At 63.5% G+C, this 126,671-nt stretch overlaps 12 protein-coding genes and 1 non-coding gene across 27 annotated transcripts; 5 read left to right on the top strand and 8 right to left on the bottom strand.

The window, feature by feature from the left end:
- The first annotated feature begins 786 nt into the window (after window positions 1–786).
- Window positions 787–28,260, top strand: Chid1 (chitinase domain containing 1). The gene is made up of 13 exons (XM_070009487.1): window positions 787–865; window positions 9,938–10,091; window positions 11,160–11,309; window positions 11,735–11,867; window positions 14,170–14,214; window positions 15,210–15,316; window positions 15,950–16,011; window positions 19,338–19,430; window positions 23,001–23,102; window positions 23,637–23,792; window positions 27,563–27,643; window positions 27,842–27,884; window positions 28,081–28,260. Exons 2-13 carry the CDS (start codon window positions 9,981–9,983, stop codon window positions 28,177–28,179), a joined length of 1,182 nt encoding a protein of 393 aa, XP_069865588.1. The 5' UTR covers window positions 787–865; window positions 9,938–9,980; the 3' UTR covers window positions 28,180–28,260.
- Window positions 843–3,605, bottom strand: LOC138818655 (anti-sigma-I factor RsgI2-like). Its single transcript, XM_070009632.1, has 3 exons — window positions 3,581–3,605; window positions 2,374–2,856; window positions 843–1,117 (listed from the first exon to the last, which is right to left on the bottom strand). The coding sequence occupies exons 1-3, from the start codon at window positions 3,603–3,605 to the stop codon at window positions 843–845; spliced, it is 783 nt and encodes a 260-aa protein (XP_069865733.1).
- An 856-nt stretch (window positions 28,261–29,116) lies between the features above and the next one.
- Window positions 29,117–43,444, bottom strand: Tspan4 (tetraspanin 4). Of its 3 annotated transcripts, XM_070009472.1 has the most exons (8): window positions 43,357–43,444; window positions 38,291–38,370; window positions 31,784–31,975; window positions 31,209–31,283; window positions 30,470–30,571; window positions 30,219–30,350; window positions 30,061–30,144; window positions 29,117–29,502 (listed from the first exon to the last, which is right to left on the bottom strand). In XM_070009472.1, exons 2-8 carry the CDS (start codon window positions 38,351–38,353, stop codon window positions 29,434–29,436), a joined length of 717 nt encoding a protein of 238 aa, XP_069865573.1. In that variant the 5' UTR covers window positions 38,354–38,370; window positions 43,357–43,444; the 3' UTR covers window positions 29,117–29,433. The 3 variants fall into 3 exon arrangements, with proteins under 3 accessions (XP_069865573.1, XP_069865572.1, XP_069865574.1); XM_070009471.1 differs by lacking the exon at window positions 43,357–43,444 and having other exon boundaries at window positions 38,291–38,576; XM_070009473.1 differs by lacking the exons at window positions 38,291–38,370; window positions 43,357–43,444 and adding an exon at window positions 32,267–32,399.
- Window positions 43,445–50,861: 7,417 nt separating this feature from the next.
- On the bottom strand, window positions 50,862–55,769 carry Cd151 (CD151 molecule (Raph blood group)). Of its 2 annotated transcripts, none has more exons than XM_070009469.1 (8): window positions 55,667–55,769; window positions 53,974–54,090; window positions 53,590–53,781; window positions 53,300–53,374; window positions 52,069–52,173; window positions 51,819–51,977; window positions 51,651–51,737; window positions 50,862–51,564 (listed from the first exon to the last, which is right to left on the bottom strand). In XM_070009469.1, the coding sequence occupies exons 2-8, from the start codon at window positions 54,055–54,057 to the stop codon at window positions 51,505–51,507; spliced, it is 762 nt and encodes a 253-aa protein (XP_069865570.1). In that variant the 5' UTR covers window positions 54,058–54,090; window positions 55,667–55,769; the 3' UTR covers window positions 50,862–51,504. The 2 variants fall into 2 exon arrangements, with proteins under 2 accessions (XP_069865570.1, XP_069865571.1); XM_070009470.1 differs by having other exon boundaries at window positions 53,974–54,063; window positions 55,667–55,762.
- A 725-nt stretch (window positions 55,770–56,494) lies between these two features.
- On the bottom strand, window positions 56,495–61,009 carry Cracr2b (calcium release activated channel regulator 2B). 7 transcript variants are annotated; one of them, XM_070009573.1, is made up of 10 exons: window positions 60,934–61,009; window positions 59,238–59,426; window positions 59,053–59,164; window positions 58,532–58,700; window positions 58,089–58,235; window positions 57,919–58,006; window positions 57,739–57,831; window positions 57,311–57,477; window positions 57,069–57,140; window positions 56,495–56,877 (listed from the first exon to the last, which is right to left on the bottom strand). In XM_070009573.1, exons 2-10 carry the CDS (start codon window positions 59,403–59,405, stop codon window positions 56,679–56,681), a joined length of 1,215 nt encoding a protein of 404 aa, XP_069865674.1. In that variant the 5' UTR covers window positions 59,406–59,426; window positions 60,934–61,009; the 3' UTR covers window positions 56,495–56,678. The 7 variants fall into 7 exon arrangements, with proteins under 7 accessions (XP_069865674.1, XP_069865668.1, XP_069865670.1 ...); XM_070009567.1 differs by lacking the exon at window positions 60,934–61,009 and adding an exon at window positions 60,689–60,811; XM_070009569.1 differs by lacking the exon at window positions 60,934–61,009 and adding an exon at window positions 60,402–60,485.
- A 1,975-nt stretch (window positions 61,010–62,984) lies between these two features.
- Pnpla2 (patatin like phospholipase domain containing 2) lies at window positions 62,985–71,545 on the bottom strand. Its single transcript, XM_070009854.1, has 9 exons — window positions 71,267–71,545; window positions 68,937–69,169; window positions 66,415–66,480; window positions 65,913–66,122; window positions 65,546–65,606; window positions 65,251–65,427; window positions 65,002–65,134; window positions 64,742–64,864; window positions 62,985–63,688 (listed from the first exon to the last, which is right to left on the bottom strand). The coding sequence occupies exons 1-9, from the start codon at window positions 71,451–71,453 to the stop codon at window positions 63,367–63,369; spliced, it is 1,512 nt and encodes a 503-aa protein (XP_069865955.1). The 5' UTR covers window positions 71,454–71,545; the 3' UTR covers window positions 62,985–63,366.
- A 4,525-nt stretch (window positions 71,546–76,070) lies between these two features.
- Rplp2 (ribosomal protein lateral stalk subunit P2) lies at window positions 76,071–78,309 on the bottom strand. Of its 2 annotated transcripts, none has more exons than XM_070009504.1 (5): window positions 78,202–78,309; window positions 77,845–77,968; window positions 77,286–77,334; window positions 76,303–76,401; window positions 76,071–76,186 (listed from the first exon to the last, which is right to left on the bottom strand). In XM_070009504.1, the coding sequence occupies exons 2-5, from the start codon at window positions 77,965–77,967 to the stop codon at window positions 76,113–76,115; spliced, it is 345 nt and encodes a 114-aa protein (XP_069865605.1). In that variant the 5' UTR covers window position 77,968; window positions 78,202–78,309; the 3' UTR covers window positions 76,071–76,112. The 2 variants fall into 2 exon arrangements, with proteins under 2 accessions (XP_069865605.1, XP_069865604.1); XM_070009503.1 differs by having other exon boundaries at window positions 76,071–76,189.
- Window positions 77,124–77,254, bottom strand: LOC138818839 (small nucleolar RNA SNORA52). The gene has a single exon (XR_011369229.1). It is a non-coding gene; the product is annotated as a small nucleolar RNA SNORA52 (small nucleolar RNA).
- Window positions 78,310–81,850: 3,541 nt separating the features above from the next.
- Window positions 81,851–87,080, top strand: Pidd1 (p53-induced death domain protein 1). 2 transcript variants are annotated; one of them, XM_070009765.1, is made up of 15 exons: window positions 81,851–82,502; window positions 82,909–83,322; window positions 83,667–83,876; window positions 83,954–84,008; window positions 84,103–84,304; window positions 84,382–84,507; window positions 84,602–84,847; window positions 84,934–85,081; window positions 85,167–85,302; window positions 85,455–85,605; window positions 85,747–85,870; window positions 85,944–86,062; window positions 86,137–86,250; window positions 86,345–86,547; window positions 86,725–87,080. In XM_070009765.1, the coding sequence occupies exons 1-15, from the start codon at window positions 82,250–82,252 to the stop codon at window positions 86,975–86,977; spliced, it is 2,754 nt and encodes a 917-aa protein (XP_069865866.1). In that variant the 5' UTR covers window positions 81,851–82,249; the 3' UTR covers window positions 86,978–87,080. The 2 variants fall into 2 exon arrangements, with proteins under 2 accessions (XP_069865866.1, XP_069865867.1); XM_070009766.1 differs by having other exon boundaries at window positions 86,348–86,547.
- Window positions 87,081–88,571: 1,491 nt separating this feature from the next.
- On the top strand, window positions 88,572–93,737 carry Slc25a22 (solute carrier family 25 member 22). 2 transcript variants are annotated; one of them, XM_070009768.1, is made up of 10 exons: window positions 88,572–88,655; window positions 89,408–89,573; window positions 89,666–89,791; window positions 90,012–90,067; window positions 90,906–90,996; window positions 91,450–91,568; window positions 91,670–91,841; window positions 91,924–92,078; window positions 92,153–92,228; window positions 92,347–93,737. In XM_070009768.1, exons 2-10 carry the CDS (start codon window positions 89,554–89,556, stop codon window positions 92,498–92,500), a joined length of 969 nt encoding a protein of 322 aa, XP_069865869.1. In that variant the 5' UTR covers window positions 88,572–88,655; window positions 89,408–89,553; the 3' UTR covers window positions 92,501–93,737. The 2 variants fall into 2 exon arrangements, with proteins under 2 accessions (XP_069865869.1, XP_069865870.1); XM_070009769.1 differs by having other exon boundaries at window positions 88,587–88,655; window positions 89,437–89,573.
- A 262-nt stretch (window positions 93,738–93,999) lies between these two features.
- Cend1 (cell cycle exit and neuronal differentiation 1) lies at window positions 94,000–98,005 on the top strand. Of its 2 annotated transcripts, none has more exons than XM_070009858.1 (2): window positions 94,000–94,128; window positions 96,507–98,005. In XM_070009858.1, exon 2 carries the CDS (start codon window positions 96,597–96,599, stop codon window positions 97,038–97,040), a length of 444 nt encoding a protein of 147 aa, XP_069865959.1. In that variant the 5' UTR covers window positions 94,000–94,128; window positions 96,507–96,596; the 3' UTR covers window positions 97,041–98,005. The 2 variants fall into 2 exon arrangements, with proteins under 2 accessions (XP_069865959.1, XP_069865960.1); XM_070009859.1 differs by having other exon boundaries at window positions 96,580–98,005.
- A 3,459-nt stretch (window positions 98,006–101,464) lies between these two features.
- Gatd1 (glutamine amidotransferase class 1 domain containing 1) lies at window positions 101,465–111,448 on the top strand. Of its 2 annotated transcripts, XM_070009598.1 has the most exons (8): window positions 101,465–101,540; window positions 105,731–105,807; window positions 106,161–106,266; window positions 106,558–106,665; window positions 107,100–107,194; window positions 107,562–107,655; window positions 108,616–108,727; window positions 108,835–111,448. In XM_070009598.1, the coding sequence occupies exons 1-8, from the start codon at window positions 101,477–101,479 to the stop codon at window positions 108,839–108,841; spliced, it is 663 nt and encodes a 220-aa protein (XP_069865699.1). In that variant the 5' UTR covers window positions 101,465–101,476; the 3' UTR covers window positions 108,842–111,448. The 2 variants fall into 2 exon arrangements, with proteins under 2 accessions (XP_069865699.1, XP_069865701.1); XM_070009600.1 differs by lacking the exon at window positions 108,835–111,448 and having other exon boundaries at window positions 108,616–108,731.
- A 1,727-nt stretch (window positions 111,449–113,175) lies between these two features.
- Taldo1 (transaldolase 1) lies at window positions 113,176–125,889 on the bottom strand. The gene is made up of 8 exons (XM_070009597.1): window positions 125,735–125,889; window positions 119,966–120,089; window positions 116,480–116,587; window positions 115,617–115,748; window positions 114,207–114,382; window positions 113,887–114,084; window positions 113,578–113,723; window positions 113,176–113,365 (listed from the first exon to the last, which is right to left on the bottom strand). Exons 1-8 carry the CDS (start codon window positions 125,829–125,831, stop codon window positions 113,333–113,335), a joined length of 1,014 nt encoding a protein of 337 aa, XP_069865698.1. The 5' UTR covers window positions 125,832–125,889; the 3' UTR covers window positions 113,176–113,332.
- Between the last annotated feature and the right edge of the window lie 782 nt (window positions 125,890–126,671).

Here is a 126,671-nt window from a genome sequence, read left to right on the forward strand (position 1 = left end):
AGGAGACGTGGCGTGCCGTGCGCACCCCTCGTGGGACGTGGAGGAGACGTGGCGTGCCGTGCGCACCCCTCGTGGGACGTGGAGAGGAGACGTGGCGTGCCGTGCGCACCCCTCGTGGGACGTGGAGAGGAGACATGGCGTGCCGTGCGCACCCCCGTGGGACGTGGAGAGGAGACGTGGCGTGCCGTGCGCACCCCTCGTGGGACGTGGAGGAGACGTGGCGTGCCGTGCGCACCCCTCGTGGGACGTGGAGAGGAGACGTGGCGTGCCGTGCGCACCCCCGTGGGACGCGGAGGCGGCGGGAACCCGGGCAGGAAAGAAGGAGACGAAGGGCGCGAACCTGGGCTCAGTGGAAGTCGTCGCCGCGGCATAAATGGGGAGCAGCTCCACAGAAAGCTCCAGAAGCGAGCTGGGCTGGCGGCGCGGCAGGGCGGGGCCGGCTGCGTGGTGGCTGCGGGGACCGCGAGGGATGGGGGGGGGCGGCCCGAGGTGGCGGACGGAGCCGGGCCGGGCCCTTCGACCTGGGGCCCCGCCGAGGGGGCCGAGGACACGGGGGTCCGCGCGACTGCCTCCGCCGCAGCCGTCCGCGCCCACCCCGCGCGCGGCTCTGGAGCGAGCAGGAGACGCGCGGGCAGGGCGCGCGCGCACCCCGCGCCCGCCCACGTCCCCAAGGGCCCCGCCCAGAGGCCGCCCCGGGGCAAACCACGCCCTTGGCCACCATAGGCCCCGCCCTCACCCCAGCGTGCCGTGCGCGGGGGTCCAAAAAGCTGGCGTGGCGCGGTGCGGCGGCTGTGGGCGGGACTTCCGGCGTGTTTGAGCGTCTTCCGGCCATGCGCGAGCGGTTAGCCGGCTTCCTGACATGAAGGTGAGCCCCACGGCGGCAGAGGTTCCTTGTGCTCCTCTCCCTCCTCCTTCTCCTCCTTCTCCTCCTCTTCATCCTCCTCCCACAGCCTGGGCTTCTCCGCAGTGACGTGGGCGCCAAGACCGAACGGACGGGCGGGCCAGGCGGCCGGGGTGTGCGCGAGACCGCGGGGGCGGCGGGCGGTGCGGGCGGGCGGAGTGTGACCGTGCGCGCGGGCGGTGCGGGAGGAGTGTGACCGTGCGCGCGGGCGGTGCGCTGCGGGAGGAGTGTGACCGTGCGCGCGGGCGGTGCGGGCGGGCGGAGTGTGACCGTGCGGGCGGGCGGTGCGGGAGGAGTGTGACCGTGCGCGCGGGCGGAGCGCTGTGGGAGGAGTGTGACCGTGCGCGCGGGCGGTGCGGGCGGGCGGAGTGTGACCGTGCGGGCGGGCGGAGCGCTGCGGGAGGAGTGTGACCGTGCGCGCGGGCGGTGCGGGCGGGCGGAGTGTGACCGTGCGGGCGGAGCGGGCGGGAGGAGTGTGACCGTGCGCGCGGGCGGTGCGGGCGGGCGGAGTGTGACCGTGCGCGCGGGCGGTGCGGGCGGGAGGAGTGTGACCGTGCGGGCGGAGCGGGCGGGAGGAGTGTGACCGTGCGCGCGGGCGGTGCGGGCGGGCGGAGTGTGACCGTGCGCGCGGGCGGTGCGGGCGGGAGGAGTGTGACCGTGCGGGCGGGCGGAGCGCTGCGGGAGGAGTGTGACCGTGCGCGCGGGCGGGCGGTGCGGGAGGAGTGTGACCGTGCGCGCGGGCGGAGCGCTGCGGGAGGAGTGTGACCGTGCGCGCGGGCGGAGCGCTGCGGGAGGAGTGTGACCGTGCGCGCGGGCGGTGCGGGCGGGAGGAGTGTGACCGTGCGCGCGGGCGGAGCGCTGCGGGAGGAGTGTGACCGTGCGCGCGGGCGGAGCGGGCGGGAGGAGTGTAACCGTGCGCGCGGGCGGAGCGCTGCGGGAGGAGTGTGACCGTGCGCGCGGGCGGAGCGCTGCGGGAGGAGTGTGACCGTGCGCGCGGGCGGAGCGGGCGGGAGGAGTGTGACCGTGCGGGCGGGCGGTGCGGGAGGAGTGTGACCTTGCGTGCGGGCGGGCGGTGCGGGAGGAGTGTGACCGTGCGCGCGGGCGGAGCATGCGGGAGGAGTGTGACCGTGCGGGCGGGCGGTGCGGGAGGAGTGTGACCGTGCGCGCGGGCGGAGCGGGCGGGAGGAGTGTGACCGTGCGCGCGGGCGGAGCGCTGCGGGAGGAGTGTAACCGTGCGCGCGGGCGGAGCGCTGCGGGAGGAGTGTGACCGTGCGCGCGGGCGGAGCGGGCGGGAGGAGTGTGACCGTGCGCGCGGGCGGTGCGGGAGGAGTGTGACCGTGCGCGCGGGCGGTGCGGGAGGAGTGTGACCGTGCGCGCGGGCGGTGCGGGAGGAGTGTGACCGGGCGCGCGGGCGGGAGTATGACCCTGTGCACGGGCGGTGACGTCGGGAGGACGGAGGAGTGTGACCCTACATGGGGTCGTGACAGCTGGAGGAGTGTGACTGCACACGGGGTTGGTCACAGCTGGAGGAGTGTGACTGCACAGGGGGTTGGTCACAGCTGGAGGAGTGTGACTGCACACGGGGTTGGTCACAGCTGGAGGAGTGTGACTGCACGCGGGGTTGGTCACAGCTGGAGGAGTGTGACTGCACGCGGGGTTGGTCACAGCTGGAGGAGTGTGACTGCACACGGGGTTGGTCACAGCTGGAGGAGTGTGACTGCACGCGGGGTTGGTCACAGCTGGAGGGGTGTGACTGCACACGGGGTTGGTCACAGCTGGAGGAGTGTGACTGCACACGGGGTTGGTCACAGCTGGAGGAGTGTGACTGCACGCGGGGTTGGTCACAGCTGGAGGAGTGTGACTGCACGCGGGGTTGGTCACAGCTGGAGGAGTGTGACTGCACGCGGGGTTGGTCACAGCTGGAGGAGTGTGACTGCACGCGGGGTTGGTCACAGCTGGAGGACAGTGTGGCTATTAGGGGTAGAGAGCTAGCGCAGTCAGTGTGCTGAGTGGTCAGGAGTAGGTCTCCGATTTGTGCCAGGCAGGCAGGAAGTATGGATTCCCCCTAACTTTCACCAGGCTGAAAGCTCTGGTGACTCTGCAAGCAAGGGTATCTCCTGGGCTCCTTGCTTCACAGGTTTCTAAACAGAGGCTTGGAGAGGTCAGTGACCAAACTGGACCTCGTGCCGTCCCATTGTGTGGGGATGTTAGTGTCCTGTGGTTGTAGCCCCCAGCCCTGAGCAGGCTGCCCCAGGGTCGTCTCATCTGTGAATGGTGCCTGTGACTTGGCTGTGGAGTAGCATATGGTCAATAAAGTTCACCCAGGTTTGTGATCTTCCTGACTCGTGTGTATGTATCTGAATATGTATGTTATATGTATATGCATATGCATATGTATATGTATATGTATGTGAGTATTGGACCTTGAAATCAGGGCCAGGGGCTTTTCGCTTTTTCTCTCCCATGAATGCTCTACCCCTTGAACCACACCTCAACCTCCAGCTTTTTTGCTAGTTAATTCAAGATAAGAATCTCACATTTGTCCACCAGGGCTGGCTTCAAACCACAATCCTCAGATCTCTATCTCCTGAGTAGCTAGGATTATAGGCATGAGCTATCGGTGCCCAGCCTGTCCTGACTCTTACACCAATTTTATTTCCAAGCATGAAAGCTTCTCACCTAAGAACACAGCTACAAAATTCATGCTCAAAGGTGAAATCATAGGATGACCCCTCTACTTGGTGTAAAAGCATCATTTCCATTAAAAAAAGAAAGCTGTGAATGAAATTTATGGCTCAGTAGTAGAGTGCTTGTGTACCATGTTCAGGGGTCTGGGTTCAGTCCCTTCACATTGAAAAAGCAAAAAGGCAGTGGGACTCTGGTGGTTCACCCCATAATCCTTGCTGCTCATCACCTCTTCCCGCTGCTCAGGAGCCTGCGATCTGAGTATCACCGTTGGAAATCAGCCCAGGCAGGAGAGTCCATGAGACTCTTACCTCCAGTAAACCACCCAAAAAAGACAGAAGTAGAGCTGTGGCTTAAGAGTGTTAGCCTTGAGTAAAAGCAGCTTAGGGATAACACCCAGCCCTGAGTTCAAGCCCCAGTGACCCCCATCAGTACCAGTCAGCATTCCACAGTACTGAAGTGAGATCGGTTCTGAGAGACTGAGGCTAGTTCTTAAAAACAAATCAGAAGGCCGGGTGCCGGAGGTGCCTGTAATTCTAGCTACTCAGGAGGCTGAGCTATGAGGATCACAGTTCAAAGCAGCTCAGGCTGAAGAGCTGAGGCACAGCGCCCAGGCCGAGTTCAGGCCCCATGACCAAAACAACAACAACAACAACAAATCAGAAGTTAAGAGTGTGTGACAGCGGAGGCCGGGAGGCGGGTCTCATCACGTTGACTCTACCAGACCAAGTGTATGAGACGGTTCTGTTCGTCCAGTGTCATCATGCTGCACTGGGAGGGGGGGGGAATCATCACGTTGACTCTACCAGACCAAGTGTATGAGACGGTTCTGTTCGTCCAGTGTCATACTGCACTGTGGGGGGGGGGGTGCTTCTTCCCAAAGAAGGTCATTGGTCCTTGGAGAAGAAACACATTTTTATGTTTTGCAGTCCTGGGGCTTGAACTCAGGGCCTAAGATGCTCCCTTAACTGAGATTCTCAGATCTCAGCCTCCTGAGTAGTTAAGATTACAGGCGTGAGCCACCGGCGCCCAGCTCTCCCTTAGCTTTTTTTTTGCTCAAAGCTGTCACTCTACCACATGAGCCACAGTTCTACAGCCAGCTTTTGTGGTAGTTAATTGGTGATCAGAGTCTCACAGATTCTCCTGCCCAACTGATTGTCAGGTCTGGTAGGATTACAGATGTGAGCCACTGACACCCGAGGAGAAACACACGTCACACGGTGATTCAAGAATGCTGGGACCCCGAGGCTGAGTGAGGGGCGTGGTGGAGAGTTTGCCCTCATGGGCACCGGAGCTGAGAGCGGGTGGGAAAGAGGGAGTCCCGCTGTTACCCTCAGACCACACTGCCTTAACCCCGCCTTCCCCCCCCCCCCCGCCGTTACCCTCAGATCATACTGCCTTACCCCCCCTGCCGTTACCCTCAGACCACACTGCCTTACCCCCCCTGCCGTTACCCTCAGACCACACTGCCTTACCCCCCCCACCATTACCCTCAGACCACACTGCCTTACCCCCCCCACCATTACCCTCAGACCACACTGCCTTACCCCCCCCCCCATAGTTTGCACTGCTCAGCTGCCAAGGATAACACGAGCCCTGGCCCTGGCATTCTCCTGGGTCTGTACATTTATTTCATTTATTTACTTATTTTTGGCCTGTCCTGAGCTTGAATTCGGGGCCTGGACACTCACTGTCCCTGAGCCTCTTTGTGCTCAAGGCTAGCGCTCTGCAACTTCTGAGTAGTTTCTTGGATATAAGAGTCTCTCAGACTTTTCTGTCTGGGCTGCCTTTGAACCTTGGTCCTCAGATTTCAGCTGCTTGAGTAGCTAGAATTACAGGTAAGAGCTACTGGTGCCTGGCTTTGTTTTGTTTTTAACTACACCCCTCCATGTTTTCCACATATCCCCTACCCCTGTTCTTCCACCCTTTTGTAGAGAGGAGGAATCATGGGAGGTGGGGATCACAGGTCAGGGAATAGGAAAGCTGTGTACTCAAGGATAGCTTCCTCCTTTACCCTGGCCCAATTGTTTTTTTTGTCTTTTTTTGTTTTTTTTGGGTCCAGTCGTGGGGCCTGAACTCTGGGCCTGGGCGCTGTCCCTCAGCTCTTCAGCTCAAGGCTAGCACTCTACCACTTGAGCCACAGCGCCACTTCCGGCTTTTTTCTTATGTGGTGCTGAGGAATCGAACCCAGGGCCTCAGGCATGCAAGGCAAGCGCTCTACCACTGAGCCAACTTCCCAGCCCACCCTGGCCCAATTGTGTATCTGCAGAACCTCATTTGGAGACCCGAGGCCACAGTGGGGGCGGGGCACCGGGCCACACCCTCAGGTCAGTCCTGGACTGCGCCTTCAGGGTTACAGCCTTCTGTTTTTTCACCCTTTCCTCTGTCATCCGTGAAAAGAGGAGTTTATACTCAGGCAGGGGTTTAGGGGTTTAAGATACACCTGGAGCCAGGGCAGCCATAGTCAGCCTGGCCAGGCAAGCTCTGGGTGATTCATTCACCCCAACCCTGTTACATGCCAAAACTCCATCCAGCCCAAGCCTTACAGTTTACTGTGGTGGGGTGAGGGGAGGTGGCAGAAGGCTGTTACCCCCATTACCCCCTTGCTTTTCCTCCTTTCGCTGAGGGGAAACACTGGTAGGACGGGAGGTCAGGGTTGGAGGGTAATGGGAACCTAGATCGCCCCCTCCAGACACCAATGGCTCTTAGCAGTCACTGCCATTTCTCGAGGTCTTGAGCATCCAGCATTGCCCTGCGTGCCCCCGGAGCGTGGCCAGGCACCTCCCCTGGCTGGAGAAGCCCCTGGGTAGCCGTGGCGTGGGAACATGCTGCCACAGTCACCTCCCGTACCAGCCGTGGGAATCCCTGGCAGCAGGGCAGAGCAGGGCAGCCTCTGCCCAGGAGGCAGAGGGGTGAAGGCAGGCACCCAGTCCAGGGGTCACCGAGGAGGGCGGCAGCCTTGGGGGTGACCGGGATCATGTGTACTCTTCCTGGCTGGGTTTTCTGGAGCTAATTCAGCCTAGATTCCAAGCCTAGATTCTGAGGTGCTTCTGGCCCCAGGGGGAGTGAGCTGGGTCAGCCTCAGACCTCCTGCCAGCTTCTGCCCTGGTTTTGTGGACCCTCGGCAGGCCTGGAACCCGTGCTCTGCAGGGCTGAGAGAAGAGGTGAGGCCACTTGAAGGACTGACAGCCTGCAGAACTGTGGCTGTGCAGAATTTCCCAAAACCTAAACGTGAACAGCACCGCTAATAAAGTCCAGTGCAGAAGCTGAGGCCGGAGGCTCACACCCCTTCATCCTCGCTACTCAGGAGGCTGAGATCTGAGAACTGCAGTCTGAAGCCAGCCCCAGCAGGAAAGACTGAGACTTTTTATTTTTTGTGTTTTTTTTTTTTGGTCAGTCTTGGGGCTTGAACTTGGGCCTGGTCACCATCCCTGAGTTCTTTTGCTCAAGGCTAGTGCTCTACCACTTTGAGCCACAGCACCACTTCCAGTTTTCTGGTGGTTAATTGGAGATAAGAATCTTATAGCCCGTGGCTATATACCTGTAATCCTAGCTACTCAGGAGGCTCAGATCTGAGGATCGAGGTTCAAAGCCAGCCTGGGCAGGAAAGACTGTGAGACTCTTATCTCCAATAAACCACTAGAAAAGGTGGCGCTGTGGCTCAAATGGTAGAGCGCTAGCCTTGAGCTGAAGAGCTGAGGGACAGCGCCCAAGCCCAGAGTTCAGGCCCCACAACTGACCAAAAAAAAAAAGAATCTTGCAGACTTTTCCTGCCCAGGCTGTCTTTGAGCCATTTTCCTCAGATCTCGGCCTCCTGGGTAATTAGAGTTACAGGCGTGAGCCACCAGTGCCCAGCTCCATGAGACTCTTATCTCCAATAAATTACTCAAAAAAAAAAAAAAAAGTGCAGCTATAGCTCCAGTAAAGCACTAGCCTTGAGCCAAAAACCTCAAAGACAGCATTCAGGCCCTGAGTTCAAGACCCTGGACCAATATCGAAAGAAAGGAAGAGAGAGAGAGAGAGAGAGGGAGGGAGAGGGAGAGGGAAAGAGAGGGAAAGAAAGAAAAGAAAGAAAGGATTCAGTGCAGAAAATACAAGTAGAAGAAACGAATGACCAGTAGTTCCTGGTTGCCAGTGCATTCACATTTCCACCTCCTTGGCCCTTTCTTATGCGGGCATTTATATGCAGGCGGTGGCTCTAGATGGTCATCCAGTGGCTGAGGGCCCAGGAAGGAGGAGGAGGACTGTGAGGACTGTCCAGCTGGCGTGGCGGTTCCCTCTGGTAATCCTGGTTGTTCAACAAGATTTCAATGTTAAGGCCAACCTGTGCTACAGAGCAGGTCTCTGTCTATACACACACACACACATTCCTACATACATATGTCTGTGCAAACATGAACATAGAGACATACAGGTCAGGTGTGGTGGCACATCCTTGTACTCTCAGCATTCCAGAGACGGGAAGATCTCAAATTTGAGACTAGCCTAGCTACAGAGAGTTTAATAACAAAAACAACAAAACAAGCTGGGTGCCAGCGACTCAAGCCTGTCATCCTAGCTACTCAAGAGGCTGAGATCTGAGGATCGCAGTTCAAAGCCAGTCCTGGCAGGAAAGTCCGTGAGACTCTTATCTCCAATGAACCACCAGAAAATCAGACATAGCACTGTGGCTCAAGTGGTAGAGTGCTAGCCTTGAGCTAAAGAGATGAGGGATGGCACCCAGGCCCAGAGTTCAAGTCCCATGATTGATCAAAAAGAACCAAAAGCAAACACTAATATATTCTGCTGCATAGGGGCTGGGAAGGTGGCTCAGTGGTAGAGCGCTTGCCTCGCATGCATGAGACCCTGGGTTCGATTCCTCAGCACCACATAAGCAAAAAGAAAAAAGCCGGAAGTGGTGCTGTGGCTCAAGTGGTAGAGCGCTAGCCTTGAGCTGAAGAGCTGAGGGACAGCGCCCAGGCCCAGAGTTCAGGCCCCACGACTGGACCCCCCCCCCAAAAAATATATATATATACATATATATATATTCTGCTGCATAAATGCAGATTTCTGTTGTGTTGTGTTGACCCGTGGAGCTGCAGGCTCCTCAGTGCCTCTCTGTGTCGAGTCTCTGAGGTGCCGGGGCCTGAGCTGGCCTGCGTGTGAGAGGAAGGAAGTGGACAGTATAATGGTGATAACCAGATTGTCATTTGAAAAGCCTTTTGCAGCTTGAATTTCCGCTCGGCTCGAGAGTTTTCCGGATCCTCCTGTAAGCAGGCTCTCATCCTTCTCATAACCAGTGGACACCCTGACTTACTTGAGTGTTTGTTTCTGTGATCACTAGTGAAGCTGAGTTGCTAGACTGAAGTATTGTTGTATTTTATACCTCTCATGTCCTTTATTTTTAGATGAGGACATTTTTAGCATGATGTCTTTTATTTTGTAAAATTTCTTCACATATCATGGATCCATTATAGGTAGAACCCAAATATGTGTTTTCTGACTTAATATTTGTCTTCAAATTTGCTTCTTTACGTCCCAAATTGAAGTTTTGGTTCTTTCTTTCAGGAGACAGGATCTCACAGCTACCCATGCTGTCTTTAAACTTACGGGCTCATGCAATCCTTCCACCTTAGCTTCTCCAATAGCTGAGCTAGCAGGCAAAAACCACAGAACCTAGCTTTGAAAGTGTCATGTCTGTTTGTTGTTGTTTTGTCGCTCGTGGGGTCTGAACTCTGGGCCTGGGCGCTGTCCCTCAGCTCTTCAGCTCAAGGCTAGCGCTCTCACTTGAGCCACAGGCCCACTTCGAGCTTTTTCTGCTTATGTGGTGCCGAGGAATCGAACCCAGGGCCTCATGCATGCAAGGCAAGCGCTCTACCACTGAGCCACCTTCCCAGCCTGAGTTTCCTGTTTTTATGTGTTTAACTTCAGTAGTGAAATTTTCTTTTATAATGTGTAGTTGTTGATACAACTGAAAAAGCTTCTGTCCTGAGATTATGTAAATAAGTGTATCCATAGTTTTGGGGTTTGAGAGGATACACAGAGCCATTGTTTCCCTAGAGGGCTTGCTGGGCAGCCCTCGGCAGTAGGGGAGTGGTCTGTGTCAGAGGGCTTGCTGGGCAGCCCTCTGTCTGTGTCCAGGGGTGGTAAAGCTCCTGCCCAGGTGTCTAAAGTTGGTGGTGGTGGAGGCAAAGGGGCCCAGACGTGCAGAGGACTCGATTCCAGGGCCGGCCCAGAGCAGAACTGTGTCCCTTGGAACCGAGGTCCAGCCCAGACCCGTGAGGCCCTAGGCTTTGTTAGAGGTGCTCCCATTAGCAGAGGGCTGCCGGGCTCCATGCGGGGCGTGTTCTGTGTTCTCTGCTCTCTCCGCAGCTTCCTGGACACACAAGTTGGCCCTGGCTGTGAGGTGCCTGCCATGTGGGCACTGCTCCATGTCCTCTGGCTGGCTCTAGCCTGTGGGTTTGTTCACACTACGCTGTCAAAGTCAGATGCCAAAAAAGCTGCCTCAAAGACACTGCTAGAGAAGGTAGGAACATGACATGGCCCCAGGGTAGCCAGGAGCTAACGCATCACAATCCTCTCCCCAGGGTGGCGTTTGTGGGTTTGTCCCTGGAGGGACTTCACTCCTCCTGACACTGCCAGCAAACGGGTGACGGGCAGGCAGCGGGGTGGCCAGCGGGAGTCAGGGCGGCGGGAGTCAGGGCGGCTGGTCTGCAGGTGGTGGGCCCGCTCTTTGGCACGCTTCGTTTCCCAGTTCAGGACACATTTTCTGTGGCAGTTTCAACTTTCCTCCACCTCCTGCTTTTCTTCCATACCCCTGCTCCACTGCCCTGGCATTCCGTCCCCCCACAGCTCCCTCTGTGTCACAGCCTTCATGCTGCTCTGCTGACAGGGACCCGGGGATTGCCACGCCACATGCCCACCCTCCGTCCCAGAGCTCTCCATGCTGCTGGCTAGGTTGCTGTGGCGGGACCATTCCTGTAACCCAGTTGGGTCTGACCGATGCGCTCCACCTGGAAACAGAGAACCAGAATAGTGGGCGTCTCTGTCCCTCGTGGAGCCAGCCATTCAGGGAGTAGACTGGGCCAGGGGAGCCTGCGCTGAGCCCCAGAGCAATGGCAGAATCGTTGAGTCAAGAGACAGATGGGGGACTTTGAGAAAAAGAGGTGGAGTAAGAAAGGTCTGTTCATAAGGCACAAGAGCATCCATATTGGGGGGCACAGGGAGATAATAGTGGGGCAGCATGTTCCTCACATGATCTAGGCGTGTGTGGCCCTGGAGTGCCCAGGGACCACCGGCTGTCCATTTTCACATGTGGGAAAATGGGAGCCACCATAATTGTCTGCCTGCTCTCCAGCCCAGAGCAAGGGTAGGCCTGGCCCCTGGCAGCTGCACTGTCTGCCCACCGAAAGCTAGAGTGGAGTCCCCAGGCCACCTGCGTGGCTGCCTGTGAAGTTCCCAGGTCGGCTGTGCTGTGTTAATCCAGAGACGGCCCATTCTGAGTGGAGTGGGGCGCTGCGCTGCGCTGCCCGCAGTGCCCTGCTCACACTGATGCCAGCTAACTGACGGCCTTCTCTCTCTCCTTCTGCTGCAGACTCAGTTTTCAGATAAGCCTGTCCAAGATCGAGGTCTGGTGGTGACAGACCTCAAGGCAGAGGATGTGGTGCTGGAGCATCGCAGCTACTGCTCAGCAAGAGCCCGGGAGAGAAATTTTGCTGGAGATGTTCTAGGCTACATTACTCCAGTAAGTTGGGGCCCTGTGGTATGGAGGGACAGGCTTCGACCCTGGCTCCTCCCAGCCCCCGGGACTGGCTGGCTGCCTCCTAGTCTAGGCTCTGCTCTCTTGGCTGTTGCTTCCGTGGGAGCGGTGCCATCCTGGAGGTGGCAGAATAAAGGGCTGCTCCCTGAGCCTCGAGAGGGGCCCTGGGGCTTCCTGGACCCAGCTGCCATCCCAAGGGGTACATACGTACCAGTTTAGGTGGAGGGGTGTCACCCTGGGCACAGGGGACACCAACGAGGATCTCAGGCTGTGGCCGCAGTCCCAGCAGCTCGAGGGTGGCGGGCGGCCCAGCCGCTGTCACTCAGGCTCCGCCCGGCCTATCCCGAGCGAGCGGCAGCCCCAAGGAGCAGGAGGTGTGAACTCACCTGCACTCATCCCTCCCCTGCCAGTGGAACAGCCATGGCTACGACGTCGCCAAGGTCTTCGGGAACAAGTTCACGCAGATCTCACCAGTCTGGCTGCAGCTGAAGAGACGTGGCCGGGAGATGTTCGAGATCACAGGCCTCCACGACGTCGACCAAGGTCTCCTATCTCCTCTTTGCCTTTGTTTTTCCTTGGGGCTGAGAAGAGTGTGCATGGGTGTGTGTCAGTACGAATGCACGTGTGTGTGACATCACATGTGACTTGGGGTGTGTCGGTGGCTGCTGAGGTCAGGGTGTGTGTGTGTGTGTGCATGTCTGAGGGTGATGAACATTTAGCCTACCCCTCATGCTGCATAGCCGAGCCCAAAGTGCAGGCTGGTGTGCGGGCTGGTGTGCGGGCCAGGTGTGAGTGGGGCCTAGCAGCCCGCAGCGTAAGCCCCACGGGGCTGCCCGCCACGATGCTCCCCGCCACGGAGCTGCCTGCCACGGAGCTGCCCGCCACGGTGCTCCCCGCCACGGTGCTGCCCGCCACAGGGCTCCCCGCCACGGTGCTGCCCACCACAGTGCTGCCCGCCACGGGGCTCCCCGCCACGGTGCTGCCCGCCACGGGGCTCCCCGCCACGGTGCTGCCCACCACGGGGCTCCCCGCCACGGTGCTGCCCACCACGGGGCTCCCCGCCACGGTGCTGCCCGCCACGGTGCTGCCCACCACGGGGCTCCCCACCACGGGGCTCCCCGCCACAGTGCTGCCCACCACGGGGCTCCCCGCCACGGTGCTGCCCACCACGGGGCTCCCCGCCACGGTGCTGCCCGCCACGGTGCTGCCCGCCACGGGGCTCCCCGCCACGGGGCTGCCCGCCACGGGGCTCCCCGCCACGGTGCTGCCCGCCACGGGGCTCCCCGCCACGGGGCTCCCCACCACGGGGCTCCCCGCCACGGGGCTCCCCGCCACGGTGCTGCCCGCCACGGTGCTGCCCGCCACGGGGCTGCCCGCCACGGGGCTGCCCACCACAGTCCTCCCCGCCATGGGCCTCTGCAAGGCTGATCAATGTTTGGATGGCCACACTGGGGAAGCTACTGTCCTGGAGCTGACAGAGTGGAATTCTAGGGCGTTTTCACCTCTCTCTCATTTCAGACTCAGGAGTCAGGTTGGCTATGGGATGGGCTTTCCCTTGCACACTCAGGCTGCATGCGAGTGTGTGCAGGGCCGGCCCTGGCATGACTTGCACAGGCCCTAGGCAGTGAAGGACCCAGGCCGTGGACTCTGTCCTCCTGGTAGCTGTCTCCAATTGAGATCCAGGGAGGAAGGTGGAGCTTGGGACGACGCTCCACCGAGAGCGGCTCCATCAGAAGGGGCCTGAGTGTCTGTGGCTGACCAGCACCGAGCTCTGACATGATTAGCAAAAGAGGAGATAGTCAACTGGAGTTCTGAGAGCAGAGCTGTTTTCCTTGATTCTGGGAGAACTGTGAAGAGATGATGGAGCGTCTGGTGGGTTCCTATACTGTGAGAACTGAGAGGAGGTGATGGGGCGTCTGGTGGGTTCTGATACTGTGAGAAGCGTGAGGAGGTGATGGAGCGTCTGATACTGTGAGAGCTGAGAGGAGGTGATGGGGCGTCTGGTGGGTTCTGATACTGTGAGAAGCGTGAGGAGGTGATGGAGCGTCTGGTACTGTGAGAACTTGAGGAGGTGATGGGGCGTCTGGTGGGTTCTGGTACTGTGAGAAGCGTGAGGAGGTGATGGAGCGTCTGGTACTGTGAGAACTTGAGGAGGTGATGGGGCGTCTGGTGGGTTCTGATACTGTGAGAAGCGTGAGGAGGTGATGGAGCGTCTGGTGGGTTCTGATACTGTGAGAACCGTGAGGAGGTGATGGAGCGTCTGGTACTGTGAGAGCTGAGAGGAGGTGATGGAGCGTCTGGTGGGCTCTGGCCATTCCTCAGCTTGGAGGACCTGCTCTGATATTTCCAAGGTTCTCGGAGTTTAGTCACCTGTCCCCTTGTCTCATGCAGGGGGAGTAGGCTTAGTCACTTTGTAGGGGCAGGAGGAGGGTGCTGGAGCCAAGGGGGGCCAGGAGGAAGGGTAAGACTTGGTCGAGTAGGGTTGCCCTGGGCTGGGTAGAGGTCAGTTCTTTTTTTTTTTTTTTCCCCATCACGGGGCCTGAACTCTGGGCCTGGGCGCTGTCCCTCAGCTCTTCAGCTCAAGGTTAGCGCTCTACCACTTGAGCCACAGCACCACTTCCGGCTTTTTCTGCTTATGTGGTGCTGAGGAATCGAACCCAGAGCCTCAGGCATGGGAGGCAGACTCCACCACTGAGCCACCTTCCCAGCCCCAGAGGTCAGTTCTCACATGGCCTCTTTCCCTGGGGCTCCCTCACCTCTTCCACGCTGCTGTTTTTCTTCTGGAGTGTTCTGAACCTTCCGAGCAAGCGTGTGCCCGTGTTGACTGCTGGTCCATGTCCCGCAGGGTGGATGAGAACCATCAGGAAGCAAGCCAAGGGGCTGCGGATAGGTGAGTCCAGCGGGCCTGTGTGTGGTCAGGCCCCGAGCCCTCACACTGCTCAAGTGTAGGCTGTGCTTCTGACTGCTCTGAGCTCAGACAGCCGGTGCTCCTCCCCACCCCCACCCCTCGCTTGGCATTCATGGCTCATGGTCCAGCCCAGTGCTAGGCTCTTCCACTCTCCTGGACTGTGACCCATCAAGACCAGGACCATCTCCACCAGTGACTGCATCGTCTTCTTTTTGTGTGTGTGTGTCCGATCGTGGGGCCTGAACTCTGGGCCTGGGCGCTGTCCCTCAGCTCTTCAGCTCAAGGCTAGCACTCTACCACTTGAGCCACAGCGCCACTTCCGGCTTTACCACTTGAGCCACAGCGCCACTTCCGGCTTTTTTCTTTTTGCTTATGTGGTGCTGAGGAATCGAACCCAGGGCCTCAAGCATGCAAGGCAAGCACTCTACCACGGAGCCACCTTCCCAGCCATCGTCTTCTTCTATTTCTTTCTTCACCTGTCCAATGAGCAATGATGCGTTCTGAACCATGCTCAGCGTTCTGCCCAGGATTGACATTTACCCTGGAGCTCACCGCTCGGGGGTGGGCATGTGCCCCTGGGGCAGCAGAGTGAGCCTGCGGTGCTCGGGCTGAGGGCGTGACCCTGGGGGTTGGGCCAGAGCTGTGAGCTTGGACTGAAGAGGCACGGGGCGAGGTGCGGGGCGGGGCGCGGGGCGGGGCACGGGGTGGGCGAGGTACGGGGAGGGGCGCGGGGCGGGGCTGGGAACGCTCAGGTCAAGGCCAGGTTGGTGACACCCTCAGAGACACCAGCAAGCAGCCCGGCCCCTAGGGAGCGGGGTGGGGGGTGGGGGAGGGCTCCCTCCCGGGCCTGGGGTGTGGGTATGGGCATCATGCTGGACCCCTGGCTGTCCAGGGGCCTTTCCATCCGTCACCACAGCCTGCTCTGGGGCCAAAGGGCAACGAGCAGAGGACGCCGACTCCCTGTGTCCTCTCCTCAGTGCCTCGGCTTCTGTTTGAGGACTGGACCTTCGATGACTTCCGGAGCGTCTTCGACAGTGAGGACGAGATAGAGGAGCTCAGCAAGACTATGGTCCAGGTGGCAAAGGTGAGGTCTGTGGACGTCCCGGGCCTCAGCTCAGGGCTCGGGAGGGCTCAGGAGGGCTCAGGGCTCAGCCGCCCGGCCCGGCCTCCAGCTCAGGAGGGCTCAGGGCTCGGGAAGGCTCAGGGCTCAGGAGGGCTCAGGGCTCAGCCCACCCGGCCCTGGCAGGTAACACCTGTCACCGCAGCTCTCCTGCCCGCCACGCCCTCAGGCCCCACAGGGCCTGTACTTGGCTGCTGTGGCCTGGCTTTCTACGTTGGCATTTGCATTACAGCCCCTGTCTTCCAAGAGGGTGGCCTTGGAAGGGCACGGCATGGCCTCCTGACCGCAGTAGTTCTTGGGGTGGGAGGCCCCTTACCGCCTGGAGCAGGGGTTTCTGTTGACCAGACCCCTCTTCTGTTCTGCTTGAAGCCCACATCTGCTGGCACGGTGTGCTTGGCTGCAGGGGTGGAGGGAAAAGGGTGGGCAGAATGCAGGAGTGCCCCAGCCGGAGCCCTCCCTCCGGAGAGGGAGACGGTGTGTGCCGCCGGCTTGGGTCTGGCCTCGGGCTGGAGTAGGGCCTTGGCAGAGTGGCTCCACGGCTGTCTCCTCACGTCTTGTGGGTGCCTGATCCTCCTCATCTGCTCCTGTTCCTTGCAGAACCAGCATTTTGACGGCTTTGTGGTGGAGGTCTGGAGCCAGCTGCTGAGGCAGAAGCACGTGTGAGTGGGAGAAGCGGGTGGCTGTCCATGCTGGGCAGTGTTACAGGGAGACCTCAGGAGAGGGAGGCTGGGGAGGTGTCTTCCTCCAGCAGCCTCTGCTCCTGGGGGGGACAGGACCCCGAGAAGGGGGGCCTGCTCCTAGAAGCTGGTATGGCCGAGCCAGACACCCCGGTCTGGTAAAGAGAGGGTGGCCTTGTGCAGGAGGCCAGCTTGCTGGAAAGCAGACACCTCCCAGCTGAGCACAGGTGCGCCTGCCGAGAGGAGGCGGGGGGGGGGGCCAGTGCAGGCCTGGGGTGTGGCGGTCCCAGTGTCCTCCGGGGGAGGGCGGGCTGGCCCGGCCGGAGCTGCCACACCATGCTCCCCCCACCCACCCATGGGCCCCCACAGCCCTGAGGATGCCACCCCTCTTTCTTTCCTCTGCTGTCCTGAGAGTGTTGAGTGTGTGGGGCATGCCCTGCACTGCCACTGGGGCGCCGACCCTCCCCCTGGGCTCCTGTAGTTCACAGCTGGGGTTGGGGTGAATCACAGGCTCCAGTGAGCCGCAGGAGCCTGGGGCAGCAGCGAAGTAAGCCTACAGGGCCCAGGAGCTCTGGCAGGGCAGGGCAGGGAGGGGCGGGGCGGGGCGGGGCAGGGCAGCTGGGACTCAGGAGGGAGGCAGGACCTTCACCTTCCATAGCTCTGCCAGACTTGGGGTCTGCCTACAGAACGCAGCCAAGGGAGCACCATCGTCGCCAGGGTGGAACTTGTGCTGGCCTGGGTGCGTCCTTGGTAGAGGCTGGCGCAGCCCACAGTAGGTACCTGGGCAGCAGAGTCCTGTAGCCAGCCAGCCGGCCCTTCAGCCATAGCTGAGCGCTTTGGAGTCATCTTTCTCTCTCCGGCTCGGGGCTGGCTGAGGAGGCCCCAGAGGAGGTCCTGGCTCGCCTAGCATCCCTGTCACCTCCTAGTCCCTGTGTCTGGCAGGAGACTTGCAGATCTTAGCTCTGCCGTGTGGGGGCAGCATCCCCACACCACTTATGTGGCGTCTGGGGAGATTGGGGGGTGGGGAGGGAAGGAGGAGGAGGACTCGGGTGTGCCTTGAGCGACTTGTGCCAGGGCCCTTGTTGAAGGTAGCACCGCGCATGGGGCCGGGGCGTTCCCAGCGCTGGGGGAGCTCCTGCACACCCCCAGGGAGGGAGTCTCCCAGGGGAGACAGCTCCGCCACCCGCCAGCCTTCCTGCTAATCCTGGACTGCGTGCCCACTAATCCGAGCCCTGCCCGCATCCACTTCCATCTCAGCGCATTAACCATGCAGGGAGCAGCCTTGTGTGGGCGTCTGGGCTCCGCACTGAGGCCTGGCAGGAAGTCATGGAGCCTGGATAAGTGAGAGGCTGCAGCAGGGGCTCCTAGTGACTAGTGCTAGCGCTGGGAGGAGGGATTGGCGGGAGCGTCAGCCGGGTGGCCACGGAGCTGAGACACTGTCCGGTGTTGGCTTGGAGCCGCCTCCCACAGTGAGCCCCGCTGTGTCAGCCATGAGAGGAGTGGTTGGGAGCTCCCGCCCTGCCGGCTTCTATGGCCCTCCCCCCCCCACATCTGTCCTGGATTTGCAAAGCCAGATCATTCTGGCAACGCTGTGCTCCACATGGACACTTGTCCTTGGTCCAGGTGGTAAAGTGAAATGGCTTAGGGTCTCCATGACACATGGCCCCTCCGTCCCCCAGGGAGTGGAGAGGCACCCAAGAACTGTCTGACGGCTCTGGGGCTTCAGATTAGCATCTGGCCCCACATGGAGACCACCACACCTGACCGATGGGAGGCACGGGACAGGCAGCCACGGGCGGGGGACTGGATCGCCCAGGCTGCCCAGGAGTTCCTGACTCCCCTGACCTCACGCCAAAATCTCCAGGGGAGAGCGGGGGCCCTTTATCTCCCTGAGGCCCCTGGCAGAGAGAGCCCCTGGAGAGGGTGGTGCCCGGGTTTGCAGAGCTGGCCTGGTCTTATCCCAGCAGACAGCCGAGGTCCTGTGGTAGCCCTCCCAGCACGCCAGAGGCCGGTGGTGTGATGGGCTTTGGGGACAGCAGCCTACTCTGACGGTATCTGCTCTTCAGCTAACCCTCACCCACCCCGAGAGAGGCCGGGCCGTGGCGGGGAGGGGGGAGGGGGGGCTGGCAGCCCTGGCCCACGTGTTTGTGCTCCAGGTTCTGGCTGCGAGCACCGGCCGCCAGGCGCAGGCTCGGAGGCAGCTTACCCAGGGTCTGAGGACACAGTCCTCGGTGGTCCCTCGCAGCAGTCCCCGTCCCAGAGCACTGTCCTCTGGAGGCCAGCTCCAGCCTCTTTGTGAGGTCGGACTCCTCGTGGGAAGTGCCCCGGTTTCCTGAGGCCCTAAAAGTGGCCGTCGGTGTGCTCCAGCCTGGGAAAGCGGCCCACCGCTATGGAGCACAGGCAGGAGGGTCCTCCCCCGGAGGGGCGGCTTCCGAAGCCATTACCTAGAGGTGGGAAGCAGATGGGTGGCGGACACCTCTGGTTGGACACCTGTGAGGCCCAGTACCCACGCTGGCACGCCGCCGGCTCGGCATGCCCGTGTGTGTCTGTGTGTGTGTGTGTGTGTGTGTGTGTACAGCCACTGGCAATGCAGACACCAGGCCAAGGAAGAAAGGTGGCGGACGGAACTCGGGCGCCCCCCATCCCTCACGGCCGGGGTTCTTCCGCTGGAACCACAGACCCTCAGGGTGGAAAGTGATAGCCCAATCTGGGCCACATCAGAAAGAAAGCAGCCACTCCTGTGCAGTGGTCAGCCATCGCTGGGACCCAGGCCTTGCCCCTGCTCTGCAGAGCTGTGGCGGGGTTGGGCGTGGCGGGGCGGCGGGCCTGGCACAGGGTGACACCTGGGTCTGCTCCCGAGGCCAGTGTGGAGGTAGCGTACCAAAGCTGACCTTGCAGCCAAGGCACCGGGACCGCGGGCGCGGCCCACCTCTCCCCACCGGGACAGGAGCCCGGGACAGGGCAGGCCACAGGGCGCAAGGCCGGCGTCGGTCCTGGAGGTGCACCAGCCTGGTGTGGACTGTGCACCCTGCGGTGTCGCACAGGCTGAGGATGAGCGGAGATGCGGGGTGATGTCGGGGTCCCCGCTCTGCCTCCAGTCCTTTTGGCTTCCCAGCACTCTGAGGCCTGGCACCGATCCCTGCTCTCCTGGCCCCTCCCCAGGCCCCTGGCCGGGTTACACCCAGGGGTGGGGTAAGGAGCCCCGTTGATGGGCCTGGCTCTGCTCTTGCGGGGTTGATCCGGGGACCTGGCCGCGTTCGGAGAGCCCGGTGGTGCTCTGGGCCAACCCCGTGTTCCGGTTCTTGTAGGGGTCTCATCCACATGCTCACCCACATGGCGGAGGCCCTGCACCACGCCCAGCTGCTGGCCATCCTGGTCATCCCCCCCGCCGTCCTCCCCGGGTAAGTGCCGTCTCCCTCCCCGCTGCGGATGGGCAGCCCCTCGGGCGCTGCTGACGAGTGCTGGCCTCTTGGTAGCGTGAGCTGCGCCTAGCTCTTTTTTTTTTGTTTGTTTGTTTTGGGGCCCGGTCGTGGGGCTTGAACTCTGGGCCTGGGCGCTGTCCCTCAGCTCTTCAGCTCAAGGCTAGCGCTCTACCACTTGAGCCACAGCGCCACCTCCAGCTTTTTTCTTTTTGCTTATGTGGTGCTGAGGAATTGAACCCAGGGCCTCCTTCCCAGCCCCTCTTTTTTTTTTTAATGTCCCACAAGTGTTTACAAGCAATGTGGCAGCTGCGCACTGTACATGAACAGCTCATGTTCGATGTTTATGTCTATACAAAAGTCAGGTCCAATTGCATGCATTTTTTTTTTTTTTTTTTTGGTCGGCTGTGGGGGCGTGAACTCTGGGCCTGGGCGCTGTCCCTCAGCTCTTCAGCTCCAGGCGAGCGCTCTACCACTTGAGCCACAGCGCCTCTTCTGGTTTTCTGGTGGTTCATTGGAGATGAGAGTCTCACAGACTTTCCTGCCCGGGCTGGCTTTGAACCTCCATCCTCAGAGCTCAGCCTCCTGAGTAGCTGGGATGACTGGCGTGAGCCGCCGGCACCCGGCTATGAATTCCTTTTTGATTGCCTGGATTCCTGACATCGTCACATTTTCTAGGAAATGCGCCATTGCTGTGAGCAGCGCTTCACATATGCAGAGCAGAGGAGGGGAGCAGGCCCCATGTGCCGTCCCGCCGTCTGGTCAGCAGGCGAAGGCAGTGTCCACAGGGCACTGGCCATGGCTGGGGCTGTGCAGCCAGGACACCACAGGCTAAATCAGGGCCTCCATCCACCCCCCCACCCCCTCTCCATCACCCCCCCACACACACCTGTACACACACACCCACACACACCTGCACACACACCTGCACACACCCCCACACACACACCTGCACACACACCCCACACACACCTGCACACCTGCACACACACACCTGCACACACCCCACACACACCTGCACACACACACACCCACACACACCTGTACACACCCCACACACACACCTGCACACACACCCCCACACACACACCTGCACGCACACACCCCACACACACCTGCACACACACCCATACACCTGCACACACACCCCCACACACCTGCACACACCCCCCCCCACACACACCTGCACACACACCCGCACACACACCCACACACACACCCCACACACACCCCCCACACACACCTGCACACACACACCCCCACACACCTGCACACATACCCCCACACACACCTGCACACACACCCCCCCACACACACACCCACACACCTGCACCCACACCCACACCCCCGCACACACCCCCCCCACATACCTGCACACACCCCCACACACACACCTGCACACACACCCCACACACACACCTGCACACACACACCCCCACACACACACCTGCACACACACCCCGGCTTCTTAACTGTTCCAGCCCGTCAAGGTACCTCTTCTGAAACTCTTGGGACAGGGCTGTGACCTGGGTGCTACTGCAGGAACAGGACAGTTAGACTCATGTCTAACTGCCAGAGCATTGGGCAGAGAGCTCACCTAGCATGCATGAAGCCCTGGGTTCGATTTCTCAGTACCACATACACAGAAAAAGCTGGAAGTGGCACTGTGGCTCAAGTGGTAGAGCGCTAGCCTTGAGCAAAAACAGCTCAGGGACAGTGCCCAGGCTCTTGAGTTCAAGCCCCAGGACTGACAAAAAAAGCAAAAAAAAAAAAAAAAAAAGCTGACCCACTCTGTGAAGAGAGATCTGGAGCGGGGGCGGGGGGACAGGGTGGGGATGGGGGGGCAGGGCAGGGGCACGGTGCGCACGGGGGGGGGGCACATCCCACCATTGGAGTGGGACACCTAAATTCTGCCCAGTGTCGGCTGACTTCCAAGAGCAGCCAGTCCAGTGTGCAAATAGCTATTGAGCCGCCTGCACATGGTTCTAGAAAGATGCCTCTGGTGTCTAGCTAACCATGCAGTCCTCCGCTCTCTGGAGTGACGTTAGTGGACGTGGCTGGACGTGCCCCTGGGCTGAGGTGGGCAGACTCAGCGACAGCCACGCTGTGCTCTTGCAGACCCGCAGCCTGCCTGCAGGGAGATACAGGATCCTAGCGTGAGACCTTCCTGCCAGAGAAAGAGGCAGCTAGGAATCAAAATCACTGTAGAAAACACCCCTGTCCACACTAACCCCAGAACTAGCACACATCACTATCTTGCTTTAGATCTACTGTAAAGAAAGCTTTAAAACAGCTGGGCACTGGTAGCTCACACCAGTAATCCTAGCTACTCAGAGGCTGAGATCTGAAGATCGTTGTTCGAAGCCAGCCTGGGCGGGAAAGTCCAAGAGACTCTTATCTCCAATTAACCACTAAAAAAGCAAAAGTAGTACTGTGGCTCCAAAGTGGTAGAGTGCTAGCCTTGAGCTAAAAAGTTCAGGAATAGTGCCCAGGCCCTGAGTTCAAGCCCCTGTCTGCCAAAAAAAAAGGAGAGAAAGAAGGGAGGGAGGGAGGTTTAGAAGGAAGTTTCCAGGCGCACACCTGTCATCCCAGCTACCCAGGGGGCTGAGATCTGAGGAAGGTCCGTAAGACTCATCTATTATTAACCACCAAAAAGCTGGAAGTAGAACTGTGGCTAGAGTGCTAGCCTTGAGCAAAAAAGCTCAGGAACACACAGGTCTGAGTTCAAGCCCCAGGACCAGAACGAACACAGGCACGCACGCCTGCCCGCCCGCACGCCTGCTGCACCTGGAAGGCCATGTTTACTAAGAGGTAAACAAGGCCCCATGTCTCCTCCTCCCACCCCTGTTCTTCAGTCCCTGGTGCGCCTGACCTGAGCTCTGGGCCATCAGCTAGCTGGCTTCCCACTGCCACCCCAGGGAGTCCCCTCTACGCATTTCTCTCCCTGTCTAGCCCCCGCACCCCCACCCCCCGCAGCTGACAATTCCCAAGGAGGGTGTCAGTGGCCAAATGCCGCTGGGACACCAGTCACGCAGGATGGGACTAAGGGGAGTCACCCCCAGCTCTCAGCCATGGCCCCCGACTTCCTCTGGGAGCCAGGGAATCCTGGAAGGCAGGGCCTGGCTGGGGAGCTATGGGAGCTCCTCCTGGAGTGTCGAGGGGTGAGGCCTGAAAGGCTCCAGCGGGCTGTGGTCAAGCCATGGCCTTCCGGAGGGACGGGAGCAGGTCTGGCTGAGGAGCCACGCCTGCCCTGTGCTGCTCGGGGTGGCCGGGCCTACGTCCTCAGTGGGACTCGCTGGGTCTTGGCCTGCTGCCCCCTGAGGAGCAAAGGCTCCAGGGTTGGGCTGAGTGAAGGCTGCTGCGGGTGGGGCCGAGGGTCGCTCCGTGAGGCGGGGAAAGGCGGTGCCTGTTGGCATCCGGGCCACGGCCACGCCCTCGTGTGCCCTCCGGCGGCATGCGCCCGGGACGGACGGGGCTGAGAGCAGGGAGGGTCTGGGAGGGTCCGGGAGGCCCCGCATGGCAGGCTCAGGGGGACGTGTTTGCCTCCTGCAGGACTGACCAGCTGGGCATGTTCACACACAAGGAGTTTGGACAGCTGGCCCCTGTGCTGGACGGCTTCAGCCTCATGACCTATGACTACTCCACGTCGCAGCAGTGAGTGTGGGCTTGTGGGCCGCAGGCCTGTCACGGCACCGGGGCTGCAAGCCCACTCGGGCCTCAGAGCAGATGCCCTCCTGCCTATGGGCTCTGGGGTTCCGCATAGACAGGCAGCCGCCACCTTCTCTGGGCCTGGCTACTGCCTGGTGGTGCTGTGCCTGCCCTGGGCTCAGGATCAAGAGGGGTGGTCAGTGGGGAGGGGCTGCCTGGGGCAGAGCCCTGTTGTCAGAAACTTAAGTCATGTCTCTGGGCCTTTGGGGAGGACTGTGAATCTGTCAGCCAGGACCTTCCCTGTGCCTCAGACCCCCCAGCGGGTCTGGGGTGGGGAGGCTGTGCACACCGCCCCTGCCCCTGCCAGGGTCCAGGCCGACTTACACCAACGGCACCCTGGTGATGGGTTGCTTCTGGTTCTTGCTGGCTCTTGTCACAGAGGGAGAATAGCCGTGGGTGGGTGTCCTGGAGAACTGGAGTTTGTCAGGCACAGGGCCTCCTCCTCCTGGATCTCCACCCCCACCCCCCCTGCCCCCACAGGCCTGGTCCTAATGCCCCACTCTCGTGGGTTCGAGCCTGTGTCCAAGTCCTGGACCCCAAGTCCCAGTGGCGAAGCAAAATCCTGCTGGGGCTAAACTTGTATGGCATGGACTACGCAACCTCCAAGGACGCCCGTGAGCCTGTCATCGGGGCCAGGTGAGCGGGCCCTGGGAGGCAAGTTCACAGGGCCTCCAGTAATGGGTGGTGAGGGGCTGTCACTCCCAGGAGAGGGAGAGTTGCAAGTGGAGAGGCTGGGGCTGGTCTCCCTGGACTTACAGGTTGTGCAGTCAGAGTTAGGGACTGGGTGGGCGCCTCTGTCCTGCTTCAGGGCCCCCAGCGTGGCCGCCACGCCCAAAGCACTGGCCCAGGCGCTGTCTCTGGGAATTTGTCCTGCCATCGTCTGGGGATGTGCACAGAAGCAGGGCCCCAGTGGCTTGGGAGGCGTGGAAGCAGGCCCCATGGCTTGGGAGGCGTGGAAGCTGGGCGCCTTTTTTTTTTTTTTTTTTTTTTCCTGGTTGTTTATTGGAGATAAGAGTCTCATGGACTTTCCTGTCCAGGCTGGCTTTGAACTTCAATCCTCAGATCTCAGCCTCTTGAGTAGCTAGGATGACAGGCGTGATCCATGGTGCCCCGCAAGCTGGGCCCCATTGTCTTGGGTGTGGACGGGAGCTGGGCAGCATTGTCTTGGGTATGGACGGGAGCTGGGCAGCATTGTCTTGGGTGTGGACGCGAGCTGGGCAGCGTTGGCTTGGGTGTGGACGCGAGCTGGGCAGCGTTGTCTTGGGTGTGGACGGGAGCTGGGCCCCATTGTCTTGGGTGTGCGGGAGCTGGGCAGCGTTGTCTTGGGTGTGGACGGGAGCTGGGCAGCATTGTCTTGGGTGTGCGGGAGCTGGCAGCATTGTCTTGGGTGTGCGGGAGCTGGGCCCCATTGTCTTGGGTGTGCGGGAGCTGGGCAGCATTGTCTTGGGTGTGCGGGAGCTGGGCAGCATTGTCTTGGGTGTGGACGGGAGCTGGGCAGCATTGTCTTGGGTGTGGACGGGAGCTGGGCAGCGTTGGCTTGGGTGTGCGGGAGCTGGGCCCCGTTGTCTTGGGTATGGACGGGAGCTGGGCAGCATTGTCTTGGGTGTGGACGGGAGCTGGGCAGCATTGGCTTGGGTGTGCGGGAGCTGGGCAGCATTGGCTTGGGTATGGACGGGAGCTGGGCCCCATTGTCTTGGGTGTGGACGGGAGCTGGGCAGCATTGTCTTGGGTGTGGACGGGAGCTGGGCAGCATTGGCTTGGGTGTGGACGGGAGCTGGGCAGCGTTGGCTTGGGTGTGCGGGAGCTGGGCCCCATTGTCTTGGGTGTGCGGGAGCTGGCAGCGTGTGCTGGCTGGTATGACAAGGCTTCAGGTTCCTCAGGCCAGCAGGTGGGACTGGCTAGAACGGCCCCTCCTCTTCTGTTGCCAGTGTTTTTGTCCTCCCGCGTCTGCAGCATCTCTGGTCCTGTGACTGTGCTAGTCTGACCGCTTCACCTGGGTTGTGCTTCATTCCTGGAGTTGCTCAGTTGTTGGCGCTTCTCCTCTGTCCGTACCGCCCAGCCCAGCGTCATGCTCGTTGCGAGGTCTGAGCTGTCTGCTGTCTCTCGTCTTAGCGCTCTGACCCCTGCACTCACCTCTTAGGACATCACAGCCACCGCACACAGGGCAGCTTATTGTACTGAAGTTAGCCGTGTTCATTCAGTCTAGACGGCTGGAAGGGCTGGCTCCTGATGTCTCTCTTCGGCTGCATGTGGGCAGATGGTGTCTTTTCCCTCTGTCCATGGGTGATGATTCTTGTGTCTCTGTGTGCTCTTGCCCTCCCTCTGAACCCAGGGCCTTACCAACCCTTGCTACACACCCACTGTGCTAGCAAGGGCCCTGGCAGTGTCTCTCACGCCCGCCTCAGCCTCCAGTGCTGGACCCGAGACCCTCCTGGGGGTCGAAGGACATCCGTGGCTCTGCCATCTGCCAGCCATACACACAGCCAAGACCCTGGGGTGGGCAGGTGTCTGGCTCACGTTGTGTTGGGGCCCAGAGCCAGGCCATCTGATCCTGCCCAGGGTGTGGTCTGCACAGTGCAATCCAGAGCTCTGGCTGGCCCCTGGAGTTCTGCCTTCAAAGCAGCCTGGCAGGGGCTGGGAATGGGGCTCAGTGGTAGAGCGCTGGCCTCGCATGCATGAGGGCCTGTGTTTGATTCCTCAGCACCACATACACAGAAAAAGCCAGACGTGGTGCTGTGGCTGACGTGGTAGAGCGCCAGCCTTGAGCACAAGACCTCAGGGACAGTGCCCAGGCCTGAGTTCAAGCCAGGACTGGGGGGAAAAAAAAGTCTGGGGGCTGTGTTGCAGCCCAGGGGCCACAAGTCCAGCGGGGGCTCTCTGCCCTCCCCCATCATGCGGCTCTGCCGGCGGGCCCACCGCAAGGCTCAGCCACACAGCCCCGCCTTCCCAGGGCCCAAGTGTTTTGGACCGGACCTCGGAATTTCCTCGCGGGAGCCTCAGGTGTCCACCATGGTCCCCGCACTTGGCTGATGACCGGGCCTCCACGTGGGGGCCTGGCGGGGCCCCTGGGCTGCCGCCCCGCAGCCCCACTGCCAGCCTGGTGAGGAGCCATTGCCGACTTGCGTGATGAAGCCCGGCCCTGCAAGCACAGGCAGACGCGCCCCACAGACGGCAGCGCTGAACACCGGAGGGTTGGCCGGCCAGTGGGGGGCCGGGCAGCCAGCGGGGCCAGGCCAGGAGGGCCAGGTGGCCAGCGGGGGGCCAGGTGGCCTGCCATTCTAGTCAGGCCCAGGGCAGCCCCCCCCCCTTCCCACTGCGCTCCTGTTCCACCTTCCTCCCCATGTGTTGCCCCAAACCTTCTGGGAAAACCTACTCATCAGACCCAAGGAGAAAAACGTCCCACGGCTGCTGAGCCAGCAGTCTTGACGTGACCGGGGCGCCCACCGGACTGAGTGTAGAGCTGGCCCTGGGCCGTCCGGCTGTGGAGATGCATCCCCAGCCCAGCTCTGGGCCTGTCCTGCCAGTGTGCCGGGCTGTGGCTCCACAGGAGACCCTTTGGATGCTGCACGGCCAGGAAGGGTCAGGACTGTCCTTCAGCTGGTGTTTCAAGGACTGTAGCTTAGGTCCAGGGCTTCTGTGAGCCATGTGGCGGGCCGGTGCGGGGCTGGAGGTCTCACTGTGGATTTGCTCTGGGACCTGGAGTTGGGCAGATTTGTTATCTGTCCCTGCCTCTAGCCTCGGTGGGTCCCCCGGTTCTAGGCCACACTCTCCACTTACCCATGCATCCTGCTTTTCTTCTTGTGGAGCTTTCCAAAGCCAAGAGGTTTCCAAACAGGTCTTTGTGGAGTGACACTCCATGTCCTCGTGGAAATACACAGGACACCCTCTTGGCCACTGAGGCTCTAGGTCTGTGGCAGGTCTAGGTGAGGTCTTGTGAGTGTTCTCTTTTTAATTGTCAAGGTGATGTACAGAGGGGTCACAGTTAGTAAGGTAGTGAGTACATTCTTGCCGACCTTGTTTACCCCCCTTGTGATTCTTTGAAGGACAACATAATTATTGTATCATAATATTCCCTATTTCATGCTGGGCACTGATGGTGACTTAATCACGCCTGTCATCCTAGCTACTCAGGAGGCTGACATCTGAGCATTGTGGGTCAAAGCCAGCCCGAACAGTAAAGTCCATACGACTTTATCTCCAATTAGCCACAAAAAGCCAGAAGTGGAGCTGTGGCTCAAGTGGTAGAGCTCTAGCCTTGAGTGAAAAACAAACAGCTCCCTGGCCCCCCTTGGCTGGTCCTGTGGGTCCTCTGACCTGTGAGCCCCACTCCGCCCCACGTGCAGGGGTGGCTGCAGCCCCGGCCCAGGGGCCCGGCCCGCCCCACACCCACCCCCCGGCCTCCCCAGGTATATCCAGATGCTGAAGGACCACAAGCCCCGCATGGTGTGGCACAGCCAGGCGGCAGAGCACTTCTTCGAGTACAAGAAGTGAGTGATGTGTGCACACAGCTCTCCAAGCCGTGGCAGCAGGTCCCCGGGGGAGTGCGGGTGTGGGGGACGGCAGGGCCTGGGTCCAGAGCCCCCATGGGCCCTCTGCATGGACCCTAGCCCCAGGCTGGGGTGGGAGCCTGCCCCTGCGTCCCGCCGTGCCTGGCCCCGTGCTAAGACCGCCCCCTTACCCCACAGGAGCCGCGGCGGGAGGCACCTGGTGTTCTACCCGACTCTGAAGGTACATGTGCTGCTGGGTGCTGGCCGGGGCGCTGGGGTGCGGGCAGTGGTGTGGGTCAGGCCAGGTGTCAGCATGCTGCACCACAGCAGCGCCTCCTCCTCACAGCCTGTGCACTCTGCCGTGGGAGCCAGCCCGCAGGCCAGCTTGGGTGTGCTGCTGGGGAGACCTCTGGGCCCACCCCTCTGTCTGTGCCCAGTCTCTGCAGGTGCGGCTGGAGCTGGCCTGGGAGCTGGGCGTTGGGGTCTCCATCTGGGAGCTGGGCCAAGGTCTGGACTATTTCTACGACCTGCTTTAGGCCGGGCAGGTCTCACATGGACATGGATGGACTTTTCTAAGCCACGGAATGACTGGTGAAATACAGAGCTCTGCCATTTGCTGTGACGTGTCTGCTGTGGCCCAGGGGGAGGGGGCATGCACCGGAGTCCTGAGATGGAAATCGGGGCCCCGTCTTGCCTGCCTGCTGTGGGCAGGACCCATGGCCCCTACTCCACCGGGCGCCGCTCGGAGCCCAGGCCTTCCAGCTGCTCCTGGAGGCCTGGGCTGGTTTGGAACACCTGAGCCAATGGAGATCTGTGTACTCCTGGGAACTGGGACGCTCTTCTGTCCTCACAGCAAGGTCTCCGCGGGTGGTGTCCCCATGGGGCCTGGCCTGGGCTCTTTTGGGACCTGGGGTTCACAGCCAGCCCCACTTTCATAACACTCTGGCCCAGTCTGCTCAGAGGCTGTGGGGCAGGGCCTGGAAGGACTGGGGGCTGTGAAGGTGCAGCCCCCAGGGTGGACACCAGGGCTCCAACGGCCGCCACAGGCAGTGAACAGCAGAGCTGAGCCTGGGAGGAAGGGAGACCTGATGGGGGGCTGGCCCGTCCCCGCCCAAACTCCTCCCTCCCGTCCTGGGACCTAGCTGGCCTGGACTCCTGGGGGTGCTCACCCGACCTGAGCCCCCACCCCTGGCCCTGCTCACCCCTGGTGACAAGGGCACCATCCAGGTCGCATACGTGTTAACTGTTTCTCTGTGTCCTGTGAGGGGCGAGGGCGGCCAGGCAGTCAGGAGTGGAGCACTGCCGAGCCTGCTGGGCCTCAGGACCGGTTAGGAGAGGGAGGCGAAGGGGGGCGGGGAGGCAGGCCAGACCCCCTCAGCCTCCCCAGGCCAGGGCCGCCCCCGACCTCTGCTGCGTCCCCCCGCGCTGGAGAAGGCAGCTCTCCAGGCGACACACGTGCAGCAAGACACGAGAGCTGCTTGCGCACTTTATTAAAATGCATCTGGAATGTGGACGGTGGGGCCGCCGGAGCACCATGGCCAGTGAGGGCCTCCAGGAGGCCGGGCCGGGCCGGGCCCCCTCGCGGCACCCCGGGCGCTGGGGACTGCTCGCTGCCTGTGTCCCCACCCCGCAGGAACCCGGCTCTGGATGACAGGTGCCGTGGGCAGCAACCGGCCACTTTCTCCCCTGTGGTCACTGAGGCCAAACCACTGGATCCGGGGACGGGGCTCTGGGGTCTCCAAGCCCAGGCACGGCGGGCGGGAGGCAGTCATTTCCTTGGTGGCAGTGGACTACGCACAGTAGGTGTCCGCCTTCACCACCTGACAGTACATGGTCATGGCGAAGGTCAGGCCCAAAATCTGCAGAGACACAAGGGGCTCAGCAGGAAGCCTCAGCCCAGCCTGGGGCCCCTCCCTGCCACCCCGAGCCAGGCCCATTGCAGCAGGGCCCCCACGAGCCCCCGAGAGCCCCGCTGGCCACGGCACCACACAGCAGCCCCAAGGCCTGCTCTGGCCTCTGGGTCCCGTCTGACCTGAGGTCCTGGGGAGCCCTGTGCCTGCTGTGCCCGCGGATCCCAGCGCGCAGCCCCTGCGGTGTGCCGCGCTCACCCCGGGCACCAGCTTCCCCCTGCGGACACTCGGACGGCTACAGAGGGCTGCGGCGCTGGTGGGGAGCGCAGGGACCAGGGCGCCCGGGGCTGGGCTGCCGCCCGCGCTCGGCCCAGGCGGTGCTGTGATGGCCCCACGGGACCCAGGGCAGTGCAGCCGCAGCATCTGGCCTGAGATGCCATGGGTGACCTCTGACCACACCCAGTGGACTGGCCTGTGTCCAGGACTCGCTCTCACCGTGTGCCCTCCTCAGCCCGCCCTTTTCTGTGGCTCCCTAGACCCGGAAGCCTCAGGCTCCATGCTGCACACCTGTACCAGGGCGGTGCACAGTCCAAAGATGCCCACGGCCAGCAGGTTCTCCTGGAGCCAGGCCTTCACGGTCTCGTAGCACGGCTGCAGGAGAGCAGAGCGGGTCAGCCGGAGCCTCCTGCCCCCCTCCCCCCCCCACCAGGCGGGCGCCCGCTTACCGCCTTCCACCAGGTGCCCGGTGCGTGCAGCCCACAGCGGTCGCTGAACTCCAGGCAGCAGGAGTCGGGCACCATCGTGGCGTTGTACACTTCAAACCAGTCCGTGTAGTTGGAGACACCACAGCAGCGGAACTGGGGCAGGCAAAAAGGACCTAGGCTGAGGCTAGAAAGGCTGGGCCTGCCCTGGCCCCCCAGGTCCCGCCCCGGCCCCCCCAGCAGGCACTCCCCCACCCCCACCCCCAGGGCCTCACGTCCGTCTGGATGATGCTCCAAGCGTTGGTGAGGCCCACGTTGCCCTGGGTGCCATACAGGTGGAGACCCTTCTTCAGGTCCTGCTGGGCATACCTGTCGATCTGAGGTTGCAGCAGGGTCAACTGGGCCCCTGTGGGCGCCATCCAGGGGCCCATCCAAACCCATGCCAACCTTCCGCGCCAGGTGGAGGATCCTGACTGGGGTCACAGGTACAAGGCACCGAGGCTCGAGTACTGACCACAGCAGCAAGTCTGTGCTGTGCAGATGTGAACGCCACCCCAGACCTTGGTCTCCAGGGCCGTGCTCCGGTAAAGGAGGCCGGGTCCTGGGGAGGAGGCTGGCTTCGGGGCGGGGCCCTGGAGAGGGGACCCGCTTTGGAGAGGGACAGGAAACACAAGTGGCCTGCGGCCCCCAGCAGTGCTCCACAGAGAGCGTGGAGCAGGCCGGGACGGGGGACTCCGAGGGGCTCGGCAACAGGACACTGGCTCAGTGAGGCATCTGCTAGAAACGGGGGGAGGGGAGGGGACTGGAGGCAGAGGTGCCCAGTTGGGCGCAGTGTGGCGTTCCAAGATGCTGGAGACACCCGTACTTATGATTACTAACACCCACTTCATACCCCTGCCAGAAGGACGGCTTCGGGGTGGGCCTGAGCGAGCACGGAGGAAGGAGCCACCACCCAGGCCTGGGCCCGGTGGCTGCGGGCGCGTAGCGGGGGACCCGTGCGCCTGGCAGCCCTACCTTGTCAGTGTAGGCGAAGAAGAGCACAGCAATGGTGGTCTCCAGAAGAAGCACCAGCAGCAACAGCACGAAGAACTGTAAGGAGGACAGGCGGTCAGAGGACCGGCAGTGGGGACCTCAGCGACGCCCCCCAGGCCCGGCTCAGCCCCCGAGGCCTGCCCCGACGGGGCCGCCTCTGCCCTCCCCTGCTCCACCCTCCCCTCTACTCAGAACATTTGAAACATCCCACACACGGCCCACCAGCGGCCAGCGGGGGTCCGAACGCTTCCCTGAGGGGCACAGAAGGGAACTGTGCCAGGGCTGGGAGACCTGAGCGGTTGCCATGGCGGGTTCCTCAGCCCAGGGAGTCGCTTGACTGGCCAGAGCCCCACCGGGAGCTCCACGGCAACAAGGGTCATCCAGGAGCCCTTGCCCGGCCTCGCGGTCTGCGCTGGACACCCAGGGGGGACATGCCCGGGGGGGACATGGCCTCACGGCCTGCGCTGGACACCAGGGGAGGGGATGCCTGGGGGAGCGCACTGCAGGCCCGGCCTCACGGTCTGCGCTGGACGCCCGGGGGGGGACGTGGCACTCACGGTGAGCAGCAGGCACTTGTTTTCCTTGAGAGCCCCCACGCAGCCCACGAAGCCGATGGCCATGACGAAGGTGCCGGTGATGATGAGCAGGTTGGCAGCCGACAAGGACGGGAAGGAAGACGACAGCGTGGCGAAGTTCCCCTGGGTGGCGGCCAGCCAGATGCCAACGCCCAGGACGCCGCAGCCCCCGAGCTGGACACACAGCGCCCACAGGAGGAGGGGGGCGGACGAGACTCAGCCAGCCGCGCCTTGGGCCACGCTGCCACCTTGGGGGCTGCCGAAGGTCCCGCTGATCCCCTCAGCCGCCCAGGGCCTCGGAACCCCCCCCCCCCCCCCCCCCGCTCCTCTGCCTGCCGTGATGGGCTCTGGGCAGGAAGCAGCCACCCGGCCGCACGCCAGGGGTAGGGACGAGTCTTGTCCAGCCTGCGGCCCCCTGGCCGCCCTGGGCCTGGGCCAACCATGGAGGCTGGGGGCTGGGCCCACCTGCTCTAGACTCCGATGCCAGGGAGTGAAGCCAGCAGCACCCCACGGCTCAGACGGTGCTCCCTGAGCAGGGGGAGCCTTGACCGCCACCGGCTGCCACTGAGCACCTGCTCCACCACACAGCTCATTACAAAGACCACTTGGGGGGGGACACTGGGCTCAGGCTGGGCCTGCCTGATAGAACAGACAGTCTCAGGACACCAGGCTGCTCAGCCGGTCCGTGGACCACCGACCTTGGGTCTTGGTCACTGAGAGTGAAAAGGGAGAAGGCATGTTCTGTGCCCGGAGAGCCAGGGGCACAGAGCGGCTGGACTCGGGGAAGGACAGGCGGCCAGACACAGGAAGAGGGCTGGAAGGTGCTGATGACCTGGTGCAGAAGAGGCATTGGTCCCCTGCTTTGGGCCAGGTTCGGGGTCCTGGCATGGGACTGACCTATCCCTAACCTCAGGGTTCCTGGTGGGGCTGCCACGGAGCGACAGGAGACGCCGGGGCTGGGTCCCAGCCACAGGGCCAGGGAGGAGGGAGGCAGGCCACGCCTGAGAGCTGGGGCATCCCCGGGGACGCCCGCCCGGCCCCTGCAGTCACAGTGACAAGGACAGGTCCGCGCCCAGGAGAGGCCCCAGGGAAGCGTCACCGGAGGCCACGCTGCGTGCCAGCCACCCGTGAGGCAGGAGTGCGGCAGGAGAGCCGGCCACCAGCACAGCTGGGCAAAACAGCTGGCTCCACGGGAGAGGGCCAGCAGGGGACAGTCCCTGAGGCAGGCCTCCCCCATCCAGACGGCCCGTCCCCCCCAGCCACCCAGACGACCTGTCCCCCCACCACCCAGACAGCCCAACCCTCCACCCCACCCAGACAGCCCATCCCCCCCAGACGGCCCATCCCCCCTGCCACCCAGATGGCCTGTCCCCCCCCTACCCAAGCGGCCCATCCCCCCCACCACCACCCAGGCCACCTGTCCCCCTGGCAGCACCATCACCAGCAGGGGCACACGGGAGCCAGCACACCCTACAAGGCACACTCCCAGGAAATGCCACACTCGTGGTGTGCGGATGAAATGCACACCTGTGGTACGTAAACTCACCATACCTGTAGTTTTGAAACCGTTTACGCATGCAGCTTTTAAGACATTTTGGCAGGAAAATTACAGCCTCAGGCTCAAGAGAACAGGGCCCATCAGACTCAGACTCAAGGGCTGAGTCCCTGGAGGGCCTTGAGCACCACGGACCGGAGGTCAAGGCTGGGCCTCACCGGGCCGCAGTGCTCCCCAGCCCCTGAGCCCCCATGCCCACCACTGCCCTCCCCTCTCCAAGGCCACACGGCAACCAGAAGCCAGCGGCAGCCTGGAGGGGGCCAGGGGGCCTGGGCAGTGACCGTCTAGACAGGCGGGGGAGGGGCGGGGGGTGTCCACTCTCTGGCCCTCACCCTACACTGGTGGCTGATCGCCAGCCTGCACTCAGCCTCAGCCCCCACTCCGGACGGCGCCCTCTCCCCTTCCCCCCTGTGACATTACCCCTTTGCCCTGTGGGGGCCACGGCCTCCGACCTCTTCCTCCTTGCCCGTTTAGTTTGCCTCAGGCTCGGTGGTAGATGCCATGTGGTGCCTGGCACTCATCAGCGGACAGGTTTCCAGACCACCAGGGGGAGGGAGGGCTGTGTCCCTCAGCCTCTCCAGCAGCCTCTGAGCCTGCGTGCTGGCTGCTCAGCAGAGTGAGTTTGCCCACTTAAAAACAGAATACAGGGCCGGGAGCCTGGCTTCATGGTCAAGTGCTGGCCTAGCACGCGTGAAGCCCTGAGTTCAGTTCCTCAGTAACACATACACAGAAAAAGCCAGTAGTGCTGTGGCTCAAGTGGAAGAGCGCTAGCCTTGAGCAAAAGAAGCTCAGGGACAGCGCCCAGGCCCAGAGTTCAAGCCCCAGGACTGGGGAAGAAAAAGGTGTGTGTGTCCACTCAGGAGAGCACCAGAGCCCAAGCTGGTCAGAACTGCTCCCCAACACCCACTGCACCCCAGCTCTCTGGAAAAGCAACAGTTCCCCAGGGCAGCTCCTCACACCAGTGCTCCCCTCCATCCTCCGTCACCACCGGTGCTCCCTCCATCCTCCCTCACACCAGTGCTCCCCTCCATCCTCCGTCACCACCGGTGCTCCCTCCATCCTCCCTCACCACCGGTGCTCCCTCCATCCTCCCTCACACCAGTGCTCCCTCCATCCTCCCTCACCACCGGTGCTCCCTCCATCCTCCCTCACACCAGTGCTCCCTCCATCCTCCCTCACACCGGTGCTCCCTCCATCCTCCCTCACCACCGGTGCTCCCTCCATCCTCCCTCACCACCGGTGCTCCCTCCATCCTCCCTCACACCAGTGCTCCCTCCATCCTCCCTCACCACCGGTGCTCCCTCCATCCTCCCTCACCACCGGTGCTCCCTCCATCCTCCCTCACCACCGGTGCTCCCTCCATCCTCCCTCACCACCGGTGCTCCCTCCATCCTCCCTCACCACCGGTGCTCCCTCCATCCTCCCTCACACCGGTGCTCCCTCCATCCTCCCTCACCACCGGTGCTCCCTCCATCCTCCCTCACCACCGGTGCTCCCTCCATCCTATCTCCAGCACCAGCCTGCTGCAGGGAGCCAAGCAATGGCTCCATGTGTCCTGGCTGTCCAGGAGCTGGACAGAGTTTTCTGCCCTCCCGGGCGGCCTCCTCCCAGAGACCAGCTACGCGGCCATCGTCCACCGCCCGCCCATTGAAGATAAAAGAAAACTAAGGGACCCGCAATGCCTCTGCCCAGGGCCTTGCCACCCGTTTGGAGTAAAGTCCCAGGACCTTCCTCTAGGACGAACAAGAGCAGGTACTGAGGCTGCCGGGTAATCAGCCAGGGATGGCAGGGCCAGGCCGCCCCCTCCCTCCTGGACAGGGGACCAGAAGAGCTCAGGCCTTGGTTGCCAGACTTGGGCTCTGCACTTCCTCCAACCCGGGGCATCGGCCACCTGAGCATCCTATGAGGGTCAGCACAGGCCATCCGGTAGGAGCTGAGGCCCCCACATCCCCATCCACCCCTTGGGACCCTGACCCTCACAGCACCCTGCCCAGTGGCCATATAGTGTAGATGGGGAAACTGAGGCAAAAAGGCAGCACTTGCCCCGGACGCCCTGGCAGGCAGGGATGCACACGGGCAGCGCCCACCCCACTGAAGGCTTTCCCCGAGGCTGGGGCTGGACACGGAGGGGGCCGGCCAGGGCATCCGCATCTGGGCGGAGCTGGCTCCGGGGCTGAGGCGGACAGCCCTCCCATGCCAGCACCTGGCCAGAGCAGCGGTAGAAATGTCCTCACCTTGCTGAACTCAGCCCATTCAGACCTGGCCAGAGCCCCAGCGGCCGCGGCGGTGGCGGGCAGGGAGGGAGAGCCAGGCTTCCCCACCCCACCCACCCTTCCCCTCCACGGCAGAGGTCCCATGGTGACGCCGCCACTGAGACTGATGACAGGGTGGCAGGGCTGCTGTGCCTGGCCTGGCCCATCTCGAGTTCACCTCGCCTGTGGCCCACCCCTGCACACACCCCGGAGGCCGGTGACTGTCCAGCAGGGCCGAGTGCCACGCGCTGGCCGGCCGGGGCCTCGGCCCTCCCACAGGCCTCCCGTCCTGCTGCGTGGGCCTCTGGCTCGATTGATAAAGGCAGAGCACACACCCTTGTCTGCTGGCCTCTTCGCAGGAGTAACAAATGGACTGGGGACGTGAGTCCCTCCCACAGAAAGCAAGCACCTGCTCAGCCAAGGAGTCTCAGCTGAAGGAGGGCCCGGGCCGCGGCCTCGCCACAGCCTGGCACCAGCGGGAAGGAAGGCTCGAGTCAGGGCTGGCAGCATGCCCTCTGGACAGGACGGATTCTGTCAGAGCCACCTGGACCTCTCCCCGCCCTGTGGGGCTGGACAGCCCTGGCCGCGAAGCTCTGGGCACCAAGTCGGGAGAGGGACAATGGCTGGTGTTGAGGGCAGCAGCAGAGGCCCCAGGACCCAGGCCGGGGACACAACTGAGTAATAAAAGGAAATGGAGGCTTCCGGCCCAGGAGGGGGATGTGACCCCGGGGTCCGCAGAGCATCTCTGCTCTGCTGCAGGAAGCTGGGCTCCGTGGGGATTCAAGGACAGCACACCTGGATCCTCCCAGGCCCGCTCTCAAGATGTCCAACCCCCCTTCCCAGCCCCTTCCCTTCCCCGGCAGCCAGCGGCCAGGTCAGCCAGCGGCCAGGTCAGGGCAGCCAGCCAAGGAGCCGCACCAGCCAGCATCACCGTGCCTCCCAGGCCCACCCCATCTACCCGGCCGGCCAAGCTGGCAGGCTGCAGGGTCACATGGTGGCCTGCAGCCCCCCCCAGTCAGCCCCCCACTGTGACCATGCCCAGCACGTGCTGGCACTCTGCTGTACACCCTGGTGCCAGACGCGCGCAGCCCACATGCAGCACGGGGGAAAGGGAGGACGGGGTGTGTGCGTTTGGCCCTCCTGGCTCCACGCGAGAGTGAAGCACCGGTGTGGCCCAGGTGCCCAGCCGCTCTCACCCCGCCCACGAAGCAAACAGGGCACCAGTCCTCCACGAGACCTTCCTGGCCCAGCAGGTTAGGCCTCAGACCCTGCCCAGGTAATCAGGGGCCCCCAACTCTAGCCTCCTTGCAGGCCTAGCCAAGGCCGCTCCAAGGCCGGTAGGATGATTCCTGCCATAACCGGCCCTGTCCCAACTCCCACCAATGTGATCCACGCCGTGGCCCTCACCATGACCCACCGCCACCAACATGACCCTCACCGTGTCCCTCTACACCATAACCCTCACCGTGTCCCTCTACACCATAACCCTCAGTGACCCGCTGACTGGCGCTAAGGTGATGCACACTGTGACCCTCACCAGAGATGGCCATGGGGGTCCTACCTGCGGGAGCCCCACGAGGTGCCAGGCCCCCACTTCTGGGGGGTGGCTCTGCAGCTCAGGGAGCAAGCAGGCCCCCAGCCACCATACCAGCTCACTGAGGAGAGGTTTCTAGCGCCCAGGACCCCGGGCTGGAGCACTGAGCTGGGCACACACTCCCTACCACGGTGCGCCCGGGTAGGCAGCTCTCCCCACCACAGCCTCAGGGGAAACTGAGGCCTGGCCAGTGGTGCTCTGGTCTCCGGCCAGGCCGAGAAGGGGACCAGGACCAGGGAGGCAGGAGGGAGAGAGTGGAGATCAGCCCACAGGAGGCTGTGACCAGAGCCCAAGCCCCGGGGACACGGTGCCACACAGGTGGTCCGGTGCGCACGTGCGCAAACTCCTTTCCCGGTCCGAGGGAGAGCTGGAGGGGGCGGAGAGGAGAGTGCGCCTGGCCTCCGGGGCCTGGCCTCCATCCCCTGCCTCCCCGCCCCCCCTCCCCGGCCTCCCCCTTGCCTCCCCCCCACCTTCCCGCCTCCCCGGCCTCCCCCCTGCCTCCCCCCACCTCCCCGCCCCCCCCCCCCGCCTGGCATCCCCCCTCCCCGCCCCCCGCCTCCCCCCCACCTCCCCGGCCTCCCCCCGCCTCCCCCCACCTCCCCGGCCTCCCCCCTGCCTCCCCCCACCTCCCCGCCCCCCCCCCCGCCTGGCATACCCCCTCCCCGCCCCCCCGCCTCCCCCCACCTCCTCGTCCCCCTCCCCGCCTCCCCCCACCTCCCCGGCCTCCCCCCCGCCTCCCCCCACCTCCCCGGCCTCCCCCCCCGCCTCCCCCCCACCTCCCCGGCCTACCCCCCGCCTCCCCCCACCTCCCCGGCCTCCCCCCCGCCTCCCCCCCACCTCCCCGGCCTCCCCCCCGCCTCGCCCCCACCTCCCCGGCCTCCCCCCCGCCTCGCCCCCACCTCCCCGCCCCCTCCCCGCCTCCCCCCCACCTCCCCGGCCTCCCCCCCCGCCTCGCCCCCACCTCCCCGCCCCCCTCCCCGCCTCGCCCCCTCCCAGGCCTCCCCCCCTGCCTCCCCGCCCCCCCGGTCGGGCCTCCCACCCCCCCCCGCCCTCACAACCCCCCGGCCCCGGCCCCGGCCCGCACTCACCCAGAAGAGCAGGTTGAAGGCGAACATGAGGTACTTGACGCCCCGCAGGCAGCCGCGCGCCATGCCGCAGCGCCGCAGCTCTAGGAGGAAGATGAAGGACAGGTCCAGGTAGAAGACCACGTACCTGCCGCCCTGGGGCGCCGCCTTGGGGCCCGGGGCGCGGCCCTGCGGGGACGGGCTGCGCCGCAGCGCCGACTCCTCGGTGCTGGAGCGGCGCATGGCGCCGGGAGGCCGGGCGCGCCGCGCCGCCGCCGCCCAGGGCCGCTTCATCCCCGCGCCGCCGCGGCCATGCCGCCCGGCGGCCGGCGACCCCGCCCGGCCCGGCCCGGCCCGCGCCGCCCGCCCCCCGCCCCGCCCCGCCCCGCCCCGCGCGCCCGGCCAATCCAGCCACGCGCCGCCCGCGCGCGGACCCCGCCCCGCCCGCGCGCCCGCCCTCCGGGCCGGGGCCCGGAGCCGGAGCCGGAGCTGCGGCTGCGCGGGAGGCCCGGCGCCCCAGCCACGCCCCTCCCGCCCCCGCCGCACTCCAGCCACGCCCCCGACGCACTCCAGTCACGCCCCTCCCGCCCCCGCCGCACTCCAGCCACGCCCCCGCCGCACTCCAGCCACGCCCCCGCGGGGGTCGCGGGGTCGCGGGGGCCGGAGGGGCCGCGCCCGCCCTTCCCTTCCCGCTCGGTCCCTCGGGGAGACGCAGCTCCTCCCGGACAGGGCGGGCCCGGCGAACGCGCCCTCCCACTCGCGCGTGTGCTCAGGTCACGCCGCCCCGCCCCGGCCCGCCGCGTGTGGGTCGAGGGCTCTGCGGTGCGCGGTCGCCGGCGGGTCCTGGACGCCCTGCCCCGCAGCCCGGGGGACGCGGGGCACCCCGGGGAGGAGGGGGGCACCCCGGGGAGGAGGGGGGCAGGACACACACACAGACACACACACCTGGGGAGGGGGCAGTGACAGCATGTGCGCGCGCACGCGCACACACACACCCCTGGGGAGGAGGTGGTAACAGTACACACGCGTGTGCACACACACCCCTGGGGAGGAGGTGGTAACAGTACACACACGCGTGTGCACACACACACCCCAGGGGAGGAGGTGGTGACAGTACACACACACCTGGGGAGGTGATAACAGCACACACACGCGTGTGCACACACACACCCCTGGGGAGGAGGTGGTAACAGTACACACACGCGTGTGCACACACACCCCAGGGGAGGAGGTGGTGACAGTGCACACACACCCCAGGGGAGGAGGTGGTGACAGTACACACACGTGTGTGCACACACACACCCCTGGGCAGGAGGCGGTGACAGCACACACACACCCCTGGGCAGGAGGCGGTGACAGCACACACACACACACACACACACACACAGCCGGAGAGGAGGCGGTGACCACTGTGACTGTCGCCGCACCTAAGTGCAGGCAGTGCCAGGCTTTCTGCGGTGTGGGCAGTGGCCTGGACCCTGCGGGCAGCGTTGGAAACTCCCTGAGTGGAACATGAGGGCAGGGAAGGAGAGGGCTCCCGGGCAGGGTCGGCGCCTGCGGCCTGTGGCCTCCCCGGGACAGACAGACGGCACGTCCCCGGGGCAGGCACCGCTGCCCAGGAGCCCGTCCAGGCAGAGCTGCTCTACCCCCGCCTCTGCTGCCCCCCGAGGGCTCTGCACGGAACTGCAGCGACCGCCGGCGCCAGCGTCCAAGGTCGGGGACCCCCTGTACTGTCACGCTGCCCCCCTAGGGTTCCTTTGTGTCTGGGATCCAGGAAAGGGACAGAGCCAGGATCACACCAGCTAAGACACGGGGAGAAGGCTGCGTCCAGGGACCCAGGAACAGCAGTAGAGACTCACAAGACCTCTGGCCAGCCCCAGCAGTGGCTGGAGGAGCCCTTTCTCTTGGCCAGATGTGGCCACCCCACCTGCCCAGCCCTGGATGGACACCTCCAGCGATCTGAGTGCCAGAGGCACACGCGTGCACACCAGGCGCGCGTGGAAGAAGGAGACCCACAGCCCAGGGAAGAAACTATCCCCCAGAACCAGAAACACCCACCACTCCTCACTCTGCTGGGGTCGGCCACCAGGCTCCTCTTGTGTGGCCATAAGGCACACAAATAAGCCTCTGGTCACCTGGCCTTCTTTGAGCTCCTGGAAGACCGCTGTGCGAGGGGCAAAGAAGAGGGGCTGCCAGGCTGGGGGAGGTGAGGGGCCCCCTCCCGCACTCCTAGAGCCAAGGCTGCAGGACCAACCATCCCAGCCCTACCACTCCCGAGGGACAGCCCCCCCCCAGGTCACAGCTGGGGACGAGTGACAGGCAGCTGGGCTGAGGCCATGTCCCAGGGGAAGGGGCTGCTTCCTCCACCCCAAAGCCCAGCCCCTTGGCCGTCAGTGTCGCTCCCCAGTGAGACATACTCTACATGGCTACTGTCCCAACACATGACACATGTCCAGCAGGCAAGTCCCAGGGCCAGTGCTGCCCACCACACCCGGCCAGGCCAGGCCTCAGCCTACTTGGCACGCACGCACAAGAGGGGTCCTGAAGGCTGGCGGCAGGCTTATGCTCTGCAGAAGAGACAGGCAGACCGCACCCTCCCGGCCTCCGCTCGGGACCAGCTGTGCTGGCCACTTCCTTTTTTTGGGGGGGGAGGGAGGGTCAATCCTGGGGCTTGAACTCAGGGCCTGGGTGCTATCACTGAACTCTTTTGCTCAAGGCTAGTGCTCTATCACTTGAGCCACAGCACCACTTCCATCTTTTTTAAGTAGTTTATTGGAGATAACGGTCTCAAGGACTTTCCTGCCCGGGCTTTTTTGGCGCTGTCCCTGAGCTCTTCAGCTCAAGAAGAGCACTCTACTGCTTGAGCCACAGCGCCACTTCTGGTTTTCTAGTAGTTTAATGGAGATAAGAGTCTCATGGACTTTCCTGCCCGGGCTGGCTTTGAACCACAATCCTCCTGAGTCGCTCAGATGACAGGCATGAGCCCAAGCACCCAGCCTATCCACTTCAAGGCATTCTAAACCGCACATCCTCAGCTGAGTGGATGCCCACACTCAGAAGGACCTCGCCTTGAGCCAGCCAGCCAGGGAGGGAAGGTCCCGAGGCCCAGCCTGCCATCAAGTCCAAGAGTCTGCCCTGGCTCTGTGCTCCGGTGCAAGGGCAGCCCTGGGGCAAGCCACAGGGGACCACACATGCCCACCCGGCCAGACCACAGTCCGAAGAGGGACCTCAGCAGGCTCCAGAGCTGGCCCACGGTGGCTGGGGGTGCAGGAACCCATGGAGCAGCCTCCTCAGAGCCCGGCAGTGTGGCAGCATCCGCAGCCCGGGGCCCAGGCCCTTGGACGACACACACCGGCCCGGCCCAGCACAGAGATGCCCTCCATTCAGCGGAGCAGGTTCCGAGGCAGCCAGGCACTGGGCACCACCCAAGGCCCCAGCAAGGCACCGCGGCCGACACCCCTCAGAGGAGCAGGGACGAGGGGCTGCGTGGAGCATGAGTGGAGCCATCTCCACTCAGCCCTGCCAGAGACGCCCCAGCCTGCCCCACGCGCCTCAGAGACGCCCCAGCCTGCCCCACGCGCCTCAGAGACGCCGCAGCCTGCCCTAGGCGCATCAGAGATGCCCCAGTCTGCCCTATGCACTTCAAGGGCACAGCTGGAACGCTAGTAGGAACCTGAGCTCTGTACCAATCCTGGCTTCCTCCCTGGCACAGGTATTTCTCTGCTGGAGGTCACCAGGGGGGGAAGGGGACACAATGAAGACCCAAGGGGCCTGTGAAGCCCAGTCACTCAGGAGGCTGAGACAGGAGGACCAGGTCTGTGAAGCCCAGTCACTCAGGAGGCTGAGACAGGAGGACCAGGTCTGAGCAGGGAACTCTGTGATGTCCAGGCTCAGGCCGGGCAGCTGGGACGGCACAGCATGCTAGTCCTGAGTCCTCCCAAGTCTGATCGGAGGCCAGGGGGCCAGGCCTCTGCCAATCTGCACGCACCCCCTCGCCACTGAAACACATTGGGGTGTGTGGAGGCGCAGCCTGGGCGAGCTATCCAGGTGTGTCCACCCGTGTGCGGCACCCCTGGGCGAGCACATGTCGGTGCAGCTGCCCACCGGAGGGACAGATGTGGACACACCGGACAGTCAGGCCTACCCCCCACAGAGCCCGGCAACCGGAGGCTGTGATCTAAGAGAGGAAAGGGCAAGGTCAGCTGACTCCCTGTCCAGTGCTCGGCCCTGGCCGCCCAGCACCCCCCTTCCTCCCTGTGGCCGTTGCCAAGGCGACTCCTGGAGGAGGGGCTGGAACTTCAATCCCTGTTCTTCCCCGTCCCCTGCCTGCCCGGAAGTGACCCTCCTCCAGAAAGCTGGGTGTGTGGGGGACTGTGAGGGGCACTCCCCTCCAACCACAGGGGGGGGGGGCTCCCACCACTACTGGGGGGGAGTGACGGCTGGGGAGGGGAGGGGACAGGGCCCCAGGGCCCTGAGCTCCAGCCGGGTCAGGTACAGACAGCAGTGACGCACAGCCAAGCCAGGAAGGAGCCAGCCAGCCAGGGCTCTGCAGCCAACAGAGCGGAGGACACCACCACCACAAGGCCCAAGAAAGCCCTGCCAGCGCTCACGCGCCACCCTAGATATTCAGGAGGCTGAGATCTGAGGACGGCAGCTCAAAGCCAGCCCAGGCAGGAACGTCCACAGCCTCCATCTTCAGCTAACTACCAAACAACAGCTAGCAGTAGAGCTGGGGCTCAAGTGGTAGCGGCTAGCCTTGAGCAGAAAGCTCAGGGACAGTGTCCAGGCCCTGAGTTCAAGCCCCAGAATGGACACCAAAAGAGGCACCCTCTTCCTCCCTTCTCCCTCCCCCTCCCTCCCCTTTCTCTCTTTCCCACTCTCCCTCTTCCTCTCCCTCTCCCCCCTCTCTCTCCCACTCTCTCCCTCTCTCCCCCCCTCCCCCCCTCCCTCTCTCCCTTTCAGAATCTCAGGAATGTCAACTTGGCAAGGGCCTCTCCTCGCTCCCAAGTTTCCTGGAGTCAAGAACTCAGAGCAGGGGCGGCGGCCCCCACCTTCCACCTGAAGCTCTGGCCCCATCCCACAGCGCTCACCTCTGGCTGCAGGAGCCTCTGCCACGGGAGCTGGGTCTGGCCCAGCCGCTGTGACGCAAGGCCCTCTTGCTGTCCCTCTGGCCGGGCGGGACTGCGGGGAGGGAGGCAGGGAAGGGAAGTGGACAGGCTCGTGGCACTGCACGTGCCTTGGGGAGATGGCAAAGGCTGTGAGAAACCAAGCCAGGGGGTGGAGGACACACCCCAGGGGACTCCATGCCTGCCTCTCCCCTGCATCTACCCAATAGAGCACTGGGACACCCCCCCCCCAAGACTGCATCCCAACCAGATGCCCAGAGCCCCAAAGCCGGGAGCCTGGAGCCGGGAGCCCAAAACCCAGATCCCAGGCCTAAGCCGAGATCCCAGAGCCCAGAGCCCAGAGTCAGAGCCCAGAGTCAGAGCCCAGAGCCTGAGCCTGGAGCCCACAGAGCCCAGAGTCCAAGCCCAGATCCCAGAGCCTGAGCCCACAGTCTAGAGCCTGAGCCCGGAGCCCACAGAGCCCAGAGTCCAAGCCCAGATCCCAGAGCCTGAGCCCACAGTCTAGAGCCTGAGCCCGGAGCCCACAGAGCCCAGAGTCCAAGCCCAGATCCCAGAGTCTGAGCCCACAGTCTAGAGCCTGAGCCCGGAGCCCACAGAGCCCAGAGTCCAAGCCCAGATCCCAGAGCCTGAGCCCAGAGCCCACAGTCTAGAGCCTGAGCCCGGAGCCCAGAGCCCAGAGTCCAAGCCCAAATCCCAGAGCCTGAGCCCAGAGCCTGGAGCCCAGAGCACCCAGAGCACAGAACCCAAAGCCTGAACCCAGAGCCCACAGCCCACAGCCCACAGAGCCCAGAGCCCAGAGCCCAGAGCCCAAAACCCAGAGCCCAGAGAGCCCAGAACCCACAGCGCCCAGAACCCACAGCGCCCAGAGCCACAGAGCCCAGAACCCATAGAGCCCAGAACCCAGAGCCCAGAGCCTAGAACCCAGAGCCCACAAGAGCCCAGAACCCATAGAGCCTAGAGCCCACAGAGCCCAGAACCCAGAGCCCAGAGCCCAGAACCCAGAGCCCAGAACCCAGAGCCCAGAGCCCAGAGAGCCCAGAGCCCAGAGCCCACAGAGCCCAGAGCCCACAGAGCCCAGAGCCCAGAGCCCACAGAGCCCAGAGCCCAGAGCCCACAGAGCCCAGAGCCCACAGAGCCCAGAGCCCAGAGAGCCCAGAGCCCAGAGAACACAGAACCCACAAGAGCCCAGAGCCCAGAGCCCAGAGCCCACAGAGCCCAGAGCCCAGAGAGCCCAGAGAGCCCAGAGAGCCCAGAGCCCAGAGAGCCCAGAGCCCAGAGAACACAGAACCCACAAGAGCCCAGAGCCCAGAGCCCAGAGCCCACAGAGCCCAGAGCCCAGAGCCCAGAGAGCCCAGAGCCCAGAGAGCCCAGAGCCCAGAGAACACAGAACCCACAAGAGCCCAGAGCCCAGAGCCCAGAGAGCCCAGAGAGCCCAGAGCCCAGAGCCCACAGAGCCCAGAGCCCACAGAGCCCAGAGCCCAGAGAGCCCAGAGCCCACAGAGCCCAGAGCCCACAGAGCCCAGAGCCCAGAGCCCACAGAGCCCAGAGCCCAGAGCCCAGAGCCCAGAGAGCCCAGAGAACCTAGATCCCAGAGAACCCAGAGCCCAGAGAACACAGAACCCACAAGAGCCCAGAGCCCAGAGCCCAGAGCCCAGAGCCCCCTCCCTGGAACCTCCCAGAGACAGGAAGGAGCTAAAGCCTGGTCACCACTCAGACTCAGAATCACACACTGCGTACATGTGCATGTGTGTGTGTCCTTGCTACCTGGTCACGGCCAGGTAAGGTGTTGGCCCAGAGGTCCTGCAGACATGGTCTCCAGGCCTTAGCCAAGTGTCCTCCATGCCTCGGCTCGGTATCTGAGCGGTTCAGCCAGAGAGCCCCTCTCCTGACCCCCAGCCCTGCCCCGGCCCCGCGTGGGCCTCTCTCCTGACCCTGGCCCCGCGTGGGCCTCTCTCCTGACCCCCAGCCCTGCCCCGGCCCCGCGTGGGCCTCTCTCCTGACCCTGGCCCCGCGTGGGCCTCTCTCCTGACCCCCAGCCCTGCCCCGGCCCCGCGTGGGCCTCTCTCCTGACCCCGGCCCCGCGTGGGCCTCTCTCCTGACCCCGGCCCCGCGTGGGCCTCTCTCCTGACCCCCAGCCCTGCCCCGGCCCCGCGTGGATCTCTCTCCTGACCCCGGCCCCGCGTGGATCTCTCTCCTGACCCCCAGCCCTGCCCCGGTCCTGCGTGGATCTCTCTCCTGACCCCGGCCCCGCGTGGATCTCTCTCCTGACCCCGGCCCCGCGTGGATCTCTCTCCTGACCCCCAGCCCTGCCCCGGTCCTGCGTGGATCTCTCTCCTGACCCCGGCCCCGCGTGGATCTCTCTCCTGACCCCGGCCCCGCGTGGGCCTCTCTCCTGACCCCGGCCCCGCGTGGGCCTCTCTCCTGACCCCGGCCCCGCGTGGATCTCTCAGCGCTGACCCCGGCCCCGCGTGGATCTCTCAGCGCTGACCCCGGCCCCGCGTGGATCTCTCTCCTGACCCCGGCCCCGCGTGGGCCTCTCTCCTGACCCCGGCCCCGCGTGGATCTCTCTCCTGACCCCGGCCCCGCGTGGATCTCTCTCCTGACCCCGGCCCCGCGTGGATCTCTCTCCTGACCCCGGCCCCGCGTGGATCTCGGACCCCGGCCCCGCGTGGGCCTCTCTCCTGACCCCGGCCCCGCGTGGGCCTCTCTCCTGACCCCGGCCCCGCGTGGGGGACCCCGAGGCCGCGGGCGGGCGCCGGGTGGAGGCTGGGGGACCCCGAGGACGCGGGGGCGACGGTCGCTGGGCGCCGCGGCTCAGCCCACGGCCCCGCGCGGGTTCGCACTCGTGTCCCCGGGCGGCGGGAGCCGCGCCGGGGCCGTACCTGCGCGCGCAGCTGTCGGCCAGCACGAGAAACGCGAACCGCCGCTCCAGCCACTCTTTCGGGTGCGGCCGGCCGCCGTAGCGCCGGACCGAACCACCGCGCGGGAGGGGGGGAGCGGGGCCGGGCCGGACCACCGCGCCGGGAGGGGGGGAGCCGGGCCGGACCACCGCGCCGGGAGGGGGGGAGCGGGGCCGGACCACCGCGCCGGGAGGGGGGAAGCGGGGCCGGGCCGGACCACCGCGCCGGGAGGGGGGGAGCGGGGCCGGACCGGACCACCGCGCCGGGAGGGGGGGAGCGGGGCCGGACCGAACCACCGCGCCGGGAGGGGGGGAGCGGGGCCGGACCACCGCGCCGGGAGGGGGGGAGCGGGGCCGGGTCAGAAGGGACCGCGGCGGGGCCGAGCGGCGGCTGGACGCGGAGACCCCGCCCGGTGGACGCGTCCGGGGCGGAGCCGCCACGAGCGCCGCCCCCCGCGCAGCCCGGCGCAGCCCGACGCCGCCGCCGCCGCCGCCGCCGCCATGATCATCCCCGTGCGCTGCTTCACCTGCGGCAAGATCGTCGGCAACAAGTGGGAGGCCTACCTGGGGCTGCTGCAGGCCGAGTACACCGAGGGGTGAGCGGGGCGGGGGCCGGGGCGCCGTGGGGGGCTCCGCCCGGCCCGCGCGGGCCACGCCGTGAGGAGGCTCCGGCCCCGCGTCCCCCCGCCCCGCGTCCCCCCTCTCCTCCCCTCCCGCCCCGCGTCCCCCCTCTCCTCCCCCCCGCCCCGCGTCCCCCCTCTCCTCCCCTCCCGCCCCGCGTCCCCCCTCTCCTCCCCCCCCGCCCCGCGTCCCCCCTCTCCTCCCCTCCCGCCCCGCGTCCCCCCTCTCCTCCCCTCCCGCCCCGCGTCCCCCCTCTCCTCCCCTCCCGCCCCGCGTCCCCCCTCTCCTCCCCCTCCCGCCCCGCGTCCCCCCTCTCCTCCCCCTCCCGCCCCGCGTCCCCCCTCTCCTCCCCCCCGCCCCGCGTCCCCCCTCTCCTCCCCCCCCGCCCCGCGTCCCCCCTCTCCTCCCCCCCGCCCCGCGTCCCCCCTCTCCTCCCCCCCCGCCCCGCGTCCCCCCTCTCCTCCCCCCCGCCCCGCGTCCCCCCTCTCCTCCCCCCCCGCCCCGCGTCCCCCCTCTCCTCCCCCCCCGCCCCGCGTCCCCCCTCTCCTCCCCCCCCGCCCCGCGTCCCCCCTCTCCTCCCCCCCCGCCCCGCGTCCCCCCTCTCCTCCCCCCCCGCCCCGCGTCCCCCCTCTCCTCCCCCCGCCCCGCGTCCCCCCTCTCCTCCCCCCCGCCCCGCGTCCCCCCTCTCCTCCCCCCCCGCCCCGCGTCCCCCCTCTCCTCCCCCCCCGCCCCGCGTCCCCCCTCTCCTCCCCCCCGCCCCGCGTCCCCCCTCTCCTCCCCCCCCGCCCCGCGTCCCCCCTCTCCTCCCTCCCGCCCCGCGTCCCCCCTCTTCTCCCTCCCGCCCCGCGTCCCCCCTCTCCTCCCTCCCGCCCCGCGTCCCCCCGCCCCGCGTCCCCCCTCTCCTCCCTCCCGCCCCGCGTCCCCCCTCTCCTCCCCCTCCCGCCCCGCGTCCCCCCTCTCCTCCCCTCCCGCCCCGCGTCCCCCCTCTCCTGCGCCTGCTGCAGTTTGAACTCGCGCCTCGCGCCTGTGCTTTGCCTTAGCTGCTTTGGCTTTAGGCCTTGTTCTGTGTCTGTCGGCCCGGGACCCGAACTGTCCCTGAGCCGCAGCGCCGCTCCCACTTCCCAGCCACCAGGAGGCAGAGGTCTGAGGATCCTGTCCCAAAGCCAGCCTAGTAGAGAAACCCGTGGGGCCCTTTCATCTCCAGGTAGTCAGCCAAAACACTTGAGCCATGTCTCAAGCGGTAGAGCACCGTCCCTGAACCACGAAAGGCATGCAAGAGCAGGAGACCCTGCGTCAGTCCCCAGGACCACCTCCGTGCAGTCTGATCCACCTTCCTGTGGGGGCTGTGTGTCTTCAGGGCTCCTACTTCCCAGGTGCCCCTACCATGGGAAGTGGTCGGTGGAGAGGCTGCTCAGTCCCAGGGTCCATAGGAATACCTTGGCAGGAGCCCTCCGCCCCATCCTGCCGCCGCCTTCCCACCTCGACACACTGGAACTGCAAAGTGCCTGAGGCTTCTGATTGGCTTGGGGAATGGAAAGGGTGGTTTCCTGGAGAGCCAAGGGAGAGCACGCAGATAGCCCTGGAAGTCTCCACAGAGCTACCCTGGGCATGGGAGCCAGAAGCAGGGACAGAGGACGGGATTGGAGGGTGGGCAGGGAGGGTGTGATCTGGAGGCTCAGGTCCTCCAGCCGTGCAGCTGGAAGAGGGGGCTTGCCCGACTGCCTTCTAGGCCTCTAGGGGCACACTTCCCGCATTTCCAAGTCAGTCCACCTGGATCATGCTGCTGTGCCTTAGCCATGGCCCAGGTAGAGCTGTAACACCTTGATGAGAGGGGAGAGAGCGCCCCCAGATACCAGTGGGGGTGGCTCAGGCTGTGCCCACCACAGCCCCAGCCCGCTCACCACCCTTCCCTCACACAGGGACGCCCTGGATGCCCTGGGTCTGAAGCGCTACTGCTGCCGCCGCATGCTGCTAGCACACGTGGACCTCATTGAGAAGCTGCTCAACTACGCACCTCTGGAGAAGTGACGGAGGCATCTTGGCCTCTGCTGACCACGGTGGTCAGCACCACGCTGGGCTCAGGATGAGGCCTGGGCAGGTCCACGGCAGTGCCTGCCTCTGACACTGTGACTCCACGGCTCCCATTCTGGACAGAAGCACTCAGTAAAGTCTTCGTAGAACCAATAGGTCCTGCTTGTTGGTCTGCTTTTCTGGGGCTCCCTGTGGCCTGTCTTGTGGGAGCCCTTATTTCTGCTCCCTTGGTTTCCTCAGAGACGTCAGAGGCAAGGTCTTGACCTAGCCATTCCCATGGGGACAGGGTGCTGTAGAAAGGCCCAGCTGTCGTCTTCTCCCTCAGAGCCTCCCCTGCGGGGGTTGGCAGGTGATGATGGCCCTTGCTGTCCTGGAAGAGGACACATCCACACGGCGGAGGTGGGAGTCATTCTTCGTTCCTAGCCCCTCTCTGAATCTTTGTTTTTATTTGGTGGTGCCGTTCAAGCTCAGAGCTTTCTGCTTGTTAGGAATATGGTCTACACTTGCGTCATGATTCCAGCCTTCTAGAATCTGAAGAACCAGGTTGTTTAGAGCCTGAAAAGCACCTGCTGTGGTCACAGCTGCCTGGTCCCACCTGCTGCCACACCCATAGCTCTCCCAGACCCCACAGGAGAGCAGAGCAGCCCTGCCCCCTGACCAGGTTCCTGCGGAGGAGGGCTGTACCCTGCCCCAACCAGCCCCGACACCTACCCTTCCCTCTGGCAGGGCTGGCCCCAAGGCGCCCTCCTAGCACATAATCCCAGGCTTGGGTTTATGGGAAGTGGAAGTTAAGCCCGACACCCCTGGCTCATACCATAATCCTAGCTACACCAGAGGTTGAGATCTAAAATTTGCAGTTCAAAGCCAGCCTGGGGGGCTGGGAATGTGCCTTAGTGGTAGAACGCTAACCTAGCAAGCCTGACACCCACCTACACAGAAAAAGCCAGAAGTGGTGCTGGGGCTTAAGTGGTAGACTGCTAACCTGAGCAAAGGAAGCTCAGGGACTGTACCCAGGCTCTGAGTTCAGGCCCCAGGATTGGCAAAAATAAAAAGGCAGCCTGGGCAGAAAAGTCAATTAACCACCCAACAAAAAGCTGTGAGTGGACCTATAGCTCAAGTGATAGAGCACTGTTCTTGAGCAAAAAAGCTCAGGTACAGTGCCCAGATCAAGTCCCAGGACCAGCACCAAAAAAAAAAAAATGGAAGTCATGCCCCGGCAGGTGTGGGGACGTGACTCTTCTCGGATACGTCCTCTAGATAGAGGTCTTGATGTTGTACCTTGTGGGACGCAGTCCACACGAAGAGGCGGAGGAGATGGGAGCCAAGCCTTGAGGCTTTCCTGTGTGTCTCCAGCCCTGCAGCGCCACTGCACACGCTGGCCGCCCCGGACACCTGCCCCGCTCTACCATCTCCTAGACCACTGGTCCTCGGCCTGCCCCGCAATCTCCACCTAACATGACCCTCCCAGGGCTAGAAAGTCTCTGGGGATCATAAGCAAGTCACAGCTCAGGCCGCCCTGGGCAGAGGATGTGCAGGCTGCTCCAGGTCAGCCTCATTTCCTCTGCAGGAGGCCCCACCCTGCAAGAACACTAGGCTGTCTCAGGGGCTCATACTCATACTCCTACTCAGCAGGCTGAGGTCTGGAAGACCAGTTTGAAGCTAACTCATACAAAAATGTCCTTGGGAATGAGTAAAAAGCCAGGCTAGAGGCATAGGGCATGGCTCAAATGGTAGAGCGCCAGCCTAATAAATGTAAAACCCCAGGACTTGCCAGTGTGACTATTCTGTGGTCCCAGCCACTGGGTGCTCCCATCACCTTAGACCCTAGGGACAAGCCCTAGCATGGTGGGCCTTTTGCATGCTGACCTGGGAGGTGTGTCCACCCTGCTGAGCACCGGACCGCTGACCACACACTGGCCCAAGTGTTCAACAAACGTTTATTGAGCACCTGCAATGGCAGGAGCAGCTGTGGGGGTCTGTAGTACAGTGAGTAAAAACATGCCCACACAGGACACCTGGCAGGTGGGCATGCACACATGAATGCAGCATCTGGAGTGGTGTTAAGAGCAGTGGGAAGGATCAAACCAGGGCTGTGGCTGCTAGGAGCAGGGGAGGGGTGGGGCAGGGGCGCAGGCCACTGGGCAGGGGCTCCTCAGCCCCTAGATGGGAGGGAGCCAAGCAGCTGAGGGCCTGCTGTGCGCTTTTCCAGTGGCGGGCACAAGGGGCGCCTGGGCCTGCTAGGTGCCCCGCATGTGCCATCCAACAGCCTGCTTGCCGCTGACCCCACACAGAGGGCGTGCCCCCTACAGATGGCCGGACTCTGAGCAGAGGCAAGCTGGCCTACTGTCCACTGTCTCAGTTGGGTCAGCCTACCAGCGAGCCCCACAGAGGCCACAGCCTCCCACAGGCGCAGGCTGGGCGTGAGTAAAAGGCACTTGAGGCCACCCACCCAGGGGTGGGCTGCCAGGGTCACGGATGAGGGTGCAGGCGGGAGAGTGGCCTGTCAGCAGTCAGCTCAGTAGTCAGTGGGGCGGGTGGCGGGGCCAGGCGGGGCCTGGTGGTCAGTAGTGCTCCAGCTTGAGGCTCCGGTACAAGCAGCACGTGAAGATCATGCCAAAGACCTGCACAGAGCCAGACAGCAGCAGTGAGGGCCAGGGCTGCCCACTGTCCATCCACCTCTGGGCCCCACCGCGGCCCCCGGGCCCACCTGCACACAGGCAATGCCGATGCCCACAGCCCCGATGACCCTCAGGTGCTCCTGGATGAAGGTTTCCAGCTTGGTGATGCAGCCACCCTGCAGGGTAGAAAGTGGTGAGTGGGGTCCACGGGCCGCCCGGGCCTGTGGCTGCCAGGCCCACATGCCCTGCACACCTACCTCCACCTTATAGATGTTGGAGGCATGGTCCCGAAGCCCACAGCCTGGCACGATGGTCTTGCAGCAGCTGTCGGGGACCACGCGGCCACCTGCCTCCCCGGAGCGGATCCACTCGCTTTCCCGCCAGTCCTGGGAGCTGTTGCTGCCACAGCAGTGGAACTGCAAGGGGAGGCGCTGAGCCTGCGGCCGGCGGCGCTGAGCCAGCACTGAGCCGGCCAGGGGCCGCAGGCAAGCCCTACCCAACACCTACTTCCTGCTGGAGCTTGTCCACAGCACTGGTCACACCCTCGTGGCCCGGCTGGTGGTACCTCTTGGTCATGGTGTCCTTCAGGTTCTCCTTCAGCTCTGTGTTTAGCTGGGGAGAGAGTGTGCTGAGTTGAGGCCTCCTGGGTACGGAGAGGCCAGCCCAGGACCCAGGACCTCAGCCTGAGGGGGTCACAGGTGTGAGCCACAGGACCTCAGCCTGAGGGGGTCACAGGTGTGAGCCACAGGACCTCAGCCTGAGGGGGTCACAGGTGTGAGCCACAGGACCTCAGCCTGAGGGGGTCACAGGTGTGAGCCACAGGACCTCAGCCTGAGGGGGTCACAGGAGTGAGCCACAGGACCTCAGCCTGAGGGGGTCACAGGAGTGAGCCACTAGCGTCTGGCTCTTCACTCTACTTATTATTATTTTTTTTTTTTTGGTAGTGCTGGGGCTTATCTGAGGATTCTAGTAAAAAAGCCCGAGCTGGGCACCTGTGGCTCAAGCCTGTAATGCTAGCTACTCAGGGGGCTGAGGTCTGAGGGTCCAGCCAGGGCAGGAAAATCCATGAGACTCATCTCCAGTTAACCACCAGAAAACCTGAGTAGCACTGTGGCTCAAAGTGGTAAACTCTAGCTTTGAGCAAAAGAACTCAGGGTCAGTGCCCATGCCCTGATGTCAAGTCCCCCCAACCAACAACAACAAAAAGCTAGCCCAAGCATTAGAGTCTTGAGACTCGCCTCCAATTAAGCATCAAAAAGCTGGAAATGGAGCTATGGCTCGATGGTAGAGTACTAGTCTTGAGCCCAAATATGGCAAGGTGCCAGTGGCTCATGCCTATAGTCCTAGCTACTTAGGCTGAGAACTGAGGATTAAGGTTCAAAGACAGCCTAAGCAGGAATGCCCATGAAACTGTTATCGTCAACTAATCACCAAAGAAAAAAGGCAATTGTGGAGTTGTCTCAAGCCCTAGGACCAGCATCAAAAAACTAAGTCAAATAAAATAAAAAAATAAAAAGCCTGGGATGGAAGGGAAGGACCAGGGCCAGACACAGCTAGCTGTGGAGCTGGGGACACCAGAGGCCCACAGGCAGGTAAGAGCAGGGTCTCGCGATGCCCTGGGTGCCTGCTTCCTCTGTGAGCCCCAACAAGGGCAGCTGCTGGCAAGGGCTGTAGCTCTGCCATCTGCCCGCTCCTCCCTGCATGCCCCCATACCCCCAGGCTGGTCCAGGCCCCTTACCTGCTGGTAATAGACATAGGCCAGGATGCCAGCAATGATCTCCAGCAGAAAGATGAGGAGGAGCAGGACGAAGTACTGTGGGGCACAGACCCAGGGAGGTGGTCTAGGTCGGGGGTCCCACCCAAAGGGGCCCCAGCAGGAGGGGCCAGCTCTGAGCCTCCCTCAGAGCTGGTCTATGCCCTCAGCCAGGTCAGACGGGGAGGGGCCGCTCCCACCCCCTTGGATCCCAGGGCGTCCAGGAGGCCCGTGAGCCACTGCCCAGTACCCTCACCCCTTCTGTGCCTACTGACCAAGCGCAGCAGATTCCTCCGCTCTTTGAAGGTGGCGCAGCAGCCCAGAACACCGGTTACCATGACAACAACCCCAGCCACCACCAGGATGTAGGCGGTGGCCAGGTAGGTGCTGGAGGCCAGCAGGCTGATGTAGTCGCTCTTGAGGGCAAGGGTCCAGATGCCCACAGCCATGACAGCCAGGCCAGCCAGCTGCAGACAGTGAGTGAGCACCCGTCATGTCCGGCCTCCAGAGCCATGACCCTTGGGGGGGGGGGGGGAGGGCAGAGGCAAAGGGAGGGGAAGGCGCCTGCATCCAGAGCAGGGGTCGGAGAGGAGGTGGCTCCAGCCCCAGAAGCAGTAGATTCAGGGAGGGTGGAGGCAGACGCGGCCGCATCTTCTCACCCAGAAGCAGCAGTTGTAGGTGAACAGCAGGTACTTGAGGCAGACGGTGCCGCATGTGGCCTTCTTCTCCTTGAACTCGCCCATGCTGAGCTGTGGGGGTGGCGGGGGTCACAGGGCCTGCAGGGGGGTCGGGGGTCACAGGGCCGGCAGCGCGGGGGGGGGGGGGTCAGGGGTCACAGGGCCCGCAGCGCCGGGGGGTCGGGGGTCACAGGGCCCGCAGCGCCGGGGGGTCGGGGGTCACAGGGCCGGCAGCGCGGAGGGGGGAGGTCGGGGGTCACAGGGCCGGCAGCGTCGGGGGGTCGGGGGTCACAGGGCCCGCAGCGCCGGGGGGTCGGGGGTCACAGGGCCGGCAGCGTCGGGGGGGGGGTCGGGGGTCACAGGGCCCGCAGCGCCGGGGGGGGGGGGTCGGGGGGGTCACAGGGCCCGCAGCGCCGGGGGGGGGGTCGGGGGGGTCACAGGGCCCGCAGCGCCGGGGGGGGGGGTCGGGGGGGTCACAGGGCCGGCAGCGTCGGGGGGGGTCGGGGGTCACAGGGCCCGCAGCGCCGGGGGGGGGTCGGGGGTCACAGGCCGGCGGGGACCGGCGGGGACACCGCTTGAGTCACTCCCCGGACAAAGCTCAGCAGCGCAGCCCCAGGCCGTCGGCTGCTGACTCACGCCGGCCGGCAGACCCCGGCGTCCCCGGCGCACGATACCGGCGGACGGGAAGCAAACTCCCAAGCCCGCGGCGGGAGCGCGGCCAGGCTCAGCTCGGCCCCCGGGAAAGGTCTGCGCGGCCTCGCCTTCCTCCACCGGGGGCAGCGGAGGGCCGGGCCGGCGGGGGGAGCCCCAGACCGGAGCTGGAGGGGACGGGCGACCCGAGCGCGCCGAGGGGCGGCGGGCGGGGTGCGGAGCTGGAGCCCCCGGCCCGACTCCGCCCTCCACCCACCCAGCACCGGACCCGCGCCTCCGTGCCTCGGCGGGGCCTCGCCCGCTGGAGGGAGAGGCCGGGGCCCAGGCCAGGGGGCCGGCCGGGCATTTCGGTCTGAGCGGGGGGAGGGGGCGTTTCTGGACGGCCGGCCCGGGAGGGCAGGGCCGCGGCTCTAATTAAGGCGCCGCCCTGGGCCTGAGCCCCAGACGGGTCCTCCAACCCCCCTCCGGGCTGCCCGGGAGAAAAGGCGCCGCGCTGGGGAGCCCAGGCCTCCCCCGGGGCCGGGGCCGGGGCGGCCCGCTGTCTCGGGGGGCTGGGACGCAGCCCTGCGCGGCGCAGGACCCGGGCCCCGGGCCAGGACTCCGCACCCGGCGGCGCGGCCCCGCTTCGCCCACGGGCCGGGCGGATGTGCGTCCCGGGGAAGGGCCGGAGGAAGCCGGCGGGCCAGAAATAGCTCCAGCGCTGGACGGGCCCCAGCAGCCCGGACCTCCGCCGGAGCCCGGGCGGCCGCCCCGGGGCCCCGCGGCCCCGCCCCGCGCGGGCGCAGCGACGGCCCGCCCACCGCGCGCGGGGCCCGCGGCCCGGACAGAGAGCCAGGCGCCCGGGCTGCGCCTTCCGGGACCCGGCCTGCCCTCCCCGCGGCGCCTCCGACGCGCCCGGCACCGGTCTCCCTCCCGGACAGGCCCGCGCGGGGCTGCGGCCGGGTCCCGTGGACGCGGGCTCCCGGGCGCCCCCGGAGCCACCGATCGGGTCTCACTCGGCAGCCGGGCCCCGCGGCGCACTCACCGACCGCGCGTCGGAGTCCCAGCCGGGCGGAGGCTCGCGGGGGCGGCGGCTCCGGACGCCGAGAATGCGCGGCCCCGGGCCTACGGACACACGCCCCGGCACGCCCCGCCCCGACCACGCGTCACCGGCCCCGCCCCTGGCCGACGGCCCCGCCCGTTGCGTGAGCCCCGCCCACGGCCGGCCGGCGCCGGGCGGGTCCGGACTCGCGCTGCGGCTGGCGGGCCGGAGCCGGCGGGGCGGGGCGTCGGCCTGGGGACGCCCCCAGCTCAGCGAGCCCCCCCCCCGGGCCCCGAAGGCTGGGCCTGGCGTCGGCCCCGCCCCCGGAGGCACTGACGACCGCCTGGGGCGGTGGGCGTCTGGCGGGCTCGGGAGGCCCCGGGGTCGGGGCCGGGCGCTGGGAGTGAGCTCCGGCCGGGCGTCCAGGTTACCGCCGGGCTCCGGCCCGCGCACGGGCTGGCCGCGACTGCGAGCTGATGAGAACGCAGGGATGCGGCGGCGAAGGAAGCTTCGCGGGAGCCAGGTCCCTGGAGCCTTCCAGACCCTTCCTGCGTGGCTGGGGCTGGAGCGCAGGCTGCCAGCCCTCCTCCGACCCAGCTTCTGGCCAGCTTGTCCTGGCGGTGGTCTCCGGGGCTTTCCCCCCCGGGCTAGCTCTGAACCGCTATCCCCTACCTAAGCCTCCTGAGCAGAGCTAGATTACAGGTGTGCGACCCAGATTCCTGGCTTGGAGCTTGAGCTTTGGCGGGTGGTGAGGTCTCAGAGCACGGCAGAGACCCTAAGAGATCACACCCGCAGATGTGCGGCCCAGCGCGCGGAGCCACGAGCCACGTGTGCAGGCCACAGACACGCAAAGGCCAACGACAGGGCCTTCGGTGGGCTTTATTGGACAGAAGGCCCTGTCTTCCTTCAGGCAGGGAGCCAGGTAGAGCGCACCCGAGTGCATGAGCCCATCCCAGAAACTCCTTCAAGACGCGGCTCCTCCAGGTAACACACCGGGAGTCGCGTGTCCTGATGGTCAGGCGCTGGGAAGGTGGCCGGAGCCTCGTCTGGGGGGCCCAGCCCAGCCGCGGCGGCAGCAGCAGCAGCAGCAGCAGCAGCCGCAGCAGGAGGAGGGCCCGGGTGCTCCGGCTGTGGCCAGGACCTTCCTGGGGCTGCTCCCCAGCAGCCCCGCCTCACACGCATCTCTCTCATCCCGCAGCCTCGTATTCAGCTCCCTGTGGAGGGCGGTGTGAGGGCTGAGAAGGCCGAGGGGCTAAGATCTCGGGGTGGGAGATCTGGGGTGGGCCCTCGGGCCTGAGCGGTGGAGGGCAGACACGGGCAAGCACCTCCTCCTGCAACGGGGCCGAAGCCCAGGATATTTGGGAGCGCGGAGCCCCAAGCCCCGCTGGGCCCTGTCCGTCCGCACCTGAGCAGCTCCAGCTGCCTTAGGAGGCTCAGTTTCTCTTTCTGCATGTTCCGAGAGACAGCAACCACGTCCCTGTGGGTGAAGGGGGACCAGATGCAGGCCGACGACGCCCCACAGCCCCCAGAGGTCCTTCCACCCGAGCCCCTCAGCCCCGGGGCAGCGCTGGGTTCAGGGACAGAACCCAGAGAGAGCCGCCGGCCCTCGCAGCCCCGCGCCGGGGCCCGGCCCCGCCCGCCCCGCACCTTTGGGTTTGCTCCAGGCGGCCCTGCGCGTCGCCCTCCAGCCGGCGGAGCCGCTCCTGAGCCCCGTCCAGCTGCGTGCGCAGCGCCTGGTAGGCCCGCAGCAGCTGGCCGTGCTGGGCCTGCGCTTCCCGGTGCTCCGCGGCGCGAGCCTGCAGCTCCTGTTCCAGCTAGGGGCGTCGGGGTGCAGGCTGGCGAGGAGGGCCCGTGGCTCCCCCGGGGGACGTGGGCGCGCGCCGAGCCTGCCGGGGGCGGGGCCTGCCGGGGTGGGGCGTGGCAGGGGCGGGGGCGGGGCCTGTCGGGGATGGGGCGGGGAGGGGCCGGGGTCTGCCGGGGGTGGGGCCGAGCCTGACAGGGGCGGGGCCTGCCAGGGTGGGCGTGGCGGGGCGGGGCCTGTGGGGCCGGGGTCGGCCGGGCGGCGCGGCGCTCACCTCCCGCTGCCGCTGGCCCGCGCGCTCCAGCTCCTGCTCGCGGCTCAGCAGCTCCAGTTCCAGGCGACCCCGTAGCTCCTCGCGGGGGAGGCTCTGGGACGCACCGGGGCTCGTGAGCCTCGGCCCGCCCCGACGGCGCAGGCTCGGGGAGGGGCGCGGGGCCCGGGGCGGGCGGCCCACCTGGCTCGGCCGCGCGCGCTGCTCCCGGAGCTGCTGCTCCAGCTCCTCGTAGAGGCCGCGCACCTCCCTCTCGTGCTCGCTCTCGCGCCTGCGGAGAGCGGGCGCGCCGTCGTGGGAAGGAGGGAGGCGGGCTCTGCCCCGGGCCCCCCGGGCCCCGGGCCCGCCCTCACCGCCGCAGCGCCTGCTCCAGGCCGTCCCGCTCCCGGGCCGCCGCCTCCAGGCAGGCCGAGGCGCGCACCAGGACGTCCTCCAGCGCGCCCAGCAGCTCGGGCCGCTCGCGCTGCAGCCGGGCCCAGAGCGCCCGCACCGCCCGCTGCCTGCGGCGAGGGGCGGAGAGGGGGCCGGGGCTGGCGGGCGGGACGGGCGCGGCCCTCGGGAGGGCGCTGCCCACCGGCCCGGCGTCCGAGGAGCTGCGCTGGCCCCGGGGCTCCGCAGCGCCCCCGCCCGGCACCCGCGGCCGCGGCCTCCCGGAAGGCAAATCCTGCGGGAAATCAGGGCCCGCAGAGCCGGCCGCCGGCGCGGGCGGGGCCCCAGCTCGGCCGCTGTCCGGCCGCCCTCCCGCCGGGCGCGCGGGCCGGGTCCGCACACGCGCCGCAGCCCCAGCCCCACTCACTCGCCCAGGACCCGGGCCACCCCCAGCTGCTCCAGCGCGGGGCAGACGCTCTCCGCATCCTCCTCCTCCGGAGGGACCGCGGCGCCCCGCACATCCGGCCAGCCGCACTCGAACGTTTCCTCCGGGGTCGGAGAGGGGCGCGTGGCCGGCTCCACCCCCACAAACTTCCCTGCGGGATGGGGTGGGAGGCAGGGGTTGGTGGGACTGCGGGCGCCCACCCCGGCCTTCCTCCCGGCGCACATCCCGGCCTCTCTCTCGGCCCAGTTTCCTGTTTTTCTTCCTTATTCTGGTTCCAGGGGCCTGGGAATGGGAGGTGACACCAGGCTCCCAGCTCGGTCTGGGTCCGGTGGGCAGGGGACAGGAGGCCAAGGCTGTGCTCAACAGGCGGGGTGGGGCCGGTCCTGGAAGACCCCTGCCTACACACCAGGGCGCTCTGGCGGGAAGGAACGGGGCTGCTCGTGGGCCAGGGAAGGAAGGCCCTGGTCTCCAGGTAGCTGATAGCAGGCAGGGCCCCTGCTTACCCAGGCCCAGGCAGAACTCCCGGGCCGTGAGGAAGCCGGTGTGAGCCTGGTCCAGGCTTTCAAACACAGCCTCCAGCTGCTCAGGGCTGAGGGGCAGGTCGCTTTGCAGGCCCTGGCCAGGAGGAGGGCATCATGAACAGCCAGGGCCAGCTGGGGGCCGAGTACCTCCTGAAACCCGGACTCACCTGCAGGTCGTGCCTGGTGATGAAGCCCTTGGCCTCCTTGTCGCACAGCAAGAAGAGCTCTTGGGCCTGCTGCAGCACCTCCTCCGTCGGCAGCCTGGCAGAGGCCCCTTCCTCCCCTTCCTCCGCTGGCGGGGCCTCCCCAGCCCTAGGCTTTCTGTGGCTGGCCATGGGTCTTGATGCAGCCGGGTGCTATGGAGCAAGGGGGGTTACAGGAGCAGGGAGGAGGGGCTGTGTGACGGGGAGTTGGCCGGGCGCTGGCAGGGCGCTGGCTCGGCCTCTGGCAGCAGGTGATGCGAAGGCCCGGCGGCCGCAGGGGGCAGAAGGTGCCCTGCCAAGGAGGCCCAGGGTGTCGCTGGAATGGGAGGAGGCCAATGCTGGGACTAGGAGGACACAGGGCCCCAGAGAAAGGCCGTCTCTCCAGAAAGGGACTGGTGCGCTGGGATGAGATCCTGGGGTCATGGGGTGAAGGAGGGCGGGGGAAGAGCCCACCGCATCCCAGATTTGCGGCACTGGCAGTCTGCACTGGCCACTAGATTTTAGCCCTCTGCGGGGTCTGTGATGCCCAGGTCAACTCCTCCCTCCCGTCCTCTGCTCTCCCACCGGGCAGCTCGGGGAGGCAGGTGCAGGGTTCCAGGCCTGAGCACCCCGTCACCGGGGTCACCCTCCCTGGTCCCACCGCGGCCCTCCCCCGCTCCCTGCTCCCCGTTCACGTCCCCAGGCCTCACCGCGGCCAGCGGCCGTGCTCCACCCTCCCCTCGGGGCCACCTGTCACCCAGACCCAGACCCGGTGTCCCTAAACTCTCCAGTCACAGGGCCTGGGATCCGGGAATCTCCGCCGTTGGTCCGTCCTTCCAAGCAGCTCATTCTCCCTCCACCCACTTTCCTAGGGAAGGGCGTCGGTCCCCCAGCACAGCAGGGCCGTGAAGGCTCCGGCTGGGCGGGAGGCCGCCGGTCCGGGGTGGGCCTGGTACGGTCGCCGCGCCTCCCCTCCACCGCTCCCGGGCTCCACGGCCGCGGGGCCCCGGCGCCGACGGCAGGGAGGACGGGGGGAGGGAGGGGACGGGGGCCGAGCCGCCCGCGCGCCCCGGGACCCACCGGCCGTGCGCGCCGCGCCGTCCCCGCCCGGCCCTCCGAGGTGCGCGGGGCCGGGCCGCCCGCGCCTACCTGCCAGCTGCTCCGCCGCACCTGTGCGCGCCCTCCTCCCGGAAACGCGGCGCCCCGCCCCGCCGGACCCCGCCGCCCGCGTCCACCCCGAGCAGTGGCGGCCCCGGCCCGGGCCCTCCCGGGCCAGGATCCGGGGTGCAGACACCCTCCCCCCATCGCTGGAAGCCAGGCACGGGCGCCAAAACTGCGGAGGAAATAGCCGGGCAGGAAGCGGCCGGCACTCGGGTGGCCGCGGGCCGGGCCGGCTGGGGTGGGGGTGGCGTCTGGAAGCCTTTTTCTGTACTTGCCCAATTTTTGGTCTCTTGATCTTTAAACAAGCATTGATCCTAGGGCTTCAAGTGGCCGACAGGAAGACCCCGTGTGGAGGGGGGCACAGGGCTGACCAGGGTCCTCTGGAAGGTCAGCCTGGGGCGGCCCCAGCGCCGGGGGGGGGGGGCCCTCTCCAGGTGGCAGTGAGCACCGTCCACTGCCCGGAGCTCCCCCTCCCCCCCCGCCCCGCCCCCGGGCAGCCTCCGCCTGGACCCACACCTACCTGGAGGGCCAGCAGCCTGTCCTGCCTGCAGCAGCCCTGTGGCAGGGCTGTGGAACCACAGGCTGGGCCTACAGGACAAGACCTGGAAACCAAGAGGGGGCCCGCCCCTGGCACCTGAACCAGGGACCTGCCTGGCCGGCTCACCCAGTCCTGCCGTCCCATCCCAGGCCTCACAACCAGATCAACCGTTATTGTTGGCTGGGGGCTGCTACCACAGCACCCCACACCTTCTGGGAGGGGCTGTCGGCACTGGGCTGGTAGTACTGAGAGTGGGGACCACAGCCAGTCATCTCTGCCCCCCCTTCTCTCCGAGGGTCCTTGTCCCCTCCAGTGCTCCCTCCGCAGCATGGACACTTCCAGGAAACCTCGTCTCGTGGAAGGGAACATGGCCGGCTTTCAGCTGGGATCTCTACGCAATGACTCCAGACCCCTCCTGATGCTGCTCCACCCAGCAGGAGGCAGGTATAGGAGCAGGGCCACAAGAGAGCACCTGCACCTGGCCGCTGAGGCTCACTGATGATTGGGGAAGAATTGGGCCAACATTTCCAAGCCCCCAGGAGCTGCACCCTCCGCAAGGGTCGGAGTGGAGGTGTAACCCCGTTTGTAAACAGTTCTGTGTGCCCTCCACCCCAGCGGGCACTGAGAATGGAATCCAGGGCCTGGGACATGTTGGGCAAGTTCTCTACCACTTAGCTATACCCTGGTCCCTCAACAGTTTAGTTACATTTAGCAAGGATCTTGAGCCAAGACAGACATATCCATTGGCCCTGAGGGGAATGTTAGGGGCAGAAGTGTAGATCAGAGGGGTGAGGCTTCAGCTAGCAGGCCCCAAAGGCAATCGTGGAAGACCTGATGCCCTGTAGACAATGGTCAACAGGTACCCCAGCTCTGCCCACAGAGCCCCAAGTAAAGAAGGGGTTGACATGTAGAAATGAAGATGCCAGCTGGGCCCTCACACCTGTAATCCCAGCTCTTTGGGAGGCTGTGATTCCAGATCCAGGTTTGAAGCCAGTCACAGCAGGAGTCTTTTTTTTTTTTTTTTGGTCAATCATGGGGCTTGAACTCTGGGCCTGGGTGCTGTCCCTTAGCTCTTCAGCTCAAGGCTAGCCCTCTACCACTTGAGCTACAGGCCACTTCCGGTTTTTTGGTGGTTTATTGGAGATAAGAGTCTCACAGACAACCGGGCACTGGTGGCTCACGCCTGTAATCCTAGCTACTCAGGAGGCTGAGATCTGAGGATGGAGGTTCAAAGCCAACCAGGGCAGGAGAGACCATGAGACTCCTATCTCCAATAAATCACCAGAAAACCGGAAGTGGTGCTGTAGCTCAAGTGGTAGAGCGCTTGCCTTGAGCTGAAGAGCTGAGGGACGGAGCCCAGGCCCAGAGTTCAAGCCCCACAACCGACAAAAAAAAAAAAAAAAAAAAAAAAAGTCTCACAGACTTTCCTGCCTGGGCTGGCTTTGAACTATGATCCTCAGATCTCAGCCCCAGTAGCCAGGAAGACAGGTGCGAGCCACCCACGCCGGGAGAAGAGGCTTGTTTTGTTTTTTAATTTTATTATCATGCTGGGTGTGAGTGGCTCACGCCTGTCATCCTAGCTACTCAGAGGCTGAGATCTGAGGATCACGGTCCAAAGCCAGCCCAGCCAGGAAACTGTGAGATTCTTATCTCCAATAAACCACTAGAAAACTGGAAGTGACACTGTGGTTCAAGTGGTAGAGCGCTCGCCTTGAGCTGAAGAGCTAAGGGACAGCGTCCAGGCCAAGTTCAGGCTCCAGGACCGACAAAAAAAAAAAAAAAAGCAAAAAGCAAACAAGAAAAAGAAATGAAAAAGGTAGGCTGGGAATGTGGCTCAGTGGTAGAGTGCTTGCCTAGCATGCATAAAGCCCTGGGTTCAATTCCTCAGCACCACATACACAGAAAATGCTGGAAGTGGCGTTGTGGCTCAAGTGGTAGAGTGCTAGCCTTGAGCAAAAGAAGCTCAGGGACAGTACCAAGATCTTAAGATCAAGCCCCAGGACTGGAAAAAAGAAAGAAAAGAAGACAGAGGCTAAGCTGTGGTGTTTATTACATCTACTTTGGCAAAAATAAATAAAATCTCACACACTCTTTAGTAAAATATGAAAATGGGAAGGAGGAGCAGAGGAAAATGAGGAGACGTGAAGTTCTCAAGAGTAACTGCACTGAGAAAGGGTGGATGGGCGACTAAGGCACGGGTGAGGGCAGGCCCTGTGGCCCCAGTGGAGGCCGCCCCACCGGCTCCCACTCAGTGTGACCAGTGAGTGGTTGGTGAAAAGGGGTTCGCAGCAAAGCCCCCTTTTTGCAGTTGTGAGAGAGCTACCTCCTCACTCCACGTTGAGTAGCGGAAGTATGGAGTGGGGTCTTGGTCAGCAGTCTGGGGCTGGGCTGGAGAGGGCCAGAGGAGCAGGGTGATCAGCAAGGGGGCAGGCTGGGTGGGTGCTGCGCAGGCGCAGGATCCGGAGAGGCGGGCCCAGCAGGCTCGCGCATGCGCAGGGCATCCGGAGGGGCGGGCCCAGCAGGCTCGCGCATGCGCAGGGCATCCGGTGGGAAGGCCACATTGGTGCAGAAGAGCCCCAGCAGCAGCTGGCGCTGGCACTCCTCCCACCTGGCCAGCGCATCCCCCAGTGAGAGGTTGTTGCGCACCCAGGTGGGTAGCGCCTCACTGTATGTAGCACAAGACAGCGGCACGGAGGGCAGCGACTGAGCTCGGCGCAGCTCCCCCTGCTGGGACAGCCTGTGGGCAAGAAGCCACGGTAAGGCCGGGGGGCCGGGCAGGGCTGGGGGGCCGCGGATAGGGCTCGGGGGGCCGGGCAGGGCTCGGGAGGGCCCGCGGGCAGGGCTCGGGAGGGCCGGGCAGGGCTGGGGGGCCGCGGATAGGGCTCGGGGGGCCGGGCAGGGCTCGGGAGGGCCCGCGGGCAGGGCTCGGGAGGGCCCGCGGGCAGGGCTCGGGAGGGCCCGCGGGCAGGGCTGGGGGGGCCGGGCAGGGCTCGGGAGGGCCCGCGGGCAGGGCTGGGGGGGCCGGGCAGGGCTGGGGGGGCCGGGCAGGGCTGGGGGGCCGCGGATAGGGCTCGGGGGGCCGGGCAGGGCTCGGGAGGGCCCGCGGGCAGGGCTGGGGGGGCCGGGCAGGGCTCGGGAGGGCCCGCGGGCAGGGCTGGGGGGGCCGGGCAGGGCTCGGGAGGGCCCGCGGGCAGGGCTGGGGGGGCCGGGCAGGGCTCGGGAGGGCCCGCGGGCAGGACTGGGGGGGCCGGGCAGGGCTCGGGAGGGCCCGCGGGCAGGGCTGGGGGGGCCGGGCAGGGCTGGGGGGCCGGGCAGAGCTCGGGAGGGCCCGCGGGCAGGGCTCGGGAGGGCCGGGCAGGGCTGGGGAGGGCCCGCGGGCAGGGCTCGGGAGGGGGGCCGGGCAGGGCTGGGGGGCCGCGGATAGGGCTCGGGGGGCCGCGGATAGGGCTCGGGGGGCCGGGCAGAGCTCGGGAGGGCCGGGCAGGGCTGGGGAGGGCCCGCGGGCAGGGCTCGGGAGGGCCCGCGGGCAGGGCTCGGGAGGGCCCGCGGGCAGGGCTGGGGAGGGGGGCCGGGCAGGGCTGGGGAGGGCTGGGCAGGGCTCGGGAGGGCCGGGCAGGGCTGAGGAGGGGGCCCGCGGGCAGGGCTCGGGAGGGCCCGCGGGCAGGGCTGGGGGGGGGCCGGGCAGGGCTGGGGAGGGGGCCCGCGGGCCGGGCAGGGCTGGGGGGGCCGCAGGCAGGGTTGGGGGGGGCCGGGCAGGGCTGGGGGGGGCGCCGCGGCCAAGGGGGCTCACCCGGAGGGCAGGTGGTTGCCCAGCTTCCTCTTGGCGCGCATCACCAGGTACTGGCAGATGCTGCCTGTCTGCTCCTTCATCCACCGGATGTCTTCTGGAACGTCGGGCAGCCACTCCAGCAAGCTGAGGATAGGGCGGAAGACACCCCTTAGAGGCTGCAGCCCACCTGTTGGCCGGGCCCCAGGCACGGGTGCCCTGGTCCCCGAGTGAGCCCCTGCTCAGGTCCAGCCCTTCTCCCCTGGCGCTCTCCCCACCCTCACCGGATGGTGAAGGACACGGCACTCTCCAGCGGCAGCGTGTAGGGCACCATCATGGCCGTGGCCAGACGCACGGGCAGCATGTTGGAGAGTGTGGTCATCAGGTCTTTGGGTTCCACACAGGCCTCCAGCAGGGCTGTGGGCAGGAGGTTGGCAGCTGGTTGGGGATGTGGGGCCAGCCCGCAGCCGCTGTGCTGGCCGTCTCTCCCCTGGCCCGGCCCCCTCCACACTCCTCCCCTCCGTGTGGCTCACCCTCGTTGAGTCTGGCCGGCAGGTGCTCCAGAATGTGATCCTCCCCGGGGGGCTGCGAGTGGCCCTCTAGGTGGACCCTCTCTTCAGCCACTTCAGCCTCCTCAGCTTCTTCTTCCTCACGGCCATGGTGAGGGGTGGGGGGCAGCGCCAGCAAGGGGTTGGGTTGGTTCAGAAGACCTGGAGGGGGGAGGGGGAGGAAGGAAACCACTCTGGTTGGCCACGGGGCGGGGACGGCCCAGCGCCAGTTCTGCCACCCCGCGTTTTGACAGGTGGGCCGGCCGGCCTGCCCACGCACCGTTCCTCCGCAGGAAGCGCAGGCCGTCACGGTAGCCCTGCTTACACATCTCTCGAAGCACCTGTGGCACGTTAAGGCAGAGGGAACCAGATGAGCCCTGCGGTCCCCTGGATCCCGCAGCAGCCGCCTCCACCCCGCCCGCTCTGCAGCCACCACAGCCCTGGTCCAGCACAACATCCACGCTAGACCCTGGACGGACAGGCTGCCTCCCTGGGAGAGGACGTGCAGGCCATGGCTACCCCGGCCCTCGGAAGAGGCTAGACCACCCCGCCCCAACCTGGGCTCTCAGAAGACGTTTCTGTGCGAGCTTTCTCCCCAGTGCTGAGTGCAAACGGGCTGTAGAGCCCACAGCCCTGCGCGGGCTCACCATGGGCTCAGGTGGGAAAAGGGCCTTGGAGAGGCGGTAGAGGTTGCGCAGGTTGAACTGGATGCTGGTGTTAGTGACCCGGAGCTCGTGGATGTTTGTGGAGCTGTCCTGTGGGCAGATGTCACTCTCACCCGAGAAGGGGGACACGGTGATGGTGTTCTTGAGCTCGTAAAGTGGCAGGTTGTCTGAGATGCCGCCGTCCACGTAGCGCTGCACACACAGGCGCATGGTCAGGGCCTGCAGGGCTGTGCTGTCTCCACGCCGGGGGCCGCTGTACTTGGGCCTTTTGCCCACTAGGTACTGGGCACTCCATCAGTGGCATGGGGGACGGCAATGGCAACTGCACATCCCCAGAGCCACTCTGCCTCTTGAGTAATAGGAAGTGAAGCAAGAGGCAGTGGCAGAGTGAGGGCTGGAGCAGGGGGGTCCACGGCCGTCCCGTGCCAGCAGATCTGGTGGCTCACACAGGGCACCGCCCAGCACAGCCCAGCAGGATACTCACCACCCCTTGGAGGGAGGGAGGGATGAGGCCACAGTACACGGGGATGAAAGTGCTGCAGACATTGGCCTGCAAGGGCAAAGCAGGAGGGTGGTGAGCAAAGGTCTAGGGTTACATTGGGCCTCACAGCCCCAGAGCCATCAGAGCCACCAGAGCCCACAGAACCCACCAGAACCATCAGAGCCACCAGAACCATTAGAGCCATGAGAGCCACAGAGCCACCAGAACCCACCAGAACCATCAGAGCCACCATAGCCATGAGAGCCACCAGAACGACCATAGCCATGAGAGCCACCAGAGCCCACCAGAACCATCAGAGCCACCAGAACCATCAGAGCCACCAGAGCCACCAGAACCACCAGAACCACCAGAGCCACCAGAACCACCAGAGCCACCAGAACCATCAGAGCCACCATAGCCATGAGAGCCACCATAGCCATGAGAGCCACCAGAACCATGAGAGCCACCAGAACCACCAGAGCCACCAGAGCCACCAGAACCATGAGAGCCACCAGAACCATGAGAGTCACCAGAACCATCAGAGCCATGAGAGCCACCAGAACCATGAGAGCCACCAGAGCCATGAGAGCCACCAGAGCCATGAGAGCCACCAGAGCCATGAGAGCCACCAGAACCACCATAGCCATGAGAGCCACCAGAACCATGAGAGCCACCAGAACCACCAGAGCCACCAGAGCCACCAGAACCATGAGAGCCACCAGAACCATGAGAGTCACCAGAACCATCAGAGCCATGAGAGCCATCAGAGCCATGAGAGCCACCAGAGCCATGAGAGCCACCAGAGCCATGAGAGCCATCAGAGCCATGAGAGCCACCAGAACCATCAGAGCCATCAGAGCCACCAGAGCTATCAGAGCCACGAGAGCTGCCAGAGCCCTCAAAATCCACCAGAACCATCAGAGCCACCAGAACCACCAGAACTAACCAGAGCCACCAGAACCACCAAAACCAGAGCCATCAGAGCCATGAGAGCCCACCAGACCCCACCAGACCCACCAGAGCTATGAGCCACCAGAACCATCAGAGCCACCAGAGCCATGAGAGCCACCAGAGCCATAAGAACCACCAGAATCCACCAGAACCATTAGAGCCATCAGAGCCACCAGAGCCCACAGAACCCACCAGAACCATCAGAGCCACCATAGCCATGAGAGCCATGAGAGCCAGAGCCATGAGAGCCACCAGAGCCATGAGAGCCACCAGAACCATGAGAGCCACCAGAGCCATGAGAGCCACCAGAGCCACCAGAGCCATGAGAGCCACCAGAGCCATGAGAGCCACCAGAGCCATGAGAGCCACAGAGCCCACAGAACCCACCAGAACCATCAGAGCCACCAGAGCCATCAGAGCCACCAGAGCCATCAGAGCCACGAGCTGCCAGAGCCCTCAAAATCCACCAGAACCATGAGAGCCACCAGAGCCACCAGAGCCACCAGAACCACCAGAGCCACCAGAACCACCAGAACTAACCAGAGCCACCAGAACCACCAAAACCAGAGCCATCAGAGCCATGAGAGCCCACCAGACCCCACCAGACCCACCAGAGCTATGAGCCACCAGAACCTACCAGAACCCACCAGAACTACCAGAGCCATCAGAGACCACCAGAGCCATCAAAGACCACCAGAACCCACCAAAACCCACCAGAACCATCAGAGCGACCAAAGCCACCAGAGCCACCAGAACCCACCTGAGCCACTGGAGCCCATCAGAACTACCAGAGACCACCAGAGCCACCAAAACCCACCAGAGCCACTAGAACCCACCTGAGCCACCAGAGACCACCAGAACCCACCAGAGACCAACAGAACCCACCAGAGCCACCAAAACCCACCAGAGCCATTAGAACCCACCTGAGCCACCAGAGAGCACCAGAACCCACCAGAGACCACCAGAACCCACCAGAGACCAACAGAACCCACCAGAGACCAACAGAGCCCACCAGAGCCACCAGAGACCACCAGAACCCACCAGAGCCACCAAAACCCACCAGAGCCACTAGAACCCACCTGAGCCACCAGAGACCACCAGAACCCACCAGAGACCAACAGAACCCACCAGAGCCACCAAAACCCACCAGAGCCACTAGAACCCACCTGAGCCACCAGAGACCACCAGAACCCACCAGAGACCAACAGAACCCACCAGAGCCACCAAAACCCACCAGAGCCACTAGAACCCACCTGAGCCACCAGAGACCACCAGAACCCACCAGAGACCAACAGAACCCACCAGAGCCACCAAAACCCACCAGAGCCACTAGAACCCACCTGAGCCACCAGAGACCACCAGAACCCACCAGAGACCAACAGAACCCACCAGAGACCAACAGAACCCACCAGAGACCAACAGAGCCCACCAGAGCCACCAGAGACCAACAGAGCCCACCAGAGCCACCAGAACCCACCAGAGCCACTAGAACCCACCTGAGCCACCAGAACCCACCAGAGACCAACAGAACCCACCAGAGACCAACAGAGCCCACCAGAACCACCAGAGCTCACCTGGATCAGCTCCTCCTTGGAGTTGAACTGGGATATGATGACGTTCTCGCCATCTGAAACACGGGTCAGCGAGATGCCCAGGCGTCCACTGGCTCGCTCGTGGCTATCAGCAGGCAGGATCTTCAGCAGGCAGCCTCGGATGGTCTTCACCAGGTTGAAGGAAGGATGTAGGGGACCCAGGAACCGCTTCCGGGCCTCCTTGGAGACCTCAATGATATTGGCGCCTGCCTCACCTAGAGCAGCAGGGCCAGGATCAGGGGCCAGGACTCCTTCCCCATAGCTTTTTTTTTGTTTGATTGTTTGTTTGTTTGTTTGCCAGTCATGGTACCTGAACTCTGGGCCTGGGCACTGTCCCTCAGCTCTTCAGCTCAAGGCTAGCGCTCTACCACTTGAGCCACAGCACCACTTCCAGCTTTTTCTGCTTATGTGGTGCTGAGGAATCGAACCCAGGGCCTCATGCATGCAAGGGCAAGCACTCTACCACTGAGCCACCTTCCTAGCCCTTCCCCATAGCTTTGTGGCTAGGCTGCTGTTCTCCCCATTAGCCCTGGGGCCTGGACCACTGTTGAAACTTCTGTGACCTGTACCTGGGTAGAGGGGCTCAGGACGCCAAACAGCAGGGCCTGGTCCAGGGCGGTCAGCAGGTACTGGGACCTGCCCTCTGCCCGGTATTTCCCAACTGCCTGACCCAGTGAGCCAATAGGCTTCGTGCGGTGTGGCAGGACGCCCAGCAGAGGAAGGTGCGGAGGCCCAGCTCCGGCCAGCCTCAGCCTTCACCCACTTGGCCTGCTCTAGACCCACAAAACCCAGCCCAGGGCAGGGGTCACAGCCTGAGAGAGCAGGGGCCTGCCTCCTGGAGGCTAACACTGTCCCCCTGCAGCCATGGACAAGCATCCCAGCACACCTATTAGAGGACAATGCCAGCGTGGGCATAAATGTCCAGTTAACTGGCAGAAAAACTAGAAGTGAAGGTAAGGCTGAGATGGTAGCGCTCCAGCCTTGAGCAAGAGCTCCCTGGGGTCCTCAAGCTCCAGCACTGGCACGAGGTTGGGGGGGGGGGATACGACACAGAGCCCACCTCCGTTCCCAACCAGAGGTGCCCCCCTCTTTCCCTCAGGGCTAGTCAGCGTCCAGCTCCTCAGGGCACCTTGTCACCTTGATTGCCCCGTGCGCTGGGGGCTGGGCAGGAGTTCCCAGGACTCTGGAGGAAGAACGCTGTGTGCTGTAAACACCACCCCCACGTGGCAGCCGGAAGTGTGCCTCACAGCCCAGCCCAGCCCACAAGGGTCCGGCTCTCCTGACTATTGACCCAGAGCCCAAAGCACCCGACCCAAGAAGCAGGCGGGGCAGCCGTCAGCTGGGGGGCAGGCTGGGGGCAGAGAGCCCTTACTGGCTCCTTTAGAGGCCTCAGGAAGGGCCTGGCCACATGCCCAGCTGGCCTAGGAGGTCGCCAGGCCCCAGGCACCCGGTGGCAGGGGCGGGAAGGGGACTGGGACAGAGAGGGCCCCGCCCCGACCTCGTACCTCTTCTGTCCCACCATAGCTTCGCTCCACCTGCCGGTGTCCAGCCCGAGAACCCGGCCCCACCCCATCCCCAGGCAGCCCGGACGGCAAAACAAACCAGGGCCGCCCGGGACCCGCACCCGGCCCTGGACCCCAGGCCGGGCCCAGCCCAACGGCGCCCAGTGCGCGGCGGCCCTGCGGGGCCCGGGGGTCCCCGCATCCCCGCCCGGCCCCCGCGACCCCGCCCGGTCCCCGCGACCCCGGCCGGCCCCCGCGACCCCGGCCGGCCCCCGGCCTCACCCAGGCAGCCCCCGCGACCCCACCGGCCCCCGCGACCCCGGCAGCCCCCGTGACCCCGCCCGGCCCCCGCGACCCCGGCAGCCCCCGCGACCCCGCCGGCCCCCGCGACCCCGGCAGCCCCCGCGACCCCACCGGCCCCCGCGACCCCGGCCGGCCCCCGGCCTCACCCAGGCAGTCCCCGCGACCCCACCGGCCCCCGCGACCCCGGCAGCCCCCGTGACCCCGCCCGGCCCCCGCGACCCCGGCAGCCCCCGCGACCCCGCCGGCCCCCGCGACCCCGCCGGCCCCCGCGACCCCGCCGGCCCCCGCGACCCCGGAAGCCCCCGCGACCCCGCCGGCCCCCGCGACCCCGCCCGGTCCCCGCGACCCCGGCCGGCCCCCACGACCCCGGCAGCCCCCGGCCTCACCCAGGCAGCCCCCGCGACCCCGCCGGCCCCCGCGACCCCGCGACCCCGCCCGGTCCCCGCGACCCCGCCCGGTCCCCGCGACCCCGGCCGGCCCCCCGCGACCCCGGCGGCCCGGCCTCACCCAGGCAGGCCCCCGTGACCAGCGCCGTGGCCGTGAGCGCCCCGGCCGAGGCGCCGTAGATGTGCGCGGCGTTGGCCACCAGGAACGGCGCGTGCTCGCGCAGGCAGGACGCCACCCCGATGTGGTAGACGCCGAGGAAGCCGCAGCCCGCGAAGGAAATGTTCCACTTGGCCTCGCGGGGGAACATCGCGGCGCGGCGCGGCGCTCGGCGCCAGCCCGGGCTCCGCTCGATCCGGTCGGGGCCTCCGCCGGCCGAGGCGGAGACGCTGTGCGGAGCCGCGGCCTCGGCGGGGAGGTAGAGGGGCGGGGCGGGGCCGGAGGGGGCGGGGCCCGCGCGGCCCAACCGGAGCGCGCGGCGCAGGCGCGGCCCCGCCCCCGGGCGCCGCTCGGGGCCCCGCCCCCGGCTGCGGCAGCGCACGCCTCCGCGGGCGGGCTCGGGTCTGCTGCGTCTGCGCGCCCGCCGCCGTCGCCTCTCCCACCGTCGGCCGCCGGGACGCAAGGAAACCAGCACCGACGGCACCCACGCGGGCTTGGAGGCGCCCCCGAGGCGGGCTCCGCGACATGGCCGCGGCCCGGTGGCTGGCCCTGCGGCCCGGTGGCTGGCCCTGCGGCCCGGTGGCTGGCCCTGCGGCCCTGCGGCCTGGTGGCTGGCCCTGCGGCCCTGCGGCCTGGTGGCTGGCCCTGCGGCCCTGTGGCTGGCCCTGCGGCCTGGTGGCTGGCCCTGCGGCCCTGTGGCTGGCCCTGCGGCCTGGTGGCTGGCCCTGCGGCCCGGTGGCTGGCCCTGCGGCCCTGTGGCTGGCCCTGCGGCCCTGTGGCTGGCCCTGCGGCCCTGGCCCTGCGGCCCGGTCTCTGGCCCTGCGGCCCGGTCTCTGGCCCTGCGGCCCGGTGGCTGGCCCTGCGACCCGGTGGCTGGCCCTGCGGCCCGGTGGCTGGCCCTGCGGCCCGGTGGCTGGCCCTGCGGCCCGGTGGCTGGCCCTGCGGCCCGGTCTCTGGCCCTGCGGCCTGGTCTCTGGCCCTGCGGCCCGGTGGCTGGCCCTGCGGCCCGGTCTCTGGCCCTGTGGCCCCGGCCCTGCGGCCCGGTGGCTGGCCCTGTGGCCCGGTGGCTGCGGTGGCTGGCCCTGTGGCCCGGTGGCTGCGGTGGCTGGCCCTGCGGCCCGGTCCCTGGCGCTCCACCTGGGCCTTACAGGGCTGAGCCTGCCCCCCCACCCCCACCCCCTTCCCACATTTCTTCCTGGCTCCGACCAGGACCGGGCCTCACCTGGTCCCCTCCTTGAACCTGAGCCAAGGAGCTGGCCAGGTGTGGGGTATTGGACCACAGGCCTCTGCCCGGGGCCCTGCTCAGCTCGGGGCCCAAACGGCGTGCCGGGGAGCCGAGGTCCGCCGTGGGCTTCAAGGCCTGGGCCGGCAGGTGGCCCCGCTCGCGGGGTGGGTGCCCCCCACAGCTCGAGGCACCTTGGGCAGTTGTTCAGCCCCCTGGAGTATCCCCCCAGCTCTCACCAGGCCACTGCACTGGAGGTGGCTGCTGGACAGGAAGTGTCCTGCGTCCTTCAGGAGAGGCCTGCCTGTCCTCAGCTGGCTTGCCCCGCAGCCAGGCCTCCCTGAGAAGCTCCTTCCTTCTTCAGGCTGTCAGGCTGCTGGACCTCTTGGGACGCACAGTGTGCAGGCTCTGCCTTCTCGTCGGGAGATGGGGGAGATGGGATGAGAGACCCGGAGCAGCACACAGACTTGGGAAGCTAACATCCAAGGGAGGACAGGGACAAGACACACAGTCCAGAGAGGGAGAAGGGGTTCTTTTAGTGTGTGTACCAATATTGGAGCTTAAGCTCAGGGCCTGGGCACACTATCAAGGCTGACACTCTACCACTTGAACCACAGCTCCACTTTCAGCTTCTTGGTAGTTACCTGGAGATGAGTCTCACAGACTTCCTTGCCTGGGCTGACTTCCAACTGTGATCCTCAGATCTCAGCTCCCGAGAAGCTAGGATTTCAGTTGTAAGCCACTAGTGTCTGACCAGAAGTTCTGTATTGTAATGAAGTGGTGGAGCTCTGCCACTGAGCCATACTCCTGGCTCCAAACTAGATTTCCCTTGACACTAAGTATGGTGGTCCATGCCTGTAATCCCAGTTGTTCAGGAGGTCTGAGGCCAGCCTGAGCAAAGTGCTTTGAAGAATAAAGAGGAGAAGGGGCCAGGGTTGTGGCTCATATGTCAAGGGTGGAGACCCAGAGCTCAAACAACAGTACTACCAACAAGAAGGAAAACAGAACAAAACATCCTCTGATTGATTGCTCCAGGAAGAACTTTAGTGGGAGTGAAACCAAAAGGTGTAAATGGGAGGGAAGGCCCGAGTCAGAAAAGGAAAGAAATGAAGACCTTGGCAGGGACTGCAGCCAGGTACAGTGAGCAAGGCTGGAGCAGGGGTCAAAGATCCTAGAGGAATGAACCTACAGTTCCAGCCTGGACTCTGAAAAGGCTGGCGTCACCTGGAGGGCATCACGAGGGGCAGGACCTCAGCTGGCCTGGGGGCAGGAGCAGCCCAGCTCCACCCAGGATTCTGGGAACAGGCAGCCTGTTCCTGGCTTCTCAGCCTCCCAAGGGTCTGGGAGGCTGTGTACACAAAACAACTTGACCCTCTGTGGAAATGGGGACAGAGGTCTCCCAGAGCTGGGCAGAACCCTCACTGGAGGCTCTGAATAGGTTGTGGGGAGAATCTTGTCTCTGGTTTCTGAACCCTTGGATTTTCCAGTCTATACCCAGGGGCCTGCCCGCCCCCTCCCTACTGTATCCCATCCCTGGAGATTGGCTGCCATCACCGGAAAGTCTAGGTCCTAAGTGGTCACCTGAACTCCTGGTTATGCAGATCAGACTAGCTCCATCCATCTCCCTTCTTCCTCTAGAGGGTTTCCTAGGCAAAACTTAAGGCCCACCCATAGCATTTGGCCTCAAACTTATTGAGACCACAATGGTCTCAACCTTGTGGTTTAGCCTCTCCACTGCTGCTGAGATTTTGGTCATATACTAACACACATGGATTTTTATTCCCCATAAACTGCACACTGGTGGCTCATGCCTGTACGTACGTAATCTTAGCTGCTCAGGAGGCTGAGATCTGAAGACCATGGTTCAGTCAGCCTAGGCAAAAAGTGTGAGTCAGACTCCTATCTCCAATTAACTGCCTCAAAAAAGCTGTAAGTGGAGCTGTGGCTCAAGCCACAGAATACTAGCTTTGAGGGGAAAACAAAAAACCTCAAGGGCAGTGCCCAGACCAGTTCAAGCCTCAGGGGGGAAAAAAGAAAAAGGAGAAAAAGGCTGTGCACCAATGGCTATGGCTCAGGTCTGTAACTCTAGCTACTCAGGAGGCTGACATCTGAAGATCACGGTTCAAAGCCAGCCCAGGCAGGAAAATTCATGAGATTCTTATCTCCAATTAACCACCAGAAAACCGTAAGTGGTGCTGTGGCTTAAGTGGTAGAGTGCTTGCCTTGAGCTGAGGGAAGTGAGGTGTTCGCACCGAGTTCAAGCCCCATGACCAACCCTTCCCTCCCCCCCCAGAAACTGTGTTCCCAAGACACTAAAATAGATTCTTCTCCAGAGAGGGTCTTTAGAGGCAAGAAACTATCATCATCACCATGAATTGCTTACCTTCTCTTCAGTAACCCCACCCACCTGGACCTTTGCTGCCTGGGCAGCCCTATGCCCTTGCCTGGCCAACTATGCCTAGCCTTCAGAGCTCAGCTCAGGCCTGGCAAGCTCCCTGAGTCCCTGGGGTGCTGTTTTTTTCTGCTGTGTATGAGAGTTGATTGCAATCCTCCCTGCACAAGAGGCAAAGGCTGGAGGATCTCAGACTCAGGCTAGTCCTGGGCAAAGTGGAAAACCTTGTGAAAATAAAAAAGCACCAACAAGGAAAAGACAGGTCAAAACCAGGGAGGGCCTATCTCAACACCCTCCCCCACAAACAAAAACACAACTTGGCATGTGGCTGAAAAGGTAGGGACAGGGCTGGGAAGGTGGCTCAGTGGTAGAGCGCTTGCCTTGCATGCCTGAGGCCCTGGGTTCGATTCCTCAGCACCACATAAGCAAAAAAAAAAAAAAAAACCAGAAGTGGTGCTATGGCTCATGTGGTATAGTGCTATTCTTGAGCTGAAGAGCTGAGGGACAGCACCCAGGCCCAGAGTTCAGGCCCCATGACCAGTAGGGAACACTTGAATGCTTGCACAAGGCCCTAACCCCATTACCAAAAAACATTTGTCTGTCACAGGTCTTGAACTCTGGGCCTGGGCATGTCTCTCAGCTTTTCACCTCAAGGCATGTACTCTACCATTGAGCCACAGGGCTACTTCGGGTTTTCTGAGTGGTTATTGAAGAGTCTCATGGATTTCCTGCCTGGGCTAACTTTGGACCGGGAGCCTCAGATCTCAGACTCCAAAGTAAATAGGATTACAAGTGTGAGCCAGTCGTGGGGCCTGAACTCTGGGCCTGGGCACTGTCCCTCAGCTCTTCAGCTCAAGGCTAGCGCTCTACCACTTGAGCCACAGCGCCACTTCCAGCTTTTTTCCTTTTTTGCTTATGTGGTGCTGAGGAATCGAACCCAGGGCCTCAGGCATGCAAGGCAAGCGCTCTACCCCTGAGCCACCTTCCCAGCCCCAAAACAAAACATTTCTTAAGCAAATTTTCCTGGCAATTCCTTGAAAACTGTGATTTCACTGTACAACTGGACAGGAACCTGCTCAAGGCCGGCAGGAAGTGCCTGTGTCCCCATGCCCATCCCCCAATTCCCAGTGCTGATGACAAAGTGCCCAGACTACTCAAGATACATAAAAAGGCTTTATTTGCAGGGAACCAGGAATTTAATCAAACAAGCCAAATCCCATGTCATCATCTGATTCCTCGGACTCTTCTTTCTTCTCATCTTTCTTCTCTTCTGCTGTGGAAAGAACAGGGCAAGCACTGCCACAGCTGTCCAGAGACAGCTGAGCCCAGGCAAGCAGACACAGCGGGAGGCTTCAGCCCTGTACCACTCACCAGGATTCCACTCACCTGCAGCAGGGGCAGAACCAGCAGCAGGAGCTGCAGAGCCCGGCGCAGCAGAAGCAACAACAGCCCCACCAGCAGGCACACTGGCAAGTTTGCCAACTCCTACAGAAGTAGGGAAGTGAGATCAGAACAGGTGGCCAGCCAAAAAACTGCTCCAGAACAAACACAACCCCAAGAAACTACTTCACCAGCGTGCCCCATACATACTGGCAGCACTGTCTGCATAGACAAGACCTATGCCATGCACTTTCAGGGCCTTCTTTCCTTTTATGCCAGTCCTGGGGCTTAAACTCAAGAGCCTAGGCATTGTCCCTGAGCTTCCTATGCATTCCACCATTTGAGCCACAGTGCCACTTTGGGCTTTTCCTGCATATGTGATACTGAGGAACTGAACCCAGAGCTTCATGCATGCAAAACCAGCACTACCACTAAGCCAGGACCTGACCGTCAAAACTTGATTCTAAGAATTAGAAGCAGAGTACTCCCCATTCCCTTAAGGCTAAGCCATTCAAACATGTTTACAACCAGCTGCTACTGTCTGATCTCTGAAGGCTCCCAGCCCCGCGCATACAATAGACACATTATTCCAATAGTCCAACCTCCTATCAAATCTGGTCAGCTCTGGCCACATGAAACCAGGAAACCATCTGTCCAGCAATGTGTGTAGGAGCCTGAGACCACCCCTGCCCCCTCAGTCCTTCACAATTAAAAAAAAAAAAAAAAAGCAAGGAAGTGTTGTTTGTAAGAGTTCTGAAGTATGGGCTACTAGGCCTCAGAAGTGTGTACACATGAGTGGATCCAATGAGGTCAGCAACCAGTCCTTAATGTGTCCAGAAGTGTCCAACACTGAGCACAGAGAGGCCTGGCTCAAACCAAGGGAGGCTTCTAGGGTGCTCTGGTCCACAAGCGAAGCCTGGCAGGCCACAGGCTGGCCAGCAGGGATTAGGATGGACCACAAAAACAGAAAGTCTGAGAAGCCAACTCACCCTGGGCGATGACATCCTCAATGTTCTTCCCATTCAGCTCACTGATCACCTGGAGTAGACAACCACAGGAAGCCATTAGTCACCAGCGTGGGCCACAACATCCCTGGGCTGCGAGGGCAGAGCTGGAGACACTGCACCTAAGACAGCCTGCACTCCAGCCAAAGGGGGCCCTTCTAACGTGGGGACCAGGAACTAGACTCTGAACTTAACACCTCACATGTACTCATTTAAGCTCTAAGCACAGCAGAAAGCAGATGTTCAAATTGGCTGGAAAGATGGAATTTTTAGGTTGGGATGCTGGGAGTTGCAGGTTAGTGGCAGAGCACATCCTAAGGTGAGAGGCGCCCCGGGTCTCATCTTGAGACGGCCAAACATAAAGAGAATGAAGCAGTTTTCGTTTCTGCGTTTAGAAGTACACACCTGGATGCAGTATTACCCTGAACTCATCCGCGCAGAGATTTGGGACTCCATTTATTTTGCCCTCTCAGGGCCCTCACGCGGACACCCCAAAACAAGCGCACCCAGACCGGACGCTAACGCCCGGGTCGGCGGCGGTTACCTTGTTCAGCCGGTCATCGTCCGCCTCGATGCCCACGCTGTCCAGGATCTTCTTAATGTCCTTGGCGCTGGGGGAGGAGTTGCCCCCGAGGGCGGCCAGAAGGTAGGAGGCGACGTAGCGCATGCTGCGGCGGAGGAGGGCCGGCCAGGCGGCGTCACGCGCGCGGCCCGCGGCCCCGTCCCCCGCCGCCCAGCGGGCCCGGAACGGCCAACGTGCTTCGGGCCCGAGGCCTCCCCGGGGCGGAGGCCGCCCAGCCCGGGGCCCGCCCGCCGCCCAGCCCAGCCCAGCCCGGCCCGGCCCGGCCCCGGCCCCGGCCCCGGCCCCGGCCGCACGCCGGGCCCCCCCAGCCCCACTCACTTGGCGGCGACCGGCGGGCCCGAAGCGTGCGACCTCGGCGGCGTCAGGAAGCGAAAGGAAGACGCCCGCGCCAGGGGCGGGGGTTAACCGCTACCCAGAAGCCCCCGGGACGCCCGGGGCTCCGCGTGAGGGCGCCTCCTGATGACGTAAGCCGCTCAGCCACTGACTTCGGGGCGGGAGCCACAGTCCGGTCCTCGGTCCGGTTACGGCTCTGGGGCACAGTCCGGTGCGGGACTGGAACAGACCTGCCTGGCGTGGGGACAGTGAGCGCCCAAGTTCGTGGTGTCAGGCACACTTCACGTTCCATCGGCGCCCGGCTCCCCCAGCATGCCACGCGGCGCCTACAGTTCCCAGCATTCAGCGCGGCCGAAACGCAAACTGCAAATCCCGTGGTGCACCGCCACCGGAAGTGCGCGCCGCCGGCCTGCGCGTGCTGCACGTGGGCGCAGGAGGAGCTTGCGGGCTGCCAGCCTTTTCTCTTTGGCAGCGGTTCCCTAGTCCCGAAAGCCGGACGTGCGGCCCGGCCCGGCCCGGCCCGGGGGCGAGCCGCCTCGGAGCAGCGGCCGTGGTTCCGGCTTCAGGCCGTGGCTCGCGCCCTGCCCTGTGGGCCTGGCCCGGAGAGCTCGGGGCCCGGGGGGGCGTGGTGGGCCGCCGAGTCCCCGGCCACACTTGACCCTCCCCGGCGCGGTGCAGTCGGAGCCCCCGGCAGACCTGCGTGGCCCTGGCCTCGGTGTCCACGTGGTGGCTAGCACACGCCACCCACCCGAGAGCTGGGATCCGGAGGGAACTGGCTCTGCCCTGTCTGCACAGCTTTTGTTCTTTTTGGGGGTCGATCGTGGGGCTTAAACTCCGGGCCTAGTGCTGTCCCCGAGTCCCCGAGCTCTTTCAAGGCTAGCCCTCTACCGCTTTGAGCCACAGACCCACTTCCGGTTTTCTGGTAGTTAATAGATAAGTCTCACGGACTTTCCTTCCTGTTCAGGCTGGCTTTGAACTGTGACCCTCAGGTCTCAGCCTCCTGAGTAGCTAGGACCACAGGCATGAGTCACCAGCGCCTGGCAGCTTCTGTTATAGTTGGAGGAAGTTGGAGTAGGGTTGCTGGAGGCCTTTTGTCTGGATCGTCCTACAAGTGGGTAACTTTGAGCCAAAAGATGAGTGGCTGGTCCTGCCAAGATTATCTCCAGGCTGGCAGATGGGTTTGACAGGCCGTGCCAGACAAGTTCCAAGTACATGCCTTTCTGCGCATGTGTGGTACGTCATATGCCTGTTTGTGAGCCCACACTTACTCCCCAGTGTCACTTGTTATTTTAAGTGTACTGTTCAACTGCAACAAGCACATGCAAGTTGTGCAATCCATTATGAAACCAGTTACACGTCTGGCCCAAACTCCTGTTCTCCATCTGTCAGAATTAGCTAGCCACCGGGGCTGGCCTAGCATGCATGAAGCCCTCTGTTCAATTTCTTAGCACCAGCTAAACAGAAAAAGCTGGAAGTGGCCCTGTGGCTCAAATGGTAGAGTGCTAACCTTGAGCAAAAAGAAGCTCAGGGACAGTGCCCAGGCCCTGAGTTCAAACCTCAGGATAGGCAAAGGAAAAAAAAAAAAAAGACCTAGCCACTTTTCCGACAGACAGAGAATATATAGGTCTGGCACGGCACCAGTACTCTGGAGTCAGACTTGAGGATCTAAGCCAGCCCACGTATACAAATCCTTGAGACTCAACCTCCAATTAATTACTAAAAGTAATGTCTGCCGGGCGCTGGTGGCTCACGCCTGTAATCCTAGCTACTTAGGAGGCTGAGATCTGAGGATCTCGGTTCAAAGCCAGCCTGGGCAGGAGAGACCGTGAGACTCCTATCTCCAATAAACCACCAGAAAACCGGAAGTGGCACTGTAGCTCAAGTGGTAGAGCACTCGCCTTGAGATGAAGAGCGCAGGGACAGCGCCCAGGCCCAGAGTTCAAGCCCCACGACCGACAAAAATAAATAAATAAATAAATAAAAGTAATGTCTGCTAAGTGTAGGATTTCACGCCCCAGCACCACACAAAAATAGTCAAGGGCAGAGAAAGGAGATGGGTTTTGTTACTTCTTGGGGGGGTGGGGGGGTTTTGGTCAATACTGGGGTTTAAACTTAAGGTGTTATGATTACTCAGCAGTCTATCACTTGAGTCATGCCCCCTGCCAGCTTTTTGCTGGTCAATTTGGAGGTGGAGCCTTTGGACTTTTTTTTTGGGGGGGTGGTTCTGGTCGTGGGGCTTGAACTCTGGGCCTGGGCACTGTCCCTCAGCTCTTCAGCTCAAGGCTAGTGCTCTATCACTTCAGCCACAGCACCACTTCTGGCTTTTTTTCTTTTTGCTTATGTGGTGCTGGGGAATCCAACCCAGGGACTCATACAAGGAAGGCAAGTGCTCTACCACTGAACCACCTTCCCATCCTGCCTTTGGACTTTTCTGCCCAAGCAGGCTTCAGTGACAGCTGGATCTCAGCCTCCTGGGTAGCCAGGTGCTACTCTGTCTTTTTTTTTTTTGTTGGTCGTGGGGCTTGAACTCTGGGCCTGAGTGCTGTCCCTTAGCTCTTCAGGTCAAGGCGAGCTCTCTACCACTTGAGCTACAGCGCCACTTCCGGTTTTCTGGTGGTTTATTGGAGATAGGAGTCTCACGGTCTCTCCTGTCCAGGCTGGCTTTGAACCGCGATCCTCAGATCTCAGCCTCCTGAGTAGCTAGGATTACAGGCGTGAGCCACCAGCGCCCAGCTGCTACTCTGTCTTGGCACCTGTCTGGAGAAGGGAGGCTTATTCTGTGGCACAGACACACTATAGAAAGACAACTCGTTAAGGTCTTCAGCCATCTTCTAGCTACTGGCATGAGTATAGATTTCAATATACAAAGAACTGAGCTCAATAGGAAGAGAGAGAAATGCATAATTATTAGGTTTATTATTGTGTTTCTTTTAAGTTGGTCGTGGGGCCTGAACTCTGGGCCTGGGTGCTGTCCCTCAGCTCTTCAGCTCAAGGCTAGCGCTCTACCACTTGAGCCACAGCGCCACTTCTGGTTTTCTAGTGGTTTATTGGAGATCAGAGTCTCAGGGACTTTCCAGCCTGGGCTGGCTTTTTTTTTTTTTTTTTTTGGGGTGGGGGGTCAGGTCGTGGGCCTGAACTCTGGGCCTGGGCGCTGTTCCTCAGCTCTTCAGCTCAAGGCTAGCACTCTACCACTTGAGCCACAGCGCCACTTCCGGCTTTTATTCTTTTTGCTTATGTGGTGCTGAGGAATCGAACCCAGGGCCTCAGGCATGCAAGGCAAGCGCTCTACCACTGAGCCACCTTCCGAGCCCTGGGCTGGCTTTGAACCGCGATCCTCAGACCTCAGCCTCCTGAGTAGCTAGGATGACGGGCGGGAGCCGCGGGCGCGCGGCTTCCCCCGGACTTTCCAGCCTGGCACGGGCACCCTCGGGTCCCAGCCTCCGGAGCAGCGAGGGGCAGGGCCGAGCCGCCGGCGCCCGGCTCCTTCATCTCCGCGCCGGGCCTGGGGCCGCAGAGCGCCCCGGAGAGCCCCGGGGAGGCGGAGGCGGAGGCGGCGGCGGGAAGCGGACCGGGAGGGCGGGGCCTGCGCGGGGGCGGGGCCGGCCGCCGCCGCCCGGAAGCGCGCGCTGCGCTCCGTGGCCGGCGGGAACCGGAGCGCGGGTCCGCGGCGCGTGCGCCGTGCAGGGCCGAGGGCCGCGGGCCGTCGGTGCGCCCGTGCCGAGGGGGCCTCGGGGGCCTCGGACCCCTGGCCGGGCCGGGGCCGCCCGGCGGACGCAGCCTCGCTGCGGTGTCCGCTCAGGGGGGCGCCCCGGGCCCGGCTGCCCCGCGCAGCCTCGGCGCTGACGATCGGGGCCCGCGGGGGCCCGGCCCCCCCAGCCCTCCCGGGCCCGGCCCGCGCTCGGCCCCGCAGAGGCGCGCGCGGCCCCGCTCGCTCCCTCCCTCCCTCCCGCCTCTGCCGCCTGCAGGGCCCTGCCCGAGCAGGCCTGCCCGGCGAGCCGGGACATGTCCGGCCCCCGAGGACCCGCGGTGGGTGATGGATGCGGTGCCGGAGCAAGCCGCGGGTGCAGCCGCAGATGCTGCGGAGGCCGCGCCGGGCACCCAGCTGAACCTGGACCTGTACCCCGGGGGCTGCCGCAGACTGCTGCACCTGTGCGCCCAGCAGCCCCTGCCGCTGCTGCGCGTGGAGTTCTTGCGGCTGAGCACCCACGAGGACCCTGGGCTGCTGGAGGCCACCCTGGCCCAGGTGCCCTGGAGCCTTCTGCACCTCCGCTCCCTCGTCCTCAAAGGTGAGAACCCGGTTCCCATCCCTGGCCCTGCCCTGCCTCTCCTTCTTGGTCCTCAAGGCAAGCCGTGGCTCTTCGGTCTTGCTTCCCAGGTGTGGGCCCCACTCTGCTCCCAGTCCCTGTCCACAGCCCACGCATCTTCCCCCCAGACTGGGGCTGGCTGGGCTCTGGCCTCCAGGCCTGGGACCGTAAAGCTGCCCTAGGGGCCACTCTGCATGTCCTCCTAGTCACGGATGATGCTGACAACGAACGCAGCTCATGATCATTTCTGGCTCCCCTTTCTGCCTTTCCGCCCTCTCCTGGCTGGTCAGGCGGCAGAGACCTGTACCTTCTGGGCAGCGGTCTGTCGCCGGCAGGGCCCAGCTGGGCCGCCACCTCTCACACCTGCATCTGCTTCTCTCACTTCCAGGAGGGCAGAACCGAGGGCCCCTGGGTGCTTGCCTCCGAGGTGCCTTGACCACACTCCCCGCTGGGCTGAGCGGCCTGGCTCACCTGGCCCACCTGGACCTGAGCTTCAACAGGCTGGAGACCCTGCCAGCCTGCGTCCTGCAGCTGCACAGTCTGGCCGCGCTCCTGCTCTCTCACAACGGCCTCTCAGAGCTGCCCGAGGCCCTGGGGAGCCTGCCCGCCCTCACCTTCCTCACTGTGACACACAACTGCCTGCGGAGGCTGCCCACAGCGCTGGGCGCCAGCTCCACACTGCAGTGCCTCGATCTCTCCGAGAACCTTCTGGATGCTGTGCCCCCTGAGATTGGGGGACTGAGCAGCCTCTGTGAGCTCAATCTGGCCTCCAATCAACTACGGAACCTCCCAGCCTCCCTTGGTGAGTAGCAGCTGTGCCCCAGTAAAGGACAGCCCAGGGTCAGGCCTGAGGGGGAGCAGGCACCAGCCTGCCTCAGACCATCGCTCCCACCAGGGTCCTGCCCACTTCTAGTCCTGGGGCTCTGGTTCTCTGCCACAGAGCCCCTGCACCCATACACTTGGCCTTTGAGAGTTCTCTTCTCCACGCCTACCCCTTGGCTGCCTCCCTGTCCTCTGAATCTTCACCTGCAGCTCTGTCCACCCGTGGGGCAGGGTCTTCCCGAGAGTCTGAAGCCTGGGTGTCCTGCTGGAGACCCCAGAGCCGGGGGAGGCCCCGGGCAGCCCTAAGCCCCTGCCTCCCCGCAGCCGGGCTCCGCTCGCTGCGGCTGCTAGTTCTGCACAGCAACCTTCTCACCTCCGTGCCTGTGGGCCTGGCCCGCCTCCCGCTGCTCATGCACCTCGACTTGAGGGACAACCAGCTCCGAGACCTGCCCCCTGAGCTCCTAGACGCCCCTTTTGTGCGCCTGCAGGGGAACCCTCTCCACAAGGCATCCCCAGACAGCGGGACACCCCCAGGTTGGCCTCGGGGTGTGGGCAGGCTGCGGGGGGTCTGGCCCTGCCACTGTTCCAACTTGGGGCCCTTCCCTTCACAGCAGCACCCCAGGACCCAGAAATGCCCCGTCTGTTCTTGACCTCAGATTTAGACAGGTATGAGATGGGGGCGGGGAGCTGCAGGTCTGCCGTCACTGTCATCTGGACACACCTCTTGTGTCTGCGCTCACTCCTGCTCTTCCTCACCCAGCTTCTCGGTGACCCCCCGCGGCTGCTCTGTGACCCTGGCCTCCGGCGTCCGCCTGCACTTCCCAGCAGGGGCCATCACCGCCCCCCTCACCATCCACTACCGCCTGTGGCTCCCGGAGCCCGGCCTCGTCTCCCTGGGTCCGCACGACTTCCTGCTCAGCCGCGTTCTAGAGCTGCGGCCCCACAGCCTGGCCTTCCAGCAGGCATGGCCGGGGACAATGTGGGGGAGGGCGCGACCCGGGCCCGCCGCCCCCCTGCGCTCACACCTGTCCCCCAGCAGGACGTGAGCCTGTGGCTGCGCTTCGCGCCGCCGTGTGCCCGGCGCTGCCGCCAAGTGGTGGTCAGGACCCGCAGTGACGACGCGTGGAGCGACCTGGAGACCCACGTGGAGGAGGAGGCCCCGGGGGTGAGGCTGCCCGGCTCCTGCTCTGCACCCCCAAGTGCCCCCGACTCTGTTCTTCACCTCCACATCCCCCCTCTCTGTCTCTTCACCCCCACAGGCTCCAGACTCTGTCTCTTCCTCTCCACATCCCCCCCAGCTCTGTCTCTTCACCCCAAATTCCCCGCGGCTCTGGGCTCGCTGCAGGGTGCTCCACTTCTCCTGGTTTCTTGTGGTTTTGCGTCCTGTGTCCAATACCTGCCTGGTGCCCCCCGAGGGGACACTTCTGTGCTCCTCTGGCCATCCTGGGGTCAAGGTCACCTTCCCCCCCGGGGCCACGGAGGGGCCTTGTCGCGTCTCGATGCAGGTACAGCCAGGGCAGTGCCTCGGGTGACCAGGAGTGGGGGTGGGGGCCCGGCCACCGGTGAGCGCCGAGGCGCCCTTTCTGCTTAGGTGGTTCGCATGGCTGGCCGAGAGCTGCGTGCCCTCCTCGGGGAGCCGGAAGCTGCCGTGAGCCCCCTGCTGTGCCTGTCCCAGAGCGGGCCCCCCGAGTTCCTCCAGCCCGTTACTGTGCAGCTGCCCCTGCCCCCCGGTGTCTCAGGTGAGGCTGCCGGGCCGTGTCCTCAAACCTGCGGCTGTAGGGCAGCGGGACAGGGCCCTGACATGGTGGACCCCTTCCCGCCCAGGTTTCAGCGTGGATCGGTCCCGTTTGCACCTGCTGTACCGGGCCCCTCCCACAGCCAGCTGGGATGACATCACAGCTCAGGTGGCCCTGGAGCTCACCCACCTGTACGCCCGCTTCCAGGTCACACACTTCTCCTGGTCAGTGCCTCCCACCCAGCTTGCTCAGTGTTCCCGGTCTGTCTAGCCACACACTTGTAGTCAGTGCCTTACCCTGGTCTGTCCAGCCACACACCTGTGGTCAGTGCCCTCCCCTGGCCTGTACAGCCACACCCCACTTCCGGCCCGCTCAGGTACTGGCTGTGGTACACCACCAAGACCTGTGTGGAGGGCCTAGCCCGGAAGGCCTGGGCGCGGCTGCGGCTGCACCGAGTGAACCTCATCGCACTGCAGAGGCGCCGGGACCCTGAGCAAGTCCTGCTGCAGTGTCTGCCCCGGAACAAGGTGGGCCAGTGGGTGGGCAGGCGGGCGACCCAGAGGCCAGGGCTGGAACAGGGCTTGGGTCAAGTGGTGGGCAGGCGGGCGACCCAGAGGCCAGGGCCGGAACAGGGCTTGGGGCGCCAAATCCTGTGGGAACTCTTACAGGTGGATGCTACCCTCAGGCGGCTCCTGGAGCGGTACCGGGGCCCCGAGCCCTCCGATACTGTGGAGATGTTCGAAGGCGAGAAATTCTTCGCAGCCTTTGAGCGCGGCATCGATGTGGATGCTGGTAGGGACTTCATGCCCAGAGAGCCTAGGGTTGGCCCTTCTGCCCCTCCTGCTGAGTCTGTCCCCCACTGCAGACCGTCCAGACTGTGTGGATGGCAGGATCTGCTTCGTCTTCTACTCACACCTGAAGAACGTGAAGGAGTTGTATGTCAGCACCACCCTGGACCGGGAGGCCCAGGCTGTGCGGGGCCAGGTGGGCTGATGAGGCCGGGCCTCCCAGGTCCCCGTGAGCGCCCGAGTGCCAAGCCTCACTGCACGCTTCCTCAGGTGTCTTTCTACCGTGACTCGGTGCCTGTAGACGTGCCCCCGGAAGCCGAGGCTGCCCGGCAGAAGAAGAGCGAGGATGCCCTGTGGATTGCCACCTTGCCCATCAAGCTGCCGGTGGGACTGGTGGGAGGCACTGGAGGGGAAGAGCAGCCCTCCGGTGATGGAGGGTGATGGGGGGGCGGGGTCAGGCTCACTTTTCTCCTCTCAGCAGAGACTCCAAGGGGCTGGGGGCCACTGGCAAGGGGCTGGCCTCTCCCTGACGCCCCTGAACCTGGGCGACGCGGAGACGGGCTTCCTGACACAGAGCAACCTGCTGAGTGTGGCTGGACGCCTGGGTCCTGACTGGCCAACTGTGGCCCTGCATCTGGGCATGCCCTATCGCATCTTGCAGCGTATCCGACACGAGTTCCGGTGAGCCTCAGCTGTGGCGCAGGAGTGGGCCGTGGTTCCTCTGGAACCCGGCTTGTTAGTGGCAGACGTATCTTCCAGGGAAGGGAGGCAGAAGGAACACTGGCCTTGGGAAAAGCAAGCTCCTGAGTGTGGCGGGTGGTCCTGGGTAGAAACTCTTGGCATCTCTCCGTCTCCAAGGGACGACCTGGATGGGCAGATCCGCCACATGCTCTTCTCCTGGGCTGAAGGCCATGCTGGACAACCAGGGGCCGTGGAGCTTCTGGTGAAGGCCCTAGAGCAAAGTGACCGGCAGGATGTGGCGGAAGAGGTTCGTGCAGTCCTGGAGCTTGGCCGCCACAAGTACCAGGACAGCATCCGGCGCACCGGCCTGGCCCCCGAGGACCCTGCGGGTGCCCCTGTGCTCCAGCCCTCACAGCCTGCCCAGGCCTAGCACCACAGCCCTGGGCGGAGTCGGGCATCCCTACCCTCACCCTCATGCCCCTGCTCTGTGTGGAGGCAGCATCTTGTGTGCAACAAACCAACATTGCTCTGTCTACCAGCTCAGTTTGGTTTATCTCTGGGTGGGGGGAAGTAGGAGGGAGGGGTGCTAGGTGGATGGAGGCCTTCCCCTGCCGGGCAGGGAGCCCGCTCTACAAGCTGGACTAGGAACAGTCCCCATGCTCCCGGCCACCGCGCCGCGTCTGCCTTGTCTCTGCTTCATCCGCGAGCACTGGTGCCGCTGGCCGCTGGCCTTGGGTCCCCCAGGCAGGCGGGTCGCAGGGGCCGAGGAGTGGGGCCCGCCGAGCTGCGGGGGCGTGGTCCGGCCGGGGCGGGGCGGGGCGGAGGCGGGGCGGCTCCAGCCCCGGCGCAGGCGGCGCGCGCCGTGCCGCGGGTAGGCGAGCGCGGCGGCGGAGCGGTGAGTGGCCGCCGGGGCGGGCGGCTGGCTGCCGTCCTCCGGGGCGGGGGAGGGGGTCGCCCGGGCCGTCGGAAGCTCCAGCCCGCGTCCCCCCCGGCGTGGGAGGCCGCGCCGGGCCCCGTCGGGCGCGCTCCCCGCACACGTGTCCCCTGGGGAGGGCGGGCCGGCCGGTGGGGGCGCGGGGCCCCGCCGGGAGCGGGCAGTTTCAGGTCGGGGCCCGAGCCGGGCGGGGCGGGACAGACCCCGCGCGCCCCTCCTTTGTCTGCCGGCCGCTGGGCGGGTGGGCGCCGGGAGGGGGGGCGCGCTCCCGCGCTCGCCCGCGGCCTCAGTCTCCCCAGCTGTCCCGGGCCGCGGCCTGCAGGTGCGGGGGTGACATCTGTCAAGCGGGGCGGCCGGAGGCCGCTGCGTGGGGCGCGGGCTGACTCAGCCCCGGGGCTCGCGCCGGCCTCGCTCTCCGCGCTCCCCTCCCCGCCGGGCGGCTTTCCCCCGTTCCCCGACGGGGCCCCCGGGGTGGGGGAAGGGAGAGCCCGGGCAGGGGTTCAGAGGTCAGGCCCTTATCACAGCCTGGGGCCGGGCGAGTCCACGGCCCTGGGTGCAAAGGGCGCTCGGGGTGCCAGCACGCGCGCCCTCCGGGCCTGCCCGGCAGCCCTTCCTGACCTTCCGGAGGGAGGAGGGGGCCGCGGGCACCCGACTCAAGGCCGGAAGATCCGGGGAACCCCGCAAACGCGCCGGTGTCCGGGGGCAGCCGCGCGTGCTGCGTCCACGTGGGGCAGGTCCTGCCCCCAGGCTCCAGGGCTGGGCCTGGGTCCCCCCAGAAGCGCTCGCTGCCCCTTTCTTCCCGAAGATGCAGGGAGCTTGTGCTTGCCCAAAGTGAAAGAGAAAGCACCCCACTCCCCGCCCCGCTCCACCCTCCGCCAATCCCTGGAGCCCCTGGCGCCCCTCGGCCCGCCCCGCCCCACCCTCCGCCAATCCCGCAGCTCCTGGCGTCCCTCGGCCCGCCCCACCCCACCCTCCGCCAATCCCGCAGCTCCTGGCGCCCCTCGGCCCGCCCCGCCTCACCCACCGCCAATCCCGCAGCTCCTGGCGCCCCTCGGCCCGCCCCGCCCCACCCTCCGCCAATCCCGCAGCCCCTGCCCCCTCCCCAGCTCCCCGCGAGCCGGTGCGCCTGGGCGCGAGCGGTACTGGAGGATCGGTCGCGGTACCCAGCCCCGGGGTAAGCGGCGCCCGGCGGGGCGCGGAGGGTGGCCGGGCCCGGGCAGGCCTTGGGCAGCCCGGCGGGGTAAAGGTCACAGGGCCCCTGGAGCTCCCGGGCGGCTGCATGGAGGATGGTTGCTAGCCGGACAGCTGACCTCTCTGGGGACCGGGGGGGGGGGACACACCGGGGAGGCCCCGGGCTTGTGACCCGCCCACGTGGGAGCCCCGGGGCTGGCTCTTGACTCCGCAGCCTGCTGTTCGTGGAAGCGGTGCCCCCTCCCCGCCCCACCCCGTGCCGTCGGGGAGTGGGGAGGAGCCGGGATGAGGGGAGCGCGGGATGGGCCTCGCGTGGTTTGGACTCCAGGGAGGGCCGCCGGCCCCGCGGGGCAGGCATGGGCTGTACCCAGGGTGGGGGCCCTGGGGCCGCGGGGAGGGGTCCCCAGTTTCCATCCTGAGCAGGGCAGGACCCCCCTGCCTGGCCTGAGGGCGGGGGGGGGGCAGTCACCGGAGCCCGGCCCAACCCCGCAGCACCTGGCCCTTTAAAAGCTGGCGCTGGTCCCGTGTGCACGTGAGCATGGGCGTGCGTGCGTGTGTGCGCGTGCGCGCGGAGAGGTGGCCGGTGGGAGGCCTGTGATGCCCAGCCCTGCCCCGGGAGGGCACTGGGGGGAAAGCAGGTGGCCGCAGGGTGGGTGGCCTCCCCTCTGCATCCCTAGCCACGCGGAGGGCCTGGCCCAGGGGGGCTGCACGGTGGCTTTGTCCTCTCCCCTCCAGGTGGCTGACACCTGGAAATTCCCCTAAAGGTGGAGGACACCCCCCCTCCTCGGTCCCATCCATCCTCAGCCACAGCAGCGGCTGCGTCTGCCACCGCCCTCCCCGCCGGGCCTCCACCTCCCGCTCTGCCCCGCCAGCCCAGTTAAATGGCTGATAAGCAGATCAGGTCAGCTGGGACGGGCTTGGGTCCTGGCCTCACCACCCACCCCCAGCCCCGGGTGGAGGGGATGGGTCCTAACGCTGCCCCTGCGCACACAGCCTGCCCGCCAAGCTCATCAACGGCGGCATCGCGGGGCTGATCGGGGTCACCTGCGTGTTCCCCATCGACCTAGCCAAGACCCGCCTGCAGAGCCAGCAGAATGGCCAGCGCATGTACGCCAGCATGTGAGTGTCCAGCGTGATGCGGGCCATGCTTGGGCTCCACCTCAGGGCTCTGTGCCTGTGGCCCCTGCCCCCATAAAGGGGAAACTGTGAGGGCGAGGCAGGGCGGGCCTGAGGGTGCTTCCATTCAGGCTGGGCTTCTGGCTTGATCTCTGACCCCTTGGGCAGTCCAGACAGGGACTGAGTCCGGGCCAGGCTCTGCTCATCCAGCCCTTGGTTGCAGGTCTGACTGCCTCATCAAGACCATCCGCTCCGAGGGCTACTTCGGGATGTACCGGGGTGAGGATCGGATGGGAAGGTCCAGCTGAGGGAAGGGTGGGGTGGTAGCCTGTCCATCCTGTGTAAATGTGGGTGTCGTGGGGTGCTGGGCCATGAGCCCAGACTTGGGTAGGGGGCTGCTGGCTGTCCAAGGGGCTGGTCAGTGGGAGGTCCCAGCCCCCTGGTCATCGCCCCATCACACCCAATGCCTGGTGTGGCAGGATCTGTGTTCCCACCCCGGTGACTTGAGTCTCTTCTGGGACCAGGGGACCTACATTTGTGCTCAGAGGCTGGGGGAGGTGGGGGCCTCACCCCAGGAGCTTAGATAACAATCCTAAGCCTGGATTTTCCTGGGTGCTGTGTAGTCCTGAGCTCTTGGCACTGACCACCAGCAGAAGCCTTCCACCGCCACCCCACCCCACCCCCAGCTCTGGCCCCTACCAGGTCTCTGCCAGTGAGGGCACCTTCTGTCTATCAGGAAGGAGGTGTTCTGGGGTGGCCCTGCTGGGCCTCTGGGGGCCTGATCCTCGCTGCCTGTGTGTCAGGGCCAGCCCGCCTGCCAGCATGGGGACAGATGGAGGAGGAAGGCAGGAGAGGGTGATGCGGGGGAGTAGGGGAGGCGTGCCAAAGGAGGAGAGCGCAGGGAGGGGCGGCAGCACGGCCCCTCCCGCCTGGCACAGGAGGAGCCCATATGTGGGTGAGAGGGCAGGGGGTGGCGGCCAAGGAGTGCTGGGCATGGTTTTGCCAACTGGCAGGCAAGTGCTGGCCCACAGCCTCCCCAGCCCAAGCCGCTGGGCACAGCTGCCCCCGCCCGGCCTGCCTGCGCCTCCCAGGCCCGTCTGACCCTCGGTCCCCACAGGAGCTGCCGTGAACCTGACCTTGGTGACCCCAGAGAAGGCCATCAAGCTAGCGGCCAATGACTTCTTCCGTCATCAGCTCTCGAAGGATGGGTGAGGGCTGGGACTGACCGGCTGCTGGGGTCCCAGGTCCTAGGGGAGAGGTCCTGGGGAGAGATATCACCCCAGCAGTCCCGGGGTGTCCCACCCTTGGAGGCAACGTCCTGCTCCTGTGTGGGGAGGTGCAAAGCAGCTGCCGAGTCAGCTGTCCTTCCCCTCCCCTCCCCCGTGGCTCAGCTGCCAGGATTTGGGGGCACTAGCCAGCTACCACACTACTGGCACATGAGGTCGACACTGCTCCCCAGCGCAGTCAACCCAAAGTCTTCATTCCTCTGTGAGAAGATGGCCTCCCCATCCGCCCACGGTGCCCACGTAGAAGGCCGTCTGTCCGTGGGGCCCCGGGCCTGCGCCACCTCCACCCCTTCCCTCCCCCTTGAAGCCTCGTCTGGTAAGCCTCCTGTGAGCCCCTGGGCTGGGGCTCCTCACGACCCTCACCCTCACCCGCAGGCAGAAGCTGACTCTGCCGAAGGAAATGCTGGCCGGCTGCGGGGCTGGGACCTGCCAGGTGATCGTGACCACCCCCATGGAGATGCTGAAGATCCAGCTGCAGGACGCCGGCCGCATTGGTGAGGGGCCGGGAGGACCGGGCCGGGAGGAGGCCACTGGACTCTGTCTCTTGAGCCCGCCCTGAGCCAGCAGCAAGAGACAAGAACCTCTTTCTCACCAGCTGCCCAGAGGAAGATTCTGGCCGAAGCACAGCTTGCGTCCCAGGGAGGAGCCCAGCCCTCGGCGGAGGCCCCGCCTGCTCCTCGGCCCACAGCCATGCGGCTGACCCGGGACCTGCTCCGGAGCCACGGCATTGCTGGCCTCTACAAGGGCCTGGGGGCCACGCTGCTCAGGTGGGGGGCTGGGAGGGCAGGGGAGGGGTGCCGCCCGCGCGGCCCGGCGTGCCCATGAGGACCGCCACCTCGCTTCCCGCAGGGACGTCCCCTTCTCCATTGTCTACTTCCCCCTCTTTGCCAACCTGAACCAGCTGGGCCGCCCGGCCTCCGAGGAGAAGTCGCCCTTCTACGTGTCCTTCCTGGCAGGCTGTGCTGCGGGGAGCATGGCCGCCGTGGCTGTAAACCCCTGTGATGGTCAGTGAGGAGGCCGGGGCCTGGCTGGGGGGACCCAGGGAGGCTCCTCCCCTCACCCAGATGCCCCCTTGCAGTGGTGAAGACTCGGCTTCAGTCACTCCAGCGCGGTGTCAATGAGGACACCTACTCGGGGTTTCTGGACTGTGCCAGGTGGGCGTCTCTGGGGCCCGGGGCTGGGGCTGGGCTGGGGCTGGGCTGGGGTTGGGGCCGGGCTGGGGCCGGGGCTGGGGCGCGGGGCAGGCTGGGCCTGACCTTCCTTCCTCCGCAGGAAGATCTGGCGGCATGAGGGCCCGTCGGCCTTCCTGAAGGGTGCCTACTGCCGCGCTCTGGTCATTGCCCCGCTGTTTGGCATTGCCCAGGTAGTCTACTTCCTGGGCATTGCGGAGACCCTCCTGGGGCTGCTGCAAACCCCCCAGGCTTGAGTCCGGGGGCCCCCAGCGCCCCGGCTGGCGCCAGAGAAGGGCTGCCAGCCCAGGCCCAAGTGAAGGACGCTCACCCACGGGGGAGGGAAGAGGAGAGAGGGGAGGTTGGGTCCACATGGTGGCGAGCACAGGCCCCACGGGGTCCTGAGGAGACGGCCATTGGGACCAATGTCTATTTATGTAGAAAATGCAGAAACCTGTACATTCCTCAAGCTGGTCCCTGACCCAGTCCTGCCTGGCCTGAAGACCCCCAGGGACAGAGCTGGTCTCTGGGCTGGGGCCCCCAGGCCTGGGCTGGGCAGGCTGGCCCTACCACTGAGTCCGTCAGCTCCTGTCTCCTAGGCTTTCCTGGTCTACAAAGGGGACCCCCCCAAAAAAAACCTATTTATTGAACCTGCTGCATCTGTGTGGCTCTGCCCGTCCTGTCCATCCGTCCATCCACCCCTGCTGCTCTTCTCACTTTGGCCAGGACTCAGCCCTGCCTCCCAGCTTTGCAGAAGTGGGGGCGGGGTCTCCGGCCCCATGTTGAGCCCAGATTTCCAGGTTGATGGGGGTCACGCTGAGTTTTGACTCCCAGATCTCCCCGCCCCCCCCCCCCCCCCCTGCACACACTGGGAATTTCTGCTGGATCCTAGGACCTTCACTGAAGAGGAGACCTAGGCCCATATGTCGTGTGTGCCTCCCGGCCCTCAGCTGACCAGGCTGCTTGGGATGGGGCTAGGGGGGGCCAGGCACTCTGCTCGGTGGGCTGTGTACCCCACTTCCTCTACTGACCTCAGCTCAGAGTTCTCAGCCTTCCTTCTGAGTCACCCACCCCTGGAAAGGGGAGGGCCAGTGTGGATCTTGGGGTCACCTGCTCTGTGGGTGCCCAGCCCTCCTTCCTAGGCCTCTGTTTAAGCCCCTGTCCTCCCCAGTCCTGTATCCATGTGAAGTGCGGCAGGTGCTCTGCCTGCCCTGGCCATGTGGTTGTGTTGGTGATTGACCCTGAAGTGCTGGTGCTGTGTCCCCAAACCTAGCCCTCCCTGTGGAGGCCCCTCCCCAGTAACACTACCTGGGGCTCAGGTCCAGCCCCCAGCTCACGGTTGCTCCTGGGAGCTGCCCCCTCCCGACATATCTGTACCTTGAAAGCTGCTGCTGCTGCTTACAGAATTATATTTTTTTTCTTTTGAAGAGTTTTAAGGAGTTGTAATTTTTTGTGTCTTGTCATGTAAGAGGATAAATAAATATTCTAAGTAGATGCCTGCTCTCTGTGTTTTGGGGGATGGGATGGGCAGGACAGTGTGGGGAGCCCCTTCCCCTGTCAGCCGCAGTCTGGGTGGGGTGTTGGGGTGCCTCGGCGCTTGCTGAGGCTAAGCCTCCTTTCCCACCCAAGGCGGTGTTAGGGAGAGGACCCCAGAATCCCGGCCAGGCGGCCCGCGCTGGGCGTGGCCCCGATGACGCAGCCGATGGTGCAGCTGCGCCTCTGCACCTCCCTGCTGGTCCTTGCGTCCTGCGTTCAGAGAGAGGTGCATTGTGGGAAACTCCTGGCGCTCCTCTGGTCCGCAGCTTCTGCCTGCCTGCTGGTCGTCTGGCTGCTGGTCGTCTGGCGGAGGGAGTGCACACACGGTGGCAGGGGCCCTACGGAAGGCGTAAGGCGGGGGCCCTACCGAAGGGGGACTGGGCCCTGGGGCTGGAGGTCTGGTGCCTCCATCTTGAAGGTCACTGGGGTTGCACGCCGGCCCTTTATACTCGGCCGGGCTCCGTGGGTCTGGGAGGGGCAGGAGTCCTTCCCGAGAAGGGGATGTGAGAGCCAGAAACAAAGGAGGCGCGACTGCTCCTGGGGAACCGGAGGCCTCTCTAGGGGTGAGCTCCCTCCAGAGGGTGGAGGGTCGCCCAGGCTCCGGGGAGGTGGGGAGATGGAGCAGGTGCCCGGGACTCCTAGGGAGCGCCTCATCATGCTGTGACCTTCAGGTGACCTTCCCTGTGGTCACGGCGCCTGGCGGGGGTGGGGAACCTGAGCTTCTCCAGCAGGTGGGGGCATTTCTCACCCCCCTCCCTCCGGGGAGAGGGAGACAGGTGGCTCTGCGTCCCCAGGGAAGGGGCCGCGCACGCTCCCAGGGCCAGCTAGGCCAAGGGCACTGATGATCTGGGTGAGGGCCCCCACACAGTGCCCACTGTAGGCTGCCCCAAGGAGCCCCGGCCCTGCGTGCAGCAAGGGCACCCTGCCCTTGCATGGGACACAGGTGAGCCGCCAGCTGGGAAGAGGACCCTAGAAACCGGGCGGGGCAGGCGGCTGGCTGGAGGCCCAGACTCCTGCCTGTCTGCCCATCTTAGACACCTGTTTCATCTCCTCGGGTCCTGTGGTCCAGAAGCCTGGGACCACTCCTCACCCTGTCAGCCCTGAGAGTCCCTGCCCGGCTTCCTTCCCTCGGGTCCTGGCCACAGCGCAGCCCGCCCCCCCCCGCCCCCTTCCAAGACACAGCACAGCCCAGGCCCCCCCGCACCCCCTTCCAGACACAGCACAGCCCCAGCCCCCCGCACCCCCTTCCAGACACAGCACAGCCCCAGCCCCCCGCACCCCCTTCCAGACACAGCACAGCCCCAGCCCCCCCGCGCCCCCTTCCAGACACAGCACAGCCCCAGCCCCCCCGCACCCCCTTCCAGACACAGCACAGCCCAGGCCCCCCCGCACCCCCTTCCAGACAGCACAACCCCAGCCCCCCGCACCCCCTTCCAGACAGCACAACCCCAGCCCCCTGCGCCCCCTTCCAGACACAGCACAGCCCAGGCCCCCCCGCACCCCCTTCCAGACACAGCACAGCCCCAGCCCCCCGCACCCCCTTCCAGACACAGCACAGCCCCAGCCCCCCGCACCCCCTTCCAGACACAGCACAGCCCAGGCCCCCCCGCACCCCCTTCCAGACACAGCACAGCCCCAGCCCCCCGCACCCCCTTCCAGACACAGCACAGCCCAGGCCCCCCCGCACCCCCTTCCAGACACAGCACAGCCCCAGCCCCCTGCGCCCCCTTCCAGACACAGCACAACCCCAGCCCCCCGCACCCCCTTCCAGACACAGCACAGCCCCAGCCCCCTGCGCCCCCTTCCAGACACAGCACAGCCCAGGCCCCCCCGCACCCCCTTCCAGACACAGCACAGCCCAGCCCCCCGCACCCCCTTCCAGACACAGCACAGCCCCAGCCCCCCGCACCCCCTTCCAGACACAGCACAGCCCCAGCCCCCCGCACCCCCTTCCAGACACAGCACAGCCCGCCCCCCCGCACCCCCTTCCAGACACAGCACAGCCCAGGCCCCCTGCACCCCCTTCCAGACACAGCACAGCCCCAGCCCCCCGCACCCCCTTCCAGACAGCACAACCCCAGCCCCCCGCACCCCCTTCCAGACAGCACAACCCCAGCCCCCCGCACCCCCTTCCAGACAGCACAGCCCCAGCCCCCCCGCACCCCCTTCCAGACACAGCACAGCCCAGGCCCCCCCCGCACCCCCTTCCAGACACAGCACAGCCCAGGCCCCCCGCACCCCCTTCCAGACACAGCACAGCCCAGGCCCCCCCGCACCCCCTTCCAGACACAGCACAGCCCCAGCCCCCTGCGCCCCCTTCCAGACACAGCACAGCCCAGGCCCCCCCGCACCCCCTTCCAGACACAACACAGCCCAGGCCCCCCCGCACCCCCTTCCAGACAGCACAACCCCAGCCCCCTGCGCCCCCTTCCAGACAGCACCACTCAGTTCTGCTGGTGCCCGGGGGCTCCACCCACCCTTGCGTTCACCCCTTCTTGACCAGGAGTGTTTCCTTTTAGTTCGCAGAGCTGTGCTTGCTTCCCTCTCTCCATGCCATCTGGTGGTCGGGCCACTTCTCTGGAGCGGCCAGGGACCTGTGGAGGCTGGCCCTGGAAGAGGCTCACAGAGGCCTCAGAGCTGGTCCTGGGAGCTCGAGAGCTGGGAAGGGCTCCGTGGAGCACAGGGAAAGGTGTCCCTTGTCACGGCCTTGCTTGTGTTGCTCTCTAGGCCCATATAATGCCCAGGGGGGAGCTGTCCTGATACTGTGGTCCAGTTATCTGCCTGTCCACACCCCCGCCAGCTGCCCACATCCTCGCCATGGAGTCCAGGGGAAAGTCGGCCAGCAGCCCCAAGCCAGACACCAAGCCTCAGGCTCCCACGGAAGCCAAGGCCACGCCAGCTGTGGATGGGAAAGGCCCCTCAACCAAGCCCGGGAAGAAAGAAAGCCAGGCAGAAAAGCAGGAGCAGCCGGCAGCCCCCTCACCCACCCCTGCCAAGAAGACCCCAGTCAAGGCTGACCCTTCGCTTCTCAACAACCACAGCAACCTGAAACCGGCCCCCCTGGCCCCGAGTCCCGATGCAACCCCAGAGCCCAAGGGTCCTGGAGATGGGGCAGAGGAGGACGAGCCCTCCACGGGGCCCTCGGGGGGCCGCGGCCCCTGGCCCTGTGAGAACTTGACCCCGCTGATGGTGGCTGGGGGTGTGGCTGTGGCAGCCATGGCCCTCATTCTTGGTGTGGCCTACCTGGCTCGGAAAAAATAACACCTGGTGTCCAGGAGAAGGCACAGAGCTGCATTGTACAGACATAGCTGGGGATGTAGTGCATGCGAGTCCATACAGACCTATCTATACACACACACATCCATCATAGATATATATAGGTAAACACATATATATGCCCCCCCACAGGATGGACAGCCCACCCACAGAGGGCAGAGAGCCCCTCTGCTGTCCCGGGAACGCGCCCTCTCGCCGGGGCTAGCAGGACCCTTGGCTCTAGGGAGGGCAGGAGGAGCTGATACAAACGGAGGTCTCCACCCAGGTCGGGCAGCTGAGAACGCTAAGGGACAGACCCTGTGTGCAGTCCCCACACCCTGTCTAGATGGGCGCTGGCGGGCGGGCCAGCCACGTGGGAAGAGAAGGCGTGGCCGTCCAGCTCTCCCCACCTCTGCCCTTCCGGGCTGATGCGGGCAGTCCCGTCGGTAGAGCTCCCTCTTCCTGCCCTCTGTGCCCTGGCTAGGGGGAAAGTCAGAGCCGAAGAGCTGGTTTTGGGAAAGGACCCTCCCCTAAAGTTAGCCTTTCCTCCCATGTCGGGGAAACCCCTGTCGCTGGGACCGGCATCCTTCCTGCCTAGCTCAGGGGCTGTGCTGTGACGGAGAGACTGCGAGGCAGGGGGACATGGAGGACCTTACCCCACAGCTGCGCCTGCCCGACACCCAACAGACTCCCCCCTCCTGCCTGCACCTCGCACCCTGAGTCTACAGCGTATAAATGCAATAACACAGGTAGAGTAGAACTGCTTGTGGGTGACCACCACCCACTGCCTGCAGGAAAACCGGCCCGGCAGCCCCTCCGTGTCAGGTTCCAGCTCGCCCCCTGGGGTGGTGGCAGCGGGCAGCTTCCGGAAGGTGGTGATGGGCACCATGGGAACACTGCCCTCACCTGGCCACTGGCCGCAGGAGCCTGGGCCTGAGTGGAGTCTGAAATAAACTCTGTTGTCTAAAGGCTGGGCTGGCATCCTCACCTGCATGCAACGGGGAAGGGACAGGAACTTCTACTGAACCATGGTTGGGGACAACAGATCCATACCCTGGGCTGCCCTGGGGAAGAGGCGGGAAGACACAAGTCCTCCTGGTGGGTCCTGCCCGCCAACCCTCCCCTGATCCTGGTGGGCCCTGCCCACAGCCTCACCAGAACTCACATCCCAGATAATCCTCTGGCTTTCCCGGGGGACCTGACCTCAGATAAACACTGCAAGAGAAGCCCCAGGCCTGCGCTGCTGGCCACAGGGTCCTGCGGCAGGAAGCTTGCTCCTCAGGCTGCGCGTTCATGGCTCTCAGGGAGGTCTTCCTCTGGTCACCTCCGTGGCATCTAGTGGGCAGGACTGGAGTGACGCTGTCTTCAGGGAGCCCAACTGTGCAGCCCTGGAAGGACCCTTTGGGGGACCTGAGGCTGGCGGGTGGGAGTTTGCCCACCTCCTCCTCCCAGGCCTCCAAGCTGGCAGGAGGGAACACAGCTTTCTCTCCCCAGCCTCTGGGTGCTTGGCCTCCGCAAGCAGTAGCCTGGCCACACCGCAAGCCCAAGCAACCGCAGAGCACCTCCACAGAGCAACAGTTCCCCAAGAGACTCCACACACCGCCCAAACCACCCCTCCATCTCTCCTTGGTCACCGCCAGCACCGGCTGCTGCTCCACAAGTCAAGAGGCCACTTTGCTGAGCTCAGCTCTTCCCAGGAAGGAAATGCCGCCCGCATGCATCTCCCAGCCCCCTGGCCACGGGTGCTGGGGGCATGTCACCCACCTGCTCCCTGACCCCAGGCAGGCCCCCTTTCAACCCGTCCCTTCTATGGCTTCACCTTCAAACAAAGACTTTCCAACACTCGACTTGAGATGGATGGAGGCAGTACCCTCCTCACTGCGGGGGTCCCCCCATTCTACTACCTTTATTTACTAGGCTCCGTGAAGGCACATTTAGATTTAGAACTGCAACAGTACAGATGAGTGCTGGTGACACGTGCCCACAATCCTAGCTACTCAGGAGGATCAAGGTTCAAAGCCAACCCAGGTAGACGAATGCAAGTGATTCTTCCCTCCAACTAAATAGCCAAAAGCTGGGAGCGGAGATGTGGCTCGGGTCCACAGCACAGGCCACTGTGGACAGCCCTCATGATGGTCCATGAGTCCTTCCCAGGGGACAGCACTCGTATCTGACTGGCTGCTGCTGATACAGACTTGTCCAGTTCTTGGCTCCCTGAGTTACCTGTCCACTCTTCCCCAGGAGCAGGCATGACCTGCCACCAAGCCCAGGTGTCAGTCCTAGGGCTGCTACTCCATGCGGCATGGGAGCAGGGCTCAGCCTATGAGCAGGAAGGTACCGGGTGCACAAACATGCCTCCGGTCAGGATCTCCACCCCAGGCAACCTGAAACAGATGCAGGTCAGTCGACTTGTGAATCAGGCTCCCACTGACTGCAGAAGACCAATCACGTGGGCCTGGCCCACTGCTGCCCCTGGACCTTCACGATGGCTGGCCGGCTCAGGTCCTGGCCTGCCCCTACCCCTTTTGTCATAGCTGCCCCACAAGGCCTCACTGCCAAGTTCCACGTGAGTCTGAGAGCCTGCACAGACCTGCACACGAAGGAGCCAAAGGACAACTCACAAACATGCCATTCGTGGTGACATGGTCCAGGGTCATGGCCCCAGGTATGCGGGTCACCGTGCAAGCACTGGGCCTCAAACATTCAACAGGCTGCACCCCACCGCCCACGTGCAGGCTGACACACCAGCTTTGGTACTGGTGTCAGGGCCGGAACCTTGGCTTTCTTCTTGGAGCAGAGAGCAATCTGGCGTAACCCAGGATGTGAGTGGGGTAGAGGGCCACCCACAGAGGGGAGGGCTCCAAAAGTAGGTGGGCCTTTGGTTCCAGTTGCCATCTGGCTCCTCCAGCACCAAGACTTGACACCTAGCATCCATCCGGGGACAGGACCTTCTACGGACCTAGGACACTTTGTCTCAAGCATACTCACCTGCTGGGCTTGGGGCCCGGAGCTCCTGGCAGGGCTCTCCCTTTCCCAGGCCCCATGGGAACCCTCAGCTCCCTCCACACTGCAGCTGGGGGGAGGCACTACCCCTGCCACGGGCAGGGGCCTCTGACAGAGTGCTTATGTCCCAACTTTCCAGTGTGGGTTCCCAGAAGCCAGGGATTGTGGGGTGGAGCTACCCAGGGAAGCCCCTGTGCTTGACCTCACTACTCGGCTGTTCCCAGTCAGGGCAAACACGCTCCACGGAGCAGAGGCTGGCAGGACAGCTGTACTGGAGGCCAGTGGTCCAGGCCTAGCTTACCCTGTTCCCCACCTGCCTGGCCCTCCCTTCCTCCCTCTAGCCCAAGCTTTAAAGATGCCCGCCTCTTAGGTGATCAATGAGGACCCTCCTGGACAGTTCAAATGCAGCTGTGACCCCAACATCCTCTGAACTCAACATCTCATAATAGAACTATTACAGGAAATAACACCCAAACTCCTCCTGGAGCATATCAAAATCCAAGTGACTTTAGCGGAGTGTCTCTGAGCAGTCCTGCTGAGGCTGCTCTGAGAGGTCTCTTCCATGAGAGACACGTGTTGGTGTTCCAGCTCAAAGAATGGACCTGGAGACCAGAGGTGCAGCACGGGAGAGACTTTAATGTTGGTACTGTCAAGTCTCCCATGGTGTCCGCACAGACACATCCAGAGGTTACAGCGGGCAGCTCCTTCTCTTCAGTACAAATCCCTCCCTGGGGTCCTTGCGGGCTGAGTACCAGGGGACGGACGACCTTCCTGGACCGCACCTACGTGTCATCATTTCCTACTGGGCATTTTTTTTTGTCGGTCGTGGGTCTTGAACTCTGGGCCCGGGCGCCATCCCTCAGCTCTTCAGCTCAAGGCGAGCGCCACTCCGGGCCTTTTCTGCGTGTGTGGGGCTGGGGCATCGAACCCGGGGCCCAAGGCATGCCAGGCTAGCGCTCCCCCGCTGGGCCCCTTCCCAGCCCCCCAGTGCTCTCTCCAGGCTGGACAGCCCCGGCCGGGCCGGCACTCTCCGCTCGGCTCGGGGACTCTGGGCCCGGCCGGCGCTCGGGGACTCTGGGCCCGGCCCGTGCTCGGCCCGGCCGGCGCTCGGGGACTCTGGGCCCGGCCGGCTTCTCGAGCGGCTTGTTAGACGGGGTCAGGGCCGTTCCGGCCGGGGCTCAGCCTCCCGAGGGGCCGGCACGACCGGACCCGGCCTGCTCCTCCGCCGCCCACTGACCTCCACCGCCGGCTGCCCCAGCCCGGCCGGGCCCGCGCCCCGCGGCCTCCGCCTCGCCTCAGGCGTCCGGGGCGGCGCGCCGCGGGCCGCGCTCCCGAGGCGCATGCGCTCCGCCTCGGCCCCGCCCCCGACGGCGGGCACGTGACCCGCCCCGCCCCGCCCCGCCCCGCTTCTCCCAGCTGCGCGCGACGTTCGCGCGGCCATGGCGTCCGAGCGGCAGACCACTCGTCCCGCCTGTCTCCTCGTGGCCAGCGGCGCCGCCGAGGGTGAGGCGGCAGGACGCCGCGGCGGGGCCGTCCGGGACTCGGCGTGGGCCTGGGCGCGGGGGCGGCCGGCGCGGGGACGGGGGGGACTGGGCGCGGGGACGGGGGGGTCTGGGCGCGGGGACGGGGGGGCCCGGGCGCGGGGACGGGGGGTTCTGGGCGCGGGGACGGGGGGGCCCGGGCGCGGGGACGGGGGGTTCTGGGCGCGGGGACGGGGGGGCCCGGGCGCGGGGACGGGGGGACTGGGCGCGGGGACGGGGGGGTCTGGGCGCGGGGACGGGGGGTTCTGGGCGCGGGGACGGGGGGTTCTGGGCGCGGGGACGGGGGGGTCTGGGCGCGGGGACGGGGGGGTCTGGGCGCGGGGACGGGGGGTTCTGGGCGCGGGGACGGGGGGTTCTGGGCGCGGGGACGGGGGGGTCTGGGCGCGGGGACGGGGGGGTCTGGGCGCGGGGACGGGGGGGTCTGGGCGCGGGGACGGGGGGTTCTGGGCGCGGGGACGGGGGGGTCTGGGCGCGGGGACGGGGGGGCCCGGGCGCGGGGACGGGGGGGCCCGGGCGCGGGGACGGGGGGGTCTGGGCGCGGGGACGGGGGGTTCTGGGCGCGGGGACGGGGGGACTGGGCGCGGGGACGGGGGGTTCTGGGCGCGGGGACGGGGGGGCCCGGGCGCGGGGACGGGGGGGTCTGGGCGCGGGGACGGGGGGGTCTGGGCGCGGGGACGGGGGGGTCTGGGCGCGGGGACGGGGGGGTCTGGGCGCGGGGACGGGGGGGACTGGGCCCGGGCGCGGGGACGGGGGGGACTGGGCGCGGGGCCGGGGGGGACTGGGCCCGGGCGCGGGGACGGGGGGGACTGGGCCCGGGCGCGGGGACGGGGGGGACTGGGCGCGGGGACGGGGGGGTCCGGGCGCGGGGACGGGGGGGCCCGGGCGCGGGGACGGGGGGTTCTGGGCGCGGGGACGGGGGGGCCCGGGCGCGGGGACGGGGGGGACTGGGCGCGGGGACGGGGGGGTCTGGGCGCGGGGACGGGGGGGACTGGGCGCGGGGACGGGGGGGCCCGGGCGCGGGGACGGGGGGGCCCGGGCGCGGGGACGGGGGGGTCCGGGCGCGGGGACGGGGGGGACTGGGCGCGGGGACGGGGGGGACTGGGCGCGGGGACGGGGGGGTCTGGGCGCGGGGACGGGGGGGACTGGGCGCGGGGACGGGGGGGACTGGGCGCGGGGACGGGGGGTTCTGGGCGCGGGGACGGGGGGGACTGGGCGCGGGGACGGGGGGGCCCGGGCGCGGGGACGGGGGGTTCTGGGCGCGGGGACGGGGGGGTCTGGGCGCGGGGACGGGGGGGACTGGGCCCGGGCGCGGGGACGGGGGGTTCTGGGCGCGGGGACGGGGGGGACTGGGCGCGGGGACGGGGGGGACTGGGCCCGGGCGCGGGGACGGGGGGTTCTGGGCGCGGGGACGGGGGGTTCTGGGCGCGGGGACGGGGGGGTCTGGGCGCGGGGACGGGGGGGACTGGGCGCGGGGACGGGGGGGTCTGGGCGCGGGGACGGGGGGGTCTGGGCGCGGGGACGGGGGGGTCTGGGCGCGGGGACGGGGGGGTCTGGGCGCGGGGACGGGGGGGTCTGGGCGCGGGGACGGGGGGGACTGGGCGCGGGGACGGGGGGGTCTGGGCGCGGGGACGGGGGGGACTGGGCCCAGGCGCGGGGACGGGGGGGACTGGGCGCGGGGACGGGGGGGACTGGGCCCAGGCGCGGGGACGGGGGGGACTGGGCGCGGGGACAGGGGGGACTGGGCCCGGGCGCGGGGACAGGGGGGACTGGGCCCGGGCGCGGGGACGGGGGGGGGGTCTGGGCGCGGGGACGGGGGGTCTGGGCGCGGGGGTAGGGATCTGGGCGCCGGGGCCTGGGCACGGGGGTAGGGATCTGGGCGTGGGGGTAGGAGTCTGGGCGCGGGGGCCTGGGTGCGGGGGTAGGGTTCTGGGCGCATTGGTCTGGGCACAGGGGTAGGGGTATGGGCACGGGGGTAGGGGTCTGGGTGCGGGGGTCTGGGTGCGGGGGTAGGGGTCTGGGTGCAGGGGTAGGGGTCTGGGCGCGTTGGTCTGAGCACGGGGGTAGGGGTCTGGGTGCGGGGGTCTGGGTGCTGGGGTAGGGTTCTGGGCGCATTGGTCTGGGCACGGGGGTAGGGGTCTGGGCACGGGGGTAGGGGTCTGGGCGCGTTGGTCTGAGCACGGGGGTAGGGGTCTCGGTGCGGGGGTCTGGGTGCAGGGGTAGGGGTCTGGGTGCAGGGGTCTGGGCACGGGGGTAGGGGTCTGGGCGCGGGGGCCTGCGTGCGGGGGTAGGGGTCTGGGCGCGGGGGTCTGGGCACGGGGGTAGGGGTCTGGGCACGGGGGTCTGGGCACGGGGGTAGGGGTCTGGGCACGGGGGTCTGGGCATGGGGTAGGGGTCTGGGCACGGGTGCGGGGGACCGGGGGCGGGGGTCTGGGCGCGGGGGCCTGGGCACGGGGGTAGGGGTCTGGGTGCGGGAGTCTGGGCACGGGGGTAGGGGTCTGGGTGCGGGAGTCTGGGCACGGGGGTAGGGGTCTGGGCGCGGGGGCCTGGGCACGGGGGTAGGGGTCTGGGTGCGGGAGTCTGGGCACGGGGGTAGGGGTCTGGGTGTGGGGGTAGGGGTCTGAGCGCGTTGGTCTGGGCGCAGGGGTCTGGGTGCGGGGGTAGGGGTCTGGGCACGGGGGTAGGGGTCTGGGTGCGGGGGTCTGGGCACAGGGGTAGGGGTCTGGGCGCGGGGGCCTGGATGCGGGGGGAGGGGTCTGGGCGTGGGGGTCTGGGCGCGGGGGCCTGGGTGCGGGGGAAGGGGTTTGGGTGCAGGGGTCTGGGTGGCTGCCAGCGGCTCTCGGGTCCCCGGATGCCCGGCGTGGGCCTGGCCTCCGGGAAGGGCATCGCTGGGGGCTCCCACGGGGAGAGCCCCGAGCCGAGCAGACGTGGCTACTCTCCCCTGACAGGGCCCCGGCCCGCGCGCCGTTGTTCGGAGTTCCGCTGAAAGAGGGTGGGGGAGGCCTGGTGCAGGGTGGAAGCCTGCAGCAGAACTGCACCCTGGTCTGGGGTCGGGGTCATCCCGCCGACCTTTGCTTGGGTGAAGCAGGGGTCGCCTCTTTCTTGGGCGCTTTCGGGGCACCGGCGACAAACTTTGTCCTCCTGTGCTGGCTGAGCTGCGGGCCCGCATGGGGGGGGGGAGGGCAGGGCAGGGCGGCCTGCAGGGAGGGGGGGCAGAGCCATGGGGAAGCTGTGGGGTGGGGTTCCCTGCGGGCCTGGGGGCCTAGCTGGAGCTGAGGGGCGGGGTCCCCTGCGGGCCTGGGGGGCCTAGCAGGAGCTGAGGGGTGGGGGGCCTGCAGCACACATGCAGGGCCACTGTGGCTGAATGTGGATTCCAGTAGCTGGTCACCACAGGTCCAGGGACTGGTGGCCCACGCATGTTAGCATGAGTACCAGGTCCACTGTGCCCCAGGGAAGGGGCAGCCAGGGTGAGGGGTGGTATGGGAGTAATGGGTATTGGAGGATGTTTTGTGGAGCCAGGGTTTGGTGGAGCCCAGGCTGAACTCAAGTCTTGATCGAGCCTCAGCTTTCCGGGGTTTCAGGCCTGCAACCACACCAGGCCCGCCTTGTTCCTCTCCGAAGGGTTCTTTCCACAGAATGGAGCCAGAGAGAGCTGAAGGCCAGAATCTCAGGCCATTGTGGGGAAGGGACCTGCACATCATGGGTGTTCTCCAGCTGCCCCTCCCCACTGCCCCACCTCCACCGTGGTGGCCTTGCTCAGGGTTGCTATGTGTGGGTGAGCTGAGCTTTAGCTTTTAGAAAGGCTTCTAGGGGGTGAGGATGGGGTGTCAGGAGCAGGTGCACGGCACTTGAAATAGGCTGGATCTTGCCCCCAATTCCAGCTGGAGGCCTGAGGGTGGGAGAGATCCTGCCTTGAGGGCTGTGGGTCTTTCCCGGGGCAGCGGCCAGGACTGGCAGAGCACACACATGTCTGTGTGTGTGTGCCTCTAAGCTTTACCTTTTTTGACCCAAAGAGCTGCTGCTCTGCTGAGGGTGTATGCATTTCTGTGGAAGGTGGGTGGCTTCTAAGGGAGAGTTGTGGTGGTGTCGGGCAGCCGAGGGGTGAGAGGAGGCTAGGCCCGTATACCCACCGCCAGCAGGTACCCTCTCCTCCAGGTGTGTCGGCCCAGTCCTTCCAACCCTGCTTCACACTGGCCAGCGCTGCCTTCAATTTGCAGGTGGCCACCCCTGGGGTGAGTACTGCCACCCCTCCGCGGGCCGCGGATGTAGGTAGGTCACAGCAAGGGTGAGCTGCCGTGCGTGACTGCGTGTGTTCTGAGGGGGGTGGAACAGTTCCTGTACCTGTATTAGTGGGAGGCCAGGGGCCAAGAGAGACAGGTGGGACAGAACCCACGCCAAAACTTTGGGGTGTGCCAGCAGATGTGGTTGCCCTGGGCTTCACTGGAGGCTGGCTCACTGTGACAGCCACGGGGGGTGGGGGGCGCAGCTCCTGTCAGGGGGCTCCCCTGGTTTCCAGGCTCCCTGGTTGCTAAGAGCATGGATGGTTCACGTGTTGACCCTTGGCCTCTGGGTTCTGCTCCCACAGGGAAAGGCCATGGACTTCGTGGATGTGACTGACAGCAATGCACGTTGGGTACAAGACTTCCGTCTCAAGGCTTATGCCAGCCCTGCCAAGCTGGAGTCCATTGACGGTGGGCTGGGATCCATTCTGACGGGGCTGAGACTGTAGTCCTAAAGTGTTGCCCTGATTTGCCCCGGGAGCTGCCTGGGACTGGGACTGTAGACCAATCTCCACGTTCACAGCCTGGGTCTGGGGACCGGTGCTTCCTGAGCTCCTCATGGAGAGGTGGGTGGTGGAGACGAGACATCAGGGTGGCCTGCTGGAGCCCGTATGAGGACAGTGAGTGATCCCTCTGGGCAGCGGATTTCTCTGGAGGGTCTCGTGACTGACACATGGCCTCTGGCCTGTGATCTCTCCCCAGGTGCCCGGTACCACGCCCTCCTGATCCCCAGTTGTCCTGGCGCGCTGGCTGACCTGGCCAGCAGTGGGTCCCTGGCCCGCATTCTGCAGCATTTCCGCTCCGAGAACAGTGGGTGAAAGGGAGCTGCGCGGGCAGGAGGGCAGGTGTCTGGGTGGGAGTCGAGGGTGGCTGAGCAGCGATGGTGGGAAGCTGAGGAACACGCCACACAGGCGGTGCGGGATTCAGGCCAGCTGTGCCAGCTCGCCTCGCCTCCTGTAGCCATGACATGTTACCCGTGAGAGTACGGCCGTCTCCCATCTGTCTTACATCTCTTCAGGCTCCCTGCTGGCCCCTGCTGGCCTCAGCAGGTGCTGTTTGGGGTCCTGATGGAGCGCCAGGCATCTGGCCTGCTGGCTGTGGTGGCACGGTCCTGAAGGACTGGCATGCACAGCCCCTCGGGGCGTGGGGTGGGCCATCTCAACACCAAGGGGGTGCCCAGCCACGGGACCGGGCATGCCTGGGGAAGCGGAGGCCAGGCTCCTCAGGTGCTTTGCTGCTTTCAGAGCCCATCTGTGCCATTGGCCACGGTGTTGCTGCCCTGTGCTGTGCCACTGGTGAGGATAGGTCCTGGGTGTTCACCGGCTACAGCCTGACAGGGGTGAGTGCTGCACGGACAGGCTGGGACCCCCTGGTCAGGACGCCAGGAGCAGAGTCATGCGCTGCAACCTTGCTTTCCCCAGCTGCTAGGGCTCCCAGCGCTGAGCGCACACTATGCGACAGAGGCAGCCTGGGGCACCCGGGAAAGCCCACAGCCCCTTGGGCTCCCCCCCCCCAAGCTGCTATCCCAGCTCATTCTGGCCATCCTAGGGGAATTGCAGTCATATGACCATGCCTCTGGCCTTCTCATCTCTTCCCTGCACGCCGGTGGGACTCCCCAGCCCCAGGGGATCCCTGAGGGCATTTCAGAATAGCCAGGGGTCTGCAGCCGCCAGAGCTGACGGCCTGCCTGGGCCTGCCTCCCCCAGCCCTCCGTGTACGAACTTGTCAGAGCCCCTGGCTTCGCCCACCTGCCCCTGGTTGTGGAGGACTTTGTGAAGGACTCTGGTGCTGGCTTCAGTGGTGAGCCCCAACGGGTGCCGGGCTCTAGACAGGGAGGGGAAGGAGCAGCCAGGCCCACACCCCACTCTATAGAGGGGGGGAGGAGCGGCCAGGCCCACACCCCACTATAGACAGGGAGGGGGAGGAGCAGCCAGACCCACACCCCACTATAGACAGGGAGGGGGAGGAGCAGCCAGACCCACACCCCACTATAGACAGGGAGGGGAAGGAGCAGCCAGGCCCACACCCCACTCTATAGACAATTAGGGGGAGGAGCAGCCAGGCCCACACCCCACTATAGACAGGGAGGGGGAGGAGCAGCCAGGCCCACACCCCACTCTATAGAGGGGGGGAGGAGCGGCCAGGCCCACACCCCACTATAGACAGGGAGGGGGAGGAGCAGCCAGGCCCACACCCCACTATAGACAGGGAGGGGGAGGAGCAGCCAGGCCCACACCCCACTATAGACAGGGAGGGGGAGGAGCAGCCAGGCCCACACCCCACTCTATAGACAATTAGGGGGAGGAGCGGCCAGGCCCACTCCCCACTATAGACGGGGAGGGGAAGGAGCAGCCAGGCCCACACCCCACTCTATAGACAATTAGGGGGAGGAGCGGCCAGGCCCACACCCCACTCTATAGACAATTAGGGGGAGGAGCGGCCAGGCCCACACCCCACTATAGACAGGGAGGGGGAGGAGCAGCCAGGCCCACACCCCACTATAGACAGGGAGGGGGAGGAGCAGCCAGGCCCACACCCCACTATAGACAGGGAGGGGGAGGAGCGGCCAGGCCCACACCCCACTCTATAGACAATTAGGGGGAGGAGCGGCCAGGCCCACACCCCACTCTATAGAGGGGGGGAGGAGCGGCCAGGCCCACTCCCAAGCAGCACGGCTTGCAGGTCACAGGCCTGGGCCGGCTGCTGAGCCCTCAGGTGGGGGGCATGGGCCCAGGGGAACCTTGTGTACTCTCTCCTCAGCCAGTGAACCTGATGCTGTGCACGTTGTGCTGGACCGACACCTGGTCACTGGCCAGAACGCCAACTCCACCGTCCCTGCTGTACAGAACCTGCTCTTTCTCTGCGGCAGCCGGTGAGGCTTGGGAAGGGGCCTCAGGCAGTTTCCTGCCACCTTGTGAGGTGCCCAGCCACGTGCCAAGAACGCAGTGCATGACCTGGATTCCATGTCTTTCCCCATAGGAAATAAGCCTGCGATGCATGCTGCCCCCCAAGATGGCCCAGGTGTCCCCAGAGGCAGCTGGACTCACTTCTGGCCTTGCTGCTGATGCTAAGGACTGTGCTGTCGCCATGTGAAAAGGGGCTTTGGCCCTTCGCTTCTGTGGAACTGTTGGAAGCCTTCAGAAGTCAGCCCTGAGGTGTGTCAGCTCTGGTGGAGGGCCGAGCCACTGGGGTCCCAAGCTGTTCTCCAGCAGAAAGTAGGGACAGCGAGGTGTACACCAAGTCAGGCTCTCGGAATTCCTGGGAGAACTGGTTGCAGTGGGCACGTCCAACCATCAGCGTGAGATCAGAGGTCGGGCACAGGAGCTGGGGGGCCTCTGCTGCACCCATACTTTTAGCTGTTGGAGGGGTCCTGGAGGGCTGGCTGGTAGACCACATCTGCTCAGCACTTCTCACCTGCCAAGGGTGAGTAGGGAATTTTCGGATAGCCAAGGGGGCTGCCGGGGTGGACACATTACTGTCCTCCCCTCTCATCTGTCACATAGATTTTTTCTTTTTGGGGGCAGGTCCTAGGGTTTGAACTCAGGGTCTGATTGCTGTCCCTTAGGTATTTAGTTGAAGGTCAGCCTCTACCACTTGAGCCACAGCATCACTTCTGGTTTTTGGTTTTTTTTTTTTGCTGGTCGTGGGGTCTGAACTCTGGGCCTGCGTACTGTCCCTCAGCTCTTCAGCTCAAGGCTTTACCACTTGAGACACAGCACCACTTCCAGCTTTTTCTGCTTATGTGGTGCTGAGGAATCGAACCCAGAGCCTCATGCACGCAAGGCAAGTGCTCTACCACTGAGCCACCTTCCCAGCCTTACCACTTCTGGTTTTTTCTTTTTCTTTTTTTGTCGGTCGTGGGGCTTGAACTCTGGGCCTGGGCGTTGTCCCTTAGCTCTTCAGCTCAAGGCGAGCGCTCTACCACTTGAGCTACAGCGCCACTTCCGGTTTTCTGGTGGTTTTATTGGAGATAGGAGTCTCACGGTCTCTCCTGCCCGGGCTGGCTTTGAACCGCGATCCTCAGATCTCAGCCTCCTGAGTAGCTAGGATTACAGGCGTGAGCCACCAGCGCCCGGCTACTTCTGGTTTTTTCTGAGTAGTTTTTTGGAGATAAAAGTCTTGTTGACTTTCCTGCCCCAAGCTGGCCTCGAACTGTGATCCTCAGATTTCAGCCTCCTGAGTAGGATTACAGGCATGAGCCAACCAGCGCCTGGCTTTATAGATCCATAAACTTGATTACCCCACCCCACTCCCCAGTCTCTAGTTTGCTTTATGACTTCTGTAGCCTTGGCCATTACAGGGGTGCAACTGAGGCCCAACGGGGCAGCCATGAGTCACTGCTTCCCAGGCCCTAGCCGGGGCTTCCAGGGACACAAGATGGCTGTGGGGCCGCTTCTGGATGTGGCATCTGGCCTTGGCTGTGGATCTCCACTGAAACACCTTGCTGTCCCAGGCAGCTCAGGCCCACTTTCCCCTGCTACTGTCCCTGTCTCAGCTTGATTGGCTCCCACAGCTCTCCTCGGGTCACAGGATGGCAGGAGGCCCCTGGTGGTTACAACGCTTCAACAAAGTTCAGAACCAGGCGCCAGTGGCTCATCCCTGTCATCCTAGCTGCTCAGGAGGCTGAGATATGAGGACCGTGGTTCAAAGTCAGCCCAGGCAGGAAAGTCTCCGTGAGACTCTTATCTCCAATAAACTACTAGAAAACCGGAAGTGGCACTGTGGCTCCAGCGGTAGAATGCTCGACTTGAGCTGAAGAGCTGAGGGACAGCGCCCAGGCCCAGAGTTCAAGCCCCACGACAGACCAAAAAAAAAAAAAAAAAAAATCAGAACAGATGGAGGAAGGAAGCAAGGGCAAGACAACCGGCCAGGGAGATGCTCATGGAGCCTAATGCCAGTTGGCACTGCCGTGATTCACTCTCAGTACCATGCGGTGATAGATGTCCTTGACAAAAAATCCAAATCATGCCCTCTCTTGTCCTGTTCAGGCTGGGAAACAACCATTGACTGGATGACCAGAATGTATTTCCCATAATGCTAGAGGCTGTGAGGTCAGGATCATGGTGTGGTGGGAAGGCTTCCAGGGTTGGACAGCACTTCGCAGCATGGGGTCTTTACCCTCCACCTGCTCAACCTCCCTGCCCCCCCCCCCCCCCAGTCCCATCTCCTAATGCTGCCACCTTGGGGACGAAGTTTGGACTTGAATTAGGACCATGTTCAGCTCATGGGTGAGGCCAGTGTGAGGTGCAGTGGCTTCTGCTCCTGGCTGTGACCACTGCCTGGTTCTCTGGAGTTGTGGGGTGGGGAAGTAGGCTAGAGAAGAGGAGAGAAAGCCAAGTAGCAGCTGAGTAGGTGAAGGTTTCCCTACAAGCCCATGGTGTGTTCATGAGCAAACCGCTAGTCTGACGAAAGAGAAATAGAGATGGTTCAGAAGAATGAACAGATTCGGATGTCTGTACAGTCATAGTAAGAAATGGGTATGTGATCTCCCTTCAGTGATGTGGCCTCTGTTGCGACTACATACTGGTGGTCCATACAGTGAGCCATTTGGCCATAAGGAATAAACTGGGTTTTCTTACTTGCCTTTTAAAAATACTTTAAATTTTATTTTTCCCGGTAGCAAGGTTTGAACTCTGGGCCTTAAGCTCCACTGGTTTGCTCTGGTGCTCTACTATTTGAGGCATGCCCCTAGCCTGATTTTTTGCTAGTTTTTTGTTTTTTGTCGGTCATGGGGCTTGAACTCTGGGCCTAAGCACTGTCCCTCAGCTCTTCAGTTTAAGGTTAGCATTCTACCACTTGATCCACAGCACCACTTCTGGTTTTCTGAGTGGTTTATTGGAGATGAGTTTCAAAGACTTTGCTGCCTGGGCTGGCTTTACCACAATTCTCAGATCTCAGCCTCCTGAGTAGCTAGGATGACAGGCATGAGCCACCAACACCTGGCTCGGTAATTATTTTTGAGATGGAATCTTCCATCTGGCTGGAATACAATCCTTTGAATATAGACCTCAGCCTCCTCAATAGCTAGGATTACTGGTGTAAGATCCATGCTCAACTCAGGTGAAATACACCTGAGCCCCGAGAAGGGAACGTGTGGGACCCTGACCAGGACTGGCATGGGTCACAGGCTTGAAATGGTGGGCCCTTGTTGGGCCTAGGTGCTCCTTGGTTTCTGGCCGTGCCAAACCCGCACTGTGCCTCTGTGCCGTGCTCCCCTGGGCAGTGGCCTCAGCCTGCATTTCCTTGCTCTAGAGGATCTTGGATCCAGTTTCCCAGGAAGTTGAGATAGAAGGACTGCATTTCAAAGCTAGCCTGGGCAGACAAATCCACAAAACTTTTTTTTTTCTTTTGGTCCGGTCATAGGGCTTGAACTCTGGGCCTGGGCGCTGTCCCTCAGCTCTTGAACTCAAGGCTAGCGCTCTACCACTTGAGCCACAGCACCACTTCCGGCTTTTTTCTTCCAGCTTTTTTCTTTCAGCTTATGTGGTGCTGAGGAATTGAACCCAGGGCCTCAGGCATGCAAGGCAAGCGCTCTACCACTGAGCCACTTCCCAGCCCTAATTATTATTATTTTTTTTTTTGCAAGTTAAAGTTTTGTGGATTTCGGGGCTGGGAAGGTGGCTCAGTGGTAGATCGTTTGCCTTGCATGCCTGAGGCCCTGGGTTCGATTCCTCAGCACCACATAAGCAGAAAGAAAAAAGCCGGAAGTGGCGCTGTGGCTCAAGTGGTAGAGCGCTAGCCTTGAGTTCAAGAGCTGAGGGACAGCGCCCAGGCCCAGAGTTCAGGCCCCATGACCGGACCCCCCCCCAAAAAAAAAAAAAAAAAACTAATTAGAAATGGAGATACAGCTTAAGAGGGAGATTTCCAGCAGTGAGCAAAAATGCAGACAGTAGCTGGGCACGGATGGTGCATGCCCACAATTCTGCCTACTGAGGAGACTAAGATTAAGGATTGCTGTTCAAGGTTCTTATTGCCAGTTAACCACCAAAGAGCCGGAAGTGGATTTGTGGCTCAGGGAGAGCACTCAGGCCTGAGTTCAAGCCCAGGACTGGCGTGGGGGTGGGGGTGGGAGTTTGAGGCCTAGTAGACCCAACTTGGCTGTCTGTCTCTGGAGCAGAATACATTGAAGATCTGTTGCCTCTAAAACCTCACAGGAGGGCTGTCCTACGCCCCCAATCCGACAATGCACCCCAAAACTTGCATCCCAGCCACTGAGGAGGTCCCAGACAGGGCACCCCTTTAAATGGGATGTGGTTTCCAGATGCAGCCTGGCAGCTCAGGATTCCTGACCCCATCCCCAGTGAAGTGAAACAGCACAGGAAAAGTGACTGCTTTAATGCATTAGGTAAAATTTTACACAAAATCAGAAACACCATCCCTGCTCCAATAGCTGAAAATAACAATTTGTAACAAGCCCTGTGGAGTCAGACCTGAATGTGACGGCCATGCAGGTCTGGGGTCCCGCCTCAGTGCTGCACTACTTCCCATTCTCTGCGCTGAACATCCGTTCCTAGAAGGAAGTCTGGCATTGGTTGGAGGGCCATTTCCCCAGCACCCCTCCCCCAGGGCTATGGGGCAGGACAATTCCCCTAGGATGATCTCAGGCCTCCTGATGGTGGGCAGATGCTTTGGACCCAGGATCCCTACAGAAAAATCTCAGGCCCGGCCAGCAAGCCCAGTGCAAGGCTGACCTGAAGGGCCTCATGCCCCCACCGCACTCACAGTCAGCATCCGCTCCAGCTTCACCGCATCCGCAGCAAACTTCCGGATCCCATCAGACAGCTTCTCCACAGCCATCTGGTCCTCGTTGTGCAGCCAGCGGAAGGCCTTCTCATCCAGGTGTATCTTCTCCAAGTCACTGGCCTGGGCTAGGGGACATTGCAGCTCTGTGCCCGCCCTGCCTCCTCAGTCCCCACGCTGGTGACGTGTGTGACAGCCATTAGGTCTGCCCTGTGGCGGGACCCACCCCATTGCGAGGGGAGGCCGGACGGGTCTGCCCAGCAGCAACCACAGCTGGGCCCTGGGGCTTACCGGCTTTGGCTGAAAGCATGGGTGTTAGCTTGGCGGTGTCCTTGAGCAGCTCCCCTAGGAGCTTGGGGGAGATGGTGAGGAAGTCGCAGCCCGCCAGTGCTTTGATCTCGCCCGTGTTGCGGAAGGAGGCGCCCATGACGATGGTCTTGTAGCCAAACTTCTTGTAGTAGTTGTAGATTTTGGTCACACTCTTGACCCCTGGAGGAAACCCCATCATGTTCCAGGAGGCCCTCCTGACCCACCCTGACCTGCACCTCCAGCACCACCCGTGTGGTGGCTCCCTCACCCTCCCTCCCTCTGACTTCAAAGGGGCGGCTCACCAGGGTCCTCCAAGGGCTCAAAGGCTTTCTTGTCTGTGTTTGCCACGTGCCAGTCAAGGATTCTCCCCACAAAGGGGGAGATGAGCGTCACGCCTGCCTCGGCACAGGCCACGGCCTGGGCGAAGGAGAAGAGCAGCGTCATGTTGCAGTGGACGCCGTGCCGTTCCTCCAGCTCCCTGTGGGGTGGGGTGGGAATGGGCAGAACCGTCATCACCTGTTAAGAGTAAGCCTCCAGGGCTGGGAAGGTGGCTCAGTGGTGAGTTCAATCCCTCAGTACCACATACATGGAAAAAGCCAGATGTGCTTTAACTCAAGTGGCAGAGCACTAGCCTAGAGCAAAAGCTCAGGGATGCATGCAGACCTGAGATCAAGCCCTAGTACTGGCCAAAAAAAAAGCCTCCAAGCTGGTACTCAGGAGGCTCAGATATGAGGATCCTGGCTCAAAGCTAGCCTGGGCAGGAAAATTGTGAAGACTCCTTTTTGTGGTCGGTTGTGGGGCTTGAACTTAGCCTGGGCCCTCAGTACACATACACAGAAAAAGCCAGAGTCATCATCCCTGACCACAGCCAAGCCCTAGCCCTGCCTGGGACTACTCTGCAGCAGACCCATGGCCCCAGCTTCTCCCTGCATACTGGATCATTGCCCACGCCCATCACCATGGAGACAGGGTGGACCCCAAGGACATCAGAGCCTGTTGCACCATGTCTCTGGTGTGAATACTGCCAAGCAGAGGTTGCTGTGGCCACAAGTTCTCTCCCCGGGGCTGTGTGGCCACTCTAGTGTCTTAATCAAGGCTGTCCCTCACAGCATGGGGGAACAGCACCCAGGACACAGGAGAGGGACAAGCAGGCTGGGCAGATGCAAGAGGAGACCTCAGGCTTCCCGTGTGCCCGGTCACTCCAGTGCCCGGGGCGGAGTGTTGGCTATCAGCAAAGTTTTACTTTGTTTTTGAATTTTCAGTCTCTTCTGCTCTGAGCATGTAATTCATGTAATAATTTTCTATGATCTTACTATGCAAAAGTTGGGCACCAGTGGCTTGCATCCGTAATCCCTGTCACTTGGGAAGCTGAGATCTGAGGATCCAAGTTCAAGGCCAGACCTGACATATTCAAGAGAACCTTTTCTCCAAGTAATCAGAAATAGCTAGAAGTGGAGGTATGGCTCAAATGGGAGAGTAAAAACGTCAAGCCTGAGCATGATGAGACCCTGAGTTTGAGGCCCTGTACCAGCTCAAAACAAATAATAAATGAAAATTATGGAAGCTTAGCTTCATGGAGCAGGAGAGAGCTGAGTGGCAAAGTCTACGGTTGATAAGGGTGCCTGCCTTCCTCCTGGCTGGTCTAAAGGGACACTGGATCCACCTGAGCAGAGGTAGAATAAGACCGCCCCTTCCTGGCAGTGGACACTTACTTTCCAGCCTGAATTCCCTCCCAGGTTGAGGACAGCTTGATGAGAATCCTGTCCTTGTTGATTCCAGCATCCTTATAGAGCTCGATGAGGCGTCTGGCTCGGGCCACCATTGCATCCTTATCGAAGGACAGCCTGAGGGAGGATGTGTCAGGGTGACCCAAGGAAGAGCGTTACTGGCTGCAGCGTGCCTGCCCTGCTCTGAGCACAGCCTGCTCAGGATTGATCTGCTCAGGATTGAGTCTGACCTCAAGGCCAAAATTGCTCGGTATTATGTTCATGAAGACAGACTAATGATCAGTTAATATTAATAGGCAGGCAGGAAGCTCCAGGACATTTGGATAGCAGCAGGCATCTCAAAAGACAAATTACCACCAGGCGCCGGTGCTTCCCTGAAATCCAAGCTACTCAGGAGGCTGAGATCCAAGGATCACAGTCAAAGCCAACTTGGGCATGAAAGTCTATCAGACTTATCTCCAATGAACCACTCAAAACCAGAAGTGCCAGTACTCACCTTGAGCTGAAGAGCTGAGGGACAGAACTCAGGCCCAGAGTTCAAGCCTGTAATTCTGGCAACTCAGGGGGTTGAGATCTGAGGACCATGGCTGGAAGCCAAGCCCAGGCAGAAAAGTCTATGACATACTTATTACCAACTAACTACAAAAAAAGCCAGAAGTGGAGCCTGTGGTTCAAGTGGTAGAGTGCACTAGCCTTGAGCAAAAAAAAAAAACAAAAAACAGGCACAATGCTCAGGCCCTTAATTCAAACCACAGGGCTGGCTCCAAAACAAAAAGGAAAAAAAGTTATCTTTTTAAAGCATAGATGCTGAAGTGGGAGCGGCAACCTTCCTACCCTCTCACACCTACCTGGCATCTACTTCTGTGGATACACGGCCTGGAATCTTCTTCAGTATTTCTGCTCCAAACAACACGAAAAGTTTATCCATAGCATTTTTAATCTGGTCTTCTTGTGGCCTGAAATTCAGAGTAGGGAAAAAAAACAAGAACTTGGAAGTTTCACAGAACCTACAAAACAAATTCTGGATTTTTTTGCAAAGTGTCTTTCCTCTTTTTCTCTACAATGTTTTAGCTCAGCAAGATGGTAGCACCTATAATCCCAGCAGTAGAGGTCAAGGCAGATAGAACAGGACTTCCAGGCAAGCCTGGACTATACAGACTGTCTCAAAATACCGAAACATCTACACCACAAAATTGACTGTCTTGACCACTTTAGGTGAACAGCACTGAGCGGTTCAAACTGCTGTGAAACATCACAACTACCATTATCTATCTTCACAGCTCTCTCATCTCCCAAGCCCAAACCCTCTATTTTGGCACTTGCTAAACTAATGACCTTTCCCAGAGAAATTATATATGTTTAAGAAAGTAGAAGTAGGGCACCGGTGGCTCACGCCTGTAATCTAATCCTAGTTACTCAGGAGGCTGAGATCTGAGGATCATGGTTCAAAGCCAGCCTGGGCAGGAAAGTGCTTGAGACTCATCTCCAATAAACCACTAGAAAACCGGAAGTGGCGCTGTGGCTCAAGTGAGCTGAAGAGCTGAAGAGCGCAGGGACAGCGCCCAAGCTCAGAAGGGGCTGGGAATGTGGCTTGGTGGTAGAATGCTTGTCTGGCGTGCATCAAGCCCTGGGTTCTATTCCTCAGTACCACATACACAGAAGACGGAAGTGGCATTGTGGATCAAGTGGTAGAGTGCTAGTCCCCAACCCCCCACTCCCTTTTGTTTTTTTGCTGGTCATGGGGCTTGAACTCTAGGCTTGGGCGCTGTCCCTGAACTTTTTTTGCTCAAGGCTAGTACTCTACCACTTTCAGCCACAGCTTGACTGCCGTTTGGAGAGAAAAGTTTTCACAGACCTTCCTGCCCAGGCTGGCTTCAAACTGCTATTCTCAGATCTCAGCCTCCTGAGTAGGATTTACAGGTGTGCTTGAAGCTCAGGGACAGTGTCCAGGCCCTGAGTTCAAGCCCCAAGATTGGCAAAAAAAAAAAAAAAAAAAGCTGCAAGTAGAGCTGTGGCTCAAGTAGCAGAGCACTAGCCTTGAACAAAAAAGCTCAGCAAGGTCAGTACCCATGCCCTGTCCCTGAGTTGAAGCTGCAGGACCAGCATACACACACACAAATACACATACACGCTCATACATCCATATATGAACGGTTAGAGATGGGGATATGGGAACAGGAATGGACACACAGTTGGGATAGATACCCTGTAGCAGTGTATTCTCACATTTTGCCAACTTTAAACTGCAGTGTGATCGACTGAACATCATATAAATTGGACCTCAATAAAACCTGACTTGGAAGCTCTTTTCAGTCTCTCCCAAGTTGCCTGGGCAGATAACAGGTAAGGTGCAGCTACTAATCCCACATGAGCCCCAAGGTGAGGTGCCATCATCTCATGCACATGGGTGCGCCTGCATCCGCATCCCTTCCAACCTAGGGGCCAGCTGCCGGAGCAGAACCTGATGACCTGTGGGAGCCCAGGTGCCACAGCCACACAACTCCAGGACAACCATGAGAGGAGGAGAGGAAATTTGGCTGTGGTCAGGAAGGCAGGGGCTACAGGCACTATGCAGAGCAGCTGCGTGCCAAGGAAAAATGCTACTTGACCCACTCCTGCCCAGACCACATGCCTGCCCAGCACAGCTCTCAGGCATAATCACCTGAAGAAAATAAAAATGGAGTCTAGAAAATGAAAACTGGCTGAAGGCATGGCTCAAGTGGTAAAGTGCCTTCTCTGCAAAAGTATGAGGCCCTGGCTCAAGTGGTAGAGCGCTACAAAGAGGCTCAGGGACAGCCTCCAGGCTGAGTTTAAGCCCCACAAAAGGGGGGGGGGAAACTTGGGTGCTGGTGGCTCACACCTGTCATCCTAGCCACTCAAGAGGTTGAGCACCTGAGGATCACAGTTCAAAGCCAGCCTAGGTAGGAAAGGCCCTGAGGCTCTTATCTCCAATTAACCACCAGGAAACCAGAAGTGGTGCTGTGGCTCAAGCGGTACAGAGCTTGCCTTGAGCTGAAGAGCTGAGGGACAGTCCCAGGCCCAGAGTTCAAGACACATGACTGACCACAAAAACAAACAAGAGAAAAAGGGTTAGGGACATGCATCAGGTGATAAAGCACCTACCTGGATAGTTCAAGGACCTATGTTCAAACCTAAGTATTGCCAAAAGAATAAACTAATTGGGCTGGGAAGGTGGCTGAGTGGTAGAGGGCTTGCCTTGCATGCATGAGGCCCTGGGTTCAATTCCTCAGCACCACATAAGCAAAAAGAATAAAGCAGAGCGCTAGCCTTGAGCTGAAGAGCTGAGGGACAGTGCCCAGGCCCAGAGTTCAGGCCCTAAGACTGGACCCCCCCCCCCAAAAAAAAAAAAAAACAAGAATAAACTAATTGGCTGGTACTGGTGGTTTATGACTGTAATCCTAGCTACTCAGGAGGCTGAGATCTGAGGATCACGGTTCAAAGTCAGCCCAGGCAGGAAAGTCCATGAAGACTCTTATCTCCAAATAACCACCAGAAAACCAGAAGTAGAGCTGTGGCTCAAAGTGGTAGAGTGCTAGCCTTTAGCAAAAGAGCAAGGACAGCACCCAGGACCCAAGTTCAAGCCCAATGACCAACCAAAAATAAAAATGAAAACAATCTAACAAATGCCCACGAGAAGACAGAGCAGCGGCGTCTCAAGCAGCAGGATCTGCGCAGCTCGGGGCGCTGGGCTGGGGTGCTGCAGGCACTCTGCGGTGCAGGCGGCAGGTTCTCAGCAAGGCTCTGAGCTGTGCCTCCACAACGGGACGGTTTATTCCACCTGATTTGCACTTCTTTTGATTTACTGGTCGTGGGGATTGAACTCGGGGCCTAGGCACTGTCCCTGAGCTCTTTTACTCAAAGCTCTACCACTTAGAGCCACAGCTCCACTTCCAGTTTTCTGATGGTTAACTGGAGATAAGAGTCTCACAGACGGGGCTGGGAAGGTGGCTCAGTGGTGAAGTACTTGCCTTGCATGCCTAAGGCCCTGGGTTCGATTCCTCAGCAGCACAAAAGCAGAAAAAGCCAGAAGTGGCGCTGTGGCTAAAGTGAGAGCACTAGCCTTGAGCTGAGGGACAGTACGTAGGCCCAGAGTTAGGCCCCACGACTGGGGGGGAAAAAAAGTCTCACGGACTTTCCTGCCCAGGCTGGCTTTGAAACATGGTCCTCAGATCTCAGCCTCCTGAGTAGCTAGGATGACAGGCGTGAGCCACCTGAGCCCAGCTGATTTACACTTTAATAAACAGGGAAAGAGGGTATTGGGCAGGGCAGAGAAACAAGCCAACTAGACTGGGGGGGGGGCCCTGAGCACTTACCCACCCAGCTTCTTGCCGTAGGCAATGGCTTCCTCCACCAGTTCTTGGTAGGCAGGCATCTGCGCTGCAGCCAGAATCAGGGACGGGTTGGTGGTGGCATCCTGTGGCTTGTACTCATCGATGGCTAGAGAAAAAAATTTAAAAGCAGCTGTGATATGGGGATCCTGAGAGTGGCTGAGAGTGATTAGAATATAATGTAAACCTGTGGGAATATAAAATCCTCCCAGCAACTGAAAAAAAAACCAAGTGTGAGGATTGTTTTTTTGGTGGGAGGTATGGTGCGGTGCTTGGTCCAAAAACCTAGATCCTTGCTATGCTAGGCAAGGTTTGTACCACTGACCTATACAGCCTCATCCTGATGATTTGTGCGTATCTGCCCTACTGAGGCTTGAACGCAGGGCCTCGCATTCTTGCTCTTAACGAGGCTAGCGCTCTACCACTTGAGCCACAGCGCCACTTCTGACTTTTGCTGCTTATGTGGTGCTGAGGAATCGAACCCAGGGCCTCATGCATGTGAGGCAAGCACTCTACCACTGAGCCACCTTCCCAGCCTCTACTTCCACTTCTGACTTTTGGTTAATTGGAGATGAGAGCCTCTTGGATTTGTCTGCCCAGGCCTACTCTGAACCTTGACCCAGCCTAAGTAGCTGTAATTACAGGCAGAAGCATCTGCATGATTAGCCTTCATAGTCAATTGACTAGATGGAGAGTATTTCTAGGAGTGTATGTGAAGAGGTTCTAGAGGTTTAACTATGGGGGAAGACCCACCCTGAGCAGGTAGTGCTATCCAATAGCCCAGGGTCCACATGGACTAAAAGGGAGTGGAGGAAGCCAGAGTCCCTTCATCCTCATGCTGTCTGCTGCTCTGATCGATCCACCACAGCCTGCCTGCCATGATGGACTAAAACCAAGAGTCAAAAAAAGTCTTCCGGCCTGGCTTTGGTGGCTCACGCCTGTAATCCTAGCTACTTGGGAGGCTGAGATCTGATGATCGCGGTTCAAAGCCAGCCCAGGCAGAAAATGCCTGAGACTCTTACCTCCAATTAACTACTCAGAAAGCTGGAAGTAGCATTGTGGCTCAAGTGATAGGGCGCTGGCCTTGAGCTGAAGAGCTAAGGGACAGCGCCCAGGCCCAACAACCAAATAAGTAAGTAAATAAATAAATCTTCCCTCCCCTAAGTTCCAGCAGTAAGTAGAGCATTTTCTTTGACTTGAAACTACACCTCCCTTCACAGGCTAGTCAACAGGTAGTTGTCTGCACAGTACTATAACAGCAATCAAGACTAGGCATTCAGCCAGGTAGGTGCTGCTGGCTCATATTTGTAATCCTACTCAGGATGCTGAAGTTGGAAGCCAGCATGGGCAGGAAAGTCCACCAGATCCTGACTTTAATTAACCATCCAAAGGCCAGAAGTGGAGCTGTGGCTCAAGTGGTAGATTGTGAGCCTTGAGCACAAAAGCTCAAGGGCAGCACCCAGGCATACACAAGCCCCAGGACCAGCACACATACATGTACACACATACACACACACCCACACACACAGGAGACTAGGTATCCAAGCCAGAGTTATTGGTACACACCTGTAATACCTAAGGCAGAAAAACAAAGAGTTCAAGGCCAGCCTGGACTTTATAGCAAGAGCTTGTTTCAAAACAAAACAGACTATATCCTAGGGGATAAACCAGCTTCTAAAAGAGATGACTTTCAGCTGAGCACTGGTAATCCTAGCCACTCAGGAGGCTAAGATCCGGAGGTTACAGCTCCAAGCCAGCCTGGGCAGTAAAGGCTACAAAACAACCATCTGAAAGCAGTGCTGAAGGCATGGCAAAAGTTGCAGAATGGCCAGACACCAGTGGCTCACGCCTGTCATCCCAGTTACTCAGGAGGCTGAGATCAGAGGATCGAGGATCAAAGTCAGCCCAGGCAGGAAACTCTATGAGACTCTTATCTCTAATTAACCACCAGAAAACCAGAAGTGGCACTGTGGCTCAAGTGGTAGAGAGCTCGCCTTGAGCTGAAGAGCTGAGGGACAGCGCCCAGGCCCAGAGTTCAAGCCCTAAAAAAAAAAAAAAAAAAAGTTGTAGAATGCCAGCTAAGCAAGCCCAAGCTCTTGGGTTCAAACTCAGTACTGAAAAATAACAACAAACAAAGAGAAACCCAGAACCGACTTTCAATGCCACTTGGAATCCAACTGTGAAGCCCGGAGAACTCCCTACTGCCCACCAGGGGGCACACTGGTGCAGAGTAAGAAACAAGACACCACAGGGGTTTATTCTTTCTCAGGAATTCAGAAAAGGCATTAGGGCTTGACCTGGAATTGAGGCAGAAGTAGACAGAAGAGAAGAGAGGGAAATTATTATTATTATTATTTTTGCCAGTCCTGGGGGGCTTGAATTCAGGGCCTGGGCGCTGTCCCTGAGCTTGTTTTGCCCAAGACTAGCACTCTACCACTTGAACCACAGCCCTACTTCTGGCTTTTTCTGTTTATGTGTTACTGTGGAATCAAACCCAGGGTCATGCATGCTAGGCAAGCGCTCTACCACTAAGCCACGTTCCCAGCCTCAAAATTATATTCATTTTAACCAGTATCAAAAGAGCTAGCTTCAAAAGTGAAAAACAGGAAGTGACCTGAAGAAAGCAGAAGAGATCCTACGCCACCACTCTTCTTTTTTAATGTTAAATTACAAGAATGGGGGAAGTGGCGCTGTGGCTCAAGCGGTGCAGCGCTTACCTTAAGCTGAAGAGCTCAGGGACAGTGCCTAGGCTCAGAGTTCAAGCCCCCTGTCGGACACCCCACCCCCCCAAAAAAAGAATAGGGCACAAAAGAGCTACCTAAATCTGCTTTCTCTTTAAAATATGGAAGGGGGGCTGGGAAGGTGGCTCAGTGGTAGAGCGCTTGCCTTGCATGCATGAGGCCCTGGGTTCGATTCCTCAGCACCACATAAGCAAAAAGAAAAAAGCGGGAAGTGGCACTGTGGCTCAAGTGGTAGAGCGCTAGCCTTGAGCTGAAGAGCTGAGGGACAGCGCCCAGGTCCAGAGTTCAGGCCCCATGACCAGACTCAAAAAAATAAAAAACATGGAAGGGTCTATCTACACCTGTCATTTTGGAATGGTAATCCCTACACACGTTGTGAGCAAGGATTTCCATCTTGTGAGGTTCTTTTTGGTGAGACACTCTGACACTGTTTTCCTGAGTGGATGTCAAGGACCCGTGACTTCCCGTAGAAGCTAAGCAGCAGGGAGAGGCCCTCATCTAGGCTCCAGCGACAGAATGTGCCCTGAAGAGCGGACGCAGCCATCACTGTCCAGCAGCCAGTCAGACCAGGAAATGGGCAGGTTCCGCATGCCTATTTGACAGATTCTTATTTTCAGTGTTCTTTGAAAACAAAATTACAGCAATGGAGAAGAAATTAAAGGTTGTCCCTCAAGAGTTCGAGATCTCTGTTAACAAAACACCAGTGTCCTGGCGCTAACACAAATCTACAAATGAGACCTCTGGGGCAGGTTGAAAATGGGCACTGAGCCAGGTCTGAAGGTAGCTCGGCTCACGCTAGAGCTCACTTCCTGATTTGGATATAACTGGAAACGGGGCAAAGGGCTCTTGGGTTCTGTGGGCTAATTTTGTAACTTCTTTGAGTCTGTAATTATTTCGAAAGAAGGTAAGAAAAAAGTGTGCTTGTTGAAGTATGCCAGAATCCACTGAGTAGAAAAGGTAGTATTTCATTGTATAAAATTACCGTATCTCTGGGGCTGGGAAGGTGGCTCAGTGGTAGAGCGCTTGCCTCACATGCATGAGGCCCTGGGTTCAATTCCTCAGCACCACATAAGCAGAAAAAGCTGGAAATGGCGCTGTGGCTCAAGTGGTAGAGTGCTAGCCTTGAGCTGAAGAGCTGAGAGACAGCACCCAGGCCCAGAGTTCAGGCCCCACAACTGACAAAAACAAAACAAAAATGACCACATCTCTTGAAAAAGTGAATCTGCTTTTAGCAAACTATTTTTAAGTACAGTAGAAAACAAAAACAAGAGGGTGTGACCACAGTTCAGTGACACCCTGGGCTCGACCTCCAGCACCCACACACTCACATACTCAAGACCTACAGGGTCGTTCCAGGGATTCTAAGAACAGAACAGAAGCTTGGATTCTATTTTCAGAGTCCTCCTAGAGAGTTAAGAACCTTCACTCAGAAAACAGTTCAACCCTAATCACTGTATATAGCTTCTATCAGTCTGTACTATTTTGGGGTTTGAACCGGGGGTCTGGGGCTGTTCCAAACTTTCTTGCTCAAGGCTAGCAGCTACAGCTCCACTGGTGTAGCTTTTAAGTCACGGATTTTCCTGACCAGGCTGGTCAGGAAATCTCTTGAGTAGCTAGGATTACAACCGTGAGAAAAAGTTGTTTCTTTTTGTTTTTTGGTTTTGGTGCCAGTCTTGGGGCTCAACTCAGAGCCTAGGCCCTGTCCCCAAACTTTCGTCCTCAAGGCAACTGCTCCACCAATTGGGCCACAGCCGCGCCCCGGCCTTCTGTGTGGGGTCCTGGGCCGCGCCCCTCCGCACGCCCGCGCCCGCGGGCCCCTCCGAGGCTCACCGCACCAGGGCCGGGAGGAGCTCGCGGTGGTCCAGGCGGGGACCCGCGGCCGCTCGGTGCCGGCGGTGGGCCCAGAGAGCCGGCCGGGCCGGGGAGAGGGGGCCGGGGGAGAGGGGTCGGGGGAGAGGGGCCGGGAGAGAGGGGGACCTGGGGAGAGGGGGACAGGGGAAGAGGGGACGGGGGAGAGGGGCCGGGGGAGAGAGGAATAGGGGACCGGGGGCGAGGGGGCCGGGGGAGAGGGGCCGGGGGAGAGGGGCCGGGGCAGAGGGGGCCAGGGGCAGAGGGGCCGGGGCAGAGGGGCCGGGGCAGAGGGGCCGGGAGAGAGGGGCCGGGGCAGAGGGGGCCAGGGGAAGAGGGGCCGGGGCAGAGGGGCCGGGGGAGAGCGGCCGGGGGAGAGGGGGCCAGGGGAAGAGGGGCCGGGGCAGAGGGGCCGGGGCAGAGGGGCCGGGAGAGAGGGGTCGGGGGAGAGGGGCCGGGGGAAGAGGGGCCGGGGGAGAGGGGCCGGGGGAGAGGGGGCCAGGGGAAGAGGGGCCGGGGCAGAGGGGGCCAGGGGAAGAGGGGCCGGGGCAGAGGGGCCGGGGGAGAGGGGCCAGGGGCAGAGGGGCCGGGGCAGGGGGGCCGGGGCAGGGGGGCCGGGGGAGAGGGGCCGGGGCAGAGGGGGCCAGGGGAAGAGGGGCCGGGGCAGAGGGGCCGGGGCAGAGGGGCCGGGGGAGAGGGGCCGGGGCAGAGGGGCCGGGGGAGAGGGGCCGGGGCAGAGGGGCCGGGGGAGAGGGGTCGGGGGAGAGGGGCCGGGGGAAGAGGGGCCGGGGGAGAGGGGGCCAGGGGAAGAGGGGCCGGGGCAGAGGGGGCCAGGGGAAGAGGGGCCGGGGCAGAGGGGGCCAGGGGAAGAGGGGCCGGGGCAGAGGGGCCGGGGCAGAGGGGCCGGGAGAGAGGGGCCGGGGGAGAGGGGCCGGGGGAGAGGGGCCGGGGGAGAGGGGCCGGGGGAGAGAGGGGCCGGGGGAGAGAGGGACCGGGGGAGAGGGGCCGGGGGAAGAGGGGCCGGGGCAGAGGGGCCGGGGCAGAGGGGCCGGGGCAGAGGGGCCAGGGGAAGAGGGGCCGGGGGAAGAGGGGAGAGGGGGCCGCCCGCCCGGCCCCGCCCGCAGCCCCCACCCCGGGGTCCGCGCGGCCCGCCCGGCGCCCTCACCGTGGAAGTCGCCGGTGTCGGCCACCACGGTGGTGAACTGCTTGAGCTGGTCCAGCGCGGACTCCATCCTCTGGCGCTTCACCGGGGAGCCCGACATGACGAGGCGTGCGGCGCGGGGGTGACGGGGTGACGGGGGTGACGGCGCCGACGGCGGCGGCGGCGGGGGTGGGGAGGCGCAGCCCACAATGCCCCGCGCTCCCCGGCCAATCGGAGCGGTGGACAGCGAAGCCACGCCCCCGGAGAGCAGGGCCAGCCTCCGAGCGGAAGCCCCGCCCTCGAGCCGAGGCCCCACCCTTGGGCGAGGCCACGCCCCCACGGCCCGGCGCCCGCGTCCCCGCGAGTGTGCGGACCCTCGAGGACCGCCCGCCGCCGCAGTTACGGGCCGGACCCGGTCGGCGGACCCCGGTGTGCCGCCTCTTAAAGCGCCTCCACGCCGCGGACAGGGAGGGCGGGCGGCCGCCCCCCCGCGCCCGGGCCGAGCTCCGCCCGGGGCCTGTAGGCCGAGTCTGGCTCCTCCCACAGCCCCGCAGGCTCGCCTCAGATAAGAGCCACCCACAGCCTGGTGGATGGGCCGCAGCCCCGCCCGGGCCCGCGCGGCTGCGCGTGCGCCTCGGCCGCCCGGCGCCCGCTCCGCGGGGAGGGGCCGGAGGCGCCGCCGGCTCCAGGCCCGCGCGGCTGCGCATGCGCCTCGGCCGCCCGGCGGCTCCGCGGGGAGGGGCCGGCTGCGCGTGCGCCTCGGCCGCCCGGCGGCTACGCGGGGAGGGGCCGGCTGCGCGTGCGCCTCGGCCGCCCGGCGGCTCCGCGGGGAGGGGCCGGCTGCGCGTGCGCCTCGGCCGCCCGGCGCCCGCTCCAGGCCCCTGGGCAGGGGTAATTCACGGGGAGTCCACGGCTACAGAGAGCGCCCCCGGGAGGGGGTGGCCAGGAGTGCGCTGGCGGG

This window comes from Dipodomys merriami, unplaced genomic scaffold (genome assembly GCF_024711535.1).
Source record: "Dipodomys merriami isolate MVZ:Mamm:240054 unplaced genomic scaffold, mDipMer1.0.p SCAF_78, whole genome shotgun sequence".
Classification (NCBI taxonomy): domain Eukaryota; kingdom Metazoa; phylum Chordata; class Mammalia; order Rodentia; family Heteromyidae; genus Dipodomys; species Dipodomys merriami.

Excerpts from the sequence above, each read along its gene's own strand:
- LOC138818655 (XM_070009632.1), bottom strand. The coding sequence starts at position 3,605 with ATGAATTTTGTAGCTGTGTTCTTAG. Across the intron at positions 2,857-3,580 it reads TTTTGTAGCTGTGTTCTTAG|CTGTGACCAACCCCGCGTGC; the intron begins GTGAGAAGCTTT and ends ACTGTCCTCCAG. Across the intron at positions 1,118-2,373 it reads TCCAGCTGTCACGACCCCAT|CGCACCGCCCGCGCGCACGG; the intron begins GTAGGGTCACAC and ends CTCCTCCCGCAG.
- Chid1 (XM_070009487.1), top strand. The coding sequence starts at position 9,981 with ATGTGGGCACTGCTCCATGTCCTCTGGCTGGCTCTAGCCTGTGGGTTT. Across the intron at positions 15,317-15,949 it reads CTATGGTCCAGGTGGCAAAG|AACCAGCATTTTGACGGCTT; the intron begins GTGAGGTCTGTG and ends TGTTCCTTGCAG. Across the intron at positions 27,885-28,080 it reads TGTTCTACCCGACTCTGAAG|TCTCTGCAGGTGCGGCTGGA; the intron begins GTACATGTGCTG and ends GTCTGTGCCCAG.
- Tspan4 (XM_070009471.1), bottom strand. The coding sequence starts at position 38,560 with ATGAAGCGGCCCTGGGCGGCGGCGGCGCGGCGCGCCCGGCCTCCCGGC. Across the intron at positions 31,284-31,783 it reads ACAAGTGCCTGCTGCTCACC|TTCTTCGTGCTGTTGCTGCT; the intron begins GTGAGTGCCACG and ends TCCTCCTTACAG. Across the intron at positions 29,503-30,060 it reads TGTGCACCGCCCTGGTACAG|ATTTTGGGCCTGACCTTCGC; the intron begins GTGTGCAGCATG and ends GTGTCTCTGCAG.
- Cd151 (XM_070009469.1), bottom strand. The coding sequence starts at position 54,057 with ATGGGCGAGTTCAAGGAGAAGAAGGCCACATGCGGCACCGTCTGCCTC. Across the intron at positions 53,782-53,973 it reads CCTACAACTGCTGCTTCTGG|CTGGCTGGCCTGGCTGTCAT; the intron begins GTGAGAAGATGC and ends CACTGTCTGCAG. Across the intron at positions 51,738-51,818 it reads CCAACATCTATAAGGTGGAG|GGTGGCTGCATCACCAAGCT; the intron begins GTAGGTGTGCAG and ends TCTACCCTGCAG.
- Cracr2b (XM_070009573.1), bottom strand. The coding sequence starts at position 59,405 with ATGGCCAGCCACAGAAAGCCTAGGGCTGGGGAGGCCCCGCCAGCGGAG. Across the intron at positions 58,007-58,088 it reads CTGGAGCAGGCGCTGCGGCG|GCGCGAGAGCGAGCACGAGA; the intron begins GTGAGGGCGGGC and ends CGCTCTCCGCAG. Across the intron at positions 57,832-57,918 it reads AGCGCGCGCGGCCGAGCCAG|AGCCTCCCCCGCGAGGAGCT; the intron begins GTGGGCCGCCCG and ends GGTGCGTCCCAG.
- Pnpla2 (XM_070009854.1), bottom strand. The coding sequence starts at position 71,453 with ATGTTCCCCCGCGAGGCCAAGTGGAACATTTCCTTCGCGGGCTGCGGC. Across the intron at positions 65,428-65,545 it reads GCGCTTCCTGCGGAGGAACG|GTCTTCTGAACCAACCCAAC; the intron begins GTGCGTGGGCAG and ends TCCCCCCTCCAG. Across the intron at positions 64,865-65,001 it reads GCCGTGTCCTTCACCATCCG|CTTGCTGGAGTGGCTGCCCG; the intron begins GTGAGGGTGGGG and ends CCCTATCCTCAG.
- Rplp2 (XM_070009503.1), bottom strand. The coding sequence starts at position 77,967 with ATGCGCTACGTCGCCTCCTACCTTCTGGCCGCCCTCGGGGGCAACTCC. Across the intron at positions 76,402-77,285 it reads TGAGGATGTCATCGCCCAGG|GAGTTGGCAAACTTGCCAGT; the intron begins GTGAGTTGGCTT and ends CTACTTCTGTAG. Across the intron at positions 76,190-76,302 it reads TGGTTCTGCCCCTGCTGCAG|CAGAAGAGAAGAAAGATGAG; the intron begins GTGAGTGGAATC and ends TTCTTTCCACAG.
- Pidd1 (XM_070009765.1), top strand. The coding sequence starts at position 82,250 with ATGGATGCGGTGCCGGAGCAAGCCGCGGGTGCAGCCGCAGATGCTGCG. Across the intron at positions 84,508-84,601 it reads TGGAGGAGGAGGCCCCGGGG|GCTCCAGACTCTGTCTCTTC; the intron begins GTGAGGCTGCCC and ends TCACCCCCACAG. Across the intron at positions 84,848-84,933 it reads CTTGTCGCGTCTCGATGCAG|GTGGTTCGCATGGCTGGCCG; the intron begins GTACAGCCAGGG and ends CTTTCTGCTTAG.
- Slc25a22 (XM_070009768.1), top strand. The coding sequence starts at position 89,554 with ATGGCTGATAAGCAGATCAG. Across the intron at positions 91,569-91,669 it reads GCAGGACGCCGGCCGCATTG|CTGCCCAGAGGAAGATTCTG; the intron begins GTGAGGGGCCGG and ends CTTTCTCACCAG. Across the intron at positions 91,842-91,923 it reads CTGGGGGCCACGCTGCTCAG|GGACGTCCCCTTCTCCATTG; the intron begins GTGGGGGGCTGG and ends CGCTTCCCGCAG.
- Cend1 (XM_070009858.1), top strand. The coding sequence starts at position 96,597 with ATGGAGTCCAGGGGAAAGTCGGCCAGCAGCCCCAAGCCAGACACCAAG.
- Gatd1 (XM_070009598.1), top strand. The coding sequence starts at position 101,477 with ATGGCGTCCGAGCGGCAGACCACTCGTCCCGCCTGTCTCCTCGTGGCC. Across the intron at positions 106,267-106,557 it reads CAAGCTGGAGTCCATTGACG|GTGCCCGGTACCACGCCCTC; the intron begins GTGGGCTGGGAT and ends ATCTCTCCCCAG. Across the intron at positions 107,656-108,615 it reads CTCTGGTGCTGGCTTCAGTG|CCAGTGAACCTGATGCTGTG; the intron begins GTGAGCCCCAAC and ends CTCTCTCCTCAG.
- Taldo1 (XM_070009597.1), bottom strand. The coding sequence starts at position 125,831 with ATGTCGGGCTCCCCGGTGAAGCGCCAGAGGATGGAGTCCGCGCTGGAC. Across the intron at positions 116,588-119,965 it reads TACGGCAAGAAGCTGGGTGG|GCCACAAGAAGACCAGATTA; the intron begins GTAAGTGCTCAG and ends TCTGAATTTCAG. Across the intron at positions 114,383-115,616 it reads GAGGGAATTCAGGCTGGAAA|GGAGCTGGAGGAACGGCACG; the intron begins GTAAGTGTCCAC and ends CCCACCCCACAG.